At 36.7% G+C, this 120,240-nt stretch overlaps 1 protein-coding gene across 13 annotated transcripts; it reads left to right on the forward strand.

The window, feature by feature from the left end:
- The first annotated feature begins 1,155 nt into the window (after positions 1-1,155).
- On the forward strand, positions 1,156-112,235 carry PICALM (phosphatidylinositol binding clathrin assembly protein). 13 transcript variants are annotated; one of them, XM_032357473.1, is made up of 23 exons: positions 25,037-25,053; positions 32,912-32,915; positions 43,647-43,789; positions 47,837-47,912; positions 50,947-51,049; positions 57,903-57,996; positions 60,665-60,776; positions 63,043-63,149; positions 66,088-66,129; positions 68,150-68,235; positions 70,438-70,561; positions 70,801-70,937; positions 73,314-73,417; positions 78,774-78,923; positions 86,386-86,493; positions 88,298-88,429; positions 88,526-88,556; positions 88,740-88,839; positions 91,485-91,508; positions 93,121-93,180; positions 94,575-94,679; positions 110,691-110,793; positions 112,052-112,235. In XM_032357473.1, exons 3-22 carry the CDS (start codon positions 43,670-43,672, stop codon positions 110,781-110,783), a joined length of 1,908 nt encoding a protein of 635 aa, XP_032213364.1. In that variant the 5' UTR covers positions 25,037-25,053; positions 32,912-32,915; positions 43,647-43,669; the 3' UTR covers positions 110,784-110,793; positions 112,052-112,235. The 13 variants fall into 13 exon arrangements, with proteins under 13 accessions (XP_032213357.1, XP_032213352.1, XP_032213353.1 ...); XM_032357461.1 differs by lacking the exons at positions 25,037-25,053; positions 32,912-32,915 and adding an exon at positions 1,321-1,508; XM_032357462.1 differs by lacking the exons at positions 25,037-25,053; positions 32,912-32,915 and adding an exon at positions 1,321-1,508 and having other exon boundaries at positions 88,313-88,429.
- The last annotated feature ends 8,005 nt before the right edge of the window (positions 112,236-120,240 follow it).

The following is a 120,240-nucleotide window of genomic DNA, read 5'->3' on the forward strand; positions in this document are numbered from 1 at the left end:
CCCTGAAAATCTGGCTCACCCAAGAGAAAAAAGGCCAAAGGGAAGGAAAAACTAAACCCGGGGAGACGGCAGGTAATGATGTCTCAATTCTTTGAATGGGACTTCTCTATTTACCAGCCTTCTCACTTCCTTCTATGGTCTGGACCTTTAATCACCTCCACAGTGAGCCTTGTAGGGTCAAGCTAATCTCTGTTGACATCATCCTACTACTTCCCTTTTCAAATTCCAGTGAAGTTATGTGTTTCCTGTCCTATTTGACACGCTAGAGAAAGAATACAGGACGGTTAGTATCTAAATTTAGTCCAGCAGTAGCGTGTCTGAGTTTTCAGAGGAAAAATCAACAAAAACCGGTGACATTTCCAAGTCTTTCAAGAAAATGGGAAAAACAAAACAAAACCGAACCAACAAAAACCATACCCAACCCTCCCGGGGTAAGTAAGTAGTGAGAGCTTCAACAGTTTCACAGTAGGGAGAGGCCTGCTGGCCAGGCTCCGAAAATGGGCCAATTGAAGCGTTTTCTTTTTCCTTAAAACCAGGAGGACGGCTTTGGGGGGCGGGAATCCCTCAACACAATCTTGACTCAGCCACTGAAGTTCGGAGAGCCGGAGCCCTGACAGCCCCTCCCCACGCCAAGCCGTGAAGGTGGCCGCACCTCCTCTTTGTCAAGCCGTTGGTTTCAACCACAGGCAACAAGAAGACCCTTGGGGTGGGAGAGAGGTCAAACGGACGCCACTCACTAGCTCGCCCCCGGCTCGCGGGATTCGCCGCCCCTCCCCCGCCCCACCTCCCCTCTGTGACCCCCGCGTCCCGCCGCGGGCGACCTGTTGGCAGGGAGCGTCACGTGACGCGGCCCGCCGCGCACTGCCCCCGGGCGGGCCTCCTGTTGCGCCCGCCGGGCGGGTTCCATCACGTAACGCGCGGGCGCCGCCCCGCTCTTCCCTCGCGGAGCGAGGGAGGGCGGGCGTCGAAGAGGAAAGGGAAGGGAAAAGGGGCGGGAGAAGGAGACGGAGGGGCGGCGCCCGAGTCACGTGACCCGGGACAGCCCGGAAAGCTCCGAGGAGGAGCCTGGCGCCGCCATTTTCCTGCAGCTGCCTGTCCCTCTTGCCCTGCCCGGCTCCAGCTGACCAGGGAAGGGGTGGGCTGAGCTGAGGCGGGGGCAGGGGAGTGCCCGACGCCGTGCCTGACCCCGCGGGTGACACGAGCCGGTTCTTTCCCGGCTGGGTGGCAGCGCGCGGCCCTGAGCCCCGCCCCAGGCCGGCAGGCGGAGAAGGAGCCGGTGGGGGTAGGGGGTGCGGTGGGGGGTGGGGGTCCTCCGGCGCTTGGGGGTCCCAGTCCCCGCCGGCTGCCGAGCGGGAGGGGTGGCGGAGGCGCCGCAGAGATGTCCGGCCAGAGCTTGACGGACCGAATCACCGCCGCTCAGCACAGTGTCACCGGCTCCGCGGTATCCAAGACAGTATGCAAGGCCACGACCCACGAGATCATGGGGCCCAAGAAAAAACACCTGGACTGTGAGTGAAGCCGACCACGGCCTCTGTCCCCGCGACCCGCGTTCTTCCCTCCTCTTTTCTTACCCCTTCAGCTGCCTCTTCCTTCCCGTCGTCTTGTCTGGCACGGCGGGTCCTGCGCTGCTCCGAGGTGTGTGCTTTTTGCTTCCATCACACCTGCCTTCACGGCTTCCGTTCCCTGTCTAAAAATCCCTGATAAGCCACTCCCCCACCCCCGGGTACCTAGAAGACCCTCGCTTACCTGCCCGGTGCGCCACGAAACCCCATCACACTCGACCAACTTGGCTCTCCACGTAGCTTTTCACCTCCCTGCCGCCTCTGTCTACTGCAGCCTTCTGCTCTTTCATGCGACCCCCACCCCCGTCCCGTGCTGCCTAGTCGCCCTCTCCTGAGCGTCTCTCGGCTTGCTCCCGGTCTCACCGCCCCATTGTTTCCCCATTAGCCTTCGAGTTCCGTAAACGCCCGGTTCCGTGGACCTAGATCCCTGTTTCTCCGCAGTCCTGAAGGCTGCCTCCCTTGAAGTGATTCCCACTCCTTTGCTCCACTGGTCAAGTCTCTTCTGTCCGTTCCCTTCTCGGGTTTCTCTTCCAGCTTTCCTCTCCCCTTTGGGTGACATTTCTTTGCCTCTGTAGCTTCAGTTCGGTTCCTTCGTCTCATTTTGTGTCGGACACATCAGACTCATTATCCGACTCTTGGCCCAGATTACTTACTTTGGGGGAATGAAAGTAAAGGTACTCCGTTTGGTGTAGGGAACGCTTTATGGGAAGTTGGGATTTATAATTGCCTTTGGTGGAATTTAATCATTCTATTTTCATGCTTTTTAGATAAGTTGTGAATGTCAGCCCCCCTCTCCCCCGTGTTTCTTTTTCTAATGGGGTCTGGAAAAGGATTGGCTGATAGTGGTATCATTTCCTGGAACTGTTAACCCTGGCGGTTTGAATTTAGAAGGTTGAGTATGAAGTGTAGATTATTGGGATAAAAAATGGATTAGTATCAAACCTACAAATAACCTACATCTCTTTTGAAAATGCTAAAAAGGTGATTGATGATGCTTGAGTTTGGACTCCTTTTTAATTTAAGCTGGTTTTCTCCGGGAACCACCTTCTCTTCTCCCGTGTAATATTACTCCATTCACCAACTTACATACAATTACCATAGCTTAACTCCTCCCAACTTTTTCCAGACCTGGAAGCCACTTGTAATATCCTCATTTTTCTTTCCTTTACCTGGAGGTACAAAGCTCAGTGGATTACTCAAGATTTGACTCAGTGGAGTGACCTAAAACTTTTCAGGGAAATAAAACCTAGGGAAATAGGCACAGTAATAAGTTCCTTTTTAAAATGGCAGCTGGACACATTTGCCTGACTGACTTATTCTCATGAAAGTAACTTTGCTTTACTGTTTGGAGCAAGAGTGAGCAAGGCCTGGAAGGGAATTCCCTGACAGTGAGTCCTGTTTTGATTTCTCTTTTGGGCTTTGGCTGTTAAGGTCTGCACTTTAAAGAAAAATGTACAAAATGTGAATTCTTCCAAGATAGTTTGCTCATGAAGTGCTGTTAGAACAAGTTATTGCTACAGACAAACCCATTATTCATTGTGACTGGTTCCTTCACTGTGGAAAAGTTAAAAAAAAAAAGTCATTACTGCTTGGTTCTCCTCTAATGCACTGGTCGTGCAGGCTGCTTTTAACTCTCAGTCCTTGCCTGTTTAGAAAAATGTAGAATATATTTAAATGCTGACACTTTTTTTATATATGGAAAATTCTTTAAAATGAATTGTGAAACCGTACGTGATTTTTTTTGATTATCTGATACGTGGAGTAGCTAGTTTTGCTCTTTACTTCCCTTCAAGTGACTGCTTGGTTTGCTATAGCCAATCTTACGGTTTGACCTAACTGTTAATTCTTACTGTTTTTTATTTTTCTTTTTGGTGATGGGGGGGTAGGTGAAAAAACTACTTCTTACTGTAAGAACTGTTTTCCTCTAACTGACTTCAAAGTGATAAGTGATAAGGAGGGTGATGCTTGTGTTTTATTAGTGTTACCCTTTTTCTCTTGTAATAGCAACTACTGCAGATGCCAAATGGTATTAGGTTTGGAAAGTAAACTCAACATTTGTAGCTCTTTTCTACCACTGCTGTAAGCTCCGACCTTAGAACTTGAATATTCTTGGTAATGTGTGATTTTTTTTTTTCTTCAAATCCATATAAGTTGCTACTACTCATCTAGTTCTTTTAAAGTAAGATTTTAAAATACTCTTTTCCCTGTATAGTTTTAAATGCCCTTGTAACAAGTTTTTAATAATGACATAAATTTATGTTAAGTGAAGACTGGCCAATCAATGGTTTTTCTAAACATCTTTCTACCGACACACTTTAACATGCTTCCAGAAAATTGAAAAGGCTTTCACAGACAGTTCTGTGTCGTGACACCATGAACTTCAGGCTTTAATGTAGAAATAATTTTTTCTCTTCTAGGAATTTTTCTTTCTAGTGAGGGCTTAGATCAGTTGCATGTTTTAATATCTTGAATGACTGTTTTCCTCATCAGTTGAACTTAGTGAAAGCAATTTCATTTTTTTTTAAAGATTTTATCTATTTTATTTGACCCAGAGAGAGAGAGAGCGAGCGATGATCATAAGTAGGCAGAGAAAGGGGGGGAAGCAGGCTCCCTGCTGAGCAGAGAGCCCGATGTGGGGCTTGATCCGAGGACCCTGAGATCATGACCTGAGCCGAAGGAAGAGGCTTAACCCACTGAGCCACCCAAGTGCCCTGCAATTTCATTTTTTAAATGTTAGTGTATAACAAAAGTATGTCCAGGACTGTCCCCCTCCCCCCCCCCCACACACACACCATGGGCCTTGAGACTGTGGAGGAGGTTTCTGTGTACTTGACAAGGTGTTTGCATATTAGGAAGTAATTATTATAATCTACGACTTAGGGCTTAATTCATACTATATTATATACTTGTTTTAGAAAATTTTTTGCTTTGCTTATGGGTGTCTGTAGGTAATAGTGTTAACTAGGGTCCCTAGTGTGAGGAGTTGTCCAACTTGAAACATAAATGTTAAAATGAACACGATTTGCATTTAGTTTCGGGTCTCTAATGGTTGTAGTCAAGGTAGAAGAATAGCAGCCCTTAAATTGGAAGGACTTCGGTTTGCCAGGCACTATTAACTGTTACCTAATTTAATCCTCTCTTATGGCTACGGGAGAGGCAAGCCATATGCTCAGGTAGTAGTTTCTTTTTCTTTTTTTTTTTTTAAAGATTTTATTTATTTATTTGACAGACAGAGATCACAAGTAGGCAGAGAGGCAGGTAGAGAGAGAGGAAGGGAAGCAGGCTCCCTGCTGAACAGAGAGCCTGACACGGGGCTCGATCCCAGGACCCTGGGATCATGACCTGGGCCGAAGGTAGAGGCTTAACCCACTGAGCCACCCAGGTGCCCCTCAGGTAGTAGTTTCTAACTCCATTTAAAGAGGATATAGAATGCTTCAAACATCCATAATTATTCAAATATAAACAAAACATAATTTTAATTAATTTATTTATTTTTGAAGAGAGGGTTAGGGGAAGGGCAGAGGGAGAGAAAGAGAGAGAATCTTTTTTTTTTTTTTTTTTAAAGATTTTATTTATTTATCAGAGAGAGAGAGGGGGAGAGATCGAGCACAGGCAGACAGAATGGCATGCAGAGGCAGAGGGAGGAGCAGGCTCCCTGCTGAGCAAGGAGCCCGATGTGGGACTCGATTCCAGGACGCTGGGATCATGACCTGAGCCGAAGGCAGCCGCTCAACCAACTGAGCCACCCAGGTGTCCCAAGAGAGAGAATCTTAAGCAACTTCCACAGCCAGCACATAGCCCAACACGGGGCTTGATCCCACGACTCTGATACAATGACCAGAGCAGAAATCAAGACTCTGGATACTTGACTGACTGAGCTACCCAGGTGCCCCAAAACACAATTTTTTAAATTTATAAATTCTTAATTTAAAAACCATTATTGGGGCGCCTGGGTGGCTCAGTGGGTTAAGCCGCTGCCTTCGGCTCAGGTCATGATCTCGGGGTCCTGGGATCGAGTCCCGCATTGGGCTCTCTGCTCAGTGGGGAGCCTGTTTCCCTCTCTCTCTCTCTGCCTGCCTCTCCGACTACTTGTGATTTCTCTGTCAAATAAATAAATAAAATCTTAAAAAAAAAAATTATTATCTGACTTCATAACCTTTAGTCTTATTTTGTTTTTTTGATAGGAATACTTAAATTTTTTTTATATATTTGTTTAATTTCCTGTCCTTGGGCATTTACATTCTAACATGTTGCACTGAAATACAGTATTTATGTTAATGGTAATAATGGCTTCACTTTTTTATCTGTATTTTTTCCCACTTAATTTCCAGGGATACTTCATTCCATCCATCATCTGCTTTATATCTTGGGAACAAATCAAGATCTTGTTCTTATTAAGAAGCATCAATTATTAGTGTATCTCTGTAGTAGATATAATGTGGGATTTGTGTGTTGTGTGCTGGATCTATACCCTGCTTAAATTTAATTGTGGAAATAATTCTTTTGAAAGTTAAGAATTTGTGAATATATTGAATATGTAGAAGATGGAATTTGTATTTGGGTTAGTGGTTTGTATAACCATTGAAAATGTATGTAAAATATCAAAAAGTACCTGAAATAATTACCTTTTTAATCAAATGTATTGTTGTATGACTTCTATTGGGTGCTTAGTTGGCATATTGTTGAGAAGGTATTTGGTAACTGGGATCTGATTTGCAAGAAAAGGTGCATGTGAGGAAGAGATTAAGTGGGAAATCTGCCCCAAGATGTGTCATGTTTAGAAATAAAGTAACAGGCTTTCCAAATAGATCTTGTTTTAAAGAAGCAGTTGTTTTGTGGTTAACATGTGGACTTACTATTCTTTCTTTTTTTTTTTTTTAAGATTTTTTTTTTTTTTTTAAGATTTTATTTATTTATTAGAGAGAGAGAGAGAGCGCAAGCACAGGCAGACAGAGTGGCAGGCAGAGGCAGAGGGCGAAGCAGGCTCCCTGCCGAGCAAGGAAGCCCGATGCAGGACTCAATCCCAGGTTCCTGGGATCATGACCTGAGCCGAAGGCAGCCGCTTAACCAGCTGAGCCACCCAGGCGTCCCCTTATTATTCTTTCTTATAAGAATTAACCATATGATTTATATTTTCCCTTTTCATTATTTAACCAATTCTGTCCCTTATTATTTAGTCTTTAATAGTTCTGAAATACAGAAAATAGTAATGGAGTCAACCTAGGTCAAATGCCTGAGGTATGTAGCAGAACTACACAAATGTAATTTTTTTCCTTGTGGTATATACAGTTAAGTTTCTGAATTGTATGTACTTTAAAAGAGAAACTCAGAAGAGAACTTTATATATAACCATTTTGGTAGCTGCATTATTCGTAATTAGCAAATTAATTCTAAAATGTCTGCAAAAAGTACTTAGGCTTCACTAATGGATTTGTTATTTTAAAAAATATTAGATTCCAGTCATCTATTTTTTAATCCTTATAGGAAGGCTTTTCATGTTTACTGTATATGTATCTGAATAATTTTTAAAGGTGTTTTCAAATTTAGAGTGGCAGATGAGGAGTAACCTTTCATAAGAGGTAACTAGGCTTCCCCTTCGCCCTCCATTTGATTTGTGAAACACTTCTATGAAATATTTGATCAGGTGTTTTAAATATTTAATCAGATGTTTTAAAGGTACGTTAATAGTTAAAAAGTAGTCTTTTCTAATTAATTGCCAGAATTGCATTATTTTAAATTATTTCTTTTGACCCTGATTATCATTTAGAATATTTGATGTAAACATTTACCATAATGCATAGAAAGAGCTTCTCTTCTGTTCCTTTATTTCCAAAATGCTTAGTTTCAAGATTTCCCCTTTCAAATCAAAGATGTAAGAAAAATAAACTTAAAGGCTTCTTGGCAAGAGGTTAGAGCCTACCAAGAAGAAATAGGGTTAGGTTTTCAAAGTACAGCCTTAGTATTTGCTCTTCCTGTTCTTTTGGTGGCTGAAGTGGCATTTCCGTTACTTTGTGTTCTGTCTCCATGTGTTCCCCGTTAAACTGTTTTATACATTTCTCTAGAGAATTGAAATGTTTGGATTTGACCTTTTAGAGTTTTATATGTTCATTGTGTATATGGTTCTTTTAATGGAGAAACATTTCTGGGTAGTCAGATTTTACGAATGATAATTCTTTAGAGGGGAATTCTGATGAACTTGAATTTTTGTATTAACATGTTCAGAGTTGTAATTTGCTAGATTATGGGAATACAGTATTAAGGATTTTTTAAGTTATACTAGAATGTAGTGGCAGTACAAAATCCTTGTATTTATGCATTGATTGTTTTATATTTATTTAACTAATATTTATTTGTGTTTATTTTGTCTTGGGCACTCACTGTACTAAATACTTTTATTAACTTTATTTCTTTCAACAACTTTGTGAGCAAGGTTTTTATTATTATCACTGTTTTACTGAAGAAGCAGCTAAGGTGCTGAGAAGTTCAGTAATTTGTTCAAGGTCATAATCAGAAGAAGGAGAACTAGGCTTTGCGTTCAGGTGGTCTAGCATCAGGTTTGTGTTTTCATCTGAGTGTGATGTTTTAGTAATGCTTTTCTGTTCCAGAGAATGAATAAACCATGTTCATTTATCCATGGCAGTAGTTCTTGAAATGAGGTCCTGGCACTTAGGGGAGTTCCAAAGACCCTTTCAATTTATTTTTAAATTTTTGTTTATTTTTTATTTCTATTAAAAGATTTTATTTATTTATTTGACAGAGATTACAAGTAGGCAGAGAGGCAGGCTGAGAGAGAGGAAGGGAAGCAGGTTCCCCAGTGAACAGGGAGCCCAATGAGGGGCTTGATCCAAGGACCCTGAGATCATGAACTGAGCTGAAGGCAGAGGCTTTAACCCACTGAGCCACCCAGATGCCCCCCTTTCAGCTTATTTGTGAGGTCAAAACTGTATTCATATACTGAGACATTATTTGCCTCTTTTCATTTTTGGTTCTTTCATGGGTGTACAGTGGAGTTTTCTATTAATCCAGATAGTAAAAAGTTTTGCAAAAAGGTAAAACAGTACCACTGTTCTAAATTTTAGTTTTGAAAAATATAGTTACTTTTCATGAAAATTGTTAACATGTAGGTGGGGAGGAATAGGTTGCCTGGGTTACGGACATTGGGGAGGATATGTACTATGGTGAGTGCTGTGAATTGTGTTGAAAGCCTGGTGATTCACAGACCTGTACCCCTGAAGCAGATAATATATGTTAATAAAAAAATAAAATATAAAAAAAATTGTTAACATGGAATGAGATTTATTATTTTAAAAAGGATTAAGAGATGACTTTTCAGTTTTCAGTTTTAATCCCGAACACAGTAAATACCAATAAAGAAAATCCACATAAACCAAATCCTACCAGGGTCCTCAATTTTTAAGATTGGAAAGGTTCTGAGACTAGTAAATGTAACCCCAAGGAAGAGTGTATGTTAGGAAAAAAGGATACTCAGAGCAGAAGTAGATTTAAGAGGTCCTTTAAACTCTGAGTAATTTGGCAGGTAATAGTGACCCATCCTTAGGTGGACTTTGAGCAAAAGATGGGGCATTAATCCTTTATGTCACACTGTTAAGTAGATTGGGAGGAAAGTACAATGTGACTTGGAAAGGAGACTGCTGGGAGCAAAAAGAGTCTACTAATTCTTTCCCTAAAAGGTCTTAATAAAGTCCATTAATTGGGACTCCTGATCCATTTTTCCTCACCTTTAAAAAAATTTTTTTTATTTTTTAGAAACAGCTAAGCTATTCTTTTTCAGCCATGCACTTTAGTTACCAATTGTGCTAAAGTAAGTTCTTGACCCCCAGACTATTAGCCTTTGCATATACCATTCTTTGGACACAAAATAGTTTTTTCTCTGTCAAAATAGATACCTCCCTCCTTTTAAACGTTTTAAAAACTAACTTGCGTTCCTTAACACTCATAGTTAAAGTACCTTCTTTTTCTTTTCTTTTTTTTTTTTTTTTAAAGATTTTATTTATTTATTTGACAGAGAGAGATCACAAGTAGGCAGAGAGGCAGGCAGAGAGAGAGAGAGGAGGAAGCAGGCTCCCTGCCGAGCAGAGAGCCCGATGCGGGACTCGATCCCAGGACCCTGAGATCATGACCTGAGCCGAAGGCAGCGGCTCAACCCACTGAGCCACCCAGGCACCCAGTACCTTCTTTTTCTAAAGACATTATTGAATAATTCCCCCTGGTCCTGTCATTCCAACCTTTTATCACCATTTAAAGTTTATAATTTTGTTTAAATTGGCTCTATAGCTCAAGGTTTAGAGCACTGGTCTTGTGTAATTTTGTTTAAACTATAGTTGGTATCATGCTTTTATGTATGTTTGGGTTCATCCGTGTTTTCTCTGTAGAATAGGAACTGTACTTTTCTGTACTGTTCTGTATCTCTTCTTGAAGTACTTAATCACTGATCCTGTGGGTGCTCAGTAAGTATTGGATGATTACACATAATCTCTCTTACTTAACAGGTTAGACTATTCCATGAACAACTTTGAGACACAGTATAGAGATCTGTTGGTATAAACATTCAATAATATTTTCTTAGTTGCAGTGAGTGGTAATTACCTGATTTCAAAATTAAAAGTTGGTAGCACTGATTAAAAATATAAAAGATTGCTGTGTCTCATGGAACCCAGGAAGGCGTTAAGAAGGTTAGTTTTGTTGAAATAGTAGATGATATCAAGATATTGTCTCAGAAAAAAAATGGGGATTGCAGTAAAACTGTATTGAGACATGTTTTTGAGAATCTGTTTTTAAAAGTAGAAATTTAAGAATTAAGCAGGGGACCAGCAATAGATTTGAAATGTTTATCATATTTTCTTCCTCATACAACTCCAGGAGGTATTGTATTGTAGTCTGTGTGCAGGGGGTCTCCAGAGTACTAACTGTATGGTAAACTCATTTTAGATGTCAGGAAGGATAAAGTACACTTAATAATGTCAAAATGCAAAAGGAAAGTAATGATTGTTTTAGAATGAATCTTTATGAGATGGGAGGCAAGCGTTGGAGAGGAGTAGTGATGGTATGCTAGTAGGACCACCATCTCAGCTGTAAGTTGATTCTAGGGGCAAGTGGGGATTGCTGAAAGTTTTCTCTGAACACTTGGAATTCTAGCAGTAATTTCCAAAATGGTGCTGATATTTGTAGTCATAAACTTACTACTCGAAAGCATCCACGGGGCTCTGATTTTACTCAGGGGACACTTCTTCCAAGTGGTGGTTGAAGCAGCTAGCATACTTACCAAATTTCTTCTCTCACTAAAGATTGTAGGCATACTGTACAAGTGACTTCATATTTATACTTAATGTATGTGTTTCTAGTGGTTATAGATCTCTTCATAAGACACTAAGCTCCAAACAAGGGTTGTGGTATATGTATGTAATGTTAAAAATTTTATGTGTTGTAATAATCATTTATCTTGTGGATGCCTAAGAAATATGAATGCACTGTATTTTAGATACATCTAATATGTGAAAATCTTACTGTAATTCAAGTATATGCCCAAAACTAAGCAGCAGGATGGTATTCACATCGTTCACACAGGGTTGGCAGACCCCCTTTTAAAAAAAGAGAAATTTTATTTATTTATTTTAGAGACCAGGCACTTACAGGCATGCATGTGGACAGGAGGAGGAGCAGAGTGAGAGGGAGGGGTAAGAATCTCAAACAGATTCCAGGAATCCCACAACCCTGAGATCATGACCTGAGCCGGAACCAGGAGTCACATGCCTGACTGACTGAGCCACCTAAGGTGCCCAGCAGACCTTTTTGATGTACTTGAAACAGTTTGCAGAAATCTGATTCATGCAGGATACTGAAAAATTTGAAATATTGTTTAATCCAAATCTAATGTAAGAAAGGGGGTTATAAGACAAAGTGATATTTTTTTCTGCAATTTTTACAGTGAGAAGTAATTCATACAACATAAAGTGCACCATTTTAAAGTATACAGTTAAGTGGTTTGTAGTATATTCAGTGTTGTATACAGTCGTCACCACTAATTCCAAAACATTTTCCATTGCCCTCAAGAGAAATCCCATGTCTGTTAGCAATCACTTCATTTTTTTTCTCCTCTCATTCTTTGGCAACGATTAATTTACCTTCTGTCTATGGATTTTCCTCTTTTGGGCATTTCATGTTAATGGAATGCACATGTGGCCTTTTATGACTGACATCTTTCCCTTAGCTTTCAAGGTTTTCAAGGTTTATTTATGTTTTAGCATATAACAGTACTTCATTTTTTTCCATAACCTAATAATATTCCCTTGTGTGGATATGTCACATTCTGTTTATCCATTCATCCATTGATGGACATTGGGGTTGGTTACCTTTTGAAACCCATTAAGAATAATACTGCTATGAACATTCCTGTACAAGTGTTGGTGTGAACATGTGTTTTTAGTTCTCTTGGGTGTACACCTAGGAGAAGAATTGCTAGGTCATACAGTTAATTATATTAAACTTTTTGAGAACTGACTGGACTTTTTTCCATAGCCACTGTACCATTTTACATTCCCAACAGCAATGTATGAAACTTTCTTTCTTTCTTTTTTTTTTTTACATTTTGCCAACACTTAACTATTTTCAGGTTTTTAAAAACTAAAAAAAATTATATTCTATCCATTCTATAATTCAGTGCTAAGTGATACCGTGATTTTGGTTTGCATTTCTCTAAGCACTAATGATGCTGAGCATCTTTTTATGTGCTTATTGACCTTGGTATGTCTTTGAAAAAAATGTCTGTTCAGATCTGTTGCTCTTATTTTTTTTTTTAAAGATTTTATTTATTTATTTGACAGACAGAGATCACAAGCAGGCGGAGAGGCAGGCAGAGAGAGAGGAGGAAGCAGGCTCCCCACAGAGCAGAGAGCCCGACGTGGGGCTCGATCCCAGGATCCTGGGGTCATGACCCTAGCTGAAGGCAGAGGCTTTAACCCACTGAGCCACTCAGGTGACCCTCCTTTGCTCATTTTTAAATTTGATTCTTCATATATTTGAATACTAGAGGAGTTCTTTACATTTTCCAGATGCTTGATCTTCGTATGATTTGGAAATCCTTTTTTCCCATCCTGTGGTTTGCTTTTCCACTGTTTTTGTTACTGCCCTTTGATGATGTACAAACATTTTTAATTCTGAAGTTGCAACTTTTTTTTCCCTGAATGTGTTCTTGGTATAATAGCTAAGAAACCTGGCTAATCTAAAATTATTCAGATTTATCCCTAAACTACCCTTACAGAGCTTTATAGTTTTTAGCTCTTATGTTTAGGTTTGAATAAATGTGAGTTAATTTTTATATATAGTGTGAGAAGGCAGGGAAAGTTAATTAAGGGAAATTAGGGATTTTTTCCCCTTCTTTTGAAAGATTTTTTAAGATTCTCAATATAGTCTTTCAAATATGTGGAGAGATAATATTTAGTTGCATATCAGTAAGCAGTTATTTTTGTCTACACAAAATAGTGTTTATGTTTCCATAGTATCTTGTACTTGCCTGTAAACACTATGTTGTCATTTATAGCTTCTGTATATACAATTTTTTCTTAAAGAGCCCTTGAGTGTTGTCTTTACTGTGCTACAAACAGCATATAGCATGTATGCATTAAAAATATGCTGAATGAATAAAGGGGGAATGAGGGACGCCTGTGTGGCTCAGTTGGTTAAGGGTCTGTCTTCAGCATAGGTCATGATCCCAGAGTCCTGGGGTCGAGATCCACATCGGGCTCCTTGCTCAGCAGGAAGATTGCTTCTCCCTCTGCCTACTGCTCCCCCGGCTTGTGTGCTTTCTCACTCTCTCTCTGACAAATAATAAAAAAAACTTAAAGGTGGAGTTAAATTTTCATTGGGGAGGGTTCTAACATGTTTTTAAACAGGAGTTGGGGTTTTTTAAATAAAGGAAGAGGATGATTACTGTAGAAGTAATAGTCTTTGCTATGAGTAGTGGTTCTTTAAACTTCTTCTGTTTCCATGATGAAGTAAATTCTTTATTGGTTGAAGATGTGAGGAGATTAGGAAGTTGGGAAATAAACTTCCAGAGTTAGATTATGTAAAATTAAAGCAGTTTAACACAGTAAAATATTACTCATTGCAGGACCTACCTATAATTGGTATATTTAACTTCAAATAGATGAGTTCAAAATAGTCAAATCTTGGGTTTTCTTCTTTCCTTTTCTATGATTTTTATAATTATTATTTGCTTATGTGTGATTATTAAAAGTGAATTCCAAGGCAGTCCTTGATTTTAAACTTAGTGTTATCTGTGATAGTCCACATCTCATAGCAGAATGCCATAAGGCCTTGTTTGCTAAGCATTGTGTGCTTTGTTATTAAACATTGGTAAAACATTTAAAGTGCAAATAAAGATAACCAGAAGTGAAGTATATGACTTTAATAAGCTATGTTGAATGAGCCAAGCAATGACCTTAATTGGTTTTTTCCTACTACCCACTTAAGCTATGCCCTTTCTTTCCTGGTTTTAGAACTTTATGGTGAACTGTCTGTGAAAATCCAAATTAATTTGCTTTTGATAAATGAAATATAGGTCAGTCTTACTTTGTTTGTAAACCTAATGACCTAAGAGCTAATTATTTTGCATGACTTTTTTTTTCCACCCTCGGGGAAGAAATGTATTTTTAAATTTTGTTTTATTAAAATTCTCTAGGAAACTATCCTTTGCTTGCTCTATGAGTAAGAAAATGAAGCAAAATTTTGTTTGGTGCAAAAGGTGGAGTTCTATTTAATACTGAGCAGTACCAGCAAAAACACTAGTCAGAAGCAGTTAGTGGGGTGCTGAGAGAAAGTCATCAAAATCTAGAAAAGAATGTAAAGTTGAATGACACAAAGAGTATGTGATCCAGTAGTGAAAATGTGTAAACAAATAATTTTAATATGTCAAGATAAATATATAATGCTTTTTATATAATATTTCAAAGTAGGGGCTGGAGTAAGTAATTTTGAAGGTTAATCAAGCTTGATAGAGGAACTGACAGGGATTTTAAGGATGAATAGTTGTTTGCCAGATGGACAAAGGAGTTTCTTCTCAGTAGGTTGGCACATGCAGTGACATAGAGACAAGAAAGAGCATTATGATGTGTTTGGGGAAAACTTTCAGTAGTACTGTGTGGTGGAATGCAGAGTGTTAAAGAGGGAAATGAGGCTGGAGAGGGAGCCTTACAGGGGCAGGAGTTACCTTGATACCTTCTCCCCAAATCCTCATTTTAGAGTCCCCTTTCCTCCTCCTCATTAATAAGCTTCTTTCCTAGCTTTAGATGCCAGTGCTGTGGAATTGGGAAAGTGTTCTTTCCTTTTCCTAGGTAATTTGTGGTGGTAGGGTTATTGGAAGGGATAAGAAGAAAGAAATGCACACATAGTCTTGTTGAGCATTTGTGCAAGGGTTTATTTATTTTTCTTTTAAAGATTTTATTTATTTATTTATTTGACAGGTCACAAGTAGGCAGAGAGGCAGGCAGAGAGAGAGGAGGAAGCAGGCTCCCTGCTGAGCAGAGAGCCTGATGTGGGGATCCCCAGGACCTTGAGATCATGACCTGAGCCAAAGGCAGAGGTTTAACCCACTGAGCTACCCAGGCACCCCTGTGCAAGGGTTTAGATAAGCTTGTGATGTGAAATTGGACTTCTGAATATTGTTTTACATAGTGGTTTGGGTTGCTAAATAAAATCCACTATACTGATCTCATGGCTTTTGTGGCTTTGTCTGGAATTGAGTTTTTTTGAATTCCAAATTTAGGAATGAACTTAAACAGAAAATGTGATGATGGTCATTATGGATACAAACGTTTTGATAAACCAGTTAAAAGTCAGTAAGATTCTTGGGGGCATTTTTTTTTTTTTTTAAGATTTTATTTATTTATTTGACAGAGCGAGATCACAAGTAAGCAGAGAGGCAGACAGACAGAGAGGAGGAAGCAGGCTCCCTGCCGAGCAGAGAGCCCGACGTGGGACTCAATCCCAGGACCCTGAGATCATGACCTGAGCTGAAGGCAGCGGCTTAACCCACTGAGCCACCCAGGCGCCCCTCTTGGGGGCATTTTTGATTTATGTGATTTAACTGCTGACATCTATTATCTGCAAATGATACGTTAATTATTAGTCATTCATAGATTTTTTAAAAAAAGATTTATTTATTTATTTGAGAGGGAGAGAGAAGAGAACACAGGAGAGGGAGAGAGAGAAGCAGACTCCATGCTGAGCAGGGAGTTTGATGTGGGCAGAGTCCAGGAATCTGGCATAGTGACCTGAGCCAAAGGCAGACACTTAACCAACTGAGCCACTCAGGCAGCCTAGTCATACATTGATTTTTTTTTTTTTTTTAAAGCTAGATCTCTACCAAATCAGTTTATTATTAATCTTGTGGAAACTAATGAACTCATTAGCAATTGCATATTGAGTGTTTACTGTGTGTCTGAGTTACTGTGTTGAGATGTTTGAGGAATCCAAAAATTACATTTCTAAATAATTTTTTTTTTTTAAAGATTTTATTTATTTATTTGTCAGAGAGAGAGCGAGTGAGAGCAAGCACAGGCAGACAGAGTGGAAGGCAGAGTCAGAGGGAGAAGCAGGCTCCCTGCGGAACAAGGAGCCCGATGTGGGACTCGATCCCATGACGCTGGGATGATGACCTGAGCTGAAGGCAGCTGCTTAACCAACTGAGCCACCCAGGCGTCCCAAAAAATTACATTTCTGATCATGTCTTCTGTCTAGTAGAGAATAGGGTATATACAGATAGTTGTATTATCAGGCAGTGTGAGATAAAGTTCTTATCAAACGTCATTGAAAATCACAGGAGACAAAGATACTGCTTTTGATGAGGGGGAGAACTGGACCTTAAATGATAGGTAGTCAGGAGCAGTAGGCATTTGAAGTGGAGGAAACAGTGTGAGCAAACATTTGCAGGTAGGAGGGCTGGAAGTGTGTTTGGGAATGAAGGAGTCTGTTTAATCAATCATAGAGCGTGAATGGGGTCCTTTGGGGCTTCAGGAGGGATAGGTTTGGGAGTAAGGAGAAGTACAGTGGGACAAGAAGCTGGATTGTGGATGGAGTATGGATTTAAATCATAAACTTTAAATAATATCTCACCTTCATGTAGCTTTAGATTACTATGGCTAAGGTTGGACCATAGAGCTGATTATCAAAATTATACTATATCTTTATGTTCTTTCTCTAGTGTTAAATTATGGAAAAGGAGTCTTGCTGATCTTGAAGCTGAAAATGAGATTTTGCTGCTTCATGCTTTTTATATTAGCTTGATTATTATAGACTGCATTAATTGTGGCAATATCTGAGGTTCTTGGGACTTCTGAGTCCAAAGATTGTACAGGAATTATTGAAAAAATCTTCTGAACAAATGATATATACCCAATTTTGATCTGGACATAGAGATTTTATGAAAGTTTAAGGAGACTTCAGGCTTATACAAAATCTAATCAAATCAGTTTAATTAGGACATAACCTGCATTATGGAGATAATAGCTAATAAGGTTTCAAGAGTCCTTTCTGTCTTGAACCATAACATAATCCTTACAAAACCTATTGAACATATAGTTTATTCACTGTGTTGTACATACACATAAATTGAGACACTGCTAGTTAAACGATACAGAGACTAAATTTAATACTAAAATGCAATGAAGAACCTTAAGTGGAAGTCAGGCAGTTTGAAGAACCTCTTACCTCACAGAGAACTTTCAGGGAACAGGATATTGTTGGGAGAAAGTCTTTCTTTCAGAAGTATAATTTCATAAATATGTAAAATTACATTTGCAAACAGCAACTTCCTGTACTTCTTAGAGTAAATTATTAATATGCTTCAAGGGCAATAATCGCTCAACTGATACATGGGAAGCTGCCACAGCTCCATTTGACCTAAGAAAATCCCTTACTCACTTAAGTTGCTTATTTTCTAAATTGCCTCCCTGCTTTGCTGTTCTGTGGTGTTAACATATTTGTGTCCTTCTAGCTTTTGGGTTCTTGGCTTAGTACTTCGGAAACTAAGATTATGGATGGTTTCTGTTTGAGTTTTTGCTTCATTTTTCATTGGAGTGTCCCACCTACCACTCTGTCATTATTTCTTTTTAAGATGGTATTTATTTATTTGACAGAGAGAGAGAGAGATCACAAGCAGGCAGAGAGGCAGACAGAGAGAATGGGAAGCAGGCTCCCTGCTGAGAAGAGGCTCAACCCTCGAGCTGAAGGCAGAGGTTCAATCCACTGAGTCACCCAGGCGCCCCTCCACTGTATCATATCTTGCATATCTTACTGTCATTAGGAGGAAGGGGCTGCATTGTTGAATGTGGCTTTGTTTTAGGAGGAAATTGCCAACAAAAATATGTCAGGATTGTAAATTGATACCTGAAAAAGGGTGAGGATGGTAGTCACTTTTGATGTAGATTGAATGATATACACTGGCTAATGTCTTGATAGCTGTTGGTCATAATGGAAGATCAGTTGTGCGTATATAATGGAGCATCGCTAACACTGTATGCTCATATGTGTGGTAACATCATCTTAAAATTATTTGGTTAAGTGATGAATGTGTGAATTATCTCTCAAACCTTATTTTTATCCCTTGACTTCATAGAAAGTTATCCACAGAAATCTAAGCATTGATTGTTTCAAACATTCTTAAATTTATTTGCTTGTTGGAAGGACTTTGTTTCTGAAGTATATGTATACTGTATATATATTGAACTAGAACTCTAAAGTAGGCGAAGTTTGCTTCAGTTCTTCTGATTAGCTGCTTACTCATGTTTGGTCTCAATCTTTTTACTCACAGTACTTGTACATGTAGCTAGTTTTCAGTTGACTTTTTAAATACTTGTCAAATACAGTGTGAGCTTTCTCTTTGGCCATCTTTTTACCTTGGTGGCTTGAAATTAAATAAGATACTTATTGTTGTAGTTTAGAATAATCTTTAGTTGCATTCAATTTGTAATTAATTATATGTAGGAAACTTGTTTTAATAGTTGTTTGTACCTTTTCTAACTGGTAAGTTTGTCTGCAGATAGCATCTTTGGTAAGAGAAGGGTGGGATTTTGGAAAGGTGTAGCATTTATCTTAGGTGAGTAGCAAACAAAACCGATTTCACTAATTTTGGTTATTAGCTTTATTTCAGGTGATCTGTCATGGGGGGATTTGGTCTAGTTTTGATTTTATGAGGCCAGTGTGAATACTTGTTGGTAAATACAAAATTGAGTCTGTTGCTCTGCAGTTAAGTTGTATTCAAAAATCACATATTCAGGAGGGTTTTAGGATAGTTGACATTTGATCTTTTCATATGAAACAGGAGGAGAGACCTAGTTTGTTTTTTTATATGATCACTTTTTCAGGTCTGGAAGAGGTCACCATATTATCCTTGTGCCCATTTATACTTTTAGAAGTAAAACTAGCTGTTTAACAACTGAGAAATTAAGGTTTAGTGGGCAGTATTTCTTCCTTTAGTTTCCTTTTCTCAGCATTAGCTTTTGTAACTTGTTTTGACAGACTATTTTGTTATTAGTTACCAGGTTTGGAATTTGTGTTAAGTATTAATTCAGTATAAACTTTTAGACTTGGTACAGTATAAACATTCATTTATTTTTGTTCTTCATATTCTTGCAAAGTATATTTTGATTTGGTGACTTAGAGTGGACCAAGACATTATTTTCAAATTTTTCACACATCCCAGAAACATCCCACAAAACACCTGAGTGGCAATAAAGTACGATCACAGTTACTGAATTAAGAATTAGTTATAGAGTTGCAACTGATAGCTAAGTTAGAGAGCTATTCATAGAGCTGCTCAGGAGGCTGAGACATTCCCTAACTGTTTAAAGTGCTGTGCAGGGTAAAAACCATTTCTTATTAGGAGATGGAAAACTTTAAAGCTGCTTCCTAACTTTGGGCTTGTAGACTTACCCTAGGAGTGCTTTTTTCTTTGAGTTTCTTCATCACAGTTGTGTTTTCCTAACTTGGTGACCAACTTGTAGGTTTTGGGGACCACCCCCCTTATTTTTAAGTATTGGAAATGATTAAATCTCTGGGTCAGTTGACTGAAATGCTTTATGTGTTCCTCTCTTGGTAAATCATGTAAGCCCTCCTCACCTGAAATCTGGTGAATTGAGTTGGTTTTGTAACATTATTAGCTTTTTAAAGCGTGTATATAAATTAAACATACAATTTCTGAGGTACTTGGAGATGAAAATGTCCAAAGCTCTCGAATCCTGTTCCTTGTGAACTTGGTTTGAGTGATGTGATGCCTTCCTTATACCTTGTCAACTTCAGTTGATTGTAGCCAGAATGAAGATGATGCTAATGAGGAGAAAATGCTATGCCAAACAAGAAGGGGTGACAATCTGTACTGGGAATTAGATTTGTGAGAGATAAGAAGAGAGATGTATGAATTTTAGAATAGAGAAGGTGATGACAAGACTCAAACTACTTGGAATGGAGAGAGAGAATCGAGAGAAAATATTTGTTTATCTTTATCCCTCTGGTGGAAAGATGACTGTTGTAAAGAATCTAATTTTGGCACAGCCACTGTATTGTGTTACATTAGATAGGCAAGTATTTAAATCTTTACAAGGGAGGTAACAGAACATTCCCTTGCCCTGTCACAAGGTTATTGTAATAATCAGAAGACTAAGGATATGAAAGAACTTTGTAAAGTATAAAGAGATATGCATGTATAAAGATTTTGCCACATATGCATGTAACCACGGTTATACTTCCCAGTTGAAGAAACCCAAGTGTCATAAACTTTTGAAGGAAGGTTGTACAGAAGTTACTGAGTTTGAGGTGGTTTCATAGTATTGTATTGTATTAGAAAAGTGTTGAGGGAGAACTCATCAATAAAATAAGACACCAAGTAAAACTAACAAGATCAAATATTTCTAATACTATTTTAAAGTTTTTAAAATATTCTGAGTATGCTCCTGTACTATTTTGATAATTATTCCTATTTTTAAAAAGGATGAGGGGCTAATTCACATGCCTTGAAGTTATAATCATAAATAGTGAATCTGAAATTTGATTCTAGATCCTTTGCTCATTCTGATGTCACTTGATCCTGTTATCATATAGTCTTAGCCCATGAAAATGGACATGGATGGCACCATTCAAAGAAATGGGAGAGCCTAGAGCAGAACTTTAGTGGTGGTGAGATTAGTATCTTCATCCGAACTCTTTGAAGCAGAGATTGGAAATGAGAAGTACTTAGGATAGACTAATGAATGGAAGTCAGAAAAGAGCTCTAACAGGGAGAAATAGACTTTAAAAAAATAGAAAAAAACAAAAATAGAAACCCCTTTTCCCCATCTGTCAATCTTACCCATTCTGGAAGGTATTCAGTATAGCAGTGCAACAAAAAGGTCTAGTTAGTGGTCTCCAGTATTTGTCAAGTTTAGCGAGAATTTATACTTAAAACATAGTTTTCAAAGTAGTAGCCTTTTAGGTGGGTGGAATGCCTCTTGGGGGGATTCTGTCATCATAGCAAAAGGAAAATTGGTGAAAGATTGATACTCTAGAAAAGGGAGAAAGGTAGTTGAATTTTTCTTTGCTGTTTGACTGGACCACTTAAGATTTATATTGCCTTCTCATAACAAACCAAGGGAAAGATAAAGTGTCTCAGAAATTTAAGGGACTTTTTAGATACCCATCTACATTTAGAATATATAGATTTTAAAAATACATGTGATGTTATCTTTCTACCTAGAAATAGATAGCTGCTTGCATGAAAGCATCAACTAAGACTTTTCTCAGCTTTTTATTATTAGTATTCTTATCATTGGTACATAGAAGCAGAAGAACTAAATAAAAACCCACTGTAAGCATTATGTACAATATATGTTAAGTGTTAAATTGATTGTTTCTATATTCCCTAGCAGTGGAGGTCTGTTTGTCAGAATACCTTGTATTCTTGACTTATATTTATAAGTAATACCTTGTATTCTTAACTTAATTTTATACCTATATTTAGGGAGAATAAATCCACAGTTTACCATGTAGTGTGCAGAATATGTTGTGATCATGTTAGCGTTTAATAGGAGAGATAATCCTCCTATTATAATAATATTTATATTATATTACAAATAATATAAATATTTATTATTATAAATATATAAATATAATCCTATTATAAATATTAAATATAATACTAATATAAATATAAATCCTCCTATTATAAATATTAAGTCTTAAATTTTTGCTGTAGTATAATTAGTTTGATGACTTTAAATATAGATTTAATCAAATAATGACTTTATTTTGGAATTTAAATTAAACTTAACCAAATTTCCTATAGTCATACATAGTTCTGAAAAAGTTTTTTTTAGATTAGCAAACCATTTACGGCAAAAGCTTAGATTAAACATTCAAACTAGTGGGAGTTGTTTTTCCTTTAATTAACATTGAGGCATAATTTACTTGGAATTTTCTTTTTTTTTAAAAGAGAATACAACTGAATTCTTTTTTTTTTTTAAAGATTTTATTTATTTATTTGTCAGAGAAAGAGAGTGCGCCCACAAGCAGGGGGAGCAGCAGGCAGAGGAGAGAGAAGCAGGCTCCCTGCAGAGCAAGGAGCCTGATGTGGTACTCTATCCCAGGACCCTGAGGTCATGACCTGAGCCAAAGGCAGAGGCTTTAACCCACTGAGCCACCCAGGCACCTCTTAAAGGCTTAAGTTTAAAACTTTTTAGGAAAAATGCTTTTTCTTATGGTGATTTATTAATAATTACATTTTCCTCTTACATAGCATTATTTAAAACTTAAAGCCGTATAGATAGTTTATTATTTTGTGCTTATCTATTTCTGGCTGTATTTGTCATTACTGTTTACAGCAGTTTGAAAAAAAGTTTTTAGAAATGGCCTTCATATGTTAAGGGTTGAGAGGGGTCTACTTGCCAGAAGTGTGGGACTTAGTGAACTATTACTAGTAAATGGCCGGTGTAATTTTGATTCAGGGTCGCTTTTTTAAAAAAAAGATATTTTTATTTATTTGTTTGACAGAGAGAGAGAGAGTCCAAGTAGGCAGAGAAGCAGGCAGAGAGACAGGGAAGCAGGCCCACTGCTGAGCAGAGAGCCAGATGCAGGCCTTGATCCCAGGACCTTGAGATCATGACCCAAGTGGAAGGCAGAGGCTTCCACTGAGCCACCCATGCGACTTAGGGTTGCTTTTGTTTAATTGTGAAGTATACGAATAAATAAATGAGATTCCCAGTCCCTACTTATTATCCACATAAAACTAGAAGCTTCGTAGAATCAACAAGAGAAAATCCTGAGCAGCAACACATTGGTTTGGCAAGGATGAACCAGACATGCTTCATCCTTCAGATGTAGAGTTAATAGGATACCTCCCTTATCCTATTCGTAGGATAGGATCCCGTTTGTTGAAACTTGGTAGAATCAACAAGAGAAGATTCTGTTCAGTAAGACTTGAGTTTGGCAAGGATGAAGCAGATGTCCTTCATCTTTCAGTAGACTTAGTAAGATACCTGTTGGTATCTTATTGGTAGTTGATCATGGCAGTCAGTTCTGTAGGCCTCCAGGCCACTTGTGACGCACTACCATTTTTACTGTAATTTTTAAGTCTCCTTATCTAAAGACTCCTGATATCTTGTATAATTAGCAACCTCCCCCAAAACTTGTCCCTTCCTATTTAAGTGCTAAGAAATCCTTAGTACTTATCACCATCTGACATATATTTGGTCGTTTGTTTACTGACTGTTTCTCTACACTAGTATCTAAGCTTCCTGATGGCAGCAGCTTTGTCTGCAGTTGCCTTTTTCTAAGTCCTAAGACTATTTGGCATATTACAGTATATGATGAATATTGTAGAATGTACAGAATTTCTACTTGTTCATACTAAGGTTTGCAACGCTGTAGTAAGATGGATCACAAAGATTTTGTTGCTCTAATTGCATCTGGGACATGAACTTCGTGTTTTCTGGTTGAGGTAGACTGTGGCAGAGAGTCTAACTACAATTTATTATTCACTCTGACTAGGCAGAATTTAAACTGTTGAGAAAAGCCATGAAAATCCTTTGGGTTCCTCCTTATTTAACTTAAATTTTATACCTGGACTGGACTGTACAGTATAACTTAGCTATGAGAAGGATGACTTTTTGCCCGTTATTTTCCCTCCACCCACTGAGAAATGGGCTTTTGTTTCACCCATAAATCTATAAATATTTATAGCATCATGTCACACATTGTGGAAGATAGGAGAAAACAAAAGATACCTGAATTTATTTGAACAGAATAGGAAGGGGTGCCTGGGTGGATTAGTGGGTTAAAGCCTCTGCCTTCTGCTCGGGTCGTGGTCTAGGGGTCCTGGGATTGAGCCCTGCATCAGGCTCTCTGTTCTGCGGGCAGCCTGCTTCCTCCTCACTCTCTGCCTGCCTCTCTGCCTACTTGTCATCTCTGTCTGTCAAATAAATAAATAAAATCTTAAAAAACAACAACAAAAATAAAAGGAACACTCAGGGTACAGTTGAGATTATTATATTCCTGATATTTTTGGATATAGAGGTGAAAATTTCTAGTAATCTCCAACTTCCCAGAAGACCTTAGGTTGATTTTTAGAGAAGAAATTTGAGAATCATTTGCCTAGATGTTTTTAATTTAAAAGGTGATTTTCTCAGGGTAAAATAAAAACAGAATCAGAGATTACTAATGTTAGGAAAATGCCCAAGGGTTGGGGGATGAGAGGACAAAATGAACAGAATGGAAGCTTGATTGGGTTTTAGGAAGGCTGAGGAAGAACCTGAATATAGCACCGCAGAAGGAAAAATGCAAATATGCCTGGAGTACGTGGTGATAGTATATTAATTCCTTTGCTACTTGTAGACTTTTATTAGGTCACTTATAACTAGGGTGACAGAGAATTTATATTCTGAACTGGGTCACTTTTGACAGTGAAAGGATGTGCTATCTGAATGGGACACTGGGACAACAGGTGTAAACCAGAAATGTTTCAGGAAAACCAGGACACTCGATCACCTCCTATTAATAACATACTTTTCTCCAGAATTAGTCCTTAGACCCCAGGTAATTTTTTTTCCTATATGGTACTCTAAACTGCATTTGAGGAGCTTCTTAAACTTTGATTCCTGTTTCTGGTCTTGTTGGAAGGAGAAATTCTTTTCATTTTTTCTTCTCCTGTGGACCATTTGGTGGGGGTAAGTACAGTGTACTTAAGATGAGTTTGTTGACTTTTTATTTTGCTTAGGAAACTATGTTTTGTGCATTTTTGGTCCAGTGTTAGGTTATTTTTAAGAATCCTTGTTATATCTCTGTAACTGGGCTGATAAAGTATTTGTAAGTTCTTAGAATATAATACAGAAAGTGAATTTTTAATTTTGGCATTTACTCTTAAATGACTTGATATTTATATAGTTTACTTTCCTACAGGTGGGGTGGTAATTCTGAAACTTCCAGTCTTCAAGGAAGGGAAGAAAAACACCTTGTGTTTATACAGTGGATATATTATTTTTTTTATGTTGGATCACTGTAATGGTTTCATTTTGTTTTCCTATAAATAAATCTTTTGTTATTCTTACATCAAGTGATGTTATTTTTATTCTGTTAAGTAATTACCATATTATATATTCTGGTAAATTAAAAATTAATAGAAATAACAGTTGCCTTTGAGGTAGTACTTACTAAAATACGATTCACCTCACCTCTGAGATCCTTCTTTGGAATTGGGATGGGAGTACGGTGTCAGGGTTTGGAAATCACCACTTTGAAGTACTAGAATCCTAAACCTATTCAACATTTAGGAGACAAACCTGAATCCCTCTAGTCTTGCTACAGTGGTATTGTTTTGCTGCACAGTCTGCCATCTAGTGGTAGGAATGCAGAGTACACCAGAACACCAAGGAGAAGCCTTAAGTTTTCAGACTTCTTTTTAATATTAAGTTAGCTTACATAGCAGGCTAAAACATTTCGATATGGGGGCCGGGGGGAGAGAATGACCTTTTCACTTGAAAATATAAATCAGTAGTAGTGAATTCTGAGAGTATTCAAAGAGTATTTGTTTTTTTGTGGAGCATTTTTATGACTTAAACTTTCTTCTGCTCTTGTAAGATTTATATATTTTTAACAGATTTGTTGGTGAAGTGGCAAATGCATAAACAGTGTAGATGATTTTAAGAGACAGTAGGTTGGACGTATTTGAAAAAGATACTTATATATTGATTAAAATTTTAGAGCAACTTGTAATGATTCCATTAACTAAAATGATTTATTTTACATTTTTAAAATTAAAGTACAGACAATTCAACAAACTTGGCTTGTGTTCAGCTATGACCTAAGCGACTAAATTTCAGCTAGATAGTAACAGAGTATCTTAGGGTTGGCTTTGTTTACTTAGCTCCATCTGAATTCTTCCTGTTCTTAGGTAGTCAGTCCCACTTCTTTCCTCTACTGCAGATACAGAGGAGGTCAGTCCATGCTACTTTCTGAAGTGTTCTGAAAGCTTCAACACTTGACACATGGATGGTCTACTCCATATACATTGCAGACTTAGAATACTATGTTGAAGTTGTTTTTTTTTTTTTTTTTTTTGGTTTTTGTTTTGTTTTGTTTTTGACAGAGTACAAGCAGGGGAAGTGGCAGGGAGAGGGAGAGGCAGACTCCCCACCGAGCACGGGGAGACCCATGTGGGACTCCCATCCCAGGACCCTGGGATCATGACCTGAGCTAAAGGCAATGGCTTAACCAGCTGAGCCACCCAAGCGTCCTATGCTAAATTTTTTATTCCTCTTTTTTAAAGAACTGGTTTCTTTGGGTGGCCTCCTTAAGCATATCAAATTAGCACTGAGGGGAGGTCTTTTTGGGTTAATGTATATTAAAAAAAAAGTTGCTTAAAATAAATGGGGGTGGGGTGCCTTGGTGGCTCAGTGGGTTAAGCCTCTCTCTCCAGCCCAGGTCATGATCTCAGGGTCCTGGGATGAAGCCCTGCATCGGGCTCTCTGCTCAGCAGGGAGCCTGCTGTTCTGCCTACTTGTGATCTCTCTCGTCAAATAAATAAAATCTTAAAAAAAATAATGAAAAATAATAAAATAAATAGGAATATCCAGATAATGACAGAATTTATAATGGCTTGCTTATAGCAACTTTTGAATAGTTTTAAGGGAAAAATACCTCTTGTTTTACATGGTGATTAAAAAAATCAGTCAAAAGGAAAGAAAAATTGGGGCACCTGGCGGTTCGGTCAGAAAAGCATGTGACTCTTGATCTTTTGATCTAGGTGTCATGAGTTTGAGCCCCACCACGAATATAGAGATGACGTGAATAAATGTAACTTTAAAAAAAGGGAAAGAAAAACTTACTATGGCATAAACAGGTTAAATACAGCGTGTACAATTACCAAAGCGTTATCTTTACATTTCTTCGTTTTCATGTGTGAATCTTTTGTTCATTCATTTTGCAGAGAACCCAGTGTGACAAAAATAGCATATCTAGTTGTACTAACAGATTGGTTTTTCCTGCAGCTGCAACTTTTTTTTTTTTTTTTTTTTTTTTTTTTTTTAGTAAGATGGGCCTTTGCCTTTTTTTGTGGGTTCTAGAGGTAATGTAAGGTTCATCTGCCATGGTGAGAGATTGAACTTGTGTTCACAGTATCGGCCTGCCTCTGGAAGAGTGGCTACCAGATTTTCAGCTGTTATACCATGTTGCTCTTGTGTGTGTACCATGTCATCACGTGCTTGAAGAAATAAACACATCAGGGCTGTCCTTTCTGCCATTGATGATGGTATTCTCCAAAGGGTCTGGAATGTCCTTGTATACTGTGACTTAGCTCCTTTAGCTTCTTAGTTCTTTTATCAAAACCATTTGGATATCTTTATTTCTTTTTAATACTTTGAAAATGTACCCTTTTCTCCTCTTTCAAATTATCTCATCCTTGTAATTTTTCCCCCCAGTCCTTGTTACTTGTTTGAAACACACTATGGTACGTGAATTTTCCCCCAGTTTTTACCTTCAAACCCAATTAATAAGTTGCTATAGGATTGGTATTTGCTGTGTGACAGGAGATGTGCTTAATGAGAGTTGTAAAATTACGAACTAATAGTTCTTTTATATGTTGATTGTGACTACCTATTCATATATAGTTCAGTTGCTGAATAATTTTGGAAGCATTCAGTTCTTTTCCTATCAACCTATTGAATATTGAGGCCCATCAGTACATATCAGACAATCTTATACATCTACAGTTTTAAAAAATGGAATCTGATTCTCTGGTGTTCTTTAACATGGCTTTGATTTAATGTGCCATGAATATTTTCCCGTTAGCCTTTTTTGCTCTCTGTTTGTTGGCCTCGTAGTGTTTCATTTTAAGACTGCTGTCTTTACCATTATTGAACATGTCCTTTTTCATTGTCACTTAGCTCCTTTAGCTTCAAAATACTTTATCAAAGCCACTGGGATATCTTTATTTCTTTTTAACACTTTGAAATGTACCCTTCTTTTTTCAGATTAACTCAATTCTTATTGAGTAGTATGTATGTAGTATGTAAGTCTTTTCCTAGTTTTTACTTTCACATCCAGTTAGTAATTTGGTTAGATTTATTTCTTAAGGTATATGCCAGTCTAAGAAGACCGTATTTCTAAATTAATTGTAATGGGGATTATATAAAAGTACAACCTTGTGTTTCACATGGAAGGACCCTGCAGACTATTAAGTTAAAATGGTAACATTTACATCTCAACCTTACACACAAAAAAAATGAGTGGAGGAGTAACATTTAAGACTGTTTATTCCATTTCCTAGACATTTGACACTTACGGTAAGTGCTCTTTGTATAAAATTATTTTGGCATAAGTCTCATTTCAACTTGCGGTTTTTTTTTTTTTTTTTAAGATTTTATTTATTTATTTGAAAGCACGAGAGGAGGAGGGTCAGAGGGAGAGGCAGGCTGCCTGCCTAGCAGGGAGCCGGATGTGGGATTCTATCCTAGAACCAGGATCCTGACTGAGCCACCCAGGCACCCTCACCTTCTGTGTTTTATAAATACTTTCAAATTTATGCTAAATGAGAAAAAAACGTTGCTGATACTTTTTTAAAAAGCAAAAGTTCAGAAACTTCTCTACAGTTTCTTTTTCTTTCTTTCAAGGTTTTATTTATTTGACAGAGGGAGAGACAGTGAGAAAGGGAATTCAAGAAGCGGGAGAGGGAGAAGCATGCTCCCACTGAGCAGGGAACCCGATGTGGGACTTGATTTTAAGATCCTGGGGTCATGACCAGAGCCGAAGGCACATGCTAAATGACTCAGCCACCCAGCTGCCCCTCCTCTACTATTTCTTGACTACTGTTTTTGTTGCTGTTTCTTGATGAATAGTTGTTCCTACTGTTTGTACTCCTACCCAGGAAACATTTCGAAGATCTGATCGGTGAAGCAACATTTGATGATCCATTTAATTTGTCTTCCAGATTGAGTGTATCTCTAATTTTCTAGATTAAAGAAATGAGTCCTGTTAATGAAATTGTATCTTTCATAAGCTTAGAGTACACATCATACTCAAGAGTAAAGAGCTCAAATCCTTTCTTCTAAGACCAGGAACAAGATAAAGATGCAACTTCTATGCCACTTCTATTCCATGGTACTGGAAATCTTACCTAGTGCAACTAGGCAAGAAAAAGAAATAAAAAGCATCCACCTTGGAAAGAAAGTAGTAAAATGGTCACTGTTTCCTGATGACATATTATATAGAAGACCCTAAGACTTCATCAAAAAACTGTTAACTAAAAAATGAAGTCAGTAAAATTGCAGGATAAAAAACACACAAAAATCTGTTGCATTTCTTTGTAGTGGTAATTATCAGGAAAATAAAATAATCCCATTTATAGTTGCCTCAAAAAGAAGAAAATTCCTAGGAATAAACTTAAAGGAGATGAAAGACCTATATATTGAAATCCGCAGGGGTTACTAAAAGAATTTGAAGAGACAGCTATAAAGGTACCCTGTGCTCATGGATTGGAAAAATAAATGTCGTTAAAATATCCATGCTGTTCAAAGCAATCTACAGATTCAGTGCAATTTCTACCAAAAATCCAGTGGGATTTTTTTCAAAGAAGTAGAACGACTAATTCTAAAATTTTACAAAACAGCCAGACACACACACAGATAGCCAAAACAGTCTTGAAAGAACAAAACCGGACACATCACACACCCTCCCTCATTTTTAAATTATATTACAAGCTTATAGTAACTAACAGAGTGTGGTATTCTCATAAAGGTAGGCATACGGATCAATGGAACAGAAAGAGAGCCTATGAATAAACCTGAGTATATATGGTCAATTAATTTATGACAGAGGAGCCAAGAATATACACTTGGGAAGGAGTAGTCTCTTCAACAAATGGTTCTGGGAAAACTGGGCAGCCACATGGAAAATAATGAAACCCAACCACTGTCTTAAACCATACATAAAAATGAGTTCAAAATGGATTAAAGACTTGAATGTAAGCCCTGAAACCATAAAACTCCTAGAAGAAAGCATAGGTGGTAAATTTCCTGATACAGGTTTTGGTGGTAATTTTTTTGCATATGTGCTGCTGAAGCGAGCACTGTGATGATTTTTTTGAATCTGACACAAAAAGCAGAAGCAACAAAAGCAAAACTAAGTGGGATTACATCATACTAAAGGCTTCTGCACAACAAACAAAACCATTAAATTGAAAAAGCACCCTACTGAATGGGGGAAGATATTTGCAGATCATACATTTGATAAGGGGTTAATATTTAAAATATATAAAGAACACATACAACTCAGTAGCAAAAAACAGTCCACTTAAAAAAATGGCTGAAGATCTGAATAGATCCCCCCCCCCCAAGAAAACAGAGAGATAGCCAACAGGAATGTAAAAAGGTGCTCAACATCATTAATCATCAGGGAAACACACATGGAAACCATAGTGAGGTACCACCTTATGCCTGTTAAAGTGGCCATTATCAAAAAGACAGATACCAAGTGGAGAAGAGGGAATCCTTGTGCAGTGTTGGTGGGAATGTAAACTAGTGTACCTACTGGGAAGAAAGTATGGAGATTCATCAAATTGAAAATAGAACTGTATAATCCAGCAGTTCAACTTTTGGGTAACTTGAAAAGATAAATGCAACCCTCATGTTCATTGCAGTATTATGTACGATTGCCAAGATATGGAAACATCATAGCTGTCCATTGATGGGTGAATGCATATAGAGATTGTGGTATGTTTGCACAGTGGAATATTAAAAAGAATGAAATCTTGCCATGTACAACGACATGGATGGCTCTCCAAGGCATTGTGCTAAGTGAAATAAGTCAGGAAGACAAGCAACATGTTATGTCTTACATGAGGATATTAAAAAAGCTGATAGATACAGGGGACAGATTGGTGATTGCAAGAGGTGGGGAATGAAGGTGGTAGAAATGGATGAAGGGAGTTATTGGTAAAAAATGCAATTGATACAAAACAAATTTGGAGTCATTTAAAATATTTGTTTATATATTAATATACATGGCATAGGTATATGTAATATATATAAAGGCACTGGAAAAAGAAAGAATAGTACTTAATTATTAGTATCTGTTGAGACTTTCTTAATGTATAGTTCCCAGAGCATTTAGCTAATCCTGAAAAGAGTCTTAAAATGATGTGGACATACATACATGCTGAAAAAGTATGTTTCAGGTGATCCTTTGGAAAGAGATTGTTTTGCATTTGGCTAAATGATTATGATACAGTGTGAGGTTTTTTTGTCTTTTTTTTCATTTGTTTGTTTTTTTTAACTAATACTGTTTTTAGCCAAGTTTATTTATTAGAAAATCTACTTGGGTATCAGCATAGTTTTGATATATATAGTCCAGTGAATGCCTGTGTAGTTGGGAACTTGTTACCCTCAATATTCTGCTAATGGTGCATGCCTCACTTGCTGTGGAAGTGAACACGAAGTGGCTTAAGTTTCTAAAGTTGGTGAACTCTGCCTTGGGAGATGTGTATAGGCTTGTGTGCTATACTAAGAATATGACTGTAAGATTAGTGAAGCCATCTGGTAATTGGTTACTCCTAAGTTTTTGAGATTTTGCTGGACATTTTCCGTGAAAAAAATTGTATGTTTCATTTTTGTTTTACATTGATTAGCTATTTAAGACTTGCACTGAATTGGCTAATTGGGTATTCACTTGCTATATATGTTTCCAAGCACTCTTTTCTTTTACAAAAATTTAAATCTGTTCATAAATCTGTCACTACTATAGTAGTGAGTTTCTGTGATGTGACCTTTTGGAAAGTCTTATTTGTGTTAATACAGGTAATGTTTACTTTGCCTCAGACATTGTTGGAGGGGGGCATATTAGATAATAAAAGTGGGAGTATTTTGTTTGTATAGTAGAGATTGGTTCCTTCCACTGTCTGGAAAAATGCTCTTATGTTTCTGTGGTAGGCCTGTTTTCTTCCTGCATGTATGTGCTAGAATCCTCATAACTTATCATTTATCCCTAATGCAAAGAACCTATATCCCATGTTTTAATTTTTTTTGGTGTCGGGGTTAGGAATTATTAATAATGTAATGTCAAGAAGGTATTTCAGTTTTTATATTTTTAAGGTAAATAACTAAAAGAAAATCCAAAGTGTGTTTCCATTTAGAACCTTTTGATTGGTAAGGGAAATTTAATATCAAGTTTGTGGTTTATAAGAGCTGAGGTCTTCTGAATTGAGAATGGGAAAAGCAGTAGCTATCAAGATTCCCATGATATTTGTGATTCTTGTTTGGAGTGATTTGCTTTTGGTTGGTTAGAGGTGGGATACATTTTCCTTCCTGTTGCTGGGGCTCAGACTTAGAAGCTTTTTCAAGCTGTTGTTGTAGTAGAGACATTGTGCTGAGGAAAAATTACTGCCTAGAGAACTGCTTGAGTTAAAATACTATAAGGAAGTGTATTTTGTAGAGTTAGTGTTAACGATTCAGTGTTTCTTCTCCCAGGAATATTTGTATAACTTGCTTTTGTGTTTGGTCCACTGTGGGTTCATAATCTCAGCATGAATTCTTACTTCTTTTTGCTTTTTAATGTGAAGTACCATATTTTAGTTTCTGGACTTATCTTCAAGTTTTTATGTGCTCATTTCTAAAGTATACAGTAGTTTTCATAAACATTATTTTAAAAACCCTTTATTTTTTAGATCCTCTTCCACCTGAAATTTGAAAATTTTCACATGTAATGTGCTCAGGTTAGTTTTTTATTCGTTTGACAGCAGATTGTGCAGATAGTCAAAAAAGATTGTTGGTTTTAGTCTACATAAAAAATACCATTTTGGATGCTTATTTAAAAAGTCATGCTAGGACTGTCATATACTTATTTAAATGAATATATTTATTCAAAAAGTATGAGTGATCACGGTATACAAGGCACTGTTTTGGACCTTTGAGGATGTAGTAGAGACAAAACAGAGCTTTGCCCACATGGAACTTAAATTTTAATTGAGAGAGAAAAACATTAAACAGATTAAGATGAGTTAGGTGGTAAATGCAGACAGAGTGAGTAAGGGTGGATAGTGAGGGTTTAGAGGTAGAGAAGTGCCCTGAGGCTTTGTTATTTTGTATAATTACTCAGAAGAGTTCATCTGATAAGGTGACATTTTTGAAAAGATCTGTAAGAATAAAGTGTGGGAGCAAAAAGTGTAGATATTGGGAGAAGAGTATTCTAGGCAGAAGGAACAACAAGTGCTGAGCATTTGAGGTAAGAAGAGTTCTTGGCCTGTGGGAGGCATTGCAAAGGAGATGTCAGTGCAACAGAAGCAAAGTGATGCAGAGGGAGTGGATTACAAAGGCTTACTATAGTATTGGTAGAATATATATTCTAATGTTATATGTAAAATACTGTAGTTGTTGAAACTGTGATTTACACCTTTTGGTTCACTTAAGATCAGACTCTGACTAGTCTAGCAGTTTATTACCTCTGTGATGAAGAGAAATTGCTAACAAAAATGTTTGCAGTCTCCTTTTAAGGTCTCTCAAACTAGTTAGAAGGTAATGATTTGGAAGCAAATAATTACAGTGTAGAAGAATTCTATTATGTAGAATTATGTGCTAGCTTTAGTGACTGGAGGGCACGTTAGTATGTGAAGGGAAGACTTGATTCATTTTGAAGAATGAGCTTCAAGTGTGAAACAGCAAGGTATATCACAGAAAACTGGGAAGTGGTTTTGTGTTGGAAGCAAAGATTCAAGAAAGAATATTGACAAGGATGAAATGTATGCCATCTTGTAAATAGTAGGGATGTCATTGAGGTTAAGCACTGAAAGTGTTGTATTGTAGATCATTCTGTGGTCAGTTTAGAGATTGTTTGTAGGTGTGAGGTGGGTGAGACCCCAAATCAGTTATCATCAGATAAGAAGCAGTCAGTCCAGCATTTCTTTATGGGGACAGTTTTGGGAGGACCGTGTTTGTTTGTTTTTATTCATTTATTAAAGTAGCCTCTGTGCCCAATGTGGGGCTTGAACTCATGACCCTGAGATCAAGAGTCACATGCTCAATCAGGTGAGCCAGCTAGGTGCCTCAATGGGTGGAACAGTTTTAAACTGTGAAGTGCTAATTGTGCATTGTAGGACAATTAATAATCTTCCTTGTCCTAGGTATTAAATGCCGGTAAAATCTCTCTGTGTTAATCTTCTTCCCTAATTTCTGAATACTTAGAGGATAGGTGGCTCCCCCTAGTTAAGAAATAAATAGAAATTAGGGACACCTAGGTGGCTCAGTCAGTGAAATATGGCTCCCTTAGCTCAGGTCATGATCTCAAAGAGTCCTGGGATTGACCCCCTGTCCTGCTCTCTGCTCAGCAGGGAGCCTGCTTCTCCCTCTCCCTGCCCCTCTACCTGCTTGTGCTCGCCTTCTTTCTCTCTCAAATAAATAAAATCCTAAAAATTTTTTTAAAAATCCCAAATAAATAGAATTTAAACTCTGGCTTGGGCGGTGATAGTTGGATAAGGAGGAACAGGTAGAATTGCTGGAGATTACAAGACTTGATTATCGATGGGCTCTAGGGAGTGTATATGAATACAGAGAGGTTTGGAGCATCTTTGGGTCAATAGTGTGACAATAAATTTTATGACAGTTTCAGTTTTGAAAACTAAAAAAAATCAAAAACAAAAAAACCAAGATTCTGAGGAGTGTAAAATGACTTCATGCTGTCAAGGGGGAGTAACTAAGAACTGAATAACTTATCTAGACAGTTTCTGGAAGGATATAGAAAAATGCAAGATACAGCAAGATAGAGGAAGAAAAAAACTAAGAATATAACTTAAAATTGAGTTCAGAACTTGACCAGTGTGTTTAAAGTTTTAAAGGATTCAAAAGGAGCAAGACAAGTATGCCTTGGCCTCAGATTACTTTTTGAGGGGCAGAGAGAAAGCTTAGCATTGGAAATAAGGGTACATGATATATTTAGTGCTATAGGACAGGTATGACATACTATTTAAGAAGAATCAGAGAGGGACGCCTGGGTGGCTCAGTGGGTTAAAGCCTCTGCCTTCGGCTCAGGGCATGATCCCAGGGTCCTGGGATTGAGCGCCACTTTGGGCTCTCTGCTCAGCAGGGAGCCTGCTTCGCTCTCTCTCTCTCTGCCCACCTCTCTGTCTGCTTGTGATCTCTGTCTGTCAAATAAGATCTTAAAAAAAAAAAAAAAGAATCAGAGAAGGTAGAGATCAAGTTCTATTTTTTATTATCAGAAACTGAACCATACACACCAAAATAAAAGTACTATTTAATTTTTGTTGCAAGTATGAATTGTGAAAGCCTTGTATCCTTGTAGTATCATTTTTCTGTTCCGTGGGTATTCTGACTATTTCGTGCTTTGTTCTTAAAGCACGGTTGGCCAGGGTTAACTGCTTATCTAAAATTCATTTGCTTATCAAATGTTACTTTGTATAATAATTGGGCTTGTTTGAACAGACAGTTGAAAGATTGTAAGTAGATAAATGATCAGCACTACTTTGGTGTTTTCTTGCTATCAAGGCCAAGTTAGGTCACTTGAATTTTTATTTAATCATTATGTGCTGGAGAGTAAAAAGGCAGTTTGCTTACGAGTCATGAATAACTTCAGTTTCTTTCCCTTTATGGTAGTTACAGCTGAGATATATAGATATAGATATAGATATAGATATCTATATCTATATATATATATATTTTTTTACAATATCATTGAAATGTATTTACTGACATGAAACTTTAGTGCCATGTACATGAGAAAGAGCAAGTAACAAAAATATGGCAGGCAAGCACCTATAACCATTTATGCACAAATATATGCAAAGAAGGAAGTCTGGAAATATACCACAATAACAGTGATTATTTCTGGTAATAAGATCGCAGACAACTTTTTAAAAATTTTGCCTCTTTTTTGCCTTTTATGCTCTTTCTACAATAAGCATATACTTCTTGAGTTTAAAAAAGTTGTTTCTTTTTTTTGTTTTTTGAAATTTTATTTTTTATTTTTTTAAAAACATATAATGTATTTTTATCCCCAGGGGAACAGGTCTGTGAATCGCCAGGTTTACACACTTCACAGCACTCACCCTCCCCAGTGTCCATAACTGCACCCCCCTCTCCCAACCACACTCCGCCCAGGAACCCTCAGTTTGTTTTGTGAGATTAAGAGTCACTTATGGTTTGTCTCCCTCCCGATCCTATCTTCTTTCATTTATTCTTTTCCTACCACCCCAGCTCCCCACGTTGCATCTCCACTTCCTCATATCAGGGAAATCATATGATAGTTGTCTTTCTCCAATTGACTTATTTCACTAAGCATGATACCCTCTAGTTCCATCCATGTCGCAAATGGCAAGATTTCATTTCTTTTGATGGCTGCATAGTATTCCTTTGTATATATATACCACATCTTCTTTATCCATTCATTTGTTGATGGACATCTAGGTTCTTTCCATAGTTTGGCTATTGTAGACATTGCTGCTATAAACATTCGGGTGCACATGCCCCTTCAGAGCACTACGTTTGTATCTTTAGGGTAAATACCCAGTGGTACAATTGCTGGGTCATAGGGTAGCTCTATTTTTAACTTTTTGAGGAACCTCCATGCTGTTTTCCAGAGTGGTTGCACCAGCTTGCATTCCCACCAACAGTGTAGGAGGGTTCTCCTTTCTCCGCATCCTCGCCAGCATCTGTCATTTCCTGACTTACTAATTTTAGCCATTCTGACTGGTGTGAGGTGGTATCGCATTGTGGTTTTGATTTGTATTTCCCTGATGCCGAGTGATGTAGAGCACTTGTTCGTGTGTCTGTTGGCCATCTGGATGTCTTCTTTGCAGAAATGTCTGTTCATGTCTTCTGCCCATTTCTTGATTGGATTATTTGTTCTAGGTGAGTTTGCTATGTTCTTTATAGATTTTGGACACTAGCCCTTTATCTGATACGTCATTTGCAAATATCTTCTCCCATTCTCTCAGTTGTCTTTTGGTTTTGTTAACTGTTTCCTTTGCTGTGCAAAAGCTTTTGATCTTGATGAAATCCCAATAGTTCATTTTTGCCCTTGCTTCCCTTCCTTTGGCGATGTTCCTAGGAAGACATTGCTGCAGCTGGGGTTGAAGAGGTTGTTGCCTGTGTTCTCCTCAAGGATTTTGATGGATTCCATTCTCACGTTGAGGTCCTTCATCCATTTTGAGTCTATTTTCGTGTGTGGTGAAGGAAATGGTCCAATTTCATTTTTCTGCATGTGGCTGTCCAATTTTCCCAACACCATTTATTGAAGAGGCTGTCTTTTTTACATTGGACATTCTTTCCTGCTATTGAAGATTAGCTGATCATAGAGGTGAGGGTCTATTTCTGGGCTCTCTGGTCTGTTCCATTGATCTATTTGTCTGTTTTTGTGCCGGTACCATGTTGTCTTGGTGACAGCTTTGTAATAAAGCCTGAAGTCTGGAATTGTGATGCCACCAACTTTGGCTTTCTTTTTCAATATTCCTTTGGCTATTCGAGGTCTTTTCTGGTTCCATATAAATTTTAGAACTATTTGTTCCATTTCTTTGAAAAAAAAAATGGGTGGGATTTTGATAGGGATTGCATTAAATGTGTAGATTGCTTTAGGTAGCATAGACATTTTTACAATATTTGTTCTTCCAATCCATGAGCATGGAATATTTTTCCATTTGTTTGTGTCTTCCTCAATTTCTTTCATGAGTACTTTGTAGTTTTCTCAGTATAGATTTTGTGCCTCTTTGGTTAGGTTTATCCCTAGGTATCTTATGGTTTTGGGTGCAATTGTAAATGGGATTGACTCCTTAATTTCTCTTTCTTCTGTCTTGTTGGTGTAGAGAAATGCAACTGATTTCTGTGCATTGATTTTATATCCTGACACTTTACTGAATTCCTGTACAAGTTCTAGCAGTTTTGGAGTGGAGTCTTTTGGGTTTTCCACACATAGTATCATGTCATCTGTGACTCGTTTGACTTCTTCTTTGCTGATTTGGATGCCTTTAATTTCTTTTTGTTGTCTGATTGCTGAGGCTAGGACTTCTAGTACTATGTTGAATAGCAGTGGTGATGATGGACATCCCTGCCGTGTTCCTGACCTTAGCAGAAAAGCTTTCAGTTTTTCTCCATTGAGAATGATGTTTGCAGTGGGTTTTTCATAGATGGCTTTGATAATATTGAGGTATGTGCCCTCTATCCCTACACTTTGAAGAGTTTTGATCAGGAAGGGATGCTGTACTTTGTCAAATGCTTTTTCAGCATCTATTGAGGGTATCATATGGTTCTTGTTCTTTATTTTATTAATGTATTGTATCACATTGATTGATTTGCGGATGTTGATTTGCAGCCCTGGAATAAATCCCACTTGGTCATGGTGAATAATCCTTTTAATGTACTGTTGAATCCTATTGGCTAGTATTTTGGTGAGAATTTCCGCATCTATGTTCATCAAGGATATTGGTCTGTAGTTCTCTTTTTTGAGGGATCCTTGTCTGGTTTTGGGATCAAGGTGATGCTGGCCTCATAAAATGAGTTTGGAAGTTTTCCTTCCATTTCTATTTTTTGGAACAGTTACAGGAGAATAGGAATTAGTATTTCTTTAAATGTTTGGTAGAATTCCCCCCGTGAAGCCGTTTGGCCCTGGGCTTTTGTTTGTTTGGAGATTTTTGATGACTGTTTCAATCTCCTTACTGGTTATGGGTCTTTTCAGGTTTTCTCTTTCTTCCTGGTTCAGTTGTGGTAGTTTATATGTCTCTAGGAATGCATCCATTTCTTCCAGATTTGTTGGCGTAGAGTTGCTCATAGTATGTTCTTATAATTGTTTGTATTTCTTTGGTGTTAGTTGTGATCTCTCCTCTTTCATTCATGATTTTATTTATTTGGGTCCTTTCTCTTTTCTTTTTGATAAGTCTGGCCAGGGGTTTATCAATCTTACTAATTCTTTCAAAGAACCAACTACTAGTTTCGTTGATTTGTTCTGTTGTTTTTTTGGTTTCTATTTCATTGATTTCTGCTCTGATCTTTATGATTTCTCTTCTCCTGCTGGGTTTAGGCTTTCTTTCTTGTTCTTTCTCCAGCTCCTTTAGGTGTAGGGTTAGGGTGTGTATTCAAGACCTTGCTTCTTGAGAAAGGCTTGTACCACTATATATTTTCCTTTCAGGACTGCCTTTGCTGTGTCCCACAGATTTTGAACCCTTGTGTTTTCATTATCATTTCTTTCCATGAATTTTTCAATTCTTCTTTAATTTCCTGGTTGACCCATTCTTTAGAAGGATGCTGTTTAGTCTCCATGTATTTGTGTTCTTTCCAGATTTCCTCTTGTGATTGAGTTCTAGCTTCAGAGCATTGTGGTCTGAAAATATACAGGGAATGATCCCAGTCTTTTGATACTGGTTGAGACCTGATTTAGAACCCAGGATGTGATCTATTCTGGAGAATGTTCCATGTGCTCTAGAGAAGAATGTGTATTCTGTTGCTTTGGGATGAAATGTTCTGAATATATCTGTGATGTCCCTCTGGTCCAGTGTGTCATTTATGGCCTTTATTTCCTTGTTGATCTTTTGCTTGGATGATCTGTCCATTTCACCGAGGGGAGTTTTAAAGTCCCCTACTATTATTGCATTATTGTTGATGTGTTTCTTTGATTTTGTTATTAATTGGTTTATATAGTTGGCTGCTCCCACGTTAGGGGCATAGATATTTAAAATTGTTAGATCATCTTGTTGGACAGACCCTTTGAGTATGATATTGTCCTTCCTCATCTCTTATTATAGTCTTTGGCTTAAAATCTAATTGATCTGATGTAAGGATTGCCTTACAATCCTTAAACCCAGCTTTCTTCTGATGTCCATTAGCATGGTAAATTATTCCCCCCCACACACTTTAAATCTGGAGGTTTCTTTGGGTCTAAAATGAGTTTTTTGTAGGCAACATACTGATTTTTTTTTTTTTAACCCATTCTGATACCCTTTGTCTTTTGATTGGGGCGGTTAGCCCATTAACATTCAGGGTAACTATTGAGAGAGATGAATTTAGTGCCATTGTATTGCCTGTAAAGTGATTGTTACTGTATATTGTCTCTGTTCCTTTCTGATCTACTGCTTTTAGGCTCTCTCTTTGCTTAGAGGACCCCTTTCAATATTTCCTGTAGAGCTGGTTTGGTGTTTGCAAATTCTTTCAGTTTTTGTTTGTCCTGGAAGCTTTTAATCTCTCCTTCTATTTTCAATGATAGCCTAGCTGGATATAGTATTCTTGGCTGAATGATTTTCTCGTTTAGTGCTCTGAATATATGCCAGCTCTTTCTGGACTGCCAGGTCTCTGTGGATAAGTCTGCTGCCAATCTAATATTTTTAACCATTGTATGTAACAGACTTCTTTTCCCAGGCTGCTTTCAGGATTTTCTCTTTGTCGCTAAGACTTGTAAATTTTACTCTTGGGTGACGAGGTGTGGACCTATCTTGTTGATTTGGGGGGTGGGGAGTTCTCTGCACCTCCTGGATTTTGATGCTTGTTCCCTTTACCATATTAGGGAAATTCTCTACAATAATTCTCTCCAATATACCTTCTGCTCCCCTCTCTCTTCTTCTTCTGGAATCCCAATTATTCTAATGTTGTTTTGTCTTATGTTGTCACTTATCTCTCAAATTCTCCCCTCAGGGTCCAGTAGCTGTTTGTCTCTCTTTTGTTCAGCTTCTTTTTTTTTTTTTTTTAAAGATTTTATTTATTTATTTGACAGACAGAGATCACAAGTAGACAGAGAGGCAGGCTCAGAGAGAGGAGGAAGCAGGCTCCCTGCCGAGCAGAGAGCCCGATGCGAGGCTCGATCCCAGGACCCTGGGATCATGACCTGAGCCGAAGGCAGAGGCTTTAACCCACTGAGCCACCCAGGCGCTCCTGTTCATCTTCTTTATTCTCTGTCATTTGGTCTTCTATATCACTAATTCATTCTTCTGCCTCATTTATCCTAGCAGTAAGAGCCTCCATTTTTTATTGCACCTCATTAATAGCTTTTTAAATTTCAACTTGGTTAGATTTTAGTTCTTTTATTTCTCCAGAAAGGGCTTTTATCTCTCCAGAGAGGGTTTCTCTAATATCTTCCATGCCTTTTTCGAGCCTGGCTAGAACCTTGAGAATCGTCATTCTGAACTCTGTATCTGACATATTACCAATGTCTGTATTGATTAGGTCCCTAGCCTTCGGTACTGCCTCTTGTTCTTTTTTTTGTGGTGAGTTTTTCTGCCTTGTCATTTTGTCCAGAGAAGAGTATATGAAGGAGCAAATAAAATATTGAAAGGGTGGCAAAGACTTCAGGAAAATGTGCTTTAACCAAATCAGAAGACATCCCAAATCGTGGGAGGGAGAAAGGGGATAAAAAGAAGTTCAGAAAAAAAAAAATAAAAGAAGAAAACCAATAAAGAAAAAATATAAAAAAGAAAAATTATATATATATTAGATAAACTTGTTAAAAAATGTTAAAAAAGAAAAGGGTAAATGTTAAAAAAAAATTTAGCAGAAGAAAAAAAATTAAATTAAAAAAAATTAAATTAACTTTAAGACTAAAGAATCGTGGGGAGAAAGCCGTGGTGAGTTCCATGCTTTGTTTTCTCCTCCACTGGAATTCTGCTGCTCTCCTTGGTAGGTGAACTTTGTCTTGGCTGGATTTCTTGTTGATCATCTGGTTGAGGGGCCTGTTGTAGTGATTCTCAAGTGTCTTTGCCCCAGACAGAATTGCACCACCCTTAATCAGGAGATTTTGTCCCCTGAACGCTTTCTGTAGAGTTCCAGAGGACGGGAATGAAAATGGCGGCCTCCCAGTCTCCAGCCGGAGGAGCCGAGAGCTTGGGGCCCCACTCCTCAGTGCGCCCTCAGAGAAAAAAGCCCAATCACTCCCGTCTCCCTGGCTTCTGCCGTGCTCCGAGCTCACCCAGCCTGTGACTGGTTCAAGGTAAACCCGAGCTGAGAGCTCACTCCTTGGCTCTGTCTCTGTAGCCGACTTCCCCAGTTTAATACCTGTGAGCTCTGTGCCACTCAGACACCCCCCAATCCTTCTGTGACCCAGTGGGACCTAGGGCCACGCTGGCCCCGCATGGGCTTCACCCCGGTTTAGCCTCTGGAGCTGTGTCCCTCAGTGGAGCAGACTTTTGAAAGTCCTGATTTTGTGCTCCGTTGTTCTGCCGCTTGCCGGGAGGGGCCCCCCCCCCCCCCCCCGTCTGTTTTCCCGTCGCTTTGGATTCACTTCTCTGCAGGTCCTACCTTTCAGAAAGTGGTCGATTTTCTGTTTCTAGAATTGCTGTTCTTCCTCTCTTCGATCTCCTGTTGAATTTGTAGTTGTTTGCAATGGTTTGATAAGCTATCTAGCTGATCTCCTGCTACGTGATGTATTCTCAGCCTGCTACTTCTCTGCCATCTTCGATACTTGTATATTTTTAAACATACTTTAAAACAACTCATTTCTTGGTCTTCCTCTCTGTTCTCTAAATTGGATTATATTTTTATTTTCTTCATTGAATTTGAAAATAATGTCTCTTGAGTACATTGGAGGTAAAACTCTGAGGTCTGTTTAGAGCTGCCTCTCCCTCAGTTTTGGTGCTGAAACAATTGTGTTCGACTATTTTATAGTAATGCTCTCCTGTTTAAAACATACAGTTGGAATGTACGGCGACGCCTGGGTGGCTCAGTTGGTTAAGCGGCTGCCTTCGGCTCAGGTCATGATCCCAGTGTCCTGGGATCAAGTCCCACGTCGGGCTCCTTGCTTGGCAGGAGCCTGCTTCTCTCTCTGTCTCTGCCTGCCACTCTGTCTGCCTGTACTCGCTCTCGCGCGCACTCTCTCTCTTTCTCTCTCTCTGACAAATAAATAAATAAAATCTTTTTTTAAAAAATTGGAACGTACGTTGTTTTAACTGTTCAGAGTAATAGCAAATGAAGTTCCTGGATCATTTCTTACTTGGAAATCTATGCAGCAAAAACTTGTGTTAGTTTCCAGTTTTATTTGTTCGTATTAGCTAGTTGATACCAACTGGTGACTGAGCTAACTCAGTAAAACTGAAGGGAGAGAAGAATGAAAATTTATATAAACAAATTGAGATCCTGTCTACTCTCAGACCACGTATCTGCTCTGTCTTTTTAATAATGCAAACACAGCATTCTAGGGAGAATATTAATAAAGGTAGTTTGACCCTCAGCTTGTTCATGCTTCCATATATATGATTTAAGTTTTTTTTTAATGGTAGGGATGAATAATCCTAGCATTGTAGTTCTGAAGGTTTATGAGCATTAACAGAATTGAAAGTTCTTCAAGAATTCAAGTTCTTTGAAATAGCTTCTTTTGAGATAAATAGAATATTTGAGGATGAAGTGCTCTCAGAGGAAGTTTGATTTACTTGATGTTACTGATCATTTATGTGACCCTAATCAGTATCCTCTTAACTTCTCAGTGGTCTCAATTGTTCTCCTAAGAGATTTTTTAATAACTTATCCAGACTATCAGTGGTTGCTCCCCTGTTAGGTTTTCCACTTGTTAGCATGCACATCTGAAATTAGAAGTAAATTAAAGCTAGAGATTAAACCTTTTGTTGTTGTTGTTGTTTAATTGCAGACTTAATTCAGTGCACAAATGAGATGAATGTGAACATCCCACAGTTGGCAGACAGTTTATTTGAAAGAACTACTAACAGTAGTTGGGTGGTGGTCTTCAAATCTCTCATTACAACTCATCATTTGATGGTGTATGGAAATGAGGTAAGCCATATTTTTAATTAACCATACTGCTGTGATGACTATTCAGCTTGTTTCTCCCACTGAAATTTTAGGAACGACTTCAGCAACCAATAATAACAGGTTAAAAGGGCAAAGTGACTAGGCAGAAATGTAATTGTAGATTGTACAATTTGAGGAGATGGTCTGTAAGTTGGGAAGTGAAAGTGGGTCAAAGCACAGAGGACTTATAATAATGGGATCAAGAAACAGAGATTAATCTCTAAAGGTAGGTTCTTTAAGCAGCACTGGTCTTTGTAGACCTTATGTGTAGATCTTATGTCTTTTTGCTTTATTGTGGCTCAGATGTCTGTCTCATTTCATACAGTCTCTGGAACCACTTAACTTAGTTGAAAGCTATTATATTGAGGACTAAGATGGCATTTGCTGAGAGGGACTGTTTAAGGGTGCCTTAAGCAGAGGTGTGTCTTAAATCTTCTTTGAAGTCTTCATTCCCCAAAAAGTTAACAAAAAGATGTGTAAGCTTTTGCATTTTAACGTTGGAGAGAAATGTCTTTTTTTCCGTGATAGCCTAGCAACAGATTTTTTAGTTCTTCTCTTAAATGGTTTCCTCAGCCCAGTATACTTACTTGTAAAGTTGAGTTAAAGCGAACATTTAAAATTATGTTAAAAGAATATTTTAATGCGTGTAGATAAATCTACATTTAGTATGCACTATAGAAAAATGCAGCCCACTGGTTGCTGAGAGATGGCTTCTGGAGAAATGGGGAGGGACTTTAGTTATTGGTATTAGACTTCTGAGCATAATGACTTTCCAACATCCATCACTTTACTCATTTTGGGCTTTTCAGTGATAAAGCTCTGCTGCAGCTTTGGCAGATATCAGAAAGCATCACTGAAGTTCAGAATTAAAGCAAGAATTTACCTATTTCATTGCAGCAGATCTTACTGTATGTATATTTTGGTGTTCCCTTCTGGCCCTTGTCCAGGAGTTATTTTTTTATAGCTACAATCAAAATTTAGATAAAATATTACATTTAGCTTTTTTATATAACATGAAACCATAAGCTTTTCCATATTCTGGTTTTTTTTTTATATTTATCATTTTTAGTGACAACCTAATGGGTCACATATTCTATAATTTTCTTAACTTTCCCTTTCCTAAAAATTTTGCTTTCTGGTTATTATTATTTTTTAAAGATTATATTTATTTATTTGACAGACAGAGATCACAAGGAGAGGGAGAGAGGCAGACAGAGAGAGGGAGGAAGGGAAGCAGGCTCCTTGCCGAGCAGAGAGCCCGATGTGGGGCTCGATCCCAGGACCCTGGGATCATGACCTGAGCCGAAGGCAGAGGCTTTAACCCACCAAGCCACCCAGGCGCCCCCAAAAGTTATTTCCAGACGTGTTAGCTGAAATATGATTGCTTAGTCAATAGACTCGATCATTTTTAGAACATATGCCACTTAGTTGCTTTCTATTTTATTATAACCAGTGTACAAAGTCAATCAAAATATTTGGATATACTAGCTTTAATATAACTTGAAGCATTTTGATCTTAGTTAGGGTAATAGTTTCTGTTTTTGTTGATACTTTGTTTAAGATTATGATCATTCTGAAGAATTTCAGGCTTATTATATTTTTCACCTTTTAAAAGAATATTTATAGTTTATTCTTTAAAAAGTAAAAGCCACAAATACAACCAATTAGAATGCCAAATTAAGAGGAAAACTATTAATAATGGCTTTTAGAGACTGTAAAAAAGGTGAGAATATGGGGTGCCTGGGTGGCTCAGTGGGTTAAAGCCTCTGCCTTCAGCTCAGGTCATGATCCCAGGGTCCTGGGATCGAGCCCCACATCGGGCTCTCTGCTCAGCAGGGAGCCTGCTTCCTCCTCTCTCTCTGCCTGCCTCTCAGCCTACTTGTAATCTCTGCCTGTCAAATAAATTAAAAAAAAAAAATCTATAAAAAAAAAAGGTGAGAATATTAGAAGTAAAACCTTGACAAAGGCAAAGAAACAAAATTGACTGTCATTCCTTACATTTGACTGACAGGAGAAGAGAGATGATAGCGTTTCTGTGTGGTTTTTAGATAAACCCATGTTTAATTTCCCTTAAGCTAAGACAGATGTGATGTTCTTCTCATTGACAGGTTTATTAGTCTTTGAGAAAGTATGCATATGATTTTACTGTGCTGTTGGTGTTGAGAATACTATCGGGAAAGGAGGAAACGGATCCCCTGTTCTGCCCCTGCCAGGGGACATTTGTCAAAAATGATGGGGATGGTCTTGGCACCCCTAGACAGAGGCCAAGGATGCTTCTAAATAGTGCACAGGGCAAACTTCCCACAATAAAGAATTATCACTGCTGAGAGGTGATATTTTCTTAGTATTTTTTTTTTTTTAAAGATTTTATTTATTTATTTGACAGAGATCACAAGGAGGCAGAGAGGCAGGCAGAGAGAAAGAGGAGGAAGCAGGCTCCCTGCTGAGCAGAGAGCCCGATGCGGGACTCCATCCCAGGAGCCTGAGATCATGACCCGAGCCGAAGGCAGCGGCTTAACCCACTGAGCCACCCAGGCGCCCTGTCTTAGTATTTTAGATTAATTTTAGAGTTAATATTGTCTTAGTATTTTGTTCAAGATTTTATTTTTTTACTTCCGATGCGGAATCCTGGCAGAGGGAGAAGCAGACTCTCCGCTGAGCAGGGAGACCCGTTCAGGACTGGATCCCAGGCCCCTGGGATCATGATTTGAGCTGTAGGCAGACACTTAATCAACTGAGCCGCCTGGGGACCTTTTGTCTTGGGATATTTTAACACTTTTTTGCAACCAGTCATTTTAGGGTAAATGATGAAATGTGAGCCTTCAATTTACAAATTGTTTTTCAAAATCTTGGGCTTGTTAGTTTGAGGTGAAGGCACATGAACAAGATTAGGGGAGTGATGGTGTGTACCCTAATTGATTTAACCCTCTGCACACATTGAAAAAAAAAAAAAAAGGAAATCCTAAGGAGAAGTGAAATTGAAAGGAATTAGCTATTTTAGAGGGTGTATAAAAAGGGAAGTTAAGGTTGTGTTCTGTGGTAAGTAAGTACTTTGGAGAGAATTTGGCAGAATTTTGAGATGACCTTTACACACATGCTGATTCAGCCATTCTACCCTAAGTTTATATCATGGTAAACTCCTGTATGTTTGCACAGGGAGACCAATACAAAGATGCCTATGAAACATTGTTAATAATAGTGAAATTGGAAAGAACCTAAACATCCATGTAGAAATGAATACATAATGATATAGTAGATCACTTAAGTACTAGAATATCACTTTAAATGAATGAACTAGATCTACATATATTAAATGGGTAATTCTTGAGGAAAAGTTATTAAAAATTTTAAGCACATTGGAAAAGAATAAGTACGGTATGATTTTTCTGTAATTTTAAAATAGAAAAGAAAATCTGTACCTTGTATGGGTTAAATAGAAAAATTATAAAAATATGTGTTAGAGTGATAGATAACCTACTTCAGAAAAGTGATTTTGAAGAGGGAAGGAAATGAGATAGAAGGAGTGCTTCAATAGACTCTTTAATGTTTTGTTTCTGTAAGACGATCTAAAGTAAATATGGCCTCGGTTTAATCTGGACAGTGGGTGAGGGGATATCTGTAATACTATTCTCTTGTATGATTGTAAGTATTTCATTCTTAAAAATGTCATAAAAGTATGGATCATCAGGTAGCTGTTTAAAGATGCCACTTAAGTGTGATTAGCTATAGCTCTAATAATGCTGTAGTAAAGCCAGAATTGCTGATTCCAGGGTAAAAGTGCCTATTTCCTTTTATTTTGATGCTTATGCCAAAGCCATGAGCATTAGGCTTTAATAAATTCCTTTGTGCTAGTGACATATATGTATTATGTATTTAGGTTTGGTAACTTGTTAGTAGGACTGAGAATGAGAAATTTAAGTTAGATAAGCTTAACAGAATGTGTTAAACACATTCCCTTCCCCATTGTTGAATTAGAGGTTGTTAGATGGCATTACCTTAATTTGACATAATCATTTGTTTGTTTTCCAGCGCTTTATTCAGTATTTGGCTTCAAGAAACACGCTGTTTAACTTAAGCAATTTTTTGGATAAAAGTGGATTGCAAGGTAAAGACAACTTTTTCATTATAGAAAATCAACCCTGTATGATGACTACTGCAGAGCTGAACTCTGTCTTTTAGCTGTGGAGGAATCACATATTTTAGTGAAAGGTATAAGGAGGAAAAGACTGCCTTTTAATGTGATGATTACATTGACTTTAGTACTTGACACCTGGAACTGTAAGAAATAGAACTGGATAGTGGTTTCAGAGCATGGATTCTGGAATTTAACTGCCTGGGTTTTAGTCCCATCTTTACTACTAACCAACAGTGTGAATTTGAGCAACTTACTTCACCTCTCTGGGTCTATAGAGTCAGGAATAAAGATAGCACTTACTCTCTAGGGTTGTAAAGAGGCTTAATCTAGTTAATAAATGTAAAGTGCTTACAACAATGCCTGGCACACAGGAAACACTATGTAAGTATGAGATTTCATTGTTACTCTTGTTATTTTATGCTTTATTTTAAAAATGTAGCTGGGAATATTACATATTTTAGTAGCAAAGGTAAGTATGGTATGTTATTCGGATGAGTTACTCACTGATGATCACATCTGTTATTTATTCTACTTTTAATTTAGTAACTTGAGATGGCTATGTGCTCCATGCATGTTTTGTGTTACTGGGATCTGTTGTACTTAGCTCGAGAACTAGGCTGTTAACATTGTACAGGGTCAAGTCTAGGAATGACATCATAAGGGGCATACCGTACGACTTGGGAATATTCAACAGTAGGGCTCAATCTGGGAAATGTCTTTGAAAGATGGACAAGGATGTGGGTTTGTTTAAGCAAAAGTACATAGATATACACAGATATGAAGGAGTATGGGATATTTAAGATTTGTAGAGCAAATGAATATGAATAGAATTTACAAGTGACGTATTGCAGGACATGTGGTGGCAGATGGCCTCCTTCAAGAAGCTGTTTGGGGCCAAAGTCAGACATGGAAGACTTTTATAGAGTTGGGGTTTTATAATGCAGTGAGAAACCATCAGAGTTTTTTGATTTGAGGAAGAAGGGGAGAGGGAGTGTGTGTTATAAATTGCCATAGGTCAGTACAGGTTGGATTAGAGTGATAAAGTCTTAAAGACATTGAGACTGTTCTGGTCCTTGTTCTGGTCACTAGTAGAAAGGTAGTAAGGACCAGAATAATGTGTCTTGTGGAGGTAACATCAATGGAATTTAGTGACTAGCAGTGTTTGGGCCAGGGACTGCCCAGTTCAATACTTGTTCACTTTGGGCAGATGGGAGTATTAATTAGAATGAATCAAATACCCTATCTTCCAGAGATTTTGGAAGGCCAGTAATCTCTACATAGGACTGAGTGTTACAAGACTGATTTTTCTTTAAGAGGAGTAGTACTCTCAGTAGTTAAGAATAAATTAGCAGTAGAATACCTTTTTCAAGTAAAACCTTAAATAGACACCAGAAATATGTAGCAGATAAAACTGGAGTTGGTCTCTTCTCAGGGATATGGAAGAAACTCTGCTTGCTCGTATTTTTTATTCTGTTCCCCTTCATTCACTTCATTAGAAGTTAAGAATCTCTGGAAAACAGTTTGCAAACCACTACTCAAAAGCAGAGTATATGCATTTGTCCAAATGGGGAATTTTTGGTGCCTTATTAGCTACTGATTTTCTACTTTCTTAAGATGGAAATTAAGCACTTCTAGTAATAAGGTTTTAGGACTTTTGTTCCTTTTATATAGAGATCATTTTTTAGGCCTTTTATTTAAAGCTCCTGTTCTGTAGAGAAAGCCCAGAAAGTAAATAAAAGCACGTGATTTCAGTGGTTTTGACCAGTAATTTTTATTTCATATGTATTTTGTTGGGTGAAGTCTGTTATGTTATGTATGTGTGTGTGTGTATGTGTGTATACATAGTATATATATTATGTATGTATATGTGGGGGGGTGTGTTTGTGTGTATGTATATATATATACACATGCACACACTGGATGTTATACTGGGTGTGTATAAGTATAAATAAGCCTCTAGTGAGTTAAACACTGTACATCAAAGAGGTAGAAACTAAACACGGAATAAGAGTATTATGGGAACACAGTGTTCAGGGAAAGTGTCAGAAACTAAAAGAGGTAGGGAATATATGTAACACCTTATACAATACAGTAGTAGTTACAAGAATATATGAGGGCAGTCATTTCTTTTTTCCATTTTATTCATTGGTTTTTCTCCAGCAGCACTGAGTAGGCACTCAATAAATATTTGCTGAATAAATGAATTGGTAATGATGTTAAATCCAGTCACAGAAATGATACCTTTTGCTATTGCCTTTTAAAGTTGTAGAGATCATCAAATAAAGTGAAATTTATTAGATGAAGATGAGCTAAAATAAGATGGACCTGCTTTTTAATGAGTAGCAAAAATTATAGACTTCTTGAGCAAAGCAATAATTAAAATAAAAGTTGCTTTTTAAATAACATTGATTTGATCTTATGTTGCTGAAGTTTTCAAATCTCATGATTATGGTAAAATCTTAGTGAAAGTTTTATCAAAAATATCCCTCTAGTTTCTTAAGCTTTAAACTTGCATATTGCTGTTTCTTTCATTGTACTATGCAGTAATTTTATGCACTTCTTACAGATTGGCATATGTAAGTTTGGTTGTTGCAAATAATACACAACTGAAGATTTCATAAGTATGAAAATTATAAAATTGCTAAATGATTTGAGGACAGGGGCTTATGGTCCCATAGGATGTTAAATTTGAATTATGAGGTTATCAAAGAGTGTTTAAGAGAACACGGTTTTCCAGTTGTGGTAGGAATGTTGGTTAGAGGTAAAATAGAAATATTTATTAGTGAAATTATAAGTGGAGGGAGGTTTTTCAAAGCCACATAGGACTTTCCTGACTTAAAACATGTGAGGTCTTAGAGATTTTAATGTGATACTATTACTAGTCACAATATACATCGTTAGATTGAGTTGGGATATCAAGATATTGTCATTGGATGAAATGAGTTGGTTTTCTAAGCAAATTGGGATTTCAGTAATTTGTTAAAACATTTTTTGTTTCTTACAGGGTATGACATGTCTACATTTATTAGGCGGTATAGTAGATATCTCAATGAAAAAGCAGTTTCATACAGACAAGTTGCATTTGATTTCACAAAAGTGAAAAGGGGGTGAGTTAAGCTTTCTTTCTTTTTTTTTTTTAATATCTGGTGTATTTGGCTATTTTAAAATGTAAACCATAGAAATTATTAAGTTACAAATTGTGAAATGTTAGACCAGTTTTGAATGATGAATTTATATTTCTTTGAAGTACATCATAAGCTTTTTGTGCTACGATAACAGCTTTATTGAGATACGATTCACACAATCTAGAATTCACTCTTTTAAAGTATATAATTAAGTGGGTTTTAGTATATTACAAAGTTGTGCCACGTTACTGTCTAATCTCGGAACATTTCGTCATTTCTGGAAGAAACCTCACACCCATTAGGAATCACTTCCCGTTTCCATCTTCCTTCAGACCCTGGCAGCTACAAATCTACTTTGTGTTTATGGATTTGCCTATTCTGGATTTTTGCCTATTTTATGTAAATGAAATCATACGTTACGTGGCCTTTTGAGTCTGGCTTTTCTCACCCAGCAAAATGTATTCAAGTTGTAGCATCCTTGTTGCAGTGTGGATTGCTACCTGATACAACCTGGTATATAGATGTTTCTTGGGGTATATGATAGATGAGCTTAGGAAAAAGCCACTAAAGAGGCACCTGGGTGGCTCAGTGGGTTAAAGCCTCTGCCTCTGACTCAGGTCATGGTCCCAGGATCTTGGGATCAAGCCCCACATCAGTCTCTCTGCTCAGTGGGAAGCCTGCTTTTCCCTCCCTCTGCCTGCCTCTCTGCCTACTTGTGATCTCTGTCTGTCAAATAAATTAATAAAATCTTAAAAAAAAAAAAAGTAAAAGCCAATAAAGACATTCTTTTCTTTTTCTTTTTTTTTTTTTTTTTAGATTTTATTTATTTATTTGACAGAGAGAAATCACAAGTAGATGGAGAGGCAGGCAGAGAGAGAGAGGGAAGCAGGCTCCCTGCTGAGCAGAGAGCCCGATGCGGGACTCGATCCCAGGACCCTGAGATCATGACCTGTGCCGAAGGCAGCAGCTTAACCCACTGAGCCACCCAGGCGCCCCCAATAAAGACATTCTTAAGGGGCATTGGTGACCCTTATAGCTCTAAAGGACTGCCCTAAGGGGAATCTGGCGTCTGCAGAAATATTTTGATAAGTGCCTTTCTGAATTTCCCTACTGCTCAAATCTCTAAGCAGTTAATGTTTTCTTTAAATTGTTCTCTTGAAATGTTAAATTATTAGACTTCAATGGAAAATATAATACAAATGTAGAAATAACTACTTGGTTATTTAACTATTAGTTTTTAAAGATTTTACTTATTTATTTGAGAGAGTGTGCTTGTGAGTGCAGGAACAGGGGGAGGAGCAGAGGGATAGGGAGATTAATCTCCAGCAGAATGCAGATCTGGTGAATGCAGATCCTGAAGTGGGGCTCAGTCCCACAACTGGGAGACCATGACCTGAGCCAAAGCAAGAGTCTGATGCCCGACTTAGCCACCCAGGCGCCTCAGCATTTTTATCTTTAAATTTTTTAAATTTTTATTTTTAAAAGATTTTATTTATTTGAGAGAGAGTTTGCCTGCACATGCAGGGTGGGGTCGGGGGCGAGGAGGGGTGGGAGGGAGGCAGAGGGAGAGAATACCAAGCAGATTCTGGGCTGAGCATGGAGCCTGACTCAGCTTGATCCCATGAGTGAGAGATCATGACCTGAGCTCAAACCAAGAGTCAGACCCTTAACGAACTGAGCCACCCAGGCGACTCTAGGCATATCTTATTTATTTATTTATTTAATCTATTTTATTTATTTACTTATTTATTTATTTGTCAGAGAGACAGAGAGAGTACAGGGAGGCAGAGTGACAGGCAGAGGGAGAAGCAGGCTCCCCGAGGAGCAAGGAGCCTGATGTGGGATTCAATCCCAGGACGCTGGGATCATGACCTGAGCCGAAGGCAGCTGCTTAACTGACTGAGCCACACAGGCATCCCACTAGGCATCTTTAAAACCTAAATGTTCTGTGTACCTATTAGGAGGTGATTAGTTTGGAATTTACCAAAACTAAATTCCACAGATTTTGTTTCCTATCTTAAAGTACTTTGTTGTTTGTGAGATGATAATAGAGGAGCTTGTCTTAAAAATCTGGTTCTTAATTCCAGTATTCTGTCCCATGAACCATTTTCCATTTTGACTTCTATAATATTTCACTATAAAGTATGTTCAGTAAAACTAATCTTCAGAAATTTGTAGATTTCATATTAATAGATTTTTAAAAGTGTTTTATTTATTTATTTGACAGAGAGACACACAGCAAGAGAGGGAACACAAGCAGGGAGAGTAGGAGAGGGAGAAGCAGGCTTCCCACCGAGCAGGGAGCCCGATGTAGGGCTCGATCCCAGAACTCTGGGCCAAAGCATATGCTTAACGACTGAGCCACTCAGTCGCCTCCATGTTAATAGATTTTTTAAAGTAGTAACTTTTTTCCTAATCTGAAGGGCTAGTTTTGAGATTGAGGAGAGTTGCTGCACTCTGTGTTTAATAGAGCAGACTTTTATTATTTGGCTGAGAACAGCCTTGATTAATCACAGTATATTTAGTATTGACATATTTAGTATTCCATAAAGGAAACTACTCTTTTTTTTTTTTTTTAATTTTATTTATTTATTTGACAGAGAGATCACAGTAGACAGAGAGGCAGGCAGAGAGAGAGAGAGGGAAGCAGGCTCCCTGCTGAGCCGAGAGCCCGATGCGGGACTCGATCCCAGGACCCTGAGATCATGACCTGAGCCGAAGGCAGCGGCTTAACCCACTGAGCCACCCAGGCGCCCCAAGGAAACTACTCTTAAAGGGAAAGGAAAGTGAATCAAGGAGCCATAATTGAGTGAACCAAGAAGCACAAAATTGACAAATACACATACATATATATTCATCAGATCATGTATATAAGGAAGAAAAAATAATGGGACATTAGGGTATAAGTTGAGAAAGTGACAGTGCTTGAAATGTATCATATTATGGCTGAACCTCAGTGAGTTGTTTTATTTTTGGAGAGGATTTGTGTGGTAAATAGTAAAGTTTTACTTACTGGGGTAATAATTTTGTATGTTTGGTATATGTAAACCAGTATATACATCTAACATTTTAATAGAAAACAAATTGGCCTTTATAAAAGTTGTACCAAATTATTGACTTAAATACAGTTACAGATACCTCTATACTCTTCCATCCTCATGAAAAGGTATCTTACTGGGTGTTCATTTTACACTGAGTACTGAGTGATTGAATAATTCAATAAATGGTGATGCTGAGCCTCTTTGTCTCTTAAAATGCAATCCATACTTTGTTCATTGCCTTTCAGTATCTTTTGCCCCCTTCTTATTTCGTATTTTATTCTTTCCTGTTGTGTTTAATGTTAAGAGGTCACAGGCTATTTATTATTTTTTTTTAAAGATTTTATTTATTCATTTTTAGAGAGAGTGTGCACGCACAAGCAGTGGGAGTGTCACCAACCATGCATCCCTCCCTCCCAGGCTGTTCAGTCAGATTAATCTGGGTTTGAATTCTAACTTCACTCAAGTTAGATGAGGAATTTTAGTAACATACTTCAGCCAGCTTGCTCACTTTTAAAAAATAATTTTATTTTGAAATAATTTCACTTCCAGAAATGCTGCAAGAATAATAGAGGTAATATAGGTAACTCCGAGAAGCAGGAAGCCAGATGTGAGGCTTGATCCCAGGACTCTGGGATCATGACCTGAGCTGAAGGCAGACGCTTAGTGACTGAGCCACCCAGGTGCCCCCAAGGATCTTTTTATTACATATCCATCATGCTAATTTTTTTCCATATGGCACATACGCTGATAGTATTTGTACAGGACAATGGACTAAATTAAGAACACTTCTTGAGGCTGAAGGGTTAAGGATTGATATCTTGGTGCATAGCCTATTTGTACTGTTTGCTCTGGCACAGTGGAGAAGCCTTGATTTAAGTTCTGAATTATTTCATCTGTAAGATGTAAAACAGTGATATTACTAGTCTGTTAGGATCGTAGTAAGAATTAAATACTGTGTGTAATGCTTAGCACGTGGCAAACATTCCAACAAATAAGCTTTTGGTTTATTGGGAAAATAAATTGTTATGAGTTACAAGTTATATTCTCTCTTTTTTAAACATTATGAAAAGTTTTAAAATCTTCTGAGTAGTCTTATTTTTATGGCTTTTCTCTTTTTAAGGATACTCAAAATGAGCTTTTCTACCGCAGAATGATCAATTGCCTATTCATGTTTTCATTGTATATATTTATGGATATAGTATTTTATGTTAAAGTCTTCGATTCATTTGTAACATATCTTGGTATAAAAAACGTGAGGTGGAGATCAGCTATATTTTCTAATAGAAGTATAGGATATTAAAAAATTAAGATGAATTAACCAGTAATGGTTAAATGACTTTTTGCTTATAAGTACTGCCTTCTTTAAATAAAGCCTCTTTTTTTGTTATTTTGGTAAATACTTAGTCATTCTTCAATAATTCACTGAAACATCATTTCTTTGAGGAAATCTTATTTCTGTTGTTAGATTTTATGTTAACATGTCGCCTCCATGAGGGCAATATAACCTTAGTCATAATATATCTTCAGGACTTACCACAGTGTATAAACATAGTAGGTGTTTAGCCGTTTTTGGAAAGATGACTAGAGCAATTTGTAAATAGTATATTAAATAGTTTTTTTTTAAGATTTTTTATTTTATTTATTTGACAGACAGAGATTGCAAGTAAGCGGAGAGGCAGGCAGAGAGAGAGGGGAAGCAGGCTCCCTGCTGAGCAGAGAGCCTGATGTGGGACCTTGTCCCAGGACCCTGAGATCATGACCTGAGCCAAAGGTAGAGGCTTCACCCGCTGAGCCACCCAGGCGCCCCATATTAAATAGTTCAATGAAAAATGGATCCAGTTGCCTGTAGATTGATCTTTTCAGTTGGTTATTAAATAACAGTCCCTGTGTTTTCTTTTTAACATTCCACTTTTTGATAGTACTAACTTAAAATTGAATTACCTTGAATTCTGAATTGGTTTGATTCAAAGTATCAAGACACTACTATATAATGAGCAAAAGACAGAGTAACCCAGGTATTTTCTGTAAATAAGGACATGGGACCAGCCTTTAATCCATTGCTTTTTTATTTGAGAAACAAGTATCTGAATTTAATTATAATGTATTTAAGAAGTCCTAAAATTGGATGTTCTGTATGGAGTATGAATTGTCCTGTATTTGGTCTGAATCATATTAAAGCACTTGGGTTTGTGAATTATTTGAGTCTTTTAAAGTCTAATAAAAGCGTTTGGTAGTTGTGAGGATTTTTCTTAATTGAGAAATTTGAAGTTCTTTGGAAAGACATGATATGGGAGCCAGTGAGAGAAGAGGAATCAAAATTGTCCCTAGGGTTTCTGGTGTAAGTCCCTGGGGAGATGGGCACCTTTTACTGGGAAGATTTGGAGTAGAGTAGAATTGGGCATAGTGGTACAACATTAAGGATTTTGTTTTGGAAATACTAGTTTTGACATGCCTGTTATTTATACAAGATGAGATATGAAGTGGGCAATTAGACATACTAACTTGGAACTTGGGAGTTCTGGTCTAGGAGTATAAGTCTGTCATTGGCATCTTGGCGATTTCTGTGTTGGGAATGACAGATTACTTGGGGGTTTAAGCATAGAGTAGAGGATGGGGCCAAGAACACTTTAAGGTACAAAACATGTATTTTAGAGGATGAGTAAAGAATGAGGAGCCAGCAAGACACGGAAAATGTGATAGTGAAGAAAACACTGTAAGTCTAGTCATATAATTTTAGACAAGTACCCGTTGGAGAATCAACATGGATTTTCTACTACATGACCTAAACTAGTGCATTTTAACTGAAGTTGAGAGGAGTGGCTGTTTATAAGTAAATGTAGGTCATTTGTAAATTAGAGAAAGTCTACACACTTTCTGGAAGTGATTTTTTTTTTCTGACAAAAGGTTATGAACAGCACTGTTCTTGAGTCTAATATACCTGGGTTTACATAATGATCCTACCACCTATTATTTCTCTGACCTTAAGACAGTCATATATCTCAAGGAACCTAAAACTTCATCAAACAAAATGGGAATAGTCTATCTATAGGATTTTGGTGAGCATTTGAAAAACATACACCAACCCTTAAAATGGAGCCTGATGTTCATTGTGTACCTTAGCCCCAGGTACCTCTTATCTAGTGTTTTGGGGACTACTTTTGTAAAATTCTAGTTTTTTCTGACACTGCTAATATTTCTTACATCTTTAGACTAAATATCTAAACTAATATTTAAATCTTTGGGAAATTTTAATAGAATATTTAGAAGCATTCCTCTTAAATATCACATATTTTAATGGCTTATAAGTCCTTGCTGTTTGAGTCATAAATAAAATCTCTTAAATAAAGCAGCGCTTCCTCTGACTTGAGTTCATCTCCTGGCTCCATCATGTCCGAAATGTTTAGTGATTTGAGGCCAATGATTTCTTTCTTTCTTTTTTTTTCAATTAAAAAAAAAAAAAATCTGTAGAACTGCCCTTTACACACATGAGTGGTGTGAGGATCAGATGATTCCTCATGTGAAAAATGTGCTATAAATCTGGCTGTATAATGTAAGCTTTGATTTTTATGTCCAATGTTTTTACACCTTTTTTTTAAGTTCTTTGATGTTGGACATACAGTGTTTCCTGTTTTGTTTTTTCTCTGTATGACTTTTGTTGAAATGTCAGGTTTGATAATGATTTAAAAATACGTGATGTTTTATAGCAACTTGTTTTCTTTAGAGAACCAGATGAGAGCTTAAAATGTAGATTTAACAACAGTTCTTTCTTTTTTTGTTTTTTAATTTAAAAACAGGGCTGATGGTGTTATGAGAACAATGAACACAGAAAAACTCCTAAAAACTGTACCAATTATTCAAAATCAGATGGATGCCCTTCTTGATTTTAATGTAAGTTGATTGCACAAATGCTTTTATAAAAATTTAAGATTTAAAAACTATGCATTTATTTATTTATTTATTTATTTTTGAAAGATATTATTTGTTTGACAGAGATCACAAGTAGGCAGAGAGGCAGGCAGAGAGAGGAAGGGAAGCAGGCTCCCTGCTGAGCGGAGAGCCCAATGAGGGCCTCTATCCCAGGACCCTGGGATCATGATCTGAGCCAAAGGAGAGGCTTTAACCCACTGAGCCACCTAGGCACCCCTAAAAAAATACATTATTGATCACAGTCTTTATTCTCAAGTTTTCATAAACTCTTAATTTTTTCACATTAATATCCTGTTTGGCTATGGACTCTCTATAAATGTGGTCCCACCCTACGTAAGTTTGAAATTTTATGATTTTTTTAGATTTGCTCTGACTTGTTTGGTGTTGCTTCTCTAGCTCTAGAATTATAAGGTATACTAGCTAAAGAAAGTGATAGGTGAAGGGATTGATCTGAAAATCAAAATTTTTTTGATAAAGGTTTTTAGATTTTAAAAATAGGTAAATATTCTTTATGAATAGCCAATATAATATTTCACCTTTTTCTGCATTGTAGGACCAAAAGCATATCAGTTATTAACAAATACAGGGAAGTTCAAGTACACTTGTTACACGCACACACACACACACACACACACACACACACACACACACGAAACAGCTTGATATATGTATGTAGCTGTTGCTGAAAGCATTGTGTTCCCTGAAAGTTTTATTTCAATGAACATTATTTAAACCAAGTTACCAGCCTTGTCATTTGTTTGTGATATGTGAGGTGTTAGCATTTTCAAATCTGTTCTTTTGGGGGGCATCTGTCTTGAGACATTTTTATTTTAGAGCTTATATAAGTACAAGTTAGTGAATGAAACTTTGAAAATTTCATACTCAAATATTGATTTTTCCTTTAACTTGTGCTGTTAATTGATAGTCTTCAAAGTTCTTGAGGGCAGGGACCAGGTCTGCTTTTTCTCTACTATGTCTCCATTGTCAGGAGTATGTGGTGCATAGAGTGCATGTTGAATAAACAATAAATGAATTCTGTAGATGCTTCATAGACTGAAATAGGTTATTAAACTATGGCTTACTGCCTGTTTATATGGCTTGTGAGCTAACAATAATTTTTACATTTTTAAATGGTTGAAAATAATTTTAAAGAAAATATTTTTGACTGGTGAAAATTATATGAAATTTCAATTCAGTTTCTATAATAATATTATAATACAACCAGGCTCACTGGCTTACATATTGTTTATTGGTGCTTTTTTGATGTAATAACAGAACTGAGTAGTTGTGACTGAAACCGTGTAATTTGCAAAATCTAAAGTATTTAATTCAGGTCCTTTACAGAAAATGTTTGCTTATCTCTAGTGACATAAGGGACATAAGACATAGGGGATTGGGGTAACTATGGAGCTTTATTTTGGTTTTTATTAGAGGGTCCAACTGTGAAACTTACTTCACCTGATGAATTATGAATATTTTTATAAAACTGTGTTCTTTTCAGTGTCTCTATTGTCCTTCATTGCATGTAACAATTTGCCTGATGTTCCTTTTGACAGGGATTTGGAGTTTTTCTGATTTTTTTAAATTCAGAAAATGAATGGGAAGAAACCAGAGATGGGGGACACACTAAATTCTATTTGTGTGTTAGTGTGTGTTACCTATCCATTTATAAACCTAATTCTGTAGGGTTAATGCCTAGAAAAGATTGGTGGATCAAAGGACATAAACACTTAAATTTTTAATAAATACTGCCAAGTTACGTTACAAAAGGATTAAGCCACTCACTTGTCAACAACTGCCTGTTTTTCTTCATCCTTGTTGGCACTGAGTAATAGCTTGTTTTGGTATCTCCTAGTCTGGTGCTAAAGAAAGGATAGTTCTAGTCTAGTGTAATTATTATATTTTAATTTACCTGATAAGGGAAGTCTTCAACATGATTATGTGAATTGTCTGTCATTTGCTTCATTATTAGGATTCTCTGTAATGGAAGTCAACCTTGTTAGAGATTTTGCAAGTATTTACCAATTTGTTGTTTACTGTTCAACTTGGTGCTTATGTTTTTCTATACCTAAAAACAAGTTAATTGGTTCATTCTTTTGATTAATTTCTTGAGATGAAACTAAAGGTATTTCTAGCATTTTTGATAGACAAATAGGTGCTGGGGTTTTTTGTTGTTGTTACATCATAATTTAGTAATATTCTTTATGTGTAAGGTACTATGCTGTTTACAGTCAGTGTATCATTTAATTCCCCCATATGAAATAGAAATACTGTCCTAGCCATTGTGAAGGTGTTTGTTTGTAATATTGGAAAAAGGTGTATTTAAAAAAATACATTTCTTCTACCTAGTTTAGCTTTGTGCCTTGGTGATTGCCTAGGAATTTCAGAAGTTACAGGGTACTTTTGTTCTTTGTGACTTATTTCTGAATTAAATTGAATGTTAACAGAATTTTTGTTTGCTTGTGCCTGAACTCTTGACAGATTTTTACGCTATTTGGATGTAACTCTGATTGCAAGAAATAAATGTCTTTTTCTCTAATACACTTAAATGTTTGAATTTGCAGTTTTTGAAGGAAGTTTTTGTCATTTAATACATAGATTGGCTCATCTTTTTTTTTCCCCCCCTTAGGTTAATAGTAATGAACTTACAAATGGGGTAATAAATGCTGCCTTCATGCTCCTGTTCAAAGATGCCATTAGACTGTTTGCAGCATACAATGAAGGAATTATAAACCTGTTGGGTAAATATTGCTGTAGTTTATTGTTGTTGCTATTCTTTTAAGATTTTATTTGTTTATTTGAGAGAGGGAGAGAAAGCACAGCCAGGGGTAGGAACAGAAGGAGAGGGAGAGGCAGATTCCCCACTGAGGTAGTCCAGTGCAGGGCTTGATCTCAGGACCCTGGGATCATGACCTGAATTGAAGCCAGACACTTAACAGACTGAGCCACCCATGCCCTTCCAACTCTGTTGTAGTTTAATAACATTTTATTTTTTTTAATCTTGTGTCCTGTTGATAAATAATGTGTGAGTTGTTACTTCGAGCTGCCTAACCACTCGTTGGGTTATTGATGACAATTTATTTGGAGAAAAGATTTTTATACCTGATTATGGGTTAAGTGATTAAATACTTCTTTTTACAACTAGAAGGTTCAACTGGATGAAATTCATTTTTTTTAAAGATTTACTTATTTTAGAGTGAGTGTGCGCTTATGCACACATAGGCGTGCATACCTAAGTGGGGTCAGGTGTGAGGGGTTAATGGAGTGAAAGGGGATGGAGGGGAAGAGGGAGAGAGACAAAGAATCCCTAAGCAGACTTCCCACTAAGTAGGGGGCCCTGTGCTGAACTTGATCCCAGGACCCTGAGATCATGACCTGGGCCAAAATCAAGAGCCAGCCGCTCAACCAGCTGAGCCACCCAGGTGCTCCTAGATGAACTTTGTTTTTTTACATATATCTGTGGTTTTTTCCTATTAGTTTTACTATTTTTTAAAATAGTAAAATCCCCTTAAAATTAAGTTGGCGTTTTTTCTCTGCCAGAAAAATCTACTTCCTCACAATTTACTCCATAAAGAATTTTAATTGTAAAATAGATGTTTGTTCTAAGCCTAATTTTAAAATTGATAATTATTTTAAATGCATTAAACATTTATTTTTTGGGATGCCTTTCACTTTTGAGGCGTTTTAAGAATGTGTATATTCATTATATACAGAATGTAGTTATATATATATATAGAATGTGGTTAATTTTGCCAATTTTGCCAAAATTTATCATTTTTTTCTGTGGGACTTGGATGGAGTACACAAGTTAACAGTTTAAAGAGTACCTAAGTATCAAGTGTCAGGTATCAAATGTGTTCACTCCATTGTGCTTGTTTTCCCTCCCCTCCCCTTTAAAAAAAAAATTTATTTAAATTTGCTTTTTATGAGCTTATTCACAACTTACTTCCTTTAGGAATGTTTTAATTTATGATGATAGGGAAATTGAACTTACTGTTTCTTAGGTAAAAGATAGAAGGTTTTAATTTGAATCTCCCTATACACTATGGAGTATTATGCCTCCATCAGAAAGGACGAATACCCAACTTTTGTAGCAACATGGATGGGACTGGAAGAGATTATGCTGAGTGAAATAAGTCAAGCAGAGAGAGTCAATTATCATATGGTTTCACTTATTTGTGGAGCATAACAAATAGCATGGAGGACATGGGGAGTTAGAGAGGAGAAGAGAGTTCGGGTAAATTGGAAGGGGAGGTGAACCATGAGAGACTATGGACTCTGAAAAACAATCTGAGGGTTTTGAAGGGGCGGGGGTGAGAGGTTGGGGTACCAGGTGGTGGGTATTATAGAGGGCATGGATTACATGGAGCACTGGGTGTGGTGCAAGAATAATGAATACTGTTATGCTGAAAATAAATAAATTTTTTAAAAAGGGGAAAAAATAAAATATATTTCAAAGAGGGAAAAACAAACAAACAAACAAATAAATAAAAAAATCCTAAAAAAAAAAAAAGATAGAAGGTTTTCTACAGAGTTTTGGGAATCTGTCTTAAGACCCTGTGATGGGTATAAATGAAGCTCTTTGTTGCTGTTCATATAGTAAGTTTAAGTTTTCCAGATGACATTTGGACATGATAAAGTTGCCATCTTTGTTAATATGTTACTAGTAAGAATATTTGGAAGTAGAACTTAATGCTGTTTTAAATGGAGAAAAGTATAACGTGTTAACAAAAAATGCAAATTATATTTAGGAAATTGTGAGGGAATTTTATAGAACAAACTAGTAATACAGGCGAAGTCAAATGATTTTTCTGTTTTGATATAATAGCACCTCTGTTTTAATTTGCTTTAAATGTCTAAGCTAATATAACACAATATTTTTCCTGTAGGGTGAGTGTGTTCTCTGAGACACCTATATCATCTCTTTGGGGCTATTACTTAATCCTTTTCCTTTTTGAGTGTTCTGTTTTGATGTGAACAAAAGTGTTTTTCATTTACTTTTGGCAGAAAAATATTTTGATATGAAAAAGAACCAGTGCAAAGAAGGTCTCGACATCTATAAGAAGTTCCTGACTAGGATGACAAGAATCTCAGAATTTCTCAAAGTTGCAGAGGTAAACTGTCCTTAACTGTCGTTAAGTATAGATTTTAAAGAAATAAGGCATTATTCAAATGAAGGAAACATCTTAAATATGATAAAGTATATATTTAATAATATCCATATGCTGTTGTTGAATCCTTTGTTATGGTATGAATATGATGTGGTATTGAATAAGATATATCCTGTATATTTAATTCAATATTCAATATTGAAAGGTATCTATTTTTAAATTGTTTATTTCTCTGCAAAATCAGGTAGGTGGTACATAATGGTGGCAGAGATTTTTATGTTTGGCATTAGCCATGTATTTTAGCGTATTTGTCCTGGTAGGTGATAGAGAATATTCAATGTGAGTTCAAGTCTTTTTCCTCCAGTGAGACTTGTAGATAGGGTCACATGGTTCATAGAGTTTTGTTCCCCTACAGAAGTGAATTTAGTGTATATATTGTTTATCATTGATTATGAAAACCATGAATGTAAGTTGTAGGAAAATTTTATAGATCTATTTAAAAAATAATTTTCTGGATTTCTAGAATAGTGTTATACTACTTTACTTAAAATTGTTCTTTTTTTTTTTTTTCATTCCTCAGTCTAATGTATTAATGGTAAATATAGTTTAATAGAAAATTTTCCTCAAGAGGTTTGCTTTCCCCTGTAAGAAAACATAGAATATTTTAAAAGAATGTTAGCCTGAGCCAACATTTTAATTTTTTAGTAAGCTCATTACGAATGATAAACTTTAAGGTAATTCATAACATTTCTGTATCAGTCTATAGAAATTGTTCTTAGCCATCAACTGATAACCTCTCTGCATTTTTTATTCACGACACCCAGAAAACGTTTTTTCCCTAGTGTGGTTTTAATTCTGCAATGGGTGTTATAAACTTTGGTGCTTATGTCCAAGTTTGAACCCTGATTTCAGCCATACCATCTTGATGCAGGTGTTAATCTTGGCATCCCATGATTTCCTCATCTGTAAAAGGGGTTTTCAGTAGTACTTACCTCACTGGGTGGTTGTAAAATTGCTCAGAACAGTATCTGACTTCTAATTTGTGTCCTGAAGACATTTACTATTATTTTTATTCTCTGCCACCTTGAGAAAGCACTTATTGGAATGCAAATGAATGTCAGTAGTGGTCTTTTAAGGATAATTAATCTAATATATATTTTATAGGAATTTTATATTATACATTTATCTTTTCCAATGAAAAGAAAGTAATCTATAACCTTCAGTTCAGAATCCAGCAGATGTCCTATTTTGAGAACTCTTGGCCCAAGTGATTTTTTTTTTCTGTATTGATGTGTACAAAGGATTTTTACAGGTAGCTAAATGGTGTTTGAAAAGTGTAGTTCATTAATTTTGGCAAATAAAGGAAGGATTTAGTTAGTTTAGACAAAAATATTTTAAGTTGTTTAAACTGTCCGAAACATCTTACTGAGGAATTTATCTTTTGCCAGAAACCATAATAAAAATATTAAGAAGCTAATAAAACCCTGCTTTTAAAAAAATAATTTTCTGGTATTGTCACAGAAGGCATTTGTGTTGTGGTAATTCTTACAGGCATTGCACAGAGCTTGCACAGCGGCAGCTTTCAAAGTTTTTGTTTGTTTTCCCTTTGTACTCTCTACCCATCACCAGTAGAGATGTCTTGCTTGCTAGGATAATTTTGGATGATGACTGGGCTATAACTCATCAGTTATATCAGAGTAGTTAATGTGGAACTAGCAAGTTGGTGAGTCTAGCTCTATTACCATAGTGATATTTCATTCTGTAGCAGATGAAATAGAGTAAAACAGAACAATGAGACCTTTGAAGAAAATAGCTTTACATTAGCTCTTTTATGAAGTCCACTGAAGTTTGTATTGGATTTAAAGTATCTCTCAAGGAGAAATTAGTGTATCCCACCCCCCCCCCCCATTTCTTTTGGGTCAGTCATATACTAAAATAAGAAGAAGGTAGTGTTTGGGACCCCAGGGTGGCTCAGTCAAGCTGAAGCGCTTGCCTTCAGCTCAGGTCATGATCCCTGGGTTCTGGGATCTGGTCCACATCAGGCTCCTTGCTCGGCGGGAAGCCAGCCTCTCCCTCTGCCTCTGCCTGGATTGTATTGGATTTAAAGTATCTCTCAAGGAGAAATCAGTGTATCCCCCCCCCCCATTTCTTTTGGGTCAGTCATATACTAAAATAAGAAGAAGGTAGTGTTTGGGACCCCAGGGTGGCTCAGTCAAGCTGAAGCGCTTGCCTTCAGCTCAGGTCATGATCCCTGGGTTCTGGGATCTGGTCCACATCAGGCTCCTTGCTCGGCGGGAAGCCAGCCTCTTCTTCTGCCTCTGCCTGCCACTCCCCCTGCTTGTGCGTACTCTCTCTCTCCCTCCCTCTCTTTCTGACAAATAAATAAAATCTTTAAAAAAAAAAAAAAAGGTACTGTATTTACTATGTTTCCAGTAAATTCTTAATGTTTTAAGAATTTAAGAATTCTTAAATTCTTAAATGTTTTAATTTGTTGACTTTTCCCTTCTTTGCATTTGATAGTTGTAGTTATTGACTTTAATTTTAAGCCTTTATTTACCTACAGTTGTTCTGGTCTGAGATGAAATAGACCATCTGCTCCATATGATGTGAGAAATAAAATATTCTTTCATTAGACTGTCTTTGGGCTTGCAGATTGTGACAGCATAGCTTACATAGGTGCTCAGAAGAGATGGAGATGGTAACTTAATAGTCTTACTGAATTTCAGCCTCTAGTTCTCCGTTTATGACTTTCAGAGCCATTAAAGAACATCTAAGCCCTTAGGAATATTGAATGATACCTCTGGATATTAAATAGTCTTCTAATTTTAAAGATTATCTATCTAGAATATTGTTCACAGTACTATCTGTAAATTTCATTTTCTAAATTTTTAATATTTATTATAATTTTGTTTATTAAATAAAATGCTTCTGCTTCTTGCAGCAAGTCGGAATTGACAGAGGTGATATACCAGACCTTTCACAGGTAAATATATTGCTATAATATCATTTCACTGTCTCCTGTCTTTCCCTGTATTGCTAGGTGTGACGGGTACAAAGATGAACAATAGGCAGCTCCTGCTGTCAAGGAGATCAGAGTAATTTTCTTGGCAGATTTTAACATGATACATTGCCTACTGTTGTGCTAGCATTTTGATCTCTTCATCTCTTATGTTGGTGGAGCTAGCCATTGCTATACCATTCCTTTAGTTTATTCCCTTTAATTTCCAGTTCAAAGCCCAGTTTTAATTTAGGATTCTGTAGCCTAGTAGTTAAATATCTAAACGTTCAGCTCAGGTGTACCTTAGACTATATGTGATCTTAGGCAAGATACTTAAATTTCACTGTCTCAGGTTGTTCATTTGTAAAATGGATATAATACTAGTGTCTTCCTCATGGACACAGTAATTACATACGAGGTAGTTAGCATGGTGTCTGTTGTGCTGTAATAGCTTTTTAAATGTTAATCACTTTCAACATTCTCATCTCTGACAAGAGCTCCTGGGAGTCTTAGACATTTTGTTGAGATTAGGGAGTGGTGTACATATGTACTCAGTTCAACATAGTTAATGTTATAATCCAGTATTTTTGGTTTTAATTGGTCTTCTACTATATCTTTCTTGTACTAAGGTAGGGTCTTATATATGGAGAGAAAATGCAGAATGAAGGAAATTGTGCATGTCGTAATTGGTAGAGAGATTGAGACTCCTGTAATCCAGTAACTCTTTATCTCAAATCCTAAAGATTACTTGGGGCGAGTAAATACCACTGATGCATTTGCTTCACTGAAAGGTAGTGAACTGTTCCTTTTCAGCACACTGAAAAGGTTTCCTTTTGAAAGTAATAAGCTCTTCAAATTAAGTTAAGATTTGCTATATAGCCTTTAAAGGCCAGTCTTTGTTTTTTAAAATAAAATTAAGCTAAATATCTGTTTCACTGGAATTTGATAAACTGTAAACATTTGCGTTATCAGCACACTGTTCAATATAAAAATCAATTCCAATTCCATCACCCCAGTTCTCAGGTCCCCCTCTGGTCACTACCTAGTCCTCTCCATAAATCACTGTTTTGATTTCTAATAGCACAATTTTTTGACATCTTAAATGTAATATAAATAGAATCTTGCAAGTATTTTTCTTGTATCTGCCTTCTTTTGCTCATCATAGTGTTTGGAGTTCTGTCATGTCTTGAGTGTACCATTAATTTATTCCTCTTAATTGCTGACTAGTATTTCACTGTGCGACTTCACAATTTTGTTTATCCATTTTCCAGATGATGGACTGTGGGATTATTTGTAATTTTTTACTGTTGTTAATAAAGCTACTAAAACATTCTTGAGCAAGTGTTTTCATGTGGAGATATTTATGTTTTTTGGGTAGATAATTAGGGATGGAATTGGGTAGTTAAGCTAGGTGTATATTTCATATCATAAAAAAATTTCAGATCCTTTTTCAAGGTGGATGAATTCCAACCAACATGTAAGAGTTTCATTTGTTCCATATCTTCACCAGTGTTCCATGTTGCTAGTCTTTAACCTTAGACATTCTAGTGGGTAAAAAATTACATCTCATTGTGATTTTTAATTGGCATTTTCTTGATGCTGTTCTGTAGTTTCATTTATCAGTAACTGTTCGAAGATAATGTTTGCACACTTTGAATTACTCAACAAGTATTTATTTATTATAGGGAATGGGCCCAACAATATGTTTAGCTTTTAGGAGTATGTTTTTATTTAAAATTCAAATAAATATTTAAAAAAGTAATTACTTGCAGGAACCTCTCTTAATGTTTCATGTTTACGTAGTCTCAGTTTTTATACTTTTGATTACATTTATTAATACCTCTTACTAGGTTATGCTTACATAATAAAAATAACTCTACTGTTCATTAGTTTGTGAGGAATATACTTATTTGTTACTCTCATATGTTAGATAATACTTAATTTTTTTTTTTTTTTGACCAGTGGCCTAATGATCATGAAAATCTTAATATCTGTACAATTTTAGGCCCCAAGCAGTCTTCTTGATGCTTTGGAACAACATTTAGCTTCCTTGGAAGGAAAGAAAATCAAAGATTCTACAGCTGCAAGCAGGTACATTATTCTTCCTAGGGCAAAGAGCAGGAGTGATGTTTCTGAGAAAGTTGATGAATCCCGCTTAAATTCCAAGTTACTTAACTTCCCCTTATCTTGATTAATCATTTATAAAATGTGCTTAATAGCATCTCACCTCATAGAGTTGCTAAGGATTAAATGCATTAATACATGTAAATTTTTGGAATAGTTCCTGATCTTCAATAGATGGCAGTATCTCTTAAGATGATAAAACTGATTACATGGTTTGCAGTGGTATTCATAGTGTCAGTATTTCTCTTAAAGGTGATAGTATATTGGGGCACCTGGCTGGCTCAGTCAGAAGAGCATGGGACTCTTGATCTTGGGGTTGTGAGTTTGAGCCCCACGTGGGGTGTAGAGATTACTTAAAAGAAATGAAATTTTTAAAAATGAGCAATAAATTTAAAAACAAAACTTTTTAAAAAGGTGGTTATACATCGATTCATGTGGTGTCTAGTAATTTTCAAATGCCTTTTTACAAATTTGATTAACCTCCACTGTAGGCCAGTGAAATTTATGCAGTAGTAATTCTGGGACTCAAACCTATGATGTCTGATGTCAGATTTCATCATCTTTCTCTAATGCCAGTTGATTGACATATTTAAACAGTCTGTTGGTCTTTGAGCTTATTTCTAAGACTGAAACCAGTTAACCATTGAAAATAGCACAGATCATCTAATACTGACTGTGTAACATGAGTTTTATATCGGATAGTGACTTGAGTAATTCTTGTTTTTTATTATGATGATTTTCTTTTAATAGCATGAAAAAAGTTTGTGTAAAATATTTATAATGAGAACCTTCTTTTTCTTTAGACTTTTTGATTATTTCAGAATTATTTTTGGGGGGGCAACAAAATTTAATTTTTTTAAAAAGATTTTTATTTATTTGACAGAGATCACAAGTAGGCAGAGAGACAGGCAGAGAGAGAGGGGGAAGCAGGCTTCCTCCTGAGCAGAGAGCCCGAAGTGGGCCTTGATCCCAGAACCCTGGGATCAAGACCTGAGCCAAAGGCAGAGGCTTTAATGCACTGAGCCACCCAGGGACCCCCAAAATTTAATTTTTAAAGGAAAATGTTATTACTGGATTTTAGTACTTTTTAATTCAGATTTGTTCTTTGAATTTTCTGTAGGTTTTTAGAAGCATAAGCCAAATTATATGGCTCACTTACTTGAGAAAATAATGAAAAATAAAGTCAGATAGTTCAGGTGTATATTGATTTAACCTCATACTTTTTTATCATAAAATTTGCTGGGTTTCTTGCATTTCTGTCACAACTGTATTACTCTTCCCTTCTAAATTGTATCTTTATAAAGTTGATTTTACATAATATTGGAATAGTTTTGCCACTTACATGCTTAGAATAGAAATTAATGATTGGTGTGTGATAAAAGGAAAATGAGTAAAGGTTACTGAGTAGTAGTTCTGCAGGTTAGAATTCTTTACTACATGGGTTAATGGTGCTTAAAATAGACATTTGGGAATTTAATATTGTTGGGGTCTGTGGTATGGATAAGGTTTTGATACATAAGGAAAACGAGTTGATCTGCTGTGTATTTGCCAGTGAGAGATCATGCATTCTACATGTGTGACATGTTTGAAAAGGAAATTCTGGCTTGGCAAAAGACTAGCACATAGAAAGGAAGTGCCAGGTGGACTAACGACTGAAATAAAATTGATCTTCCTTTAAAGGAACTTGTGGTCCCCTGGGAACGACATCTTTGGGTGTTATTACATGGGAAACATCTAGTCACCATTATTTGTTACTGGTACTCATGTTTTAGTGTTCCTATAGTAGTACTGCCAGAATCTAGGCTGTAAATTAGCAGAGTTAATTTCCTATGAGAAAGTCAATACATTTTACCCATAAGGCCTTTCCTGGGAGCACAGGAGCTCTTTCCTAATTGCATTGGTTCCCTGTCTTGGGACTTGGAAAAAGCAGTGTCCCTTAATGTTACTGTGAACCCTTTCCAAAGTCTAACCGTTAAAAAAAAAAGCAGTGAATGTTTGTATAAATTAGCTAATTGCTAATAATTCTGTGGGTAGAATATTTCATCTGAAGTACTGATTTTTACTCCATAAGGTAAGTTCATAATTATAGTGCTTATCCATGGCCATGTTTCCAGACCATTTCATAACTATGTTGCAAAAAGCCAAATTACCTTTGTCCAATTACTCTAGGGCGACAACACTTTCCAATGCAGTTTCTTCCTTGGCAAGTACTGGCCTGTCTCTAACCAAAGTGGATGAGAGGGAAAAGCAGGCAGCATTAGAGGAAGAACAGGCTCGTTTAAAAGCTTTAAAGGTAGGTGTTTGCATTCTCTGTATTGGGAAAAACCTCTAAATAGACTAACAGTATTTCATGTATAGTTATCCAGATGGAGTGAAACTCTGTAGTCGGATTTTTCATCCTGACATTGAATGGCTGATAAGACAGAATACCTTTCTGCTATCAGAACAAAATTAGATAATGCTTTTTTTCCCAAGGCCTTAAAACAAAAATCTGCTTTCTGGATTCTTTATGCTAGTTTCTTTTCTCAACAGGAACAGCGCCTAAAAGAACTTGCAAAGAAACCTCATAGCTCTTTAACAACTGCAGCCTCTCCTGTGTCCTCCTCAGCAGGGGGTATAATGACTGCACCAGCCATTGACATCTTTTCTACTCCTAGTTCTTCTAACAGGTATGTGGAAGAGATAAAGATTACCTTTGAATATTTAGATCTAAAGGTAGACTTCTCATAGAAATGTTACAGAACTTTTCAGATTTAGTTTAATTTGTGATTTTGTGTTCATAAATTCACACAAAGGAGGTGATACTAGATGGTGATAGTGGTATAATTAAGAGTTTATGTTTTGCATATTTAGGAGATGAAAGATGGCTGAATTACAAATTCATACTAATTGGAATGTAGTAGGTTATCTCTGTGCAGCTGTTTCATTTATGTACATGGATGTGTAATCTATTTCACAGTATTCTTTCATTGGATATTAAATTCAATTGTCTTTGATGTCTGTTGCCAGGTGTTAAACTCAGTGATCTGGAACATAGTAAGGGTTTAGAGTTGTCAGGTTTCTGTGGCAATTAAAGCCTACCAGACTAACTTCAGTAGTCTTGTTGTGTAATTAAAGCTACTGAACAGTGGAAGTTAATGTTTCCAGGCGAATTAGGATTAATTTGCTTTTTCTAAGTTTGTCCTGTCTTTTACCTCGGAGTGATTTTAAAGTCTTAAGTTTGGAAGTCAGATTCTGGTTTGAATCCTTGCTCTGTTTGTTCTTCTCTTCTTTCATTCCTTCTCTCTTTTTCTTTTCCTTTCTTTTTTTTTTTCTTTCTATCGCTATCTCTATCTCTGTCTCCAAATAAGATGTATGGTACAGATCAGTGGTTCTCAATTTTCAGTAAGCATCAGAATCACCTGGAGAGTTTCTGAAGCCATAAATTTTTGAGTTTCACCCCCAGAGTTTCTGATTCAGTAGTTACAGGGGTTTTTCATTTCCAGCAGACTCCCAGGTGACTAGTATAGGATGTAGCACAATTTTTAACTAGCACATGGTAGATGCTCCACAGAGAGAGATAGGGTTTTCTTTAATTTTGTTGTTGTTGTTGTTGTTTATTTTATTAACTCATTCTTATAACATCTTCCCTCCCATTTACTGAGTCCACTCATAGCTCAGTGTAACTTTTACTCAGTTGCTACCTCTTCCCTAAAGTCTTAATAGATGCTTGTTGAATTGTTGTTGGGTTTTTTCCCCAGCTTTATATTTTTTGTTTTGTTTGTTTTGTTTTGTTTTTTAAAGATTTTATTTATTTATTTGACAGAGAGAGATCACAAGTAGGCAGAGAGGCAGGCAGAGAGAGTGAGAGGGAAGCAGGCTCCCTGCTGAGCAGAGAGCCCGATGCGGGACTCCATCACAGAACCCTGAGATCATGACCTGAGCTGAAGGCAGAGGCTTTAACCCACTGAGCCACGCAGGCGTCCTGTTAATTTTGTTTTTTAATTTATGTGCTACGTGTTTAGAATCCTTCTTAAATAACATGAAGTGTCCCTACTTGGAGACCTTGGAAAGAAGTCTGTCTTAGGAGAGATAAATGGAAAAGATTTTGAATGTTTGAGAATTAAACAAATTATTAGATAAAGAACTAATTTGACTATGTTTTATTTCACTTAATACACTCAAAGTTTTTACCTTTTTAATTGTAACTGAGAGCAAGTCTTACAGCCTATTATAGAATGCTTTATTGCCTCTTCTGTTCTTTTTTTCTCAAGGCATTAAATGCGTTTGTATTTTTCCTTACCTGTCAAAACTAATTTTTATGTTTAAAAGGCATTTTGTTTTTGAGTAAGTTAAAAATGATCTGTGCTATAGTACACACAATGCTTCAGTTCATGGAAACTCTAGGATCTTTGTTTGAGTTGTTACTCCTTAATCACATAAAAGTCTTATATATCGTGTAAACAGTGCCTCAGAGTTGTGTAATAGGTTGACTCTGTTGTAAGTTTATATCATGTATGAATGCATAAATTTTTCCTATATTGTTGGTATATTTGGATATTGAAGCAATAGAAGGAAGTTAACAGGTATTTTTACTTCGCTAAAGGTGTTAGTATTACCAATGTAATTGAAGTTCTTTGAAGATTAAAAGTAAGAAAACAAATTTCCTTACAAAAATTAAAATTGCCACGATATTTCATATTTCAGAATCGTATTGTTTAGCTTCATTTCAGTAAAGAAATCAGTATTTTCCTGGGGAAGTCACTGATCCTTTCCAGAAGGGCTATAATTATTTGAATCCTATATAAACTTAAAATATGGTATGTGAATTTTTTTCCCAAACCTCATTAGAAATACACTGTTATAAGTAAAAACTTGCTGTGTAAATATATAAAGGATATGCAACTGTTACCTTACTGAAAGTGTTCCTTCTTTTGAGGTTTACATTACTTGGCCTTTTTTCACTTTTAATGTTTTTTATTTACTGGGCAGGAGAAAGGGAGAGGCTGATAAAGCAACATTTACCTAATAAATAAATAACTCATCTTTTCAAAATATTTTCCTAGCACATCAAAGCTACCAAATGATCTGCTTGATTTACAACAGCCAACTTTTCACCCATCTGTACTTCCTATGTCAACTGCTTCTCAGGTAGCAAGTACATGGGGAGGTAAGCATTAATGAATTCTGCTTTTTATGTTGTATAGGCCACTCCCTTTCCCATTCTGTAGTGTTTTACTTATTTGTGTAGTTTTTGGTTACACTTGATAAGTGAGAATTTCAAAAATATTACCATGGCATTGAGGTCATTTTGTTCCTTGAAGACATTTTCATGTATTTGTAAATGTAATTTTGGAATTTCTGTTCAATTAAATTATGAAAAGTTTTAATAAAGGTGAAGAGAAAGGTCCCAGTGTATGTTGAAGTATGAAATCATTCTTTCAGTGTTGAGTAACTGTTCCATAATCAGAAAATGCCTAAGGGTTTTTTTGTTTTTGGCATAGGGAAAAAAGTGACTTACGGGAGAAAGAAAACTTCTGTCATGTAAATATCTGATAAGGTTCTAATAAAATTCACATGGTGTTATCAAGTAGTAAACTATGTTCTGACTGGGACTGTCATGACAATCTTTATGTTACTTGCATTTAAAACTTGTAGTTAGTTGAGACCTATAAGATTTTGGTACTCAAAGAATTTTCCCCTAATAGTAACAAGGAATGTTTGCTGCCCTGTAGTAGTTATTGATCTTAGGGTGACTATATCATGATCATTGACCTGGCATCTTTGAGGGATTAAACCTAGTCCATGTCAATTTTTAAGCAGTTTTGCATAGACATATAGTATGCTTTCAAATTATTTCATTTGGTTGGTTGTGATGCTTCTGTTATATAAGTATTATTTTATGAACACTCAAAAATTATTTGCGAGTAAAAGGGGAGATATTCTGAGCAAAGGTACGGTCTATAGAATAGGGAATGGCAGACTACCTTAAAGTTTTATTGGTTCACATGAAAAATCTGAATTGATCAGCTTACTTCTCATAGCAAGATACAATTAATTATTCTCGAGAATTTTTATGTTAGTATGAATTAGACTTGTTCCCTCTATATTTTAATGATTAGAGTTTTAAGAACTTTTTTTCATTTTTTATAGTTAATTCTTGAGGCTCTGTGTAGTGTAATAGAGTGCAGTCTCTGAAGGCAGGAGTTTTTATTTATTTTGTTCAGTGCTATATTATCATTGCCTAGGATACTGATTTTTAATAAGTTTGTTGAATGAGTGGATGTTTTCTTTTTTTCTGGACAGGTTATTTCTGGTTCAGGATATGCCAGGTAACAGAAATAGTAAAACGCTAAAATACTAGATTTCTAGGCTAATCTTATGAGTCATGACTTGATTAAAAAAAAAAGACTTAGAAGATTAGTTTAATTTAGCTAAATCTTAAGTTCTCAGGGTTAATTCATAAAACTGATAAGCTAGTTTAAAGTCAATAAATATTTTAGAATTTTTTTACCTGAGTGAAACATAACAAATTTAGAAAGTATTTTTTTAAGATCCTAATGATATGTCCTAATTTTAGGATTTTTAATCTGGCAAAATTTACGTGTTTATTTTCTGCTTACTGTGAATTGTTTTAGAAGTTTAGTAGAATTGACATGACCATGTAAGCAGTTTTAGCTTGCTCCCCCCTTCACACAAAAAAAGAAAAAAAAACAAGTAGTTATTTCCTAAATAGATGAGAAATTTTACAGAAGTCTTAGTGAGAACTAATACATTTCAAAGAAACTAACTATGAAGTTATTTTATTTGGATACCATATATAGTTAATTCTAATAATTAACAAATTAAAAAGTTTTGGCTTGGGATTATTGAACTCATATGAAGGCAGATAGACTGTTTCTGTGGGAGAATAATTTCACGAAATTTCAGCCTGTAGAAGTTGTTTAATGTCCTGTTAAAAGAAGTCATTTCATAGCAGTCTGTGGGCAAATACTGTATGTAGGAACATACTTAATTATGTCTTATTTTTCTCTTCTAGGTTATTTTTCTCTTGCTACTATTTCCATCAAAAATTCCTTTATATTTTAGCATTAGGCTTGTTATGTACAAGTGATACCATTAAAAGTACTAAAAATACAAATCAAGAATGGTGGGAACAGAGGCTATAGCAGTTGACCATTATTTTTCCAAAAGCTTACCATTATATATGAGGAAAGGACAGTAATGTTTACTGTGAACCTCTCAACTTAAGAATTAAATCTTGTCTTGGGGCACCTGGGTGCGTCAGTGGGTTAAGCCTCTGCCTTCGGCTCAGGTCATGATCTCAGAGTCCTGGGATCGAGCCCCACATCGGGCTCTCCCCTCAGCGGGGAACCTGCTTCCTCCTCTCTCTCTGCCTGCCTCTCTACCCACTTGTGGTCTCTGTCTGTAAAATAAATAAATAAAATCTTTAAAAAAGAAAAAAGAATTAAATCTTGTCTTGACTTTGATATAAAGATAATTGATTTCTGAGCCGATGATAATTTCAGAGTTTTGACTTCTGCATAATTGGCTACCTGAAGAGTGTTTTGAGTCAAGAACTTTGAATACTTCCTAAATCAGTCAGTATATTTTTTATATCCAGGACATTCAGATTAAGATTTTTTACTTTATTTTTGAAATTAAAGTTAGATTGAGATGAGTAAATAAATCATATAAGTAAAAGGTTTTGATCATAACAGTCAAGTTTTTTGAAATTAACCATTTACCTAAACATTTGAAATATGTAACATTTTAACATCATGCTGCTTTTATAGCAAAGCAAAGCAAAGGTATGATTTTTTGATAATCCTAAAATTTTATTCTGTGTTTGTCTTGCTTTCATTTGCTAAAATGGTTTTTAATAGCAGAGTTAGTACTTTTTAAAACAGATTTGGCATTAATTTAGTTCTTACCATAAAGCACCACAGAGATGCTGTGTATTCCCAATCAGAGGTAGTTAGTGATGCTAAATTAAAAGAAGTAAGGTTTGACTGTTTATTTAAAAGGCATTTAAGAGTCCACCTAAAAATGAACATGAAAGAGAGAACACAAGCTCTTCTGTACCCCTCACTGCATTATTAATGAGCCTTTGATTTTTCAAGAAATGGTCTGGAGTCTGAATAGGCACTTCATGTTGAATACTAATATGTGAGAAGATTTAAGTTTATATCACCTTTAAAACTTTGTGTTATATCAAATCTAAAAATGAACAATATTATCAGCTCAGTACACTGATGTATGTCTTAAGCTAGATTTTAGAATTCAGGCAAAAAAGAATTACCATTCTGAAGTTAAATTTGCTTTACTCTCCACTGGCATGAAACACACAATGCTTTAGGGAAAACTTATTTGTGTCAATATAGGGATCCAGTATTTAGGACCTCAGCATTATAATATGTCTGCTATATTAATCCTCAATATTTTGGGATTATTTTTCTTTGACTGTTGTAACATAAAAAACTTTTCTAGTAACTAATATAGGAATAATGGGAAAAAATATTTTTTAAAATAAAATACTTATTTATTTGTTTATTTTTCATTCACCTGTCTAGTGAATAAAGTTTAAGTTGGGGTAGCTGGAATGTTACTTTCTTTTAATCGTAATGGATTTGTTTTTATTATTAGTAGTACAGTATCCACTAACAGATTAACATCATCTATATTATCTAATAATTCTGTCAAGTAGATTAAGGACTGTTTTTTCTTACTGTCTAGTCGACCTAAATACAGTCACACTTGCTTGTTTCTGCGTATTCTTCTCTAAGATGTTTCATATAATAGAAAATGATTGATAATAAGTACTTAGGTAAAACTCCATCATTCATCAGAGCAGCAGATAACTAATGTCTTTTCCCAAATGTGTCTTTTCTCATAAACTAATAGATCTGTAATAGCAGAATGTATTTTTTCGAATGACTTCTCTCATGGCTCTTTTGCATGAAAAACTAGAGATGTTTTGGGTCCGACCATGTATGAAGTACTTTAAAAACCTCATGCCACTATTCAGTATTTTAAAATAGTACTTTGAACAATTGAACTCTAAACAGTGCATCCCCTTCTTTATGCAGAAAGCAGTTAGAGTGGTCATCATTATAGGTTTTTTTTAGGACAGAAAACCTTTTTCTTGTTATCTGTTTTCTACTTCTTATTTCTTAATTACTTTTTTGGATTCTTTTCCCCCGTCATTCCATTTATTAAGGAGTGGGAGATGGGAAAGGTGTTGAACATGATTGTTTTAGTTTGAGTATTGTATCAGTGAATTTTGATACATTTGTAGGACTTTATTTTTGGGTGTAAATTGATGTTCTGTAGGAATACTTGATAGAAAAAGTCCTGTGTGATAAAAAAAAAATTAAAGTTTTAAAAAATGATTCTGTATAAGCCAGTGACCTCAATATTTTCTTGCTATTTCCTTTTTTAAATAGTTTTAGGATTTGTGGAGCACCTGTTTTGAATTTATTGACTTTAGGGAAAAATGTATTTGTAATGAATGAGCTGGCTATTTTTAGGCTATTTTTGTGTTCTTATTGTTCTATCATACAGTCTTAGAGTAAAATACAGTGCTTAATATCATATTGTTAAGTGAGCATCACGAACTATAGGAGACAAGAATAGGCTTCTGGTTAAAAGTATAGAATGTAAAGGTTAGGAGGGTTTTGCTGCTAATGATGAGTGGTTTTTTGTCATTAGAATGGTGATTATCTTGAATGAGGTATAAGTATAGTAAATACCTGATTCTAAAATAACTTTAGAAGTAGGATTTGATAATAATACACATTTGGTACCATCCTAATATGGAATAGTACTTTTGTTACTACTTTAGTAAATCATTTAAAGCCTTAATGATTTCGCTTTAGAACTCTTAACTGGACCTTCATTGTGGTTCCCAGTCTATGAAATGGCCACCATTCTTTTGTCTCTGTTCTTAATTTTTCTAAAATTCCTTTCCTGTTTCTAAATCATGAGACCTTTTCTTCATCTTTATTTTTTTAAATTTCTACCTCTGAACCTATTTAAGACCTACCCCACATGTTATAAATAGCCCTTTACCCCTAATTTTCTTTGTTTTTTGATATTTTACTTACGCCACACACGTACTACACTGGTTGTTTATATCTTTCACTTGAATAAGCATAGGTATGCCATGAAAGCCAATACATTCCCATATAGGGTGGGGAACACGGTCCAGGGTTGGTGGTTCTTTTATCGATGCATTTTGGTTATTTTCTTTTATACCTTTTGGCTTCCTGATGTTAGAGAGCAGATCTGTCCTTAGTATGCTACAGATGTTAATTGGACACATTAATGTTTTCTTCTTAGGATTCATTTTAAAAGATGTTAAATGTAGTTCTTCCATCTTGATGACGATGATTAGGTATTTTGCACTTAAGATTAATAAACAATAATATAGCTGCTACTTTTCACTTTGCATCTTTTGACTAATTACAATACTAATTAATTTACTTCCTTTCTTCATTTTGCTGTAATGCACTTGGACTACACAGATCCTTTCTCTGCTACTGTAGATGCTGTTGATGATGCCATTCCAAGCTTAAATCCTTTCCTCACAAAAAGTAGTGGTGATGTTCACCTTCCCATTTCTTCAGATGTATCCACTTTTACTACTAGGACACCTACTCATGAAATGTTTGTTGGTAAAGTACCATTTAACCTTTCTTTCCAATTAATGTTTATACTGCCTAAGTATTTTTTACATATTCATTAATTATTTTTAAGGCGCTGCAATAATTATTTTGGATTTTATTATCAATTTTTAAAATAAACTAAATAACAATAATATAGTGACATTTAAAAATTAGTATCCCTAATTTTATTTAATCCAAGTTTTTAGGAAAGAAGATTTCCTTTGTAGTTGTGGGTTGGTGTTTTTGTTTTTGGATTTTTTTTTTTTTTTTTTTTTTTTAGTGTGTTGTTTTCCATCATTATTATAGTGTGATACTCAAGCTGTCTAACATCATTTATCACATTTTCCCCCCATGTTTTGTTTATTAATTCAGAGAGTTGGCTGTAGGATAACATCTCTTACACTTACTAATATATATGTACTTATATCTTTCCCTCTTTGTTTAGGAGAGAGGATGGTTATCATTCTCAGTAGCTATCTTTTTTTTTTTTTTTTTTCTTTTTTGAACTGTGAATAGTACAGTTTTAGATCGTCTTAAATCCATACATACCCTCTGTCCCATTCTTAAGGGTTTCACTTCATTGTTAGCCTGGAGATAAATGACAAGTAGAAAATGAAAACTAAATTGCCTTTAGTTGTGGTATAAAAGTCTGTAAAAAGGTAAAATTTCACTCCAGAGTTACACAAGGAAATCTAAGTTTATGAATATATAGTAACCTGAAATTAACAATTTTCAGCCCCGTGAAAAGATTCTGAACACCCCTTAAAAGATGATGAAACTGCTTTTATTCACCAGAGAAACAACTTTTAAGGCGATACAAATTTAAATCTGTGTTTAAAGCAGCATGTTAAAAGTCAGCTGTGTACCCTAAATAGACACTTAGCCACATTCTGAACATTCTGTTCGATACATATGAGGAGGTGGAAGAGAGGTGACTAGAAAAGAGTAGTTGGAGATTTTAGGAAGTTCCAAGGCAGGTGCTGTCATTATATATAACTAGTCTCATAGCTCCAAATTCTAAGAATTAATTGCAGGCATTCCTTCATGTCATTGTAACATATTACAAATTAAGTATAAAGTGGCTGAAACTAAATTTCATATTTTGCTACTCTTCAGAAGAATTGTTAAATGCTGTACCTTATTTGCTTGGTAAAAAAAGGTTACTTGAGTTAACCTTGGAATGTGGTTTTCTAATAAGTTTATATTTTCTTTATACTTACTGAATATGAGCTAGCATGTATTTAGTGGGTCTGGCTTCTTGTATCATTAAGTCAGTTGCTTTAATTGGGGGTATGAAACAGCTATGTCTTTACTTTTGGTCTTAAAATTTCTGTCTTTAGGTCAGACCAGTACATGTGCTTCAATATGTCAGTCTTCTATTTACCCTAGAGGGACAGAATGCTATAGGCTATAGCTATTTCACATTGAAACAGAACCAGAGTAAAAATATAAAAAATTCTGTGAGAGTTAATTATTACTTACGCTTTTCAAGGAAACCCTTTAACAGAAGGAATGTACTAGAAATGTCTTTTTCCTAATGTTTAAGTTTAAGGCTAAGGCCTTTGGGTTGGGGCAAGAGGAAGACCAAAAAGCAAAGAAAGTTAGTAAAATTGATGGCCATATATGCTAAGGTGAGTAGGTGCATTTGAAGATTAAAATCCTAGAATTGGTGATTGTAACCTTGTGAGGACCTCCAGAGAATATTTGGTCAAGTTCTCAACTCTCATATTGGTAACAGAATTACTACCATTTTTATGGATGGATCATGTGAGTCTGAATAAAGTTAATGTCCTGAGACAACCTGGCTGATAGGAGCAAAAGCTTGAAGCAGGAATCCGGTGTCTTTGCTTTACAGAGCCCTTTCCTTATGAAAGTGTTGTCTTTATTTAAACTCTACATTCTTTGAGTGTAAATAGTATAAATGAAAGTATAAAGTATACTTAAAATACATTCATCTGTCATTTTTATCATTAGCAAAAACTTACTGTTTAGTACTTGTGTTTTTGTAAAAGTGAGTCTAGAATGGGAAAATGTAAATCACTCATGTCAACCTAGGTCATTAGTCTAGAACAAGAATCAGCAAACCTTTTCTTAAAGGATCAGATTGGAAATATTTTTGGCTCATGAGTCATATAGTCTATTGCAGCTATCAGCTTTGGCATTATAGCATAAAGGTAGCCACAGACAATACATAAATGCGCATTTGGCTGTGTTGCAGGAAAACTTTATTCACAAAGACATGCAGCTGTAGTTTGCGAATGCCTGTCCTAAGAAGAGGCTTTAGAATAAGAAACCATTTAATCCACATTAAAAGTTCTTGAGAAGTAAGGTTGTATAATAAAAATTCCAACAGTTTCTTACTCATAGCATGAAAGGGCCACCCAAGGTATGTCATTCCTACAGCTGTGTTAGCCAGGTTTCTGTTGCTCGGTGGCACATGTGACTAGCGTCTACCATATTAGAGCAGATTTTTAAAAATTTCTGTTACTAGAAGTTTTTGGATAGTGCTTCTGTAGAATAGTGGTCAGCAAACGTTTTATGTAAAGAGCCAGATAGTAAATATTTCAGACTTTACAGGATATATAAAATCTATGTTACATATTCTTCTTTTATTTTCTTTCATTTTTAAAAAATACCTGTTTGAAAATGTAAAAACCTCCTTTAGCTCATGTGGCCATATTAAAAAAATAGGCCTCTGGCTATAATTTGCCAACCTCTGCTCTAAAATCAGAGAACAGCTACATAGACACCCTCTAACTCATTCAGAGTAGGACATTGGTCTGATGTGAACCCCAGTGTACAAAGTAGCTTGTCCTCATTAAAGCAGTTATAAGTCAAGAAGAATGGGTTGATGATCCCAGCTATGCCATGTCTGTGACCTTGTTCAGGCCTGCTTACTCATCTGTAAAAGAAGACATCAGAAGACATGTTAACATTGACTAAAAAGCCAACTGCTGCTTATTTCTCTAAGGAAGTACATGTTGGTTATTTTTAAAATTTTGTTGTGAATATATTTTAAATAGAATATTCATAATGGAGACTTAAGTGCTTTTTAAAATAAGTTGTAATGTGAAGAACACTAAGAGCTTGGACTCTCCTGTCTTTGTTTTGTTTGTTCATTTGTTTTTTAATTATTCCATTTCACTCTTAACTGTTCCTCCTCATTTTTCTCTTCCTTTTTTTCTGTCTCCCTCCCCCTTGCCCCCCATGTATGCCTTGTCAGATTCTTTTTGTGGCACTCAAGCTTATCCTAATACTACCCTTATGTGCCATGAGCCTTCTACCGTAGCTGGTTTATTTGGAGGTAGGTAATGGTATCTCTAAAGTTTATCAGTTTATTTATGCAGGAGGGAGTTCTTTGTTTTCTTTAAAATGAGGGTTTTTTTTTTTAAATTTGGTTAAGAAAAAATATACTTGCTTTTGAGGAACAGATCATTTTTTCCCTAATTTTGCTTGTCTTAATTAAACACAGGATTGTTCTGTGAGTGGATACTTGTCATCTCCCCACTTTAATCTGTACTCAAAAGGTTCACATTTTCAGAGGAGCTTATAACATTTTATTATTACAAGCTTATGGAATTTAAAGCTCTTTATATAGTGATAGAACACTAAATAATTTTGACTTAAACAGTTGTGGCACAGATGTAGGGAGATTCTCCTGGAAATAGGCGTGCTTTGCCAGCACTATGCAAAAGCAGAAGAAACCGGGAACAGTTTCCAGAGAGGCATGGCCATTTTGATACTCATTTCTGTCTTTCCAAACATGTTCTAGGCCAGTGCAGTGATAATGAAACCCCAAAATCCAGCTGATTTTATTTTTTTCTTTTTGGTGCATAGGAGTTGATTACCTTAGTTCAGTTGGGATTGAAAAGTAGGTTTGACACAAGTGAAGAATGAGGCTCTTGACTGGCAGACTTGGGCATGATTAAAAAGATTTAAAAATGGAAATTATGAGGACATTTGATGGAAAGTATGTGTTTAGTATTCAGTGAATTTGCATTTGAATTCCTTTTTGAATTCCAGTTCTACGCCCTTACCTGTGTGACTTGAAACAAGTATTTGACCTTTCTTAAGCCTATGAAAATTGGGATAATAATAACTTACAGGATTGTCATGAGATTTACATATATGACTGTATAAAATCTAGCGCTATGCCTGGTACGTAGAATTATCATTAAAACTACTACTGAAAACTATCTTGTGTATGCAAATTATTTTATATTTGTTATTATTTAATCATCAGATACAGCCTTGAACACATTTTTCATTGCTTTTAGACTTTATTAAAACTGCTATGGTGGTTCACTTTTTTGGCCCAGCATTTGCTGTGAGAAGCTCAAGAAGTTCATATAACTTTAATAGCGAATAAATATAATTACTATAGCTGTAATAATACAATTTTCTTTTTCTGCCTACTAGTTTATATAAAATGAAATACTTGGGATAAACTGAAAACCCCTAAAAGATTCTGAAATCAGATAATCTGAGGTTTAAGTCTTGGTTTTGCTACTTAATAAATCTTTGACCTTGAGTAACATTGTTTAAGCTCTTTATTTCCTCATCTGTAAAATGAGGATAATAATGACTATCTCATAGGGTTATTGTGAAGTTTAAATAATATACTGTTTATAAAGCTCTTGTATTAGTGTTTATAGAGTTTAATAAATAGTAGAAGTTACTTTCACAGCAAGTATGAGATCTAATTTATTATGGAACTACCTCTAAAATCCCTTAACAAAATGGTGTGTTTTTCTGGACGGTATTTGGAATGCCTTTCTGTCCCCAAAGCTTGTTCATCTTGTACCATGCAGTTAATTTATTATCGTCCTCCTGATATATGCTCTGCCAGGCAGTGATTTCTAAATGTTGATCTATGAACTATTGATGGTCAGTGGTGGAGTTTTCACTGGGCCTTGGTGAAGTGAAAGAGTAGGCAGTTCAATGTCATGATTATTTTACATAGTTAACCTTAACTCAGAACTTGTTCATCTTTTTTTTTTTTTTTTTGTCTCTGAATTTTCCTTTTGAGATGGTGATAGTAGTTTTTAATCTTTGTTTTAAGTAACTTTAAAAAATTAAATCCTGGGAAGCCTTGGTGGCTCAGTAGGTTAAGCCGCTGCCTTCGGCTCAGGTCATGATCCCAGGGTCCTGGGATGGAGTCTGGCATGGGGCTTCTTGCTCAGCAGGGGAGTCTGCTGCTCCCTCTGCCTGCTCTGCCTGCTATTCCCCCTGCTTGTGTGCATGCACATGCTCTCTCTCTCTCTGATTAAAAAACAACAACAACAACAAAACAAAACCCTAAGTCTCCCAAAAAATGACTTGGGATAAAAGGCCATTAAGTTGATAATGTTCATTGAAATGAAAATGTAGAACTCTTACCTAGAAGATGTGTTACTACTTAAAATATTGTTATTTTGAAATACATTGCTTGCTTCCCTAGGAGCCAATCAGATATTACAATTTATAAAAAAATTTCTTTTTACTTTTTGCATACCTAGAGATGTTTTTAAATTTGAGGTGCTAGCTCTGGGTTACTTTATATCCTCTCGAACTTTTTACACTTTTAGGTAGTAGTCCTGTAATTGCGCAGACTGATGCCCCTAGGGACCATAGTAAATGGCTCATCTCTTTAAAGAAAGTAATAAATGGATTACTGTAGAAAGATAGGTTTATCTCTGATATTAACCAGATTCTAGAAAGGTGGGATAAAAGAGGAGAAAACGGGAATTTGATAGGCTATCCTGTTTATAAATTATTATGTATATTTCCTAAACTTTGGAGACCTAGCCAGCGAACTGTTTCCAGAATCACTTAAAGAACAATTTGTGTATTTCTTAAACTGATGGTTCTACGGGCACAAAATTAAGCACAGTAGGTTTTTGTCTTCTTGAGTAGATGCATAAGTTCTCATAGAGAAGAACCAGTGAGCCCATGGTGTAATTCTTAAACAGCTTGTACACTTTAAAGTGTTGTTAGGGGCACCTGGGTGGCTCAGTCAGTTAAGCGTCTTCCTTTGGCTCAGATCATGATCCCAGAGTTTTAGAATCGAGCCCTGCATCAAGCTCCCTGCTGTGTGGGCAGCCTGCTTCCCCCTCTCCCTCTGTCTGCTGCTCCCCCTCCTTATGCTTCTCTCTCTCTCTCTTTCTCTGTCAAATGAATAAATAAAATAAAATAAAATGTTATTAAACTGGTAAGTCTAGAGATCTAGAAACGTCTTGATGAATGGTCAGATTTATATACTAACTTATTTTATACTTTGATAGTGTTTGTGTTCTCATTGTATGACCATTGTGGTGGTGGTGGTGGTGGTGGTGGTGGTGTGGTGGTTTAAGATTTTATTATTTATTTGAGAGAGACAAAGAGCTTGAAAGAGCGAGAGGGAGAGAGCGCATGCTGGAACACAGGGGAGGGGCAAAGGAAGAGGGAGAACAGATTCCCCACAGAGCAGGGAACTTGATGCAGGGCTCAATCCCAGCACTCTGGGATCATGACCTGAACCTAAAGCAGATGCAGATGCTTAACCAACTAAGCCATGCAGGTTCCCCTGACCATTGTTTTTAAGAGCAGTTTAAGAAGTAATTATGGAATAAGAACTTTTAAAAAAAGATTTATTTATTTGAGAGAGTGTACACAGTGTGCATGCAGAAGCAGAGGCAGAGGCAGAGGGAGGGAGAATCCCAAGCAGACTCTCCCTGGTGAGGGCAGAGCCTGGACTCCTGCTGATCCTAGGACCCTGAGGTCATGACTTGAACTGAAACCAAGAGTCAGCAGCTTAACCAACTGAGCCACCCAGGTGCCCCTGGAATAAGAACATTTTTAAAAACTTGTGTCCTTTGGAATACTCGATAGATCTAAAGGGTTACTTTTAAAGGGGGAACCTAAGGATTAATGCATTGTAACTTTCTGAATCCTCTTCTCAAATGAACTTAAACCATATTGCATTTAATTAATAATTTAAAGGTGGAAGGAAGGTGAGAGAAATAATGGAAGGTGAGTAGGTTGTCTGGGAGAGGGGGAAGATTCCAGGATCTAAGTAGAATCTCTAAGTAGATATTTTTTAAAACACTGTAGAATATTTACTTCATTACCAAGTGATCATTTGCATTGTGTATATATTTTACTTCATGCACAGTCCTGGAGTTTTTAGATGTGTTTAGTTTTCTAAAAATAATCAGTACATAAAATTAAGGTAAAAAGATAAAAATTTTACTTTTGTAATGAAACAAACTTAGTAGTACAACTTCAGTTGCTCTTTTGTTAGTTTTCTTTGTCAGTAGGATGATTTTGTTACAGAAAAATGTCATCACCACAAAAAGATGGAGTAGTGTTAAGAAACATTTTGCTTGAAGGATTGGCCTTGTTTTTCATTGGGGGAATTTATTGCTTTTTCCATCCTATTGTCGTCATTATTAAGAGCTGTAAATGTAGATATATTAAAGAATTGAGCTTTTTCCACTTTGGTTTTCCTTAGGATTCACTCCATCTCCAGTTGCACAGCCACATCCTTCAGCTGGCCTTAATGTTGACTTTGAATCTGTGTTTGGAAATAAATCTACCAACGTTATTGTAGATTCTGGGGGTAAGAAAAAATTGTTCTGTTAACATTATTATAATGTTCTCATTTAGATTCTCTGCAAGGACAGATAATAATATCTTTTGAACATATGTAAATAGATTAAATTGGAATAAGCCAGTGAAGTTGTTTCTCTTCTCCCAGCTACTAGATGAGAAGAACTTCAAGGGATTATTAACTGTTACCCTTTTCTTATTGGCAGTTTTGATTCTGGGAGGATTTTGTTTCTCCTAGAGCTAAATGAGATATTCCTCACATTAGATTGGTAAATTGCTAATGGTTATGTGTAGAATGTTGTGCTTTGTAGTCATTACAATTTTCACCTTTACTGAAATGAAATTGGCTTTTTTGAAAAATAGGAAAAATAAAACATTTGGTACCTGACTTGTTGAGACAGTCGGTGCTTAACCAACTAGAAGTATTAAGTACCAGAGCTCTAGGGGCTTTTTGTTATTTTAAGGATGGTTCTTTCTGTAGTGTCCTTGTTCATTTGTCTTAAAATTGGGACTTATATAAATTTGTAGAGCCAGGTTTCCATTTAGTATTTTGTTACTCCGAAGTTTGTAAAGATTAAGAGTTTCCATGAAATTTATTATTCTTACCGTGGAATGACCTTTGATTTTGATTAGTAAATAAGTTCAAGTCATTTGAAGAAACATACTGAGGTGTTTTTGATTTTATAATATTCGATTATACAAAAAGTAAGCAATCTTATAAAGAGTATGTATGGACTAAGAATTTTTTTTCTCTGTGCACTAGTTGGTTTATAATTACATTTTTGGATGCGTTTGGCTTTTTCCTTTTCAGTTTGTTTTTCTGGGGAAAAGGATAAAGTAAATAGAGATCAGCTACTCATATTTTGTACACCACTATTTTTGGTGACTTTGTTTTTATCAGTCCTGCATCATGTTACTGAGTCCTTTACTGGATTTGTTTGATTGGATTCACTTTTCTCGCTTTGGTAGAGAACCTTAAGGGATCTATTTTATTTTCATTTCTAAGCAATGTCCTAGTTTAGTAGATGGTTTAATGTCATTGGAGCATAAGGCTAGCAATTTCTTAGGTATAATTTAGGTTAACTGTTTTTAGACAGAAGAAAAGTGATAATCAAATGGTACATTTTTACTTCCCTTCTAATGTTGTGGTTTACATATACCTTGCATACTCTACTCTGAAGAATGTTAAAAGGTCTACAAAATATTTATTAGATGAAACATTTTTCAAAGGAACAGAGATGTATTTTTTGTCTATATTTCTTCAGGTATAAGGGAATCTTCAGAAAATCTTGCCAGTGAGGGGGAGAATTCCATTCCATTCCCTTCTCTTTCACAACTTTGGAATAACAATTGTTTACTCGAATGCTTCTTTCTCGTCCCCTTTAACCTTAATATAATTTTTTAAAAAGATTTTATTTATTTATTTGACAGAGAGAGAGATCACAGGTAGGCAAGAGCGGCAGGCAGAGGGTAGGGGGAAGCAGGCTCCCTGCTGAGCAGAGATTCCCGATGTGGTGCTCTATCCCAAGACCCTGAGATCATGACCTGAGCCGAAGGCAGAGACCCAGCCTACTGAGCCACCCGGGTGCCCCTAACCTTAATATAATTTTGTCATGAAATAAGACATGACAGATCTTTTCAATCAGTTCACTTTGAAATGGTGAATTTCTCCCTCTTCCATTTAAAGTCATTAATTAATGCCCCATGGAGGACTTTTCCTGCAGACGAATAAGTAGAAAAGGCAGAGATCCCTGTAGAAAGCTAGCACCATAAAGTCCCTTACAAATCCTGTTTCATCTGTTTGTAACTTTAAGGCTTTGATGAACTAGGTGGACTTCTCAAACCAACAGTGGCCTCTCAGAACCAGAGTCTTCCTGTTGCCAAACTCCCACCTAACAAGTTAGTATCTGATGACTTGGATTCATCCTTAGCCAACCTGGTGGGCAGTAAGTATTCTTTGGATTCTTTTAATCTTCTTCACAATTAATTGTATTATAAAAATGAGTCTAGTTTTTAAATGCTTTCTTTATTTCCTGTTGTAGATCTTGGCATTGGAAATGGAACTACTAAGAAGTGAGTGTTTTATATGTATTATTTCCCCCATGTACCATTTAGAGGTTGATTTGGCTTTCATTTCAAAAGTATGTGTAGAGCTGTCAGATCTGCATATTAAATGCTTTTTGTTTAATCTAAGTATATAGTAAAGAAACTTTACAATTATAGACATTTAATATTCTCACTGATGTTTATTTAAAGTGATGTAAATTGGAGTCAGCCAGGTGAAAAGAAGCTAACTGGAGGATCTAACTGGCAGCCAAAGGTTGCACCAACAACTGCTTGGAATGCTGCAACAATGGTGAGTTGAAAAGCTCACAGTAACATGACTAATTTAGGAGAATAACATGAAAATGTTTTTAAAGTGATAGCTGTAAGTGGGAGGATTTGTTTATTGAGTTTTAGATATATAAGTAATTTTTTATTTTATTTTTTTTAAGGAAGCTGATTGACTATTTGCCAAGTATGTTTTAGTAGCCAACATTTATTTAAGGTTTACTTTGTGTCAGCCGTCATTCTAATAAATAATGTGTGATTTTTTTCTTCTGTAATCCTCAAATTAACTACATGTGGTGGTAGCTATTACTGTCCTCACTGTGCAGATGAAATGGAGGCACAGAGTTACTACATAATATGCCTAGGATCCCAGAGTTTTTAAGTGATTGGGTGGACTTTTAGAATACAGGAAGCCTAACCGCAGAGCTTAAACTCTTTAATCATTACCCTCTACTTCTGATCTCAAATTTATTATGTATTTATCTAGAATATAAAATCATTAGTGTTTTTCTGATCTCACTATTGGTAATGTTTGGTTTTTGTTAATGTTGTCGAATAGTTCATAGAGTTGATTTTCCTTACTTGCTATAATTATATTCTTAAAATCCCCTAAACACTGAACCATTGCTAGGCTCACACGTACTACATGTGTACGTATTTCCTTTAGCAGTGGTTCAGGGTTCACTGATTTAGTATTGGGTTACTTTAACAACATAGGTGCAGCAAATAAGGAGAATTGCCTATATGTGTATGTACACACACACACACATACATACACACATATACCCCTTACATTCATTATTATCTCAAATCCTAAAAAAATACTTGTTCTAGTAGATGCCCCCCCCCTTTTTTAAACAGAAAAGAAAATGTGGTATAAGGTATGGTTGTCCCAGAGTAGCTTTATGGCTCTACCCCTGTCCTTAGTCAGCTGCTATTTCACCAGTGCGGGAAGTTTTCCCACATTAGAGAAAACCAGTTTCCTCCTCCTCCTCTTCTTCTTCTTCTTTTTTTAAAGATTTTATTTATTTGACAGAGAGAGAGAGATCACAAGTAGGCAGAGAGGCAGGCAGGGGAAGCAGGCTCCCTGCTGCACAGAGAACCCCACTCGGGGCTCGATCCCAAGACCCTGAGATCATGACCTGAGCCGAAGGCAGAGGCTTAACCCACTGAGCCACTCAGGTACCCCAGACCAGTTTCTTCTTAAAGAAAAATTTAAAACAAGCTTTATTAACAATATTCTGGAAATAAATAACATTTTGATTACACAGACTACACATTGTAGCCTTCCTGTTGTTAAAGACCACCATTATCCCTCTTATAGCCACTCTCTTGTATTAAATCACTTCCAGAGCACCACCTTGTTTTCCTGGGCTTAGTCATATGTGAAAATTACCAGGGCTCAGCTAAAAATAATGTGCTAATAAAATTTGTGACATTATGTAAAGAGTTTTATTAGGTTTAATCATCTTAGATGAAAAATAAAAATTTAGCTAACTTGTTTTTGTTTTTTTTTAATTTAGCCACCTTTTTAAGGCAACACTTTTTCATTAATAGAGGTCACTGCCATTCTAATAAATCCTTGCATTAAGCTTGTTTGGTTTTACACAAAGATGTATCCTCACTATCTTGAGTCTGTTTACACTGCATTCTTGGGGAAGTTTGAATTGATAGCATCCCAATTACAAGAATAAAGTTAGGCAATTTCTCTTTTGTAAGTATAAAACATCTAGAAAGCAGATTTTAGTTGAAATCCTTTCCCTCTGACTCTGAATCCCGGGTTTATCTGTACTGTAACAAACTTCACTGACCAGGGGATGACAAGAGGTTAGGTTAGTGGATTGGAATTACACATTGATAGTACATGAAGACTGTTAAAAATCCAAATGCTGATATGAAAATACAATGAATATTTTATTATTTTGTATTAAATTGGTATTGACCTATATGAAATACTAGAAGTTTGTAGATAGCGCTTGACTTAAGATTGACTACCAGAATGTAATAGGCATTTAACCAGTTAAAATTTGTATGTAAGTTGATGATATTTATGCAACTGTGTCATTGTGTGTCATCTCTTAAGAATTTTCTTAAAATATTTATATGTATGTGTATAATAGAGTTTCTTTTTTAATGACTAACATAGAGGGCTGGTGATGTGATTCACTACTTAGATAAACTGCTGCTTATGTCATTTCTTTACATTTCTAACCTTTTTATTAATCCATAAACACTGTCAAGGTTTTTGAACTTTTTTAAGTTAAAAAATTCATTGGTCTTTTATTAATCTGTATGATGATATTATACTACAAATTCTTTGAATTATTGCTTTCTTTTTTCCTGAGTGGTGGACATATGATTCAACCCTGTTTATGGGACGCACTGAATTTTGCAGTGTTGACACTACTGATAGATTTTATGTTTTATGATACTTGTCATAAACTATTAGATATGTAAGGGGATTATGTTAGAGACTAAATTTCCCTTGTCAACCTTGATAGTGTTTTAGTATAGGTGTTCTTCCATTAGATACCGGAAATACAAGGGATTTTAGGTAGTTAGTGAATGTACATGTGAACTAAAATGCTCTCTGTGTATTTTCTGTTGTGTAAGTATTTGTTCTAATCCAGTGTTATTGCATTATGTAATTGTTCTCCCTGGGAAAAACAGAATGGCATGCATTTTCCACAATACGTAAGTGACCAAAAACTAGCCTTTTTTGCAATAAATTGGCATGCTATTAACCACTGCTGTAGCAGAATCTCATAACCTTCCAGCTGTTACTTTTTTCACATTCAGATTTTCAATGTGCCAGAAATTCTTTCTAGCATCTACTGATTTCATGGATGTGTTGCCGAATTGATTCTGATGGTGGCATGGGAAATACAGACTTTTTTTTTTTTTTTCCTTGCTTAACATTCTGCCATTTGCTGCCAGATGGCTGGGTGTCTGTGTGTGTATCTGTGCTGCCACTATGCACTTGATGATTTCTGAATGAAGGGAAATGTTGATTGTTGTAATGTTGAAAATAATAATTGCATGAAATCTTACAGGCTTCCGCTGTACTTGGCAGTTTGTCTGCTGCTCTTGCAGCTCTCAGTTTTTAAGTAGGGAGAGACCAATAAATCCTACATGCTCACTCAAATACTAAACTTTTAACTATTCACTTTAGTTATGCTTCATTTAACTGCTCCACGCATATGTTCAAATTGCCGTGTAATTTCAGTTATTTTTTGTATTTCAGCAGTGTTATTGGTCTTTCTCCTGTATTCAGTTTCAGTTTTCATTGTAAGATATCACACACACACACACACACACAGAGGGGATGTTAAGACAGCAAATATATTTAAAATGATTTTGTGCTCACATTGTATATTTACAGAAAGCTTGAGGTAGGGTAGAAGGTGGAGGGGAACTTTAAACATCGTAGGGCTAGGTGGTTCTTTTAAGTGTTTAAGAATAAACAGATTTTAAAACTTCTTGCTCCTCCAAATTGGTGCTTTGTAGAAGATTGTTTAATTTACAGAATAAATTACAAGAAGTGCTAATACACGTACTCTGTATAAAAACTGTGTGCCTCATAAAAATAGTCACACTCAGTAGTGTTTTGAAATCTTTGAGGTTCTTTGAAAAAAATGAATTGAGGTCTTCAGAATAACTTTTTGAAAGATTAGATTATTAATTGATTTGGGATCTTTAACTTTTTTTTTTCTTGCTCAAAATACTGAAGCACCTAGGAAGACATTCACTAATACTTTTTCTGGGTAAACTGTTTTTTTTTTTAAGATTTTATTTATTTGAGAGAGAGATAACGAGAGAGAGCAAGAGCAAGAAGGAGAGGGAGAAGAAGGCTCCCTGCCGAGCAGGGAGCCTGACCCGGTGCTCGATCCCAGGAACCCCAGGTATCATGACCTGAGCCAAAGGCAGGTGCTTAGCCAACTGAGCCACCCAGGTACCCCTGGGTAAACATTTTTTGTAATAGCAATAGACCTCAAATTTTAGAACGTTCGGTATTTTTTTTTAAATCTGAAGATCTTTAAAGCTGTAAAAAGCACGTTGAAATTTTAGATCACTGTTGTATCTAAGTTTAAATTTTTTTTTTTTTCTGATCTGCTTTTCTGCTAATTTCAAGACACTCTTTTTTCATTGAACATTAATTGACACAGTTATTAATGATCCTAAGTGTCACATTTAATCACAGCTGTCTTAGCAATTCTTTTTAGTGGAACTATGCTATTAATTCCTTGAACTCAACAGATGTAACATGAGTTATACATCTTTGTTTATTTTTTCTCCACCATGTCAGGCACCCCCTGTAATGGCCTATCCTGCTACTACACCCACAGGCATGATAGGATATGGAATTGTAAGTATTGTTCCAGACAAAACTTTTTGAAAATAGATTGATATATATTTAACATGCCTTTTTACAGTTACTAAAAAATGAACTTGGTAATTCACATACTTTTAGTGTCTAACACAGAATCTTGTATCATAACATTGGTTTCATAAATATTTCTAGAATTGTCATTATACAGTAGATATCATTTATGAATGTTAATAGTAGTACCTGGCTTCTTTTTCCCCTCATAACTTTGCTAAGTATTTTATACTTCATTACAAACTCGTTTAAACATGAATGTTATCTCCAACCCTTTGTGTGCCCTTACATTAATAGTATTGAAGTCTTAAAACCTTAATACTATAGGGGAAGGGGGGAATTAACATTTCTTGAATTGTGTAGGGGCAAATTTAGTCCAGTATAGGCCAGAGACACTTTCCTATGACAGTGATTAATTACTGTCATACAGAAATACTTGTCTTACTTTTAAGCAGCCCATAATCCCAGTCTACACTGCCCTTACTGTCCCAACTCTCTAAGACTCACTTAGATAAGAAATGGAGGTAATGGCTTCAACCCCTGTATGTGGTTGAGGAACTGTTGATAATAGGAGGCAGCATCACATCCCTTGGGATTGCTACTGTGGCTGCTGTGCTACTTCTTTATTTACATTTTATGGAAGTAGCTCTGGAGTTTAATTGAAAGGTAGAACCTGTAGAAAGATAATATTATAATAGAGTATGGTATTTTAACCAAAATGATACTGTGGTGTGTATGTTCTCTATTTGGTTACTTATTTGTGTTAATTCTATACCATGGAGTAGTAGTTTTTAAACAAAGAGGTGGTTGGTTGAGACTCAATTTTCAGTTACTCAAGAAAAAACTAATCTCTTCATGTGTTATTTAAGCCTATTCTTGGTTCTCCCTAACAATAAATGAAATAAAAGGAAAGAACCATTGAGAGTAAACCACTTCAAAGAAACAACTGTATTCACTTAGGATCACTTGCATAATGGCATAAGAACTTGATTTGACATTCAAAGGCAGTTTGTTTTGAAATATCTTAGCCATTTTTCAGTTTCAAGTTTTCCTATGTCTAAAACTGCAAATTTGAAAATTTTGAATTGGTTAAAATTTTGACTGCCATACTGTAGTAAGGTTTAAATTTTGCTTAAATTTAAGCTTGCTTTTTTTTTTTTTAAACCTTAGAAGTATATACATCAAAGACTTTTAAAAAACTGTTAAGAATTTATGGCTGTCAGTCTTACTTGTATTTATAAGAATTTTTCCTTCGAGTTAAAATACTAGTACTTTCCATTCCTGCCATTCTTCTTGTTTACTACTTAAGCAAAATGTTAATCGACATTATCTAACTTAATATTTTTCTTTTCTTTTCTTTTTTTTTTTTTTTTTTAAAGCCTCCTCAAATGGGAAGTGTACCTGTAATGACACAGCCAACCTTAATATATAGCCAGCCTGTCATGAGACCACCAAACCCCTTTGGTCCTGTATCAGGAGCACAGGTACTTATGTGCCACATGTAACTCTTTTAAAATGTGCGTGATGTGGGAAGGATAGAATACTAAAAATTCCTTTTATACAACATAAGAAACAAACTGTTTTTCCCTTTGACAGTGGATGTTATTTGCTTCTTTATCATCTAAAAAAGCTTTTAAGAATATTGATTTATTTGGAAGAAGTGGACAAACAGATTACAAACATTAACGATGGAAAATTCTTGACAACTTACTGTTGGTCAATGCAGAGTACAGTTTTTTTTAGTTTAAGGAACCTACTTTCTGTTCATGATTGTGGCTTTGCTCTCCTTTGTGAACCCTAGAAACCTTGAACTCAGAGCTCCAGTGTTTGGTTTGACTGGTGCTAGAACAAAGGTGTTGCCCTTGAGATATTTGTGGAATGTGGCAAGTCTACAAAAATGATTTGAACGTTATTCTTTCACTAGATAACATGTATTTAAAAACAAATGGTGGTGGAGGTGGGGATGATGGGAAGGCAAAAAAAAAAATCTTGAAATGCCATGCTGACCTAATTTCTTTAAAGAAGAGACTTTCCTCTTCAATTGTTTCTAAGACCCTCTCCCAGTTCCTGAAATTTCACCCCAAATATTCACACTTTCATCCCATTATTGTTAGCTTTAGGGGAATCTGGATTTTTTTAGAAAAGTTTTTCCCCACTGTGGTTGGAAGAGATGTGCGGTTTCTTTGTTACTCACTTTTCTTGTGGCATACTAGTAGATATGACACTCAGGAAGTGATAGAACGGTTTCTCATTCGTTATGGCACTGATCCTGTTGTGTAACACTTGGTAGAAATTACACGCTATTATTAAAGGACTCCTTTCTTACGCTGCTTCTGATGCCAAGTGATTGGTTAACTTTCATGTGTTTAAAACTTATTTGAAAACATTGATGTGAGCATTTGGTAATGGACTTGTTATTCCTTTCCCACTTGAATATATGTAGTATTTCCATTTGCCAATCCCTATAGTGTTACACGACCAATATTAGTTTGCACTGACCCAGTTTGAATCTAGTCTCTGTGTATTTCATAGACTTGGGAAGCATAGGTGATCAGTCCTTTTGTTTTTTAGACTTTTGAGCATTTAACTCATTTCATAAATTGGCATCTCAGGGACTACCAGTAACTTGGAGTGGATAGTCAATTTAGTCCTGATTAAAAGGTAAAATCCATGTTCTTTGCAATTCATATATTTGCCCTGATGCCTCTTTTTTTCCCCTTTTGTCCATGTTAAAGTAACCTTTTCTTCCTGTTCCTTAATGAAAGTATTTATAATGAAAATAGCTGGGAGTGAGAGTAATTGATGCAGCCGTAACTTTTTTTTAATAAGTCAGTTATTTTGTATGTATTTGTTTTTATAAAATGGATTATGGAAATATATACATAGTTTACCTTGTGTTCTGTCTTTTACCAATAGTAGTTCTAAATACTGGCTTAACTTGCTAAAGAAGTACTAGATTTTGATAATCTTTTAAAATGTTTATTATTTCCCTAATGGTTGGTATAGACGGTTTCTTGAGATTGTAGGTCTCCCTTACGTCTTTTTTTTTCCCCAGTTTTTTTGTTTGTTATGTATACTTTTTTTTTTTAAAGATTTTATTTATTTATTTGACAGAGAGAGATATCACAAGTAGGCGGAGAGGCAGGCAGAGAGAGGAGGAAGCGGGCTCCCTGCTGAGCAGATAGCCTGACGTGGGGCTCGATCCCAGGAGCCTGGGATCATGACCTGAGCCAGAGGCTTTAAACCCACTGAGCCACCCAGGCACCCCTGTTATTTATACTTTTAATGTCAGATATGTATCATTTATTTTTTTAAGGAAAAAAGCGGGGAAAGGGCAGAGGAAGAGGGAAAGAAGCAGACCCTCTGTTGAGTGTGAAGTCTGATGTGGGGCTCCCTTTTATGACCCTGAGATCATGACCTGAGTCGAAATCAAGAGTTGGGTGCTTAACCAGTTGAGCCACCCAGTACCCCTATCATTTATTTATTATTTTTCCTGTATGGATTGATTGAGTGATTATGACCTTAAATGTATTTAAGAGAAAAAGCTATATTCCAGTGCTACAAATTTACCAGGAACTGCCTGAATACCACCTACTTGAACACCACCTAACATTTTCTGAACACTTGTATCACCTTCTTCTCAAAATAATTTTTAAGGTAGATGGGCTTGCTATCACCATCCTGTTTTAGAGATAGAGAAAGCTGAGACTTGGAAAGGTTCTTCAACTAAATAAATGATGAAATGCAACTTACCCCAGGAATCCTTGGTTTCTGGTCCAGTGCTCATTTGTAACACTCTTGCTCTCTACTTAATGGGGATTGGGCCCAAATGGCTACTATACTAGCACTGTCTTCCTTTTGGCATCAGTGAACTACTCTGCAAATCTTTGGGTTTCCTGCTGGATTATAAACTACATTTACACATTTCAGAATATAATTTCTGTAGATGTCAAGAACATCTGTAGTGTTGGGAATGCTTTGAATCTAACTCAAACATTTTATATGAATTTGCTTTAAAAAAAAAAATACTTGGTTTAAAAAATTGTGATAAAGGGGCACCTGGGTGTTGCAGTGGGTTAAAAGCCTCTGCTTTCAGCTTAGGTCATGATCTCAGGGTCCTGGGATTGAGTCCCGGATCCAGCTGTCTGCTCAGCGGGGAGCCTGCTTCCGCGCCCCCCCCTTGCCTACTTGTGATCTCTGTCTCAAATAAATAAAATCTTTTTTAAAAAATTGTGATAAAAATCTGCCTTTATAAAAAGTGCTGGTCTCCTAGCATCTCCTCTTATTCTAGGTTTTATATCCTGTTGCCTTCTAAAAATCCACGTAACTCACTAAACCATCAGAAAAGTGCAAGAATTCCCATGGGTTTGAAAAGAGACACTGACAGAAGTACCTTTTCCTAATGAAATTATGCCAGAAGAGAAGAGAATAAGAACATTAGAGTAATTAGTTTCAAGTTAAGAAATCAAATTTGATGTGAGCACTTAACTCTAAATATAGATTGAAGAAAGCATGTAAGGAAGCAAATAGATAACTAGAAAAAGAGAAAATCGGGTGGCAGGGAAATGGCTCCGAAAATCTTCTGTCAGTTTCAATCAGTTAAAAGGCAGAATCTCAGATTTTTTTTTTTTTTAAAGATTGGATTTATTTATTTTAGGGAGGGGAAGGGCAGAGAATTTCTAGCAGACTCCATGCTGAGACACTCATGACCTGAGCGGAAATCAAGAGTCAGATGCTTAACGAACTGAGCCATCCAGGCTCCCAAGAATCTCCTAACTTTTAATGTTACTTTTCATTACTTTAACCCTTTGTTCTCCAACTGTTCATCACAAAGCCCCATTAGTTTTTTTCTCTGCTATCATTACATCCATCCATCTTGCTTTCTACAGCCTTCACCCAGATTGGAACCCTTTATCTCATGCTTATTTTACAAGAGTCTCCCTGTGTTTCTTGTCTTTCTAATTTAATTCATTCTGAAGATATTGGAATAATCTCTGTGCGGTATTTTTAGCATCTTATCTCTATATTTAGAAACCTAAGGAAATGAATCTAAATATAACTGAACATATTACCCATCCTCTTAACTTTCCTTCTTTCTTAACAGCTACCTCACAAAGTCTCCTTAACTGTTAAGAGTAATAGGGAGTAAATAGAACATTCAGGTTCTTCAATTCCCATGCCTTTACAATTTTCAGAAAGTATCCAGTGTTATTCTACTGCTTGTCTTTGCCAGAAAGCCTTCATATGTTATAAAGTAGACTTAGTCTTTGTTCTTTTTTTCCCTTTGGTAATGCTTTTAGTTTTTTTTTTTTTTTTTTAATGGTTTTAGGGTTTTTTTTTAAAGTTTTATTTTATTTTTTAAAGATTTTATTTATTTATTTGACAGACGTAGATCACAAGTAGGCAGAGAGGTAGGCAGAGAGAGAGGGGGAAGCAGGCCCCCTGCTGAGTAGAGAGCCCCAATGTGGGGCTCAATCCCAGGACCCTGGGATCATGACCTGAGCTGAGCGAAAGGCAGAGGCTTAACCTACTGAGCCACCTAGGTGCTCCTAAGGTTGTATTTTAATTCCAGTTAGTTAATATACAGTGTTATATTAGTTTTAGGTGAACAATATAGTGATTCAACACTTGAATACCTTACCCAGTTCTCATTCTTTACTTATTCATTAGTCTTCTCTTGTCCCTTTCTAGTACTTCTGAGATCTGAAACTCTTTTCCTTATCCTGCATTATTTTTCTTTATAGAACTTACTATTACCCGACATCTGTTTGTCTGTCCTGTTTGTCTATCTATCCATCCATCCATCCAGTCTAGCAAGAGACTCCTGGAATGATTTATAAGCTTCGTAGAGGTAGGCTTCTGTGTGTTTGTTTACTTCTTTGTCCCTGATTCCTAGAACAGTGCCTGACTCACAAAAGTTTTGAACATTGTCAGACAAGTGAACCTGGTTAAAAACTTACCTTCTCTGTTACATTAACTTACTTGTCCTTCATTGATCTTTTCACTTACTTAATAACCATTGTGTAATAATTTATAGCCGTATTTAAAATCAGTTTAATTTGTTAGCTTTTAATGGTTCTGAGACAGTCCCTTGGATTAATTCTGCCCATTCAAATGCTAGTTGTAAACAGAATAATTTTTCTTAATGAATTAACCTTTTAGTTTTCTCATTATTTTCCTCCCGTTTTTCATTTGGATTCAAAATTCTTTGAAGACAGGGAAGACATGGTAAAGTAAACAGTAATTTAAATGTAAAGTGAAATCCCATCACAATAAAATGTTTTAATCAAATCCCAGTTCTGTACCTATTGCCAAAAATCTTTCCCTGCTCCTTGAAATGCTTTTTGGAACCTCTTACTCACCTAGGGCATAACCTGTATCTTCTGGTTTCTTGCTCGCTTACTTTAAGTTACGTTAATATTTTTAGAGTATCTTGGGATGCCTGGGTGGCTCAGTTGGTTAAGCAGCTGCCTTCGGCTCAGGTCATGATCCCAGCGTCCTGGGATTGAGTCCCACATTGGGCTCCTTGCTCAGCGGGGAGCCTGCTTCTCCCTCTGCCTCTGCCTGCCATTCTGTCTGCCTGTGCTCGCTCTCCCCCGCCCCCCCCCCCCCGATAAATAAATAAAAAAAAAATATTTTTAGAGTATCTCAGCCCTACCAGATATATTCATCTTACTGCCATTTAGTTGCCAAAAAATTGTGTTCTGTGTCCTTCATGTATCTAGGTTACTCTAAGTGCTGTGTTAGTGTTATCGAATACCTTCCAGATGGCTCTTATTTCAGACTAGACTACTCTGTTCTTTAGGATATTGTCTTTAACTTAATAGACTACACTGTACTATTGAAATTATGCCTTCCTATACACTCACCCTGTTCTCCCCTCGTTTTTTATGCTGTCTTATTCTGTATTTTTAAGGTATTTTTATGTAACTTTTGCTTAAAAAGATGGGGATTATGTTTCATGCCCAATATTGTAGCTTTTTAAAAATATATATTTATTTATTTTTAAAATTTCTTTTCAGTGTTCCAGCATTCATTGTTTATGCACCACACCCACTGCTCCATGCAATACATGCCCTCCATAATACCCTCCACCAGGCTCACCCAACCCTAACCCCTTGCCCCTCCAAAACCCTCAGATTGTTTTTGAGAGTCCACAGTCTCTCATGGTTCATCTCCCCCTCCATTTCCGGCAAGTCCCTTCTCCTCTCCATCTCCCCATGTCCTCCGTGTTATTCCTTATGCTCCACAAATAAGCGAAACCATATGATACTTGACTCTCTCTGCTTGACTTATTTCACTCAGCATAATCTCTTCCAGTTCCGTCCGTGTAGATACAAAAGTTGGGTATTCATCCCTTTCTGATGGAGGCATAGTACTCCATAGTATATGTGGACCACATCTTCCTTATCCATTCGTCTGTTGAAGGGCATCTTGGGTCGTTCCACAGTTTGGCGACTGTGGCCATTGCTGCTATGAACATTGGGGTACAGATGGCCCTTTTTCTCACTACATCTGTATCTTTGGGGTAAATACCCAGTAGTGCAACTGCAGGGTCATAGGGTAGCTCTGTTTTTAATTTTGTAAGAAATCTCCACATTGTTTTCCAAAGTGGCTGCACCAACTTGCATTCCCACCAACAGTGTAAGAGGGTTCCCCTTTCTCCACATCCTCTCCAACACACGTTTTTTTTTTGTTTTTTGTTTTTTTCAAAAGATTTTATTTATTTTACAGATGGTGATCACAGGTAGGCAGAGTAGCAGACAGAGAGAGAGAGGAGGAAGCAGGCTCTCTGCTTCAATGAGGGGCTTGATCCCAGGACCCTGAGATTATGACCCAAGCCAAAGGCAGAGGCTTCAACCCACTGAGCCACCTAGGCATCCCTCCAACACACGTTCTTTTACTGTCTTGTTAATTTTGGCCATTCTAAATGGTGTAAGGTGGTATCTCAATGTGGTTTTGATTGAATCTCCCTGTTGGCTAGTGATGATGAACATTTTTTCATGTGTCTGTTAGCCATTTGTATGTCTTCATTGGAGAATTGTCTGTTCGTGTCCTCTGTCCATTTTTTGACATAATTAATCTGTTTGTGGGTGTTGAGTTTGATATCCTGGATATCGGCCCTTTGTATTGTCATTTGTGAATATCTTCTCCCATTTCGTGGGTTGCCTCTGTTTTGTTGACTGTTTCCTTTGCTGTGCAGAAGCTTTTGATCTTGAAGAAGTCCCAGAAATTCATTTTCGCTTTTGTTTCCTTTGCCTTTGGAGACACATCTTGAAAGAAGTTGCTGTGGCTGATGTCAAAGAGGTTACTGCCTTTGTTCTCCTCTAGGATTCTGATGGATTCCTGCCTCACGTTGAGGTCTTTTATCCATTCCGAGTTTATCTTTTTGTATTGTGTAAGAGAATGGTCGAGTTTCATTCTTCTACACATAGCTGTCCAATTTTCCCAGCACCATTTATTGAAGACTGTCTTTTTTTCCACTGTATATTTTTTCCTGCTTTGTTTAGGATTGATTGACCATAGAGTTGAGGGTCCATATCTGGACTCTTTACTCTGTTCCTCTGGTCTGTGTGTCTGTTTTTATGCCAATACCATGCTGTCTTGGTGATCACAGCTTTGTAGTAAAGCTTGAAACAGTCAGTGTGATGCCCCTAGTTTTGTTTTTTTCTTTTTCAACATTTCCTTAGCAATTTGGGGTCTCTTTTGATTCCATACAAATTTTAGGATTGTTTCCTCCAGCTCTTTGAAAAATGCCAGTGGGATTTTGATTGGAATGGCATTGAAAGTATAGATTGCTCTAGGCAGTAAAGACATTTTAACAATGTTTATTCTTCTGATCCAAGAGCATGGAATGGTCTTCCATCTTTTTGTGTCTTCTTCTATTTCTTTCATGAGTGTCCTGTAGTTCCTTGAGTACAGATCTTTTACCTCTTTGGTTAGGTATTGTATGGTTCTTGGTGCTATAGTAAATGGAATCAATTCTCTAATTTCTTTTTCTGTATTTTCATTGTTAGTGAAAATACAGTGTACAGAAAGCAACTGATTTCTGTACATTGACTTTGTATTCTGCCACATTACTGAATTGCCGAATGAGTTCTGATAGTGTGGGGGTGGAGTCTTTTGGGTTTTCCATATAAAATATTATGTCATCTGTGAAGAGAGAGAGTTTGACTTCTTCATTGCTAATTTGAATACCTTTTATTTCTCTTTGTTGTCTGATTGCTATTGCTAGAACTTCTAATACTAGGTTGAACAAGAGTGGTGAGAGTGGGAATCCTTGTCGTGTTCCTGATCTCAAAGGGAAGGCTGTCAGCTTTTGCCCATAGAGGATGATATTCGCTGTGGGTTTTTCATAGATAGAGGAATGTTCCCTCTATCCCTGTACTTTGAAGTGTTTTAATCAAAAATGGATGCTGGATTTTGTCAGATGCTTTTTCTGCATTGATTGAGAAGACCATGTGGTTCTTCTCTCTTCTCTTATTGATTTGTTCTATCACATTGATTGAATGTTGAACCACCCTTGCAATCTAGGGATAAATCCCACCTGGTCATGGTGGATAATCTTTTTAATGTACTGTTGGATCCTATTAGCTAGGGTCTTGTTGAGAATCTTAGCATCCATATTCATCAGGGATATTGGCCTGAAATTCTCCTTTTTGGTGGGGTTTTTGAATATTGTAGCTTTTAAGGAAAAAAAAAAATGCTGCATTAGTGTATCTTACCTAGATGTTTGACTAAGTGGGAAATACTAGATCCCTGTGATTGGTGATTTTTTTTCTCTTTTCATGCTTCCTCCCAGTTTCGCTCACTGTTTGATGGCTTATTTTAAGTGTGTTTGTTTATTAACTTGAGGAGAATCGGGACTCTTAGGGGACTCTTACTTCTTCTCTTAATGGTGTTTAAATCTTACTAATACTTATTGGTGTATACACTGAAATGCCCATTGCTGACCAGTAGTTTATTAAACTCATTCTACTTTGCATTATGCAGCTTTTCTGTTAAAAGCATGAAGACAGTTCATCTAGTTTCAGTTTTCTTTTGAAGTCACTTTAATGCGAAGTAATATTCTTTCAGTGGATGTTTATGAGGCAGTTCAGATGTTGTTGAAGATCTTGGGGATGGGGAGTGGGTATTATGTTAGTTACATTCTTATCACTTCCTTACATGAGAAACTTACTCTGATCCCATACCAATCTACTTTTCAAAAGCAGTATGAAAACCAAAGTGTTACTTATGGGCATTTAATTTTTAAAATAAGCTGTCAGGGTGCCTGGGTGGCTCGGTTCTTAAGCTGCTACCTTCTGCGCAGGTCATGATCTAGTGTTCCAGGATCAAACCCCTCACCAGGAGGCCTGCTTCTCCCTCTCCTACTCCCCCTGCTTGTGTTCCCTCTCTCGCTGTGTTTGTCTCTGTCAAATAAATAAAATCTTAAAAAAAAAAAAAAAAGTTAAATAAGTGTACTGTCGAAAGTTTTGTTTCTTGATTGGTATTGGTTTTGTTTTGTTTTAATATGGCGGGTTGCCAGTTTTATTTATGGAGGAAAGGCTAAGGATGCAAAAAGGCTGCTGTGTTTTGTTTGTAACGGCCAATTTTAAGTAAGTCTGCATCAGTTAAGTGTCTGAAAAGAAACAATGGCTTGTTGTGAGTATCTTTTACCCTTCTAAATAAGGACACTGTTGGATATAGGAATAATTCAAGTCTTAAAAAAATTCCCTTTTTAATGACTTTCTTGTGTGTCAGAACTAGTGGATCTTTTTGCTGTTAGGCTTAATCCTTACTCTTTTCGTTTCTTTTTTCTTTTTTCTTAACTTTCCTGGTGTTTTAAATGTTGGTTGTTGGCAGTGCCTCTTCTGTCACCTGATCTGCCCAGCTGGATTTTTGTGAAAAAGACCTTTTGCCTTGTCAGCAGTGCATTATACTCATTTACGGTTGCCTCCTAGAAGATACCATGAGGGAATATAGTTCAGGAATTGGGATTTAATACCATAGATGAGAGTGGTTCCGTAGTCCCTGGGGTACACCTGAATCAGAACAAAAATTTGAGAAGTCCATCTGCTGACTTTTTTTTTTTTTTTTTAAGATTTTGATTACTTATTTGACAGAGATCACAAGTAGGCAGAGAGAGGAGGGGAAGCAGGCTCCCCACAGAGCAGAGAGCCTGATGCAGGGCTCGATCCCAGGACCCTGAGACCATGACCTGAGCTGAAAGCAGAGGCCTAACCCACTGAGCCACCCAGGCGCCCCTAATCTGCTGACTTTTGATGTTAATAAGACAACCTAGAGAATAAGGCCTTTTTACTGTTTCTTTCCTAAGGACATTCTTTCTAAAAGGTAGAGATCTAATTTCTTGTCTTAAACAAAACCAGAACATACTCTTAAAATCTTGAATGACCATAAAGTTCTACCTTCGTGATTACCGTAACTGACCATATACAGCAGTGTGTGGTTAGAAAATACAGGGTATATTGACTGTCTAACATTTACTAGAGGAGTCCCTTTTTTTTTTTTAAATTAAAATTAAAATTTTATTTATTTGACAGAGATCACAGGCAGGCAGAGAAGCAGGCAGAGGGGGGGACCCCCTGAGCAGAGAGCCCGATCCAGGGCTCAGTCCCAGGACCCTGGGATCATGACCTGAGCTGAACGCAGAGGCTTTAACCCACTGAGCCACCCAGGCTCCCCTAGAGGAGCCCTTTTTAAAAATTATTTCTCTGTTACACTTTAACTTTTTCCTGTATGTTAAATATAGCCATAAATTCTGGCTGAGTTGAAATTAACTGGGATAGCAGAGTTTAGAGAGGAAACAAAAGCACCTGCCTTGGAGTCAGCATATCTGCATTAGAGTCTACTGTTAGTGTCATGGGGCTGCCCATAGCAAGGTATACCACAAATTTGATGGCTTAAATCAGAAATACATTCTCTCACAGTTCAGAAGGTAGAATTCTGAAAACGTGGCCCCCAGGGCTGTGCTTCTTCCAAATCCTCTGGAGGAAGATCTTGCCTTTCTTTTTTCCCAGAGGAAAGGAGTTAGCCCCAGTCATTATTTGGTTTGCAGCTCTAGCACTTCAATCTCTGCCTCTCTCACATCGCATTCTCCCGTGTCTGTCTTCATGTGGCATTTCCCTCTTAAAAAGACACCATCATTGTGTTAGTGTCCTTTTAATGACTTCATCTTAACCTGATTACGTCTGCATAGATAATGTTACCAAATAAGGTCACATTCATAGGTCCTGGGAATTAGGACCTCCTATGTTTTTGAGGTCCTTAATTATAACTCTTACCTGCCAACATCAGATAAATACATGGACATAGGTCATGGTGGTGACAGGGCGGCCCTCCTGAGCATGGGCCACATTAGTGCGGGAATCATCCATGTGCCCAGTAGACTGTGGACACTGTTCACAGAAACCAAGCCACATCAGTCTTCAGGATTGTATCAGCAGGACTTTAATGGCTCAACCTTTTTGGAATGTAGTGTTACCCAGAAGTATGAAACTTCAGTTTATAATAATTAAAGTATTTATTTAGACCAAAGAAATAAGCTCATCTGTTTTGGGGTGAGGGGTAAACCTTTTTTGAAATGTCTAAGTCTAAAATTCTCTTCTTAGACATTTTTAGTGGAAATAGACTACATAAAACAGGTAAAAGCATGTAGCTTAAAGCTCATATGGAATACAGTGCAGAAAAAATTTTTTTAACCAAGCTGGGGTGCCGTATTTTCAGTAAATGGCAAACAGGGGGTGTGTTATAGTCACATTTAATTACTGTTTCATCTTATAATAATAGTTGACATAAACCTTGGTTTTTATTTTTATACAGAGCTTATTTTATCACCAAAAACATTTTAATTTAACATTTAATTAAAAATTTGTTTTTAATTTAACAAGAGACAGGTAAATTATGTTTCTTACATCTGAGGGGCCTAAGGTTGAATGTAATATGGACACAGAAGTAAGTGACTGGTTGATGGCAGAATAAGAACCATTATAAGAGAAACACAGCGTGTTGAGAGCACAGTGGATTCAATGACTTTTGAGCTGGGCTTCTTTTACAGCAATAGATGAGCAATTATTGTAGGTGATAGGGAGGTTTGAACTAGTATTTGAGCTAATAAAGGTCAGGCAATGTATTGATGCTTTATGTATATTTTCATTTAATCCTCAAGACAGTCTTAAAGGGATGTAGGAGCATTGGGTCTGGATAGTCTAAGCCCCATTTATAGAAGTGCCAGGTAAATTAGATTCAGTGCTATCTTTCTATAAAGCTCAGCTCTGTCAACCTGGACGAAGGAAATACATACCCATTTTCTTAAGATGTTGACTTTGCTTCTCTAACAAAGACAGAGTGAGTCTCTACAACATTGCTATTTGCTATCCAGACTTTTGGGTGACTGCGGAATTCAAATGGAAAAAAAAGATGTGGCAGGGTTTCATCTTCTCCAAGAATTTTGAGCACAGGCAGTGATATGTCAGAAGTTTATCCTTAAATATCCAATTCTTCATTCTCCTGTAAGCAGTTACACTAGTCTCACTTTCACACTGCTGTTACTTTCTTGTTCTGACCTGAAATTTTCTTTCTTCGGTGTTGAACAGGAAGCTAACGAAGGAGTAACCATTTTTGTTTTGATATGTGGTGTAGCAATAGAATTCTTTGTTTAAAATCTCTTTTATGTATGTTTGACTTTTATTAAAGTTAACTTAGGATTTGTGTACTCTGTATTATACTAATAAACACATGCTACAGGGCGCCTGGGTGGCTCAGTGGGTTAAGCCACTGCCTTCGGCTCAGATCATGATATCAGGGTCCTGGGATCGAGGCCCGCATCGGGCTCTCTGCTCAGCAGGGAGCCTACTTCCCTCTCTCTCTCTCTGCCTGCCTCTGTCTTCTTGTGATTTCTGTCAAATAAATAAATAAAATCTTTAAAAAAAAAAAAATGCTACAACCAAAAATATCTAAAGCAAAGATTTTTTGGTAGCATTAGAATTTTTCTTCCCATTTCAACATTATGTTTTAAAGGTTGATTAGAGTGGAGGGAAAGGGGGGAGGAATTTCTGTGGAGAGTTACCATCATCAGTTACTTGTAAATCTTAGTATTTCTACTTATACGCTGCTCTTCTTTTACTGTTTCTCAGTATTTTATTTTCCTATAAGATGAGGAAGGAAGACTAAGTATGTCCATATTAGACTTAACAGTTAAGAGTGACTATTAAGGGGCGCCTGGGTGGCTCAGTGGGTTGAAGCCTCTGCTTTCGGCTCAGGTCATGATCCTAGGGTCCTGGGATCGAGCCCCACATCGGGCTCTCTGCTCAGCAGGGAGCCTGCTTCCTCCTCTCTCTAGGTCTGCCTCTCTGCCTACTTGTGATCTCTGTCTGTCAAATAAATAAATAAATCTTTAAAAAAAAAAAAAAGAGTGACTATTAAAGCATATTCAGGGGCACCTGGGTGGCTCAGTGGATTAAAGCCTCTGCCTCTGGCTCAGGTCATGATCCCAGTGTCCTGGGATCGAGCCCCACATAGGGTTCTCTGCTCAGCAGGGGGCCTCCTTCCTCCCTCTCTCTCTGCCTGCTTGTGATCTCTGTCTGTCAATATAAATAAAATCTTTTAAAAAAAGGCATATTCAGTTGTGTTATAGGTCAGTTTAATTTGAACAATAGTGCTGATTTTTTTTTAAGCACTGTGGGATTTGGTATGGAGAGTAGTTGAAATAAATGACTAAAAGGCCATGTTTTATTTTGTTTTAAAGATTTCATTTATTTATTTATGGGAGGAAAAGCTGAAGTGGGAGGAGAGGTGGGAGGGAGAACAAGAGAATCCTCAACAGACTCTCTGTTGAGCAGGAGCTCCGTCCTTTGACCCTGAGATCATGATCTGGGCCGAAATCAAGAGTCCGACGTGCATCCAGCTGAGCCACACAGGTGCCCCTGGGTTTCTTTTATTTTTAAATAGGCTCCTTGGCCAGTGTGGAGCCTTAGGCCGGGCCTTCAACTCACCATCTGAGTGGAGATGAAGAGTCGGACACTTAACAGACCACTCCCCCACACCATGTTTTATTTTTTTGTGTGATGGCATATTTGAAGTAGGATTTTTTTTTTTTTAAGAGCGCACACACGCCTGGTACTAGCAGCCCTACATAATCTCTAATTTACCATAGAATGATAAGTAAAGGAGGGTCAGCTCTTTTACTTACAGGTGACTTTCCAGACTCTTCTAGTCCCTGTTTCTCACCCACCAGGATCCTGTTGAGCCCTTCGTGCTCTTTTTTTTCTTCTTCCTGCTTCCCTTGAGCAGTAATTGGGCTCTTGCAGCATATATCCTTTTCTTTTTCCTTATTTTCTCTTAGCGCTGGGTACTTTCTCACCAGTGCATGGTGTGCCTATGGTTTGCAGGCGCCGGGAAGAGGCGGGCACAGGTGTTTCAGGGCTGCTTCACCGCCATGCCTGTAGTGCTCTGCAGTCAGCCAAACCAGTCAGGGCCATAGTTTAATGTGCTTGAGATGAGTGTTGATGATGTAGAACTTATTACAAGGATATTGGCTCTTGTTTTCTCATGTTTTAATTTGGCTACATATTTATAAATGTAAGCTCTAGGTGTGTGGATATTTCCAGGTTAGTTAGAAACTGGCACTTTTTTCTCCCCAAGGAAATAGATCCTGTTTAACATTATTTTTAAGTCTGTAGGACTTCTCTCTAGCAGTGTGCTCAGACATTGAGAAGAGTAGAAGCGTTCCCTCCCATTGATCATATTCCTCATGCATTTTCCTCTGAGACTGTCGGGTCTTCAGACTGCCATCTTCATGAAAACATGTGACTTAAGACATTTTAGTCTTTAAATCTTTAGTCTTAAGTCTCTCATAGGAGACTTGAGATTTTGGATGCAATCTACCCCAATAAGGGATTTTTGATGTTTTTGTTTGAACTTCAAGTGAAAGAGAAAATTTGTTTTGGAAAGAAACCCAGTTAATCTTAGATTCCCTCCAGCTCAGAGACTGGTGATCACTTTACTTGAAGTCATTCTGCTTCTGAATGGTCATCCATGGTTGGTCTGAAGTGGGGAGGAGGAACCATCTTTCCAAACCACCTTACTTTGTCTCTGCCTGGCTGTTACTTGAATCCCCAAGCCCAGTGTGCTGCTCTGTCCTTCCATTTGTAGCTGCCTATGTAAGTTCATCATCCTTTCATTGTCTCTTCCCATTGTCTTTGATTGTTTATTTTTGAGAAAAGGGTATGGATTAGGAAAGTAACTCAACCACTAAAATAACTGAAGTTGATTTCCAGACCTTTAAATTGCTTTTGACATCTGCACCAACAAATTGCATGTACTTGTGTTGTAATATTTGCTGAAAGTCATTGCCTATTCATTCTCTGTAGTGCTTTTCTTAAAAGGTAAAATTGAGATCACTTTGAACTAGCAAAGACAGGTGATGAGGCTTGAAATCCATAATAGGATTTGAGTGTTGAAAATATGAATTGAAACTATTCCCCCTTAGTCAACTTTGATTTAATACTCAGTTGAACATCCCTAGAAGGATAGCTCATTTAGTAATGCTTGCATGCCTCTGTGCTTGTCTGTCTCTGCAATCTTATGCAGCGGGGGAGAAAAAAAAATTAAAAGTTTGTTCCAAACTAAAAGCATTTGTGTTTGGTTTGAAATATTCAAAGTAGGTTTGGTGAAGGAGCTACACATACGAAAATGAACCTGTTATTCTTCAGGAACTGTCTGTCTTTGAGGGAATACTGATGATACGTTACTGAGTTTAACAAACTCTTTTTGCCTCACCATATATTCAAATTAAATGAGAGCAGCTAATTCCAAGAATCCAGCAAATGTTACCAAGTAGAAAACGATCAATGATCTTAAGTATTCCCTATTTTCAGGGCATATGTGTGGGCAGTTAGACTAGGTGACCTCTAACGTCACTTTTGCCTCCCAGAATGTATGCATCAGCCATAGCACATCCAGAGAAAGAGCAGGAGACAACTCCATGTGAAAACACTGTGAGCACTGAGGACAAGACTTTCCACCTCTTAGGAAAAAGGAAGGAAAGAATATTACAGATGGATGTATTGGGTCTGAGCTGAGGTTAGAGTTTGCACAGCTTTTGACAAGTAGCCTGGATACAGGAAGCCATCTTTCCTTAGTTAAAAAGAAAAAAAATCACAATTACGCCCTTTCTTCCCCTTTTCCCCCCACCCACAATAGAAGTCTTAACTGTGGGTCAGCTTTTATCAACCTTTTTGAGTAAAAGACTTTCATTCCTTTGGAATTTCAGAAACAAGAATTTGTTTTCTGAAAAACACATGCCATTGGATACCTTTAACTTGACATGTGATTGAAACTTTTGTTTTAATAATTCCATTTTCTACAAAGGCTGCCTCTATATTTATTAAAGATGAAAACAAAACCACTTCTTCTTTCATTACATTTTCTGCTTTCATGTTCTGTCATTCAGAGATCTTTTTTTCTTTCCCTCTCTCTGTCTTCTTTTCCCCCAGCTGTCGGCAGCATCCAGCCCCTCCAGTCACAGTCCTCACAGAGCTTCAGGAAAGGACCCTTTTGCAGAGCTCTCTTTGGAGGATTTCTTATAAATCACTTTAGGTATTGCTGCTTGTTGGGTGAGATGGGGAGTTAAATACTTTAAAAGTTTATCAAATATTAAACACAGTTCGCTCTTCTCCTTTGTTTCTTTAAAGGACGCTATCTTGCTCTTCCTCCTTCCTCCTCTGTTCTTTAGGTGAAGAATAAAAATAGACCTCAAAATAGGACGTAAGGACAAACAGTTTTTGGAAACTGCTTTAACATAATTAGAAGGTGTGAAATCAAAGAATCATCTCATGTTTACATACAAGCATCCACTGCTCACAGCAGATGGATGGGATCAAATACCACCCTTAAAAAATCTGGGTGTTTGTGTCATTCTTAAAAGATGTATGGAGAACAACACAGTTCTACATGTTGGATTAGAGTTTGATTTTAATGTCCCTGAACATTATTTGTGAAGAATTCATTTTAACAGTTTCTTTAAAATGTTATATTTATGTGTGCCTTTTCATTTAAAACCAGTGACATTTTTCCCCAAAATAGACCTTTTTTTTTTTTTTTTTAAGTTAAGGGCATGTGAATACTTTATGCCCTTTTTGATTGAAGAATTCTATGTTTGATCCACACTGCCTCTTTTTGCTGGAAGGTGGTGAAGTTTGTTCTTCTTGGTGCTCTAGCCCCTAGTAGAGATAGAGCTTCTAGATCTTTGAGAGTTGAGAGATCTTCTGATTTGACAAGTTTATTAGCACATCTACTTCAGTAATGTCTTTGGATGAACAGTTTAAGAGATATCCTAAGTGAAGTATCTGAGCAAATAGTGAGGCCCTGTTGAAAACTATTCCTTCATAGATCTTTCAGATTTTTATTTATATTAGTAAAGCAGTGATTTAGTAAGCATAATATTACTCTTCCTTTAATTATTTAATTTTATGATATCATTTGGAAATGATACCAGATTGTGCTTTTCATCACTGAGATTTTCACATGGAATATTTGTGTTCATGGAGAGATGTTCTCAATTTGTCAGTGAAAATTTGTTCATTCATTTTCTTTCTTCCCCAGTCTCTTGGTTTTGGTAATTAGATATATTTGGAAGTCCCTCTAATTAGGCTTCAAATATTGAGTCCTGGCACATGATGAGCTGATAATAGTGACCTAGTTTTGTAATCAGGGTTGTGATAAATATGCAGTAAACATTTCTGGGCCAGTTGAATGGTAAAAGCCACAGAGCATTTTTTTTTTTTTTTAAATGAGAAGACATCTTACAATGCTGTAAGTGAACTTACACTCTTCTTCTTTTTTTTTTTTTTTCCAGATACAGTTTATGTAACTAGATGGAAGAGAATGGAATTATTCCAAAAAGACAAGTGCTCAAGCAGCAAATACTTAACTTCCAGCAAAATCCAAACTGCTGTCTCTTAAACTCTCTTCTTCCATTAGAATGCTACAGTAACCCAGTGAAGGCCCATGAAGGAAATTGGGACTAGTCTATAGGAGAACATATCAATACAGTTTATAAAGCCAAGAATTGCCATGATTTCAGACTAAGATCTGTCTTTTTGGTGACTAACTTTTCAGTTCTTTCAACTCTTATTAATACCCATAATCAGTAACCTACCAAGAGAAGCCCTTATTTGGAAAGCGTGAAATTTGTATTTGGAAAAGCTGCCTGGAGAGAAGAGCTGTGTCCTTTACTGTAATGCAACAGAACTCTTTTGGGGGGGATCAAAATCGTAATTCTTAATTATGCAGTATCTTTCTTTTCTCCAGTCCTCACAGATACAGGAACAGTAACTAAAATTAACTTTTCTTTAAAAAAAAATTATATATTCAGTTTGCAGTAGACATTCCTTAAGTATTTGTATTTATTTATGATTATCAATTTACGTAACATTAATATTGTATCAGACCTCCTTATGAAAATGAGTATGGATGTACACAGTATGTTTGATTTTTATCCATAAAAGTGAATCTGATTCAGAATGCTTTTCAGCTGACATACAGAGCACTAAATATTTTAAGGCAAGTCCATAGGTCTGAGTCGCTTAAGAATTTTCAGTCTCTATGGGATTTAGGGAAGCATTATAAATGCATTAATCCTTATAGTCAATTCTGTGCCTAGGATTTTGCAAGGGAACAGTTCGCTGACTAGGAAAAGCACTACATTTTAAATTCAGCATTAGTGCATTGGGAAGGAACTTTACTGCTTTGTGCTTGGCATGTCATTATTTTCCATTTGACATTAGGGCCTTTCCAAAATGAATGTGAGGAATTGCTTTCACTTCAAGACTTTCCTTCTTTTCAGTAAAACTCTAGGAGGTGTTAAGGGGGGAGGGGAGGGGACAAAATCCTTGAAACCTTTTATTTGGCTCATGCCATGTTATGATCATGTACCTTTTAAATAAGGGGAAATAGTATCTTTAAAGTTAATGTCTAGCCAAGAGTTTAGTTAACGAAGAATTAAACTGCACTGTTGATCGGTGCTTTGTGTAAATACATCTTAACGTTTTGGTTGAGAGGGGCCTTAAGAAGGACAGTTCGTTGTAGGAAAGCAATTCTGTACATGAGTTTAAGCATACTTGTTGCATTGTCTCTGCAGATTCTATTTTTGTTTACAATATTAAAATGTATGTTAGCAAAAATGGGTGGATTTTCAAATAAAATGCAGCTTCCACAAAACTTTTTGTTATGGTATTCTGGTCTGAGGTGTATTGTTTGTTTTGTTTTGTTTTGCTTTCTGCGTTTTCTTTATCATCAGTATCATTTTTTTTGCTAGTAAAAACATATCCAGGTGATTATATTTGCTGACTTAATACAATGTAAATTTTATTTGTTTTAACTTAATTTCCTAAAAGATTTATCTTTGTACCTTTTGTTTTCCCTCTAGACCCTTATTGATAAACTAAACCACTTATTAAAATAGTTGATTTTTGTGTTTTGATCAGAGGTCTTCAGTCAGGTAAGTGTAAAGAGAGAAAAAGGTTGGTCACATTGATGCATGTGATATTCTGCCAGAGAGACCTCTGAATGTATCACGTTTAATATGGAATAGTAAGGAGGATTCATCATACATGATGGAGGAATTAAAGACTTTGCATTGATAAGTGTCTGCATAATATTTGCCATGGTTGGGGAAAAAAAAACAGCTTTAGCCAATATACTTTGTTAATTTTACCAGTTTCTGAGTTGCATTAATATTAAATCATTTTCATTAAGCTGGGAAATTGTACTTTTGTAGTTAACTTCCTTAACATTATCACAGATTTGATTGTTCTCTTGTGTTTGAGTGAATCTTCTATTTCGGGTCTGTGGCTTGTTCTTTTATAATTACTTTTATTATTGTTGTCATTGTTATTGTTATTTGTGTGTTTGTGAGGGTGCTTTAGAAATATTTTCATCCTACTGAAACAATTTTGGGACTTGTTGGATAGGTGTTACCCACATTTTACCCATTTTACAGATTGGAATCAGGAACTGGGAAAGCAACTTGCTCAGGTTGATAAGCTAATAGACAAAGGAGTCAGGTCTTTGGTTTCATGATCCATTGTTCTTTTTATGACCTGCTGTTTATAAACCAAAAAGGGAATTTTGTCCCTCTGCATTGTAGACTGACAAACACTTCGCTCCTGTGTGGTCTTCTTCCATGAAGCACATATTCTGCTTCTTGCTCTGATGCCCGTACATCATGGGCAAGGAGAAATAAAAAAACATGATCGTACAACTTTAGTCACAGTATAACAAGTGAGGTACATTAGCTGTTGAATGCTTAACTGTATTAGGTTATAAACCTGTACATACCCACACCATCTTAGTACCCAGCTACCAAGCTGGCAGTGGCTACAGAGGAGGTAAGATTATTAGCTGCAGAGGGCAGCTATACTCATCACAGATTACTTTCAAAATTAGTTTAGTTTTGACCTAACATTGTCATTTAAAATTTTCTTAAAGATAGCCTTTTCTTTCTTGATTTTAAAAAAATTTTTTTTAAAGATATGTTTTTCTTAACCAGTGATTATGAGAGTCCATATTTAGGAAGAGGCTTTATGTTAGACTAGGAAATTTTTCTCCACAAATAAAACATGAGCCCTGGAAAAGAGGCCTTTATGGGATAAGTTTCTCCTTGAGCTAAAACAATTTCAAGTCTCTTCTCTTATTCTTTATCATCAACAAACATGTTTCCAAATTCTGAGAATTCAGAGTGCTGATACAAATGCTTATTTAACACTTAGTGAGAGAAAAACATCTCTACATTCAGGATGAGTATGGCCCCTGTGTGTTCGACAGTGGCTGGGTCACAGAGTATATGGAGAGGCCACAGCACTCAGCCAGATGAACTTAATCTGAATATCTTACAGAAAAGATAGCTTCACGGCTTCCATCAGTGGCTACTGCATATAGCTTAGTTCCTTGTTCAGCCATATTTGCTACTTTCCATGGATCTCACTGGCCTGGAATTCTGCTGTCTAAATAGGCTCTGAATGGAAAGGCTGCAGTATCATCTTCCATTTTGGTGTGTCATCAATCAGAAATGTTTTGTAGGGGGTGTCTGGGTGGTTCAGTCAGTTAAGCGACTTCGGCTCAGGGTCATGATCCCAGGGTCCTGGGATCCAGACCTATGTCGGGCCCCCTGCTTGTGCTGTCTCACTCGCTTCTCTGTCAAATAAATAAATAAATAAAATCTTTTAATTCTAAGTCCCTAGCTAGTACTTACGTATAATTTAGTGGCCATCTCAAAAGGCATAAAACAAAATCTGCACTTCTCTGATCATTTTTGTGCTGAAGTAGCATAGGAACTGAAAAGCTTTTTGTTTCTGTGTAATTATGTTTTAAAGGAAACTCAAAGGGCCAGGAAGAGGCAGGTAGAGGGACTGCAGTAGGAGGGGAAAGATGCCAGATAAGTCCAGCAAGGATGGCTGTGCCCATTATGTGGCGTTCAGAACATCCATTGTTAGGAGCGAATCTTTGATAACTACTGGTAACAGAACTTAATTGATGGTGGACAGAATTTATATCACCTGTGGGTCCAAAGTGGAAATGAAAGAATGATAGTTCACTTCATCTTATAAAGGTTAAACTGGGGTCATACTGGCCTAAAAGAGATAAGAATACAATAGGATAAAATGAAATGATAGAAAACACATAAAAGTCTCTGTCCCCTCTTCCTGGCACAGAGCTAAGACGGCAATAGGAGCATCTTTTGTTTTAATTGGTCTTTGACCCCAGTCCTGACAAAAAATTACTTATTCTTTGGAATTTCCAGTCTTTTGTTTGAATGAGGCAGCTCTTGGTGGGCTCCTAGATAGCTTCAGCACGAGGACTGGTCATCCGAGAAACTCACATTTCAGCCCAACCACATCCTTCAGGATAGAGGGAGTGGAGACAGAGATAATGATGGAGCATGCCTGTAGAGGGACGAAGCCTCCATAAAAATCCCAGTATTAAGGGATCTGGAGAGCTTCCAGATTGGTGAAAGAATTCACTTGCCAGGAGGGTGGGGCACCCCACATTCACCGGGACAGAAGCTCCTGCACTTGGTATTCTCAGACTTAGGGATCTCCATCTGGCTGTTGTCTGTATGCTTTACCATATCCTTTATAATACTGATAAGCTCTTGGGGTTTCCCTGACTTCTGTGAGCCATTCAAGTAAATCATCAAACCCCCAGGTGCCCCACTTATAGGTAGTCAGAAGTGCAGGTGACAATCTGGACTTGAAGTTGGGATCTGGGGCATTGGGGAAATGTGGGCTGTCTTGAAGGACTGAGTCCTTAACCTCTGGGGTCTGCATCAACTCTTGTTAGTATGAAAGTTGAATTCTAGGGCACTCAGATGGTGTCCTTCGATTATTTGGTGTGGACATGTCTGGTGTCAAAAAGTATTGTGAGTATGAGATTAAAGGAAATACAAGCGTTTTTCTCACGTGTTTAATCTTAATAGCTGAGGTGCATTCGTGTGATGGAGATGGCATTTCAAAAGAGTAAAGATAAAGAGATGGACTGTTTAATAAGTGGTTTTAACTGGCACCATAAAGCTGGCGGAGGATAACAGAATTCCCTCCAACGTATACCAGTATAAATCCCAAATGAGTTAAAGGGTATAAATGTAAGAAATTAGATGAAGATATAAGTGACTATCTCAGTCAAATAGCAAAAGGGAAAGACTATGATAACCATCAAAGAACTGATGATCAATGAAAAAAGTGAATAAAAAAAATCTAGTAATAACTAGAAGATTCAGTGGGAACAATAGAGCTTTCCAAGTGTAAGGACATTCTCAGTGCTTTTGTATGTATTTGTTCATTTAATCAAGTCTATGGAGAAGGTACATTTGCTATGTCTATTTTATAGATGAGGAGACTAAAGCCTGGAGTACTTCACTTAACTGATTTTTATCAACTAGGTGAACTACAATCCTGAGCATTTGATCTAGCTATAGTCTGCGCATAACCACTTAGCTGTATGCTGGTGTAGGAGGATGCCATTTTGATGTGTATGTGTGTGTGTATATATGAGTGTGTGTGTATACACATATGTGTGTAATTACATATATGTAATTGTGTATATCGTGTGTGATTACATACATGTAATTACGTGTGTGTGTGTGTACACATAAAAACAGCATGGGTAGCATGGGGTTTGATTGCTAATTGAAAGCTGCAGTGACTATAACCTAGTACAGCTTTTTTGGACGTTAGTTAGAATTGTCAGAAGTCTTGAGAGTTTCTACCCCCAATCCTATAATTACACTTTTGGGAAATTTACCCAGGGAAATAACTTGGGGATGGGGTCTTGGCTAGGGAACTTGCCTTGAATTGTTGTATAGCACATAAGTTTAAAATCAGAAATTGGCCATATCGAAGAATAGGAAGCCAGGTTAGTAGGATGCCATACCTAGAGACCATCTGTGAAACCAAACAACCTTGTTCTTGTGGATCAATTTACAACAGCAGACAGTAGACAACTGGAGACTCAGTGCAGATCTTCATTGCTATCATTCCAGATTAAAAGCCAGTCTGCACTACCAGGCTCTGCCAATTCCCAGGCCAACCAAAAGTAGGAAGAGCTGTTTTCTCCCTTGCAAGGGTTTGTCTGCTGATGATGAGGTGGAGAAAGAGGGAGTTTTCCACTGACGACAGAAGGAATACTGGTCCAAGGTGCATAGGAGAACAAAGTTTTCTACCAGTCACCCAACAGAGAAGAGGGCTTTACACTCATCATCATGAGTTTTACTGTTCTAGAAGATGTAGGAGGTAAGTGGAACTCCCCAGTTTCCTTGTCCTGTGTTAAGGGAAACTAGAGGACCCACAAGGAGTTTTTAGTTTCACATTTATCAAGCAGCTTCTCAGATACAGTTTCTTGATTGCAAGCCTTAACATACATGTTTCACAAAGTTTCCACACGTCGTAATTTTCTCCCCAAATGGCGTTCCCTGTGAAGGGCATGGGGGATCCATCACATGGGGGATCCACGTGTCTGACTGGCTGCAGCCCTCCCCTGCAGTCCTCGAGTGTACGAGTGTGGCTCAGTGCTCACCATGCAGTCAGGGCTAGAACAATTCCAGCCTTTCTCACACCTCCAACTTCTGCTCAGACGTTTTCTCAATAGAATTCTGGAGTTCCCTGCCCCTTGGTCTCTGTATTTTTCCCCTATTTTGCTTATTTGAGTACTCTCACTCCTGGTAGGGAAAACTAGCACCTCTCTTCATTTTTAGGGGCATTGTAAATTGGACAGCCTTTTTAGAAAATCATAAAAATGCTTTTATACTTTGTAATTTTTCACTTCTGGAAATCTGGAGAAATTAGTCCAAAGTGTGGAAAATAGTTTTTGTGGAAAAATACCAATCCCAAATGATTGAGATTACCAAAGTTACAACCGGGAAGGAAGGGGAAGTTCAATTACGAGTCCCAGAGATTATCTCCATTCCTAAGGGATAGTGAAGAGTTAATGGAGACCAGGAAACCAACAGAGCTGGATATTAACTGTTTTCAAAAAGACAGGAGATAACATGCTGGTGAGGGAACTCTGTGTGCTGTTGTTGGGAATGTAAAGTAGTACAGTCACTATGGAAAACAGAATGGAGTTAAAACTAGAGCTATCCGTGGATCCAGCAACCCCACTTCTGGGTATGCATCTGCAGGTAACAAAACCATTACCTTGAAGTAATACCTTGCTCTCTGATGTTCACTGCAGCATTATTCACTACAGCCAAGGAATGGAAGCAACCTAAGTGTCCATCAGCAGGTGAATTGATTGAAAAATTATAGTTATATATAATCACGGGAATATTACTTATTCTTAAAAATTAAGTTCTGTCATTTATGACAACAGGGATGCGAAGTGAAATAAGACAGATAAAAACAATACCGCATGGTCTCACATGTGGATTCTAAAAAGGAAAAAGTCAAAATAATAGAAAAATATTGGAAACTAGAAGATTGGTTATCAGAGGATGGAGGAAATAAGGAGCGATTAGTGAAAAAGGGCAAAGTTTAAATTATAAGAAGAATAAGCTATGAGAATCTAATGTTTAACATGGTGACTGTAGTTGATAACACTGTCTCAATCAAAGTTTGCTAAGAGAAGAGGACTTCAGTGTTCTTCCTGCTGCCCTCAAAAAGGTAGATAAATGGGTGATGGATGTGTGTATAACTCAATGGGGGGAATCCCTTCACAAAGATTAAATATATCAAGTCCTCACATCCTGTACTTTAGTTTTAAATTTTGCCAGTTATATCTCAAAGATGAAAGAGAAGAATGCACTAGTAATGTTAATTCCTTAGAGCAGAAATTAAGGACGTTAAAAAAAGAGTGACAATGAGCTAAGCAGCAAAATCTGCAGGAGAGAGGGTAATGCTGAGTGGTTAGAACGGGAAATGAGACCAGGTAAGTGAGGAAAGAACACAGGGAGAGCCTGTGGGATAGGAACATACACAGAGGGCAACATGCACGACTTGTCTTTGAAGAGCATTCTTCCCTTTTGAGAGCATTTCCACCGCTGAGTGAAGCCCCTGCTGCTTGATGACACAGAGCAGCACGGTGGGAGCAGTGTGGACCCTGCAGCCATGCTGTAGGTCGAAACCCAAGCTTGGACAACTTACATACTCTGCCTGTGCCTCAGCGTCTTCATCTGTAAGGTGGCCTCATGATGCCTACCTCAGAGGACTGTTGTAATTAACGAATTAATAAACAGGCATTTAGAACATCCTGGCACATGATAAAAGTTTCAGTACACTGAACTAGGATACAGAATAGCTTGTGGTCAAGAGCCTAGACTTTTTAAGGGTAAAAATCTGCGTTTTTAAATCCTGATTCTGTCCCTTACTAGCTGGGGGACTTAGGGAAATTTACTAAATCTCCCTCTGCCTGTTTCTTGTTGGTAAAGTGAGAATGGCTGTAGACACAGGATTATAGATTATAGGGTTATAGAAGGATGGACTAGGTTAATGTATGTAAAGTGCATATAATAACACAGTTAAGTGTTAGCTTTTGTTAGTATTACTAAAGAGA

The sequence above is a fragment of the Mustela erminea genome, chromosome 9, assembly GCF_009829155.1.
Source record: "Mustela erminea isolate mMusErm1 chromosome 9, mMusErm1.Pri, whole genome shotgun sequence".
Classification (NCBI taxonomy): domain Eukaryota; kingdom Metazoa; phylum Chordata; class Mammalia; order Carnivora; family Mustelidae; genus Mustela; species Mustela erminea.

Coding starts and splice junctions, on each gene's coding strand:
- PICALM (XM_032357461.1), top strand. CDS start 1,379: ATGTCCGGCCAGAGCTTGACGGACCGAATCACCGCCGCTCAGCACAGT. Junction 88,557..88,739: donor GGAAATGGAACTACTAAGAA/GTGAGTGTTTTA, acceptor GTTTATTTAAAG/TGATGTAAATTGGAGTCAGC. Junction 94,680..110,690: donor GTCCTGTATCAGGAGCACAG/GTACTTATGTGC, acceptor CTTTTCCCCCAG/CTGTCGGCAGCATCCAGCCC.